Source organism: Dermacentor andersoni, chromosome 4 (assembly GCF_023375885.2).
Source record: "Dermacentor andersoni chromosome 4, qqDerAnde1_hic_scaffold, whole genome shotgun sequence".
Taxonomy (NCBI): Eukaryota; Metazoa; Arthropoda; class Arachnida; order Ixodida; family Ixodidae; genus Dermacentor; species Dermacentor andersoni.
Genome location: NC_092817.1, coordinates 181,029,807 through 181,168,598, shown reverse-complemented (window position 1 = coordinate 181,168,598; position 138,792 = coordinate 181,029,807). Strand labels below are relative to the sequence as shown.

General features: G+C 47.5%; 1 protein-coding gene across 1 annotated transcript; it reads right to left on the bottom strand.

Moving 5' to 3' along the window:
• Positions 1–23,989: 23,989 nt before the first annotated feature.
• Positions 23,990–110,319, bottom strand: LOC126530643 (uncharacterized). Its single transcript, XM_050177907.3, has 9 exons — positions 110,031–110,319; positions 94,653–94,854; positions 86,363–86,466; positions 81,570–81,772; positions 77,611–77,779; positions 44,019–44,294; positions 39,186–39,330; positions 37,407–37,676; positions 23,990–24,382 (listed from the first exon to the last, which is right to left on the bottom strand). The coding sequence occupies exons 1-9, from the start codon at positions 110,151–110,153 to the stop codon at positions 24,255–24,257; spliced, it is 1,620 nt and encodes a 539-aa protein (XP_050033864.1). The 5' UTR covers positions 110,154–110,319; the 3' UTR covers positions 23,990–24,254.
• Positions 110,320–138,792: the final 28,473 nt, after the last annotated feature.

The following is a 138,792-nucleotide window of genomic DNA, read 5'->3' as shown; positions in this document are numbered from 1 at the left end:
AACATCTAGACAGGCTCCAGAATTATAGAGCCAATTTCCTGCTCGCAATTTATCGCAGCTCTGCCGGTTTCTATGCCGCAAGTGGTAATGCGTATACCCGGGCTTCCCGGTGGCAAGGCCGGCAAAACAATCACATTCAAATTCTTCACGTTAGACATGAGATATCGTCCTATTTCGAAACCGTACACCCTCGCTTTCCTAAGACTTACGCTTTGGGCAACAAGTACTGCCTCAGGAATTCCTCTAGTAGCTCAACAGCAATTCCTGTGCAGTGCTCAGTACGAGGTAGCGTGTTCGATGCCGACCATGGGGTATCGTGCCACACGATACCTGGTGTATTGTGGGACCCGAACCGAACCATGCAGTTAGAATGGCGCACCCTTTAAAAATAATGTGACGTGAAGTGCGACTACTGAGCTAAGTAGTTAGGTTAATGAGGCAAAACAACAAAGTGTTCGTTCCAGGACATAAGCCTTATTTGGAAGACGCAGTCAATCAGAGATTCTGCTTTTGCTAGGTTAGGTTCATCTCTAGCTCGTGCCGCAGAAGCAACTAGCACTTCTCCTAAAATACACGCTCAAGCTATTTAAGTGGGCGATCCTTTCCTTGTCCATAACTCTGAGATGATTTCAGTTCTACGAAGAAGCATTTGCTCGGTACACTCAGCGTATTTCTTTTTTCAATGCGAGGAATGTCGTTATAATATTGCCTGCCTGAATAGAAAAAGAATGTGCAGAAACCATCGGCGATAATTGTCAATGTAAACAAATAACCCCAACGAACGAACGAACGAACGAACGAACGAAGGAAAGAACGAGCGAGCGAGCGAGGGACAGTACCCCCTCCCCCTGTTAGCTGCCAAATTCCGCAACGCGGTTTCCCGAGAGAACGCGCCCTTCCCATCGGTGTCTTCCCTCGTATTTCCGGTGTTCTTCGTTGTAGTCACCGAGAGCGCACGCGTCCACTTCCTCTAGTTCATGTTTCGGCATCAACTCCGTCAGCCGTTGATGGACGCCCGCCTGCGAGTGCGGTTGAGGTTTCGTGGGCGAGAATCCACTAGGCTGGACACCTACGGGCAACCAGCCAACGAGCGTACGCCTCCTTTTCTACGCCCTCCAGGCGCTCCCCGCTTCTCGCTTGCCCAAGAGCAGGTGGTCTTTCCCTCGGCTTCCCAGGATTAACCGCTTCTTCCCTCCTCTCCTCAGTATTCTGTTACACGAGAGCTCACGCCTGACGGTCCCCTCCTTGCCTGTCTTTGACAGTCGGTTACCCGAGAGAACACGCCTTTCTCCTAGGCGCGTTTTCTCGCATTCCCTGCCCAATTGCGATCACCGTCAGATCATTGTAAGACTTTGGAGGATAATCCCACCGCTGGCAACCAGTTGTAAGATTTTAGATTTTTTTTTTTGAAGGGAGGGACTTCCCATCGCTGGCTACCAGTTGTACGTGTTGTAGTCGGGCATGAAATAAGTGGTAGCTGGCCCGTGCCGTCGTCCAACTCACCCACGCTTGGGATGTGGTTGTAGGGAGGAACTTGCTCTCATAGAGAACTAGGAGGACCGCATTTATTTACAATATTTACATTACGACTGGAGATACATTTCAACAGTCTAGCATGACTCCAAAATGGAGCACGCAAGACGAAGCACACAGCGCAAGAGCACAAGCACACCGCAAGCAGCCGAAAAACTGCTGCTTAAAAACCCTCCGTCCTCCCTAGATCCCTAGGTGAGGGAAAACTGTTGTCCAACCTTCGTCCAATCCGACCGTCCACAGTCGCTGGAGGCGAAGTCGACCCGCCTTTGAGGGGAAGAGTTCACACACTCATCTCTGCACTTTGCATTCCCAGAACACACCGAGTTGAGCGGGTCCTCGTACACATGGGTTGTGACGCTTGAACACAGCGGGCGCCTCTTGATTCCAGAGCTGACTTAGGTAGCCGCCATGACTGTCAGCAGACTGTGACGAACTCTGGGGCCCGCGAAGACGCACCGCAAGACCCCCTTTTTCCAGGATTCCTCTTGCTCCAAGTAGACCGTTTAGCCGACAGCGACTCAAGTAAAATACTCGGATCACCGAACGTGGCTAGCATTGCTGACGTCGCCGACTCTCCGATGGTGGCGCATGGTTGATTAAGTTTGCTGTGCTCTCCAGTTCTCCGAAGGAGGTGAATGGTCGGTTAACTTAGCTGGCATTACCAGTTTTCCGAAGCGACTTGTAGCAGCGGGCCGGCAAGGGTTCGAAGGTCACTTCTCTGAAAGACGCCACTCCCGCAGGCCGATCGTAACACCAGCGACCTACCACGATAACGGCCGAAAGAGCTTAAGGAAGCTATACGCTTGAAAAGTTGCTTGCCGGCATCAAAGAATGAACTGATTAGGTTGGGGCATATACTTTGAGAGTATGGTAGACATCAGGTACACAGGTTTCTCATTTAACTGCCCAATAGCGAAAACCTACGTTCGTTTATGATAGAATGACAGGGTGTTATTTCCAAAAGGGGTGCGTCTATCGGCTCGTGTGTCGTGCCTAATCTTGTCGTGAATTCCACTGGTTGATCTGGAGAACGCTTCGTTTTTTTCATTCTTCGCTCCGTTGCAGAGAAATTAAATTCCACTGGTCGATATACAGGAAGTTTGCGTTTTCCACTGGTCAATTTCGATGAACCCACTCCACAACGGAGCATTTGGAGTACTCGAGGGGTACTTGGAGGGGTACTCGCGTACGCGGATACTCCGTGTACGCGCTGTCGTCACTTCCTGGTTGACCGGCTGGGTCGACTGTTTTCAGCTGAAAGTTGAAGTGAAAATGCGATATGGCAGGCAGATTTGGTTCCGAACTACCACGGCACTTACTTCCAAAGCACGCTTATTTTTGCGCTTGTGGACCTCGATTGGGTCGCCCCGTACCGGATATCGCTGCTCACTAATGGATTCGCCACGCCGCTCTAGATCAGCCTGTGTAATTGACTTTAAGTAACCTGTTGTTGACAAATCTTGACAGAGATGTAAATTGATGGTTGGCGTGTTGAACCATACTAAGGACGTTTACATTTCTGGAGGACATTTAATGACTATCCACCGTAAGAGTAGAAGTTTCACACAGAAGTCACAAAGGTGTTAACAATGCTTAAGTATATTTCCATGTGCGTATTTTAGAGCGCAGCTCCTAGGCGGCCGTTCCTTCGTTGAGCGTCGGCGCACCTCGGCGTAACCGAACGAACGAGCACAGGGGAGGATTAAAGAGCGAATGCGGAGCGCAGCAGGGTATGAAAGATGGTGATAGTGAAGAGAGTGCGAAGAGGAAAGTGAAGGAGGAAGCTACAGCGAAAGCATGAGGCGAAAAGCATAGGAGGAGAGTATGGCGAAACGTGACGAGGAAAGCAGAGTGCCGCATGGTAATACGAGATGGTGATATACCATATGTGAAAACAAAGAGCTCCCTCGGCCTAATCGAGCGAACGAGGACGCTGGAAGATGATGATGATGAAAACGTTTTATTTAAAGAAAAAAAAAGGAGGGGAGTTAGGAGAAGGGTGGTCGGATTCTTATTCCGGAATTCCGGTGGCTAAGGCCACCGCCCTAGCTCTTTCCACGAGGGCTCGCTGGTGTTTGAGGGTTGAGCGGGACAGGGCTGCCTCCCATCCTTCCCACGTTGGCTGTTTTATACTTTCTAAGGCACTATTAGCCTGGCAGGCCTATACCATATGGTACAAATCTGCTTTCTGCCCGCAGAATTCACTCTCGGCCGAAAAAGATTGTGGCTCAATAGCATGTAGCTTGACTGGAATATTAAATGACATGGTGTGTAACCCTCGTAAATGACATTCGTCTGATTTGTCTAATCCCTTAGTTGGGCCCGGGTATTTTCGTCGCGATAAGCGCAAGTGTTGTAATACGTCTGCACAAGTTATAATGGCACTGGGAAGTCCGAGTCTTCGGGGAGGGAGGAGGAGGGACCCCGGGGGAGAAAAGCTCGGGAGGCAGCGTGTGCGCGCTCATTTCCCTCGACACCCTCGTGACCTGGCACCCAAATCAGCTCTTTGCGCGAAGCGAAGACCCCAGATTGTTTGAGGATCCTGCAAGCTAGCGGTGCAATTCGGCCCCGCGTGTAATTTCTATATGCAGTTTGCGAGTCTGCAATGATGTATTCTGAACTAGAATGCGAAGACGCCATGGTGATCGCCGCCTCTTCCAATTCTGCAATTTCCCCGTGCCGAACAGAAAGTCCATTGACCGTCTGCCCTTGATGCACCACCGATATTGTGGAGACTGCTCCCACCGGATCTGCAGAATCCAAGAAGAATGCTCCCTCTAATTTAGAATAGATCTGGTCCATCTTCTTGGCTCTTGCCCTCCTCCTTGCTTGATGATATTCTGGGTGCATGTTTTTAGGAAGGGGCAGTGTCGCGAATTTGCCCCTCCACTCTTTCTGAATGTCTTGTCTTGTTGCCGTATAGTAAGGACAGCTGCTATTTAGGTCCTCTAGTACCTTGAGTCCCGTTTTCGTTCCTGCCAATCTGGCATACTGACTTAATAGGTGGGCCTCAATTATCTCATCTGTTGTATTGTGCACCCCGAACTGCAATGAAAGAGCGAACGTGGAGCGCGGCTTGGTATGAAAGACGATGATTGCGAAGACAGCGCCAAGAGGAAAGTGGAGGAGAAGCTACAGTGTAAACATCAGGCGGAAGCGCACGAGGAATATATGGTGAAGAGGAAAGAAGAGTGGCACACGAGACTGCGAGATGGCGATATATCAAACATGGCGATATACCATATATGGAAACATAGCGCTACCTCGGCGTAGCCGAGCGAACGAGCGCGGTGGAGGATGAAAGAGCGAACGCGGAGCGCAGATGGGTAACAACGATAGCGAATAAAGCGGGAAGAGAAACGCGGAGGAGGAGGCAACAGTGTAAGAGATGTTAGAGAGAGAGAGAACTAAACTTTTATTTTCCGAAACGGTAAACCGAGCCAGAACCCGGTTCACCCTAGGTGGGAGGATTCCTTATTCCAAGAACCCTCTGGCTTGGGCTGCCTCCTTGGCCCGGGCGACGAGACTGCGTTGGTCGTCCAGGTCATCGGAGGAAAGCTTGGCCTCCCACGTTTCAGTTATCGTATGGATCTGCGGTGAGTTGGGGCGCTCATTTATTGCTTCTATGGGGCGGCTTTCTTTGGAGTCGTCTTGTGGAGCTTGTGAGGTAGGGTCTGCGGCTTTGTCACGCAGTGGGCAATCCTGGACCATATGTTGCAGGGTGTCTGGAACGTCGTAATGGGGGCACGTGTACGAGTACTGCGTAGGATACAGTCTGTGCATGATTATACCGTGCACGTAGGTGTTGGTCTGTAGGCGGCGCAGGATGACTTCTTCCTCTTTGCTCAGATTCATGTTTGGTAAAGCGTACGTTCTTCTGCTGAGTCGGTGGTGTTGCAGAAGCTCCGAGTACTTTAGGGCGATGTCATCAACGTTGGTGGCCGGCCTAGTGTGGGATGGCACGAAAGCCCGGCTGGTATGCTCGCGGGCAGCGGCGTGTGCCGCCTCATTTGCTGTCATGCCCTGATGGCCTGGAGCCCAGTTGATGCAAGTGTCGGGGAGCGGGGCGCGTGCGATGTGATTTCTTATTATTTTGAGCGCTGTTTCTGATACGCGGCCTTTTTGATAGTTGCGAGCTGCTGCTTGGGAGTCTGTTAGTATTACTGCTACTTCAGGGCAAGTTGTTATTGCCAGAGCAATTGCCGTTTCCTCTGCAGTCTCTGGGGCTCTTGCTCGGATGGTGACAGCTGCAAGTTCTTTGCCTTGGTGATCCGTGACGCTTAGGGCAAAGGCGTTTCGCTTAATATACCGGGCAGCATCGGTGTACCTCGTATCAGGGTTGCTCCCGTATTTCTTGCTGAGTGCGCGGATTCTGCTTTGCCGACGCTCCTTATGATAAGTTGGCTGCATATTGCGCGGTATACTTGCAACACTGATGCAGTCCCGGACTGCAGGTGGGATTCTTGCTTTCTTGTCTGTGTCTGCAATGAAGGATAGGATAGGAATAAACTTTATTTGTCCAACGGTTGTTGATGTTGGTGCCCGGGGCTAGGCTGCCAGGGGTCCATCGCCCGAGGAAGATCTTTCGAGATCCTCGGCAACGGCCCTGGACCGCTGGACGGCCCACTCCTGGTCTTCGGGTGCCTCGCTGAGGAGGGCGGCTTGCCATCTCTCAGCGAGGCGCCCCGCTTCAGAGGGTTCCGCTGTTCTATACCCCCTTCCTCGTTGTCCTTGTTCCACGTGGCGTTGGCATTACCAAAGCACATGGGCCATATCGGCCCGTTCGTGCTCGCACCACGGGCAGCCGGGCGACGGGTGCAGCGCGGGCCACAGGCGGTGCAGGTGGTAGGGGTTGGTGAAAGTGCCCGTCTGCAACCGTCTTAGGTCGACCGCCTGGGACCTGTCTAGACGCCCGTGGGGTTGTGGATATTTTCTTCTTTCTTTCCTGTAGTGACCAGTCACCTCTCTGTACGTTGCCGGAAACTCCTTGACATCGCAGTCGGCGTCCGCGTGATCCCCAGCTCCGTCCGCCGCGATTTGTGTTGTATTGGTAACGACAGCGGTCGCGTCAGACGGAGTGGCAGCCGCCGTCGCCGTCACTCCTCCGCTGGGGTCCCGCACAACAACGGCAGCGGCTGCCCTCTGGGTGACCGCGTCGCGGCGGGTAAGTTGCCTCGCGACGAGGTGGGCGCGCTCGTTGTGGTTGGGTGGAGTGTCGTTGCATCTTCGGCCGTTAGCAATGTTGGTGTCATTGTTGCTGTTACTGCCAAGCTCCCCGACGTGCGCGGGGAACCACTTGAGGGACTTGTTCGTAATGGTGCCGGATCCGAAGTCCCCGGCCCGGGCGTTGAGCATGCGCGCCACATCCGCGGACACCCAACCTTTGATGTAATTCCGAATCGCTGATTTGGAGTCGCTGATAATCAGGTTATCCTCCGCACCTCCGTGAAGTACCGCGAGGGCTATGGCCATCTCTTCCGCTGCTTCGGCCGATGGCAGCCTCGCTGATGCCGTGACTCGGATCGTTCCCTTTGTGTCTACGACTGCCATGGAGAAGGCGGGCGCCGCCGCCGTCGGCCGGCCGTGTCGATGTTGCTGTTGTTGCTGCGGCCGTTGTTGTCGTAGTAGCTGTAGTGGTGGTGGTGCTGGTAACTGCGGCTCGCCTCGCACATTCCCTTGTAGCGGTGGTGGTGGTCGACGTTCCTCGTCGCCATCAGAGTCACCGACTGCCCGCGGGTACCTGGCTGCATCGACGAAGAGGACGCCTTCTTGCCTTCCATGCTTCTCAAGGATTGCTACCGCCCTGCGTATACGACTTTGCACGTCATGCACCGGGTGCATATTCTTCGGCATGTTTTCCGTCTGTATGGCGTCCCTGACTTCCGGTAGCAGTGATTCTTTCAGTCCACGCGCCTCGTGATATCGAAACCCGAGCAAGTCCAGGATTCGTCTTCCCGTTACGGTGCTGGACAGCCTCTCCAGTTGCGCGATTCTCTGCGCCTCGGCGATCTCCTCGAGCGTGTTGTGTACGCCCAACTCGAGGAGCCTATGGGTTGGCGTGTACTGGGGTACTCCCAGGGCGGTCTTGAACGCCCTGCGGATCGCCACGTTCAGCTTGTCGGTTTCGCTCCTGTTCCAGTCGGCGTATGCGGCGACGTACGCTATGTGGCTCAGCGCGTACGCCTGTATCAGCCTCGTAACGTTGTGTTCCTTCATTCCTTTCTTCTTGTTCGCGACCCGCCGCACGAGGTGTGTGGCGGCGGCCATTTTCTTCTGCAGTCGGGCAACCAGCTCGCGGTTGGCACCGTTCTCTTCCAGCCACAGGCCGAGCACTCGCAACTTGGACACCGTCGGTATTCGGGTCCCCTCCCTCGTCGTGACGCGGACGCCCAAACGACGAGCGTCTAGCACGGCCTGCGGAAGGGGTCCTTTCTTGCGCGGCCTGTGGAGCAGGATCTCCGACTTGTCGGGTGAGCAGACGAGTCCCGTGTCTTCGAGGTGCAGCTCCACCTCCCGGACGGCCCGCTGCAGTCGGTCTTGCATTTCGCCGACGCTCGTGTTCTCCGTGGTCCACACCGTCACGTCATCTGCGTATATGGTATGATTGATGCCCTCTATCGCGTCAAGACGTTCCGGCAGGCCGATCATGACGAGGTTGAAAAGCATGGGGGAGAGTACGGAGCCCTGCGGCGTTCCCGCACCACCCATTTGGACCGTTCGTGGAGGGGCCCCGTCGATCTTGACTGTCGCCTCGCGCCCATTCAGGAAGCTGCTGACATATCGGTGGAACCTCGCCCCGAGATCGAGTCGGCTGATCTTGTCCAGTATGGCCATGTGCTTCACAGTGTCGAAGGCGCTCTTGAGGTCTAGCCCGAGTAGGGCGCACACGTGCGTGCTCGGAGCGTTCACGACCTGTTCCTTGATCTGCAGCATGGCGTCCTGCGTTGAAAGGCCCTTCCGGAAACCGATGATGTGGGTGCCGAAGGCGTCCTGTTTCTCGAGCAGCGTCGTCACCCTATTAAGGCAGGCATGCTCCATCACTTTCCCAACGCAGGACGTGAGGGAGATCGGCCTCATGTTTCGGACCTCCAGCGGTTTGCCCGGCTTTGGTATCAGTATAACGTCCGCGGTCTTCCACTCTTGCGGAATTCGGCCCTCCTTCCAGCACGCGTTGATGTACTCGCAGAGCTTCTCGATGGCGTCGTCGTTCAGGTTCCTCAGGATTTTGTTGGTGATCCTGTCAGGACCGGGTGCCGAGTTGGTCTTCAGTAGCTGGAGGACCGTTCTAATTTCCTGCACGGAAAAGTCCGCGTCCAGCTCCTCGTTGGGAGCCCCGTAGTACTCTGCGTGACTCTGCCCTTCCGGGCGTGCGAGGTGCGTCTGCACGATCTCTTCCACGAAGGCCTCTGGGTCGTCCTTGTACTTGTGTCGCAGCTTGGCCATCTCTGTACGGGTCGCCGTTCTGGTGCTTGCCGGGTCGAGCAGGAGCCTGAGAATCTTCCAGGTGCGTCCAACGCTCATGTTCCCGTCCATCGTGTCGCACAGCTCTTGCCATTCTTGCTCGCACAGGCGGGTGCAATGCGCCTCGATCTCCCGGTTGATTTCGGCGATCTTCTTGCGTATCTTCCTGTTGAGTTTTTGCCTACTCGCTCTCCGTTGCATGGATTTCTTGGCCGCAACAAGATGTGCCAGCCGGCTGTCCACTCTGGACGGTTGGGGAGCGCCGTCACCCACGGCTCCGCGGGATCTGGCTGTTTCTTCTTTGGGTGGCTCTTGTCGCCAGTCCGTCCATTCGATCTCATCGGTGGCTTTCTCTACGTCCGCGAGTAGTACTCTGCACCATTCGCTGATGTCTTCGATCGGGCCCTCCTTCTTGTCTTGCTCTCTATTTTTCCGGAATCTGTCCCAGTCTACGATTTTCGCCTTTCGGCAGACGCCCTCCTCGTTTTCATCCTCTCCCACGGTCACGCACAGGATCCTGTGGCCACTCCCCAGGTCCTCGAAGGAGTTCGACCAAGTGACCACGCCCGTGCCTGACCAGAGGGAGCGGTCGGGGGATGTGTCGCGGCACACCCCCTGTCCGATCCTGGTGTGCGAAGCCGGTTCGTTGAGTACAGTCAGGCCGAGCTCGTCCATCAGTCCGGCTAGCCTCTTCCCTTTCGGCGAGTGGGCTCCATATCCCCATTGCGTGTGCGGCGCATTGAAGTCTCCGCATATCAGCAAGGTACTTGAGGCGGCCTTTGCCATCGCTTCGCGAAAGAGGGCGTCGAAAGTGTGAGTGCGGTATCTTTGCGAGGGGGAACTATATACGTTGAGCACGAAAAGACCGGTTTTCCTACTTCCAATACTCGGCACGACTTCGATCAGTACATGGTCTATGTCCGACTCTTCGTGGAGCACGAGTTCGTGTTCGATGAAGGCCGTCCCGCGCTTAACCAGGGTGCACACTCTGACGTCCCTCCCCATGTATTCGTAGGGGGGACCGCATGTCACATAACCCGGAAGCTGGGCCCGGTCGAAAGGTTCTTGCAAGGCAATCACGACAGGAAGTTTGTTATTGGCGAGCGTTTTCATATATTGTACCATCGTTGCTTTCTTGTTTTTGAAGCCCCTGCAATTCCACTGCCAGACTATGCGTCTGTTGTCGGACTTGCGGGACACAGCCATGATTGTTATGCAGAGGTGTTGGGGGGACACAACTGTCCGTGCGTCCCTCCTGCCCCGGTGCGGGTGATGTTGGCGTTGTTGTCGCTGGCGAGGATGGCCGGTGCGTTTACCACTTGTGACGATGGTACTCCGGCCCTTCCAGGCAGGTGGTGGTAATGTTGCTGTTGCTTCAGCTGCATCGTCCCGTGTTCCAGATCTTCGATTCGCTTAATCATGGCCGCGAGTTGGCTGTTGACCGCTGCGTACTGCGCGTTCCGTTCCACGTCGGATTCGTTCAGCCTTCTCAGGAGTATGTCAAACATTCGCTCCGTCTTGTCCGTCAGTTTGTTCACCATCTCTTCGATCGCGTCTATCTTTCTGGCTCCTGACCTGGGTCTCTTCAGTGCTTGTGCGTGGTCCAAAGCGTCTTCCGTAGGTGGCGTATCGCTTGTGCCCTTGCGCTTGGAGCCCGCCGCCGCTGGCGCTTCTTCTTCGCCACAACACATGTCCATCTGGCCTACTTCGACTCCTGTCGCGGTCGCATCGCCTCGCCCCGCGGCCTCGCGGGAGGTGAAGGAGGAGATCCTCTCATGAGGGGATTCTCTCTTGCCTTTCAAGATTTCGTTGAGCGTCTGTTGTAGCTCGTCGATTTTCCTCGCTGATTGTTCGTTCTGCTTTCTGGCCCTGCCCAGCTCTTCTCGAAGTTCCTTATTCTCTCGCTCCATTTTCTCCATCCTCGACGCCAGGAGGGAGTCGGGGGCTTCCCTCGTGCTGCCAGAAAGTGGGGTGCTCTTTACAGAGTATCTATTTCTTTCCGCGACTATGTCGGACCAGGTGACCTTGCGCGGCCCTGTCTGTATCTCGCCAGGTGTGGCCCGCACGCCGTCTGGCATGGGGCGGTTTCGGTTTCGGCTTCCACTCCGACTCCGGCTTCGACTTCTGTTCTTAGGTCTGTTACGACTTCGGCTACGTCTTCTTATCGGCGAGAGGGATCCGGATCTCGAGCAACTTCGGCCTTTTCCCTGCGCCATGCTGTACCCCGATGGTGATAGGGTCCGCTGAGGGGTCTTTCCTTCTTCCAATGTGTGTTCCCTTTCTTCTCTGCTTCTCGCCCGCCACCTTCTCTCCTTAACTATGTGTGGCAACTTATATTTTGCCTTGTACATTCGGTCGGCCGTGGGGTGCGCCTCGCCGCAGAGCCGGCACTTGGGCGTGCACTCGTGTTCGATGCTCGGGTTCTTCGATCCGCAGGCCGGGCATAGTTTGATCTCCGGTTTAGGGCATACGTCGGGTCGATGGCCGAGCCTGCCGCACTCTTTGCAAAAGTCAATCTGTTTCCGATACAATGATACTCTTATCATGATGCTATTGAAGTAAGCCCATGTGGGGACTCTGTTTCCCTCATACAGCAATATCACGGTGGTCGTACTGCTGAGCCGCTTGGCGTATGTTAAAGAGGGGTTTCTCGAGTTCACCAGAGCATGCATGAGTTGGTCTTGCGTATACTTCAGGGGAATGTTGCGGATAATTCCTTTTGCCATTTGCTCGGGCGCCGAAACGTACGCGTTGGTCTCGTGCCTCTTTCCGTTGATCGTCAAACCCTTGATCTTAGCGATTTTCGTCGCAGTTGTCTCGTCCGGTGTGCTTATCACCAGGATGTTTTGCATGGCATTGGGACAGATCGTGATCATCTCGTCGTCGCCCACTACCACTTCTTTGCGTATCGCCTCGTCGAGACTCGTTCCGCACGTGTTCCTTATATTCAGCCCGTCTTTCGGTCGAACAATTATCTTGATATCATCCCTGGGTAGTCGGGGCATCCTACTTGCTCGGAGAACTTTGTTCACTATGCTTCGGCCGCCTCGGGGCATCGGGCTTCGTGAACGGGTGTCGTCTGCAATGAAGCTTTCACTGTATTTGAGGTAGCGCAAAACTGCACGTCCGGTGGGTGTGAGCTTGAGCCGCTCTAGTTGGCTGACCTTATCAGCCTCGACAAGCTCTTCCCACGTATTGTGGACGCCGAGCTTGAGTTTCTCCGTTGATGCCATGGGTGGGAGCGTCAAGGCTACTTTGATTGCCTTTCGAATGACAACATTGAGTTTCTTGATTTCTGCCGGCTTGAGCGTCAAGTAGGGAGTTCCGTAGGTGATACGGCTAGTTAGGAGAGCTTGATTTATGCTTAGTGTGTCGTGCTCCTTAAGTCCGCTTCATTGGTTTGTGATCTCTTGACGAACACACCAAGCTTAAAACATACACGTCTACACCGACTGGACCCATCCCTTCGACTTCGACCCCCATCTGGACTCTCTCGACTAGAAACAGCAGTACTTTGCCGACTGTGGCTTGGTGTCGCCTACACAAGATCCTTCGCCTTCCGAGTCGGTATGGACGACAGCGCGGCTTGCAGACACTGCGGCGGCGAGGAGACCATCGAACACGTGCTCTGCCACTGTCCTCAGTACAGCGCGCATCGGCTGTCACTAGCGACCACGTTGGCACGCCTTGACGACAGGCCACTTTCAGAATAGTCAGTTTTGGAATGCCGACGTGAACTGTCGTCGCAGCAAAAGTCGGTCAAGGCTTTGTTGACTTTTCTACGTGACAGTGGCCTATTAGAAAGACTATAATGACCCCATTTCATCCCTTTTCATAATTTTTTTCTCACGCTTTTATTTTTGTCACGCTCTTCTTTCCGTCTTTACTTCCCCTTTCCCTTCCCCTAGTGCAGGGTAGCAAACCGGAGGTTTTAAGTCTGGTTAACCTCCCTGCCTTTCTCTCATTTGCATATCTCTCTCTCTTGACGAGGTGCGTAACGTGTGACAGTGTGCGTTGGAGACGCGGGAGAGTGGCCGCCCCTGATCCGTCCTTGTGGATGTGAAGTCCGAGTACGCGAAGAGAGTCTACTACAGGGATCTTGGTTCCGTTGAGCGAGACGCTAGGATCGGGTTCGATATAGTTAGGTGGTCTTCCTCGTGTCCGTGCTCTCAGGACGAGAAGCTCCGACTTTCCGGGTGCGCATTGCAGACCGCAGTGTCGGAGGTATCTTTCGATAGTATCGACGGCTTCTTGTAGACTGCGTTCTTGTTGTCCAGTAGTAGGTGCTTTGGTCCAGAGCGTGACGTCGTCGGCGTAAAGGGCATGGCATAGGTTTGGGATAGCGTTCAGTTGTTTTGGTAGTTTCATCATTGCGATATTGAAAAGGAGGGGTGAAATAACTGATCCTTGTGGGGTTCCTTTGTTGGGTAGCCGAAATTCATCACTTCGGAGGTTGCAGACGCCTACTGTTGCTGTTCGGTGTGTCAAAAAGCTGCTGATGTAGTTATAGATCCGGGTTCCGCAGCCTGTATCTTCGAGGTTGCGGAGAATGGCTTCGTGGCTCACGTTGTCGAATGCGCCCTTTACGTCGATTGCCAGGATTGATGATTTGCGTCTGTGATCGAGGTAATTAAGTAAGTCTTCTTTGAGGAGCAGGAGTACGTCCTGCGCGGACAGATGCTGTCGGAATCCGAACATGGTGTGCGGCAAGTGTCCGTTGTCCTCGAGGTATGTTGTTAACCGGTCGTGCACCATGTGCTCGAGGAGTTTGCCCACGCAAGATGTGAGGGAAATTGGACGTAGGTTTTCGATGCGAAGGGGTTTGTTGGGTTTGGGGATCATGGTGACCTCCGAATGCTTCCAGGCTGCTGGTAGGTCCCCCTTTTCCCAGCAGTCGTTGTAATACTGTAGCAGTGCTGTAGTGGCAGATTGCGGGAGGTTGCGTAGGAGCTTATTAGTTATTCTGTCTTTGCCGGGACTGGTGTTTCTAGTGAGTTTGGCTAAAGCTGCGTGGAGCTCTGCCTGGGTGAATGGTCGATCGAGATCTGGGTTTGGTGCACCGTCGTACGTCTCGCTGATGAAGTGGGCTTGTCGCTGCTAAGTTTTTGCTGAAGCTCACGAAGGAGATCGTGCTCCGATCCAGCATGATTGTGGATCAGTCTGCGCAGATCTTGCCTCTGTTGAGTTTTGGTGCGATCGGTCGCTAAGAGAGCGCGTAGGAGATGCCAGGTTTTCTTGGTGCTGAGTGTCCCTTGTATGCTGTCACAAAAGGTGTGCCAATTTTGCCTGCTTAGTTGCTCCGCGTAATCTTGGGCCTGTATGGTGAGAAGGGCGATTCGTTGCTTGAGTTTTCGATTGAGCTTTTGTCTCTTCCGCCTCTTCAGGAGGCTTCTTTTGGCCTCCCAGAGATGAAGGAGATGCGGGTCGACTGCGGGTGTGTTGGTGCTTAGCTGCATGCTCTTGGTGTGGTTTTCTGCGGTGATGAGAAGGCCCTTGAGCCAATGGTCGATGTCGTCGATTGTTGTGTTGCCGCTGAGGTTGTCTCTGAAGGACTTCCAGTCTGTTAGTCGAGCAACTCCAGTCTTGGTTGGTTTCCGGTTATGCGCGATGTCAAGTTGGATAATGTGGTGGTCGCTTCCGAGCGTCTCCGAGAGTCGACTCCACTCGGCCCAGTGGACGTTAGCTGTCAACGTAAGGTCCGGGTTGGTGTCCCTGGAGACACTGTTCCCGACTCTCGTGGCCTGCAGTGGGTCGTTCCAGAGTGTCAGCCTGTGTTGTTGAGCAGTGTCGTGCACTCGCGCTCCCTTCTTGGTGGTGTTTGGATAAGCCCATGCTTTATGTGGGGCGTTGAAATCTCCCATTATGACAACTTGATGGCCTTTCGTGCGTTTCCTGAGTTCACGGACAAAGTGGTCGTATTCCGGAAGTTGAGCACGAGGAGGGCTGTATATGCTGGCGATAAAGAGGCTTTGCTGCGTTTTTCTGTCTGGTATAATCTCCACTAGGGTGTGCTCGATGGGGATGCCTTCTATTTCGTGTTCCTGCGTTGTGAGAGTTTTCTTGGTAAGGATGGCTGTGCGTTGAGTTTGTGCATGAGCGGTGTATCCTTGAAGTCGGACGTTGCGGGTATTGGTTTCCTGTTCGGCAATTACATCAGGGTCGTCCAGTTTGACGAGTTCTTGTAGGTTTGCATACCGGGGACGGAAGAATCGACAGTTCCATTGCCAGATGCGCAGAGTATTTTGCGGGCTCTTTGTTGTGGTTTTAGGTGTCGCCATCATGAGGCACTTCAGCTTCACAGGCAGCTTCATGGTTGGGTGAGATCGAGCGGGAGGCATTGCGACTGTTCGTGCGAGCCTTGTTTCTACCCTGCTCGGTCGTGTTGAGAAGGCTGTCGAGGTAGGACTTGGTGACATAATTGTTCTTCGCGTGTGCTATGAAATTGTTGACCTGGGCTGTTAGGCCGGTAACCTGGCTTGTGAGATTGGCGACTTGATTTGCGAGGGTGGTGACTTGGGTGTTAAGGGTCGCAATATTCTCGACGATAGGCTTGGTGATGTTTTCAATCAGGGCAAGGATGTTCTTTGTGAAGACGTCCTCGAAAGCCTGGAGGTGCTTTTGAACTCTTGCTTCGATCGCGGAATCAACTGCCTCCGTGGCTAGCGCTGTGAATGGTTGCTTGCTTCCATGTTCGTCTTCTTTGCATCTTTGGAATAGTCTGTCTATGAGACTTTGTTGATCTTGTAGCTTGCTCTCGAGGGCTGTTACGGCTACCGCTTCTGCCGATCCGACGCTGGCACTGCCTGAGCTGCCGGCCACTTCAGCGTAATTCAGGCGTTTTCGGGAACGCGATCGCGATCTTGATCGTGATCTTGACATGGGTCTGTTACTTCTTGCGGTGCTACTGGAGGCGTTACTTGAGTTGGCGGTGCATCCACTGGCCACTTCAGCGTAATTCACGCGTTTTCGGGAACGCCACCGCGATCTTGATCGTGCTCTTGACATGGGTCTGCTAGTTCTTGCGGTGCTACTGGAGGCGTCACTTGAGTTGGCGGTGCATCCATTGGCAGCGCCTAGTTCAGGGAACTCATCGCGGTTGGAGCTCCATCGACTGTCTCGCTCTTGGATCCTGTTTTGCCATTGCTGTCTTACTTGGTAAGGCGGTGGGTTGGGCTTGAGCTTTTTCTTGCATTCTTTCCCAGCCGTTTCGTGTCCTTCTCCGCAAATCTTGCACGTGGGATGGCAGTCATGGTTCGGAGGTTGGTTTGTTTTGCCACATTTGTAGCAGAAATTTGGGGTTGGTTTTGGGCAAACGTCTTGACGATGTCCGAGGTTGCCACAGGTTCGGCAATACTGAACTGATTTGCGGTAGGGCTTGCGTCGGTAGTCGCCGCTCTGATAAATGATGCTGTAGGGGACGTGTGGGCCCTCAAAATAGATGACCGCCGCCGTGGACTGTCCGAGCATGCGGGCGTTGAGGACTGTATAGCGTGCTGGCACTCGAATTCCATCCATTAGTTCCGCACTGCAAGACCCAGGCGTGATACCGTAGATAACACCTTTGCTGACATCTTCGGGTAGGCGACAGTTGGCTTTTACGTTGTAAATGTTGCCTCCAAGCTGTATGTTAGTGACCTTGGCTAAGTTTTGAGCATAGTTCTTGGTTGCTGTACTTGTAATGATGAGGTTTTCTTCTTTTTGCATTTGTACTCGCACGTTGTCGTGGAATTCCTTTTGCAATATTCCGCTGGATCTTCCGACTGCGTGAGTGACTGCGACGAGTGACCATTTGGCGAGTTCAAGGCCAGCTTGCGGGCGGTAGACAATCTTGATGTCGTCCAAAGGTAGCGGTGGCATTCTGGATTTGCGCGGCGGCGGCGGCATGGCTGGCTGTCGTTTGTATTGGGTCTCTGCGGGGGCTTTGATGCGCGTGATTTCCTTCTTGCCTTTCCTTTCCTATGTCAGCCATTGGTCGTTGAGGTCTATAGTTCTGCCGCTGTTTTTATCGTAGGTCCAAGATTGAGCGACGTCGGCTTCTTCCTCTGAGTCTGTATGCATTGCGCGGGTTTCTTCTTGTCGTTCGCTTGACGTCGCGTCCGTCGCGGGTGTTCCTTGGCTCATCTCAAAGTCTGCTTGTCAGCCGCAGCGCCTGCGAGCGCCGAGCCTCCTCTTCGGCTCACAGTGCACGTGCCACGCACGTGCGGCAGCGAGCGCTGTCGGCCTCCTTCCACGCGCACCTGTTTATTTACAGGGTGAAACGGTGAAACGAGGTCCGAGAGGGAAGCTACAGGCCAGGCCCAGCCGGCGCAGAGTACCGCGAGATCACGCGCGCACACAATACTTCTTCTTTCTCTGTCTCAGCCGCGCAGTGCTGCGAAATTTTCCCCGGGGGCAGACGAAGCTCGCTGAGCGAGTTAAAGGGACCTGTGATGGCACTGCTTCAGTCTGGCCACGTGAACGATTTGCGTCGCCCGCGATCGCCGATTACTTGCCGTCACTTTGGCGACGACATGGTTCACATCACTCAAGCGGATCAGTATAACGAATGGTCTGGTGTAAGCGGCGAGAAACTTGCGGTACAATCCCTTTTTGCGAACAGGTGTCCACAACCAAACATAATCACCGGGAGTAAAGCTGACGGGGACATGCCGCGCATCATAGCGAATCTTGCTGTTGCCTTGTGAGGACAAAGTCCTAGGATGCGCCAGTCGACGTGCTTCCTCAGCACGACACAGAGTTTGGGCGATGGAAGGATCTTCTTGGCACGATAAAGGTAGAATAGTGTCCAGAAAGCTCTGGGGTGCGCGCGCGTACAGCAAAAAGAACGGCGCATATCCAGTAACTTCGTGCTTAGCACTATTGTACGCGTACGTTACAAAAGGTAAGACGGCGTCCCAATTCTTGTGGTCAGCAGCGACATGCATTGATAACATATTGGTAAGGGTTCGATTCGTCCGCTCCGTGAGGCCATTGGTTTGGAATGACGATATGCAGAACCACAAAGCCGTAAAAGTTCTTCAACGACGTCGGCGGTGAATTGCCGTCCACGGTCACTGATGACAACACGGGGAGTGCCATGACGGAGTATGACGTGATGCAACAAAAATGAAGAGACATCTGCTGCAGTGGCAGATGGAAGTGCCGCCGTTTCCGTGTAGCGAGTAAGATAATCTACGCATACTATAATCCAGCGGTAGCCAGCTTACGTCTTTGGGAGCGGGCCAAGCAAGTCGATGCCGACTTTTTCAAAGGGTAACGTCGGTAGCTTAACTGGTTGTAAATAGCCTGCTGGGGCCGTCGTCGTTTGCTTGTGGCGCTGGCAAACAGTACAGCTGGCGACATACTGTTTCGTTGTTTTCCAGAGCTTGGGCCAGAAAAATCTCTGTCTAAGTCGGTGTAGTGTGCGTGTAAAGCCAAGGTGCCCGGACGTGATATCGTCATGCATGGAACGAAGGACAGCAGGGCGCAGGTTTTCGGGCACAACTAGAAGCAATGGGGGACCATCAGCCGAGTAATTTTTTTGTACAGCAAACCATTAAGAAAAGTAAACGGTGTTGTTCCTGCTGGCTCACGTGCAGCTGCCCGTAGGGATTTCAAATTAGGGTCGCAACGTTGCTCGCTCTCGAAGGTACGCAGGTCTGGAAAGTCGGAAGAGATGGAAACTAGGTAGTCGTCGAAGTCATCATCCTCAGCTTTAGTGTGCGGCGAAGGGAGACGGGATAGGCAATCAGCATCTGTGTGACAGCGTCCGCTCTTGTAGTTAACGGAAAAGCTGTACTCTTGAAGGCGCGAAGCCCAGCGGGCCAACCAGCCAGACGGGTCACGCAGCCCAACAAGCCAACAGTGTGAATGATGGTCAGTCACTATCGTGAATGCGCGGCCATGTAGATACGGACGGAACTTCTGAATGGCGAAGACGACTGCTAAGCACTCGAGTTCAGTAACGGTGTAGTTTGTCTCCGCTTTTGTAAGTGTCCGACTAGCGTAGGCAATGACATGCTCACGGCCATCGCAGAGTTGAACAAGCACAGCGCCAACACCGCTGGCGTCAGTGTGCAGCTCAGTTGACGCCTCCGGATCAAAATGCCGCAGTACCGGTCCAGAAGTCAACAAAAATTTCAGCTGTTGAAACGCCGACTCGTAGTCAGCAGTCCACAAGTATGGGGTGTCTTTGTGAAGGAGAGACTAGAGGGGAGAGGCAAGCTGTGCGAAATTCTTGATAAAGCGTCGAAAATATGAGCAAAGGCCGAAAAAGGTTCGCAGATCTTTCACCGTTTCTGGCTGTTGGAAGTCGGGAACCGCTGCTATCTTTTCAGGGTCTGGTCGTATGCCGTCTTTGTCGACCAGAAAGCCTAGTACAAGGGCTTGACGCTCACCGAAATGACGGAAAGCGGAGGAGGAAAGCGGAGGAGGAGTGTATGGCGAAGGCTGAAGAGGAAAGCAGAGTGCCGCATGAAAGTACGAGATGGGGATCTACAGTTCATGGCGATGTATTATATATGAAAACAAAGCACTGGCGCGTGTTTTGGACCCACACCACATGCGCTACTTCGCCTCCGCTGTAGCCACTTGAGAATCCGCATGTGAATGCGCTCCGCGCGAGGCACGCGTCTCCTCGTTCGCGCTTTCTTCCTGAACAATGAGCCGCGCAACCGATAGAATTCAAAGCACCTGCGAAGCGGCGCTCAGAGTTCACATTAGGCAGCATCGTAATAGTCGGTGAATTTCTTTCTGCACAATATAGCGGTATAAGATATAACAATATTCTTGGAAATATGATTACAAACTTCTTGAAAGTCAACGCTCCTTCTCGCCGCGCATTTCTGTCTCTCCTGCGCTTTGCAATGGTGGTGAAACCATGCGCCGTGGAAAGTCGCCAAGAAGTCCCACCCATCCGGTATCTAAGTTACATATCCATACTATTGCGAAAAGAATCATGATACAAAGAAAACAGACAATTGATAAGGGTATGTCAATGCTGGGATATACAAGCTACAACAAACCGATTGTATGTCAGGAACTATCCAAAAGAACAATTGCCCTTTTATCAGTGTTCTTGACGTTTATAGCTTACACGAGTGTTTGCCGGTTTATGCTCTCTACCCCTGCAAGGTTGCTCGAGGACAGCTCCAACTTATTCTTTATGTTGCGATGTTGGTGGGATACGTTTAAAACGAGGGGCTGCATTAAAAGAAGTACTCTACAACTTCACTGGCACGACTCTATTCTGCCGCGCTCTCAGCGGCACGACAGGAACACAGAAAAGACAATGTTTACAACGTTTTTTTGCAACCAGGCAACACAGTGGAGCCCTCACATACTGCGGAAATTTGCAATACATAACAAGCTGTGCGTGCTGGCTACATGAGCCCGAGAGCAATTGAGCTCGGCTTTCACCTGGTGGTACGGAAGATTAGGGGATAGTAAAAAATGGTGTTGTGGAGACCAAATGAAAAAAATTCATCTAGTTCAAACAACAATAATGTATTGACGGAAATCGGACTCCCAAGAACAGGCCAATTTAGTGCACTTTGAGTGACACACTTATATAGGCCACCTCATCATCATCATCATCATCATCATCAGTCTGGTTACGCCCACTGCAGCGCAACGGTCTCTCCCATCGTTCTCCAACTACCCCCGTCATGTACTAATGGTGGCCACCTTGTCCCTGCAAACTTCTTAATCTCATCCGTGCACCTAACTTTCTGCCGCTCCCTGCTACGCTTCCCTTCCCTTGGAATCCAGTCGATAATCCTTAATGACCATCGGTTATTACATGTCCTCCTCATTATATGTACTGCCCATGCCCATTTCTTTTTTTTTTATTTCAACTAACATGTAATTAATTCGCGTTGTTCCCTCGCTCAATATGCTCTTTTCTTATCCCTTAACGTTACACCGATTATTCTTCTTTCCATAGCTCGTTGCGTCGTCCTCAATTTAAGTAGAACCCTTTTCGTAAGCTTCCAGGTTTCTGCCCCGTACGTGAGTACTGGTAAGACACAGCTGTTATACACTTCTCTCTTGAGGGATAATGGTAACCTGCTGTTCATGATCTGAGGATGCGGGGAAAACGCACCGCAACCCATTCCTATTCTTCTGATTATTTCAGTCTCATGATCCAGATCCGCGGTCACTACCTGCACTAAGTAGAAGTATTCCCTTACCACTTACAGTGCCTCGCTACCTATCGTAAGCTGCTGTTCTCCTCTGAGACTGTTAAACATTACTTTAGTTTTCTGCAGGTTAATTTTTAGACCCACCCTTCTGCTTTACTTGTCCAGGTCAGTGAGCGTGCATTGCCATTGGTCTCCTCAGTTACTAAGCAAGGCAATATCATCTGGGAATCGCAAGTTACTAAGGTATTCTCCATTAACTCTTATCCCCAATTCTTCCCAATCCAGGTCTCTGAATGTGGTACCACCTGAATGGAAAAATTAGGGCTGAAAGTTGATCAAAGCCAACATCTGGCATGCTTGTCTCGGTTTGTTCTTCTGAAAATCTGTATAATGTGTTCGCGCAAGAAAACTTTGACGGTAACGTACAGCTCTAGGACAGCAAGTAAAATAAAGACAATGTAAACAGAAATAAGGGTTCGGTTAGAAACAAGGCTCAATTTGGAATCAATCGTCACTTACAGCGCATACATAGACGAGGGACAAAAAAGAACGACGAAGACAAGCGCTTACTTCCAAGTGATTTTATTTTGAGAAACATACATATATATACTGAGACACCAAGACAAAAGCGCCCCCTTCAAAGCACCAACCCGACATGAGCATGAATTCAAAATTCATGATCTAAGATGAACGAGAGCGCATGAGCTTCGTCAGAAAAACCAGTTCTTTGTCTGCTAATACAATTGATGGCTTGCTAAGTCCCCATGACCGAGTCCCTCGTCTATGTATGCGCTGTAAGTGACGATTGATACCATGAAATACCAACTAGCCCGTACCCAAACCTTGTTTCAATTTGGAAGCACTGAGTTTGCGGAAGAGATCACATTCGAGCTGTCGGCCGCGATCGGTCGTAACAACGCTGGGGCATCGGAAGCCCGAGATCCAGCCACTGAGAAACGTGGAAGTCCCTATAAGTACCGCTATGTCAGTGAGAGGAAATGCTTCAGGCCAGCGGGCATAATGGTCTACGCAAGTGAGCATGTAGCGTGCATCTCCAGATGATGGCAGCGGGCCAACGATGCCAGCGTGAATGTGATCGAACAGAGCTTCAGGTGGACGAAATGAGTGACTTGGCGACTTGGTGTGTCTTGCCATCTGGGAGCGTTGATAATAGAGGCATTCGCGAACCCAGCAGCGCACGTCAGAGTTCAAACTCGGCCACACAAAGGGAGAAGCAATTAGACGCTGCATGGCATGAACTCTATGATGGCTTCCGCCGTGTAGCTTGTGAAATACTTGATGGCGGAGTCGGAATGGAACGAATGGGCATGTTTGTGCCCTTGACACGTCGCAAGTGAGAGTACCCGAAGAAAATGGAAGGGGTCCGTGGGACAGCGCTAATGACGTAGCAGAGGACTGGAGGTCCCGAGGCTCGGCGTCTGAACGCTGCGCCATGGCAATTTCTTCGAATTAAGGCAGAGAACAGCACAAGAGCAACAAAGTTGTGGACAAGGCAAAAACGCCACAAGCCGCACAACGCTGCACAAATGGTTGTGTTGTTATCTCTCTTGCACCGGACTTTTGCGCTCTCCTCATTTATGCCGGGTTATGAACCAACTCTGCCAAAAACACGTCTTGTCAAATTTCTGTATTTTTCGTGAGTATAATGTGTTTTCATGGAAACCAGTGAAACTGGAATATTTTTTTCTTCGACCGGTTTGAACCACAATGAAACGCTTCGAAAAGCGCCGAAGTGGTTTTAAAGCTGCGCCTGAAACAAACAAAAAAAAAACGTGAACTCTAATCAAAACCCAACCCAGACTTTCAGTTCGACACCCTGAAACCCTCCAACGAGAAAATGTACACTTTTAGCTTCTTCCCAAAACCCTTACAGTGAGCGGTTTACCGCTAAGCGGAGCAACGGACCCCAGTAGCTAAACTGGTAGTCATACCTTGTGACGGTTTATTGAAATACAATCTGCTTGACAAATTTTTGCGTCCCACGAGTGTTCTAGTCAGTGCCACGCTTAAAAGAACTACATGTATATAATTATGTCACTATCAAGGCTTCACACCAGCAATTACATGGTATATGGTGTGTCACTGCTGTAATAACGTGGTGTCCCCTGGTTAAACACTGCGTCACAAGATTTCGCTATTAGCGTTGTTGCCGCCATGCATCTCTGCAGCGAACTAGTGATCTGCAAACAGTAGGAAGTTTCCCGACCAGTTAAATAAATTTAATGCTTCATAAATGGTAGGGAGCTCAACGGATCTAGTTAAGAATCGGCCGATTAAGCGTGAGAAGTACGGGCTTCGAAATGAGTAGGAATGATGTTACTGCGCTCGTCTTGAAACATGGTGTTACTGCGCTCGTCTTGCAACCAGTGTGCTTATGCAGACATCTGCGTTTCGGCACAAATTAAATTGTCGTAAATTTTTTTCTGAATGGCTTCAACACTAATTTCCCGCGCATTAGTAATGAAATATGCAAACGAAATTTATTCTTGTTGCTATTGTTTTCTTACCCAGGTGTTAAGAAAAGCACCTTAACTTGATGCCCTTGCTTGATTTGGTCTACATAACGCCTGTAGTGAACGTACTCAAGACTCCGATTGCGTATCCTTCGGCGCGTTCATGGTAGTTGCTCTTTTGACCAAGTCGCCGTATGGGCTTCAAGTTGAGGTGCATTTCGGTATGTACAGGTCGCACAGGGCATTTAACTAGAAGCTTCACTTCACGAGCGCCCATCTAACTATTCCGGTACGTTTGCTCTTGAGGTATGAATTCCGATGCTGAGTGCTTGTCTTAATCTCACAAGATAGTGCGTATTATGATTTTAAAGAGAATTGAACGCGTACTTGTTCTATTTACTAAAGTTTATTATTTCTTGAGATCACTTGATGCGCTAAGAGGGCATTATTGTAGCGAGGGTGCATTGAAAAAAAATATTAACGAGAACTACAACAATTTTACATCAAGTCTTTTCTTTGTTTCTTTTTTATTTCCGCTTCCACTCTTGCTGCTTTCACACAAGTCGTGAGAACCGCTCAAGTGTCTCTTCTCATTTTTGCAGTTTGATGTGCCTGTGACCCACTTAGGGGATATGTCTCCTGAAAAAGCTAGTCTTGTTCTTCACAGTGGCGCCATCGCAGCACACAGTTGGGCCAGCACAGAGCGGTTCACCTTGGACGTCTCCGTCTTGGGGAGTGAGTCGAGGAAGAAAACACCACCGTAAAGGTGCTTGTGCACGGCCAGGTTTTCTGAAAACGACAGTAGTACATACCGAACATCCTTGAAACAAGGGCGACACAAGGTTAAAATTATGTTTGAGTGTTTCTGAACCACCTCGACACATTACACAGGACAGCAACACGTTTTATTAAACGAACATTTACATGTCATTACTTGAGAGCCCTCTCGGATAATCTGAGTTTCGGTAAGCACAACACATCACTGTTGATAAGCTAACTTAGATACCTTAATGTTATTGTTTATGAGCGAGAAACATAACGGAGAACCCACAGTAGTGTTTTTAGTACGCTGGATCGAATCTTCAATTGTGGATAGTTCAGTAACCTGATTTCATTTTACTATTTTTCTAAAAATGTTCTCTGCATGCAAGGCATTAAAGCAAACACGTTGTAATTTTTCTTCAAACGACATTTTCCTTGGGTTTCTGCGGTTAAAGAGAGTCGCTAAACGTGCTGTGTGCTAGGACAGTCCTTAAGAACTAAAAATGCAGAAAAGCCACGCTGGACCTGTAGATTGTGGTATCGTCTCTATCGTGTCTATTGTATACATATTTGCATTTCAGCCTATGTGAGGCGTAAATTAAAACAGTTACCGTGAAGTGACTTCCGCCGGAGAGACAAAAGAGCTCTAGTAACATGTAATTGTCATTATATATAGGTAAAGGCTGCATTTGACTCAAAGGAAGGACTATGATGGTGCCCCAAACTCGGAGATAGATATGGATTTCACAGAAAGCGAAGTACGCTTCGCAATTCACGAACTCAACAGTAACTCTGCAGCAGGCCCCGACGGTATCACAAAGCGGGCTCTGCGAAATTTAGAGGACAACTCGGTCACTTTCCTAACGCAACAAATCAACGAAGCCTGGAAAGCCACCCATCTACCTGTAGAGTGGAAGCATGCCACCGCGGTGCTGATCCCAAAACCGTACAAGCCGCTCGGGCTACCAAACCTGAGGGCGATCTCTCTAACGTCCTGCCTAAGAAAGCTAGCCGAACATGTCATCCTGAACCGACTATCGGAATACGTAGAAGAAAAGAAGTTCTTCCCCTACAATATGATCGGCTATAGGCCAAGTCTCTAAACGCAAGACGCTATGCTACGAATCAAGAAAAGCCTGCTCAATCGCCCCTACTCGAGGCACCAAGTCGCTTCTACGACTCGACGTGGAGCAAGCTTTTGACAACATCCAATATCAAGCCATTCTCAAAGCCATATCTGACCACAATCTCGAAACACGCTTCTACCGCTACGTCAAGGCGTTTCTGGAAGATCGAACGGCCACTCTCCGCATAGGCGAGCAGGTCTCGGAGAGCTTTGATCTGGGCGATAAGGGAACACCGCAAGGCTCAGTGCTTTCGCCATTCTTATTTAGCTTGGCGATGACAAAACTCTCTCGCGCACTGGGCGAAATTGCCGAAGTGGAGCCCACCATATACGCAGACGATGTCACCATCTGGAGCACCGGTGGCAGCGATGCGGAATTGGAAGCTCGCATGCAGGAAGCCATCTCGGTTACCGGGGCCCATCTCACCCCAGTGGGACCTCGCTGCTCTTCCAGAAAATCCGAGCTGCTCATCTACCACCCCCCAAGACTCGGGCGCCTGTCCAACGACGGGCGCAGATACCACACTCCATTCATAGAGTTGCGCGACAGGGTCGGAAATCGCATACCTACGGTTGACAAAATAAAAATTCTAGGACTCATCATTCAGAGTAACGGCTTCAACTGGGTAATGCTGGACAGCATCACGATCAAGATTGCGAACGCGACCCGAATGTTTCGGCGCATCAAGAATAGGCACAGGGGACTGAACGAGGACAACGCCATTAGAGTGGTCCACACTTTTGCACTCTGTCACATCACATACGTGACTGCGATGCTCAACTGGAAAAAAGAACATCGGAAAAGGATCGTAGTACACATACGCCGAGCCTTCAAGACAGCGTTGGGGCTCCCCGATAATGCCTCCACTGATCTACTCTTACAGCTAGGATTGCACAATCCCCTTGCCGAAATCATCGAGGCTCAGAACAGGGCACAGATCGCACGCCTATCAAGCACCAAAGCGGGCAGAGAGATTCTCGTCAAGCTCGGCCTGAACACCATAGCGGAAAGGAACAACGTCCTGAAGTTACCTAAAGTCATGCGAGAAGATATAAAGTGCTCCCCTTTCTAAGAAACGTACACCCGATCCACAATCAAGGAAGAAGTCTCGCCCTCGCCAGAGCCCTCGCGGCGGACACGGCAAGGTTTCCCGACTAGACAGCTTTCGTGGGTGCAACGTACATACCGGGAAAGCACGCCTACTTGGTAGCAGTAATCGACGGACACGGGCCAACGCGCAACGCACTCACCCTTTACACCAAGAAGCCAGAGGCAGCTGAACAAGCTGCGATAGCACTAGCTCTCAAAGACTCGAGCTTCACAACTGTATACAGCGACTCTAAAGCAGCCGCTCGGGCTTTCGCCAAGGGCGGGATAGACAAGACGACGCTACGAATCTTAGGCGGAAGTAACATCACCGATCACTCCAACGTATGGTTCCGGGCACACATGGACAGCTTAGGCGGCGGCCTGCGGAATCTCAACGAGATCGCACACGAGGCGGTGCGAGGACTCATCGACCGCGTCCCCGCGCTTCCCCACATATCGAGCACATGGATCAATTATTCACTTAACCTTCCGGATAAGAAATTAACGCGCAACCAGTCGATCACGTTCCGCTTGCTCCGAATCAGCTCATAGCGCACCCCTGGCGCATGAAGCACATCGACCCAGACTACGATGAACAACATGTGTGTGAACATTGCAATGAACGTGTAGACTTGAACCACATGCTGTCTGGTTGTGCATCGAGTGACGCTTGCACCCAAGAACGAGGAACACTTGGACAAAGGGCTCAAAAGTACTTCATTACACGACTAACATGTCCAGGAGGCCCGCGCGGCGGCGGAGAGCTTCGGGCCCTCTGTGCCGACGTGGGAGCTGCCCTCTACACCTAGCACCTAGCCGAGTGGCATTCAGGACCCCTACTTTGGGAAATAAAGTTTTACCACTACCACCACCCAAAGAAAATGGACCACTTGTGGCACCTTAGTGTCTATTGCGTCGCGCTTTCCAGCTCGAGGTCATGGGTGCAATGCTTACGGCAGCGCCGACAATTCCATAGGGCTGAGATAAAAAAAAAGTCATGTGAAGTAGAAAAAAAAGAATTTCGTGGCCGTTAAAATATTCGAGGTAGTAAAGAAAAACGATTTCCACTAAGGTGTGCCTCATAATCATATCGTGGTTTTGGCCCGTCAAACTCCAGACGCAAATTGATTTAATATAAACGGTCTTAACGCGGTATTATTCGCGGCTTCGGACGCGCATATCCGTGTGAAATTTTATGACTATAGAGATGTTATATCGGTATTCTCACAGGGCGCTGCTTAGGATTCTTTTATTTTTAATTTGTGTTCCTGACATTTTTGGGCGGCTTGCTTCTTATTTCCGGGTATATGCTTATCATTGCATCAGGCATAAGACCTGCGAATCAAGCCGAAACAGCTAACCTTCGGAAAGACTGACCGCGTACTCTGAACTACTGTACTACATGTAAAACAATTTTAAATTTGACGTAAGAGGTCTGCGGAAACCCGCGAGGTGGGGACAAGAAATTAATTAGGGGAAATGAGATATCCACCCAGTCGTAGCAATTGCTCCAAAGGGAACCCATACGGCTTCCTCGAAAGAAAAGCCTCAGAGTTGAAGAAAAATTCGTCCTGGTCCGGAACTCGAACCCAGGACCACCGCCTTTCCGGGGCAGCCACTCTACCATCTGAGATAACCAGACGGCCAGCAGATGGGAGGGCGAAGTCAAATTTGGTTATGGGAATTCATCGTGTTTTTCTTTTCATTTTTGTACTTCTTTAACGTACCTAGGACATTAGGCAGTATAACAGCATGAGCTTTATGGCGCAACCCATCGCCTCGTTCCAAAGGGGACGCTCATAACATCCATCCATCCAGCCATGTCAACAATTCGAAGCAAAGGCAAGAGTTTGACAAATCCGGCTTCGCCCTGCAATCTGCTAACCGCCTGGTTAGCTCAGAGTGTAGAGCGGTTGCCCCGGAAAGGCGGTGGCCCCGGGTTCGAGCCCCGGACCAGGAGAAATTTTTCTTCAACTTTCGAGGAAGCCGTATGTGTTTCCTTTGGAGCAATTTCTACGATTGGGTGGATGTCTCATTTCTTCCTTAATTCTTTTTCAATATGAAAAAGTGAGCAGCTTTTCTTTAGCATAAAGAGGAGACCAATTCAATTGCAGTAGTGTTTAAATAACCTGATATTGAAACAAAGCGTAGATATAAATATTTGAGGCAATAATGTCGTCCGACTGCTCATGAAAGCCGCATGTACGTATCGCCTTAGGAAGAGCTGGTAAAGCATCGAACTTCACTCAGCGAAACTTGCGATGTTCTCTAGTGAATCCTCAAAAATACTGTTCAGATAACTTGCATTCTGTGAAATTTTGGAAAATAGCTTTTTCGTTTGGGGCCACGCCAAATTTGCCTTCATTACGTCTCTAGAGCAAATGCAAAAGAGGTCTTCCAGGGTCTTTCTCTGATGATACGGAAGGAAGGAGACTTGACTGGCTCTTAAAGATGACCTTTGTTGAAATTCGCATACCGTCTGACGCAGAAAGCTGACACGGAACCTTTTATATTTATTATAAATTGGCAAGATTGTAATCAACAAAGGAACATATCTAAAGGAGCATCTGTGTATATCTCAAGCTCTAATGATCATGTCAGCAGATTCTAGAGTACCACGCTAAAAAAAGAACATTGATGCGCGCCCCTTTTTCATTCGAGCAGTAAACCATCGGAAAAGGCCGACTGAATATTAAGTGTGCTGCGTAAATTAAGGCACGCTCTATTCGTTCCTGTAACTCCTCTGCTGTAACGCAATAAATTAAGGAAAAATAAAAAAAAATATTGGCTCAGTGAACATTGTAATTTTAGCTTACAAAGCGTGTTCTAGTTGATCAGCTTAGGCTAGTGATCATGCAATCAAATCACATTGATATTTATTTATTTATTTAGTTAGTTAGTTAGTTAGTAAGTTAGTTAGTTAGTTAGTTAGTTAGTAAGTTAGTTATGTAACTCAAAATACACCTGTTGCGGGATTTTACATCAGGAATGGTTAAACGTACATCAAAACAATTCATGCACCTCATACGTGACGAGTTTCGCAGCGTTCGCACGCATACATGGCGCCACTCATTTCGGAGGCAATGCGCGGGCTTCGCAGCGGTGCCGTCAGATGAAAAACCGTGTCTGTGTAGTGAAGCCCGACGGAGCAAATCGGCTACAGCACTCGGCTCCTGCGCACCGGCGCGCTGCCGGCACACACTCGGAAGCCACGCAAGTAACTTCGCGTGGACTTTGCGTTTGCAGCCTTAAATCGCGCAGTGTGTCAAAAAAAAAAAAAAACACACCGCAATAAGGAAGCCCCATTTTTGTAAACGGATTATAACTGACGTGTTTTGGCGGTAGAAATGCATTGCTTCGATGCTAATGACACTACAGTCGACAGGCATCTTGAGATGTATTCTGCGCGAATGCTTTTTTTGTTTATTTATGTTTCCTGCTGACGACGACGAAGTGTCTTTTGATACAGCGTTGTTCTTTCTAGCTCCGGTTTATTTCTGGGAAAACCTAAGTTCATCCGCTGGTCCTCGCTCCCTGCTCGGTCGTAATGGAAGTGGACGACCCCGCACGTCTGCCGGCGACGGCGGCGTCAGCGGCGGCCGCCTCCAGGAAGCGGATCGGTCAGCAGAGCGACACCGACAGCGAGGACACCTATGTCTACTCTCTCAGCAGTGAGGGCACTTCCGATGACGACTTCCAGCTTGTGCAGAGCCGCAGAGCGAAGAGAAGGGACACCAGGACTTCCTCATCGTCAAGCACGCAAACAGTGAGACAGACGCAGAGGCTGGACGCCAATACCATCATATTTGTGCCCCTGCTTCCCAACGTCAACATGAAGCTACTTATCAGGCAATCTGTGTCGATGTCACTGGAAGTCCTGGTGCCAAATGAAATATCGGACATTCGAGTGAACACCCGAAAAAATCTTCTGGCGGTTGATGCCCAGCATGCGGCTGCTTTGACCACTCTACGCAGCGTAACGGACCTCGATGGCATTCAGGTGCGCTCTTACATCCCTCTGGGATCTGACGTAGTCACCGGCGTTATCTACGACGTAGACGTCGCCATCCTTAATAACGACTTGCCGATTCTTATCAAGCCAGCCAATGATGAGGTCATCGCTGATGTTAAGCGGCTAGGCAGTTCACGCTGCGTGAAAATAGCATTCAAGGGTAAATATATAACCTCGCTTGTTAAGGTTGGACACTTCAGACATGCAGTGCGACCTTTCATTGCGAAACCTCTTCAGTGCCGCAAATGCATGAAACTGGGACACGTGAGCGGCGTCTGCGAGAATCAGGCAGCATGCCCCCGCTGCGGAGAGCCCCACGCTGCAGATAAATGTGGCGCAACTGTGGTGAAGTGTTCAAACTGCGGAGGATCACATGAAGCTTCATCGAAGAAATGCCCACATATTAAGAAGGAAATGGCCATCTTGAAAGAGATGGCGAGAGATCATTCATCTGATCGCGAAGCCGCCGAAAAAATCAGGAAGCGACGTTCACGTCGCCGGCGCTCCTCAAGAAAGGCTCCTCAAGGAAGGCGCATGCCACTTCCTACAACACCACCTCCTCCTCCACCGCCTAGGCCAGACAATGTGGAAAGGACCGCGAAGAACAAGTCCACTGAGAAGGCCACATCTGCCGAATCTTGGCCGGCTCTACCGAAACAACATTCACCAACAGAATCACAGCAAACTTTTGCTGGACAACCCTCGACGTCTACTGTCGGCGATGTGTGCGACCAAGACAGGCAGGTAGCTGATATGCTGCAATCGCTAATTACTACAATGCGCATTATACTGAACAAGCTGCAACCACCAGCAGCTTGAAGCGCTCTACAAATACTGGTTGCACTAAATCCAGTGCTTGGTAGCATCGTTTAAGCATCATGGCTCGACCAATAGTCCCCTTCCGCACTGAACATAAAAGTGCGTCGATCTTTCAATGGAATGCCAGGGGTCTAAGGACCCGTATATCAGACTTTCGCCAATTCATTTTCACAAATCGCTTCCCCATACTGGTTATTCGCGAACCAAATACATCAACTCCACTCAGACTGTCCGGTTATGAATCTTTCGTCTCGTCCACATGCGGTGCGAGCACGAAAGTGATCATCTACATCCGCACGGACTTAATATATGTCGCTAACGCGATAGAGCCCCATGACGACAACTAATATGTCTGCCTAAATGTCCAAAAGAAGAATGTGTCATTTACACTAATTGGAGCCTACATATCCTCAGCGGTTCACTTTGACGGCGAACGACTTAAAAAATATTACTAATGAACAATGGCCCCTGGGTTATCACAGGTGACTTCAACGCGCATCACCAGCTATAGGGAAGCACTAAAATTGGCTCCGACTAAAATTGCACTAAAATTGCTGCCGACCATGATTTGTGCTGTGTGAATGACGGCAGCCCTACATTTCTGCGAGGCACGACCTACAGTAGCTGCTTGGACTTGACTTTGGTGTCACGGCGCTTTGCCTCGAGCGTCCAATGGTTTACAGACATAGAAACACATGGAAGCGACCATATTCCAACATACATAAAGATTAGAGGACGCTCCTCTACTGTGTTGCGTACAGTTGATTGGACAAAATTTAAGAAGGATATGGATGACACATGTCGGGAAGGCCTCTCACACACTATCGAGGAAGCAATCGCAGAGGCATTGAAAACACCCATCTGCTCGCTTACAAGGTTAACAAGGCGAACAGACTTGGACATCGAACTGGAGAGGCTCCGTGCGGCACGCCGACAGGCGGAGAGGAGGTATCGGCGCACGAAGTCCGTCTTGGGTCTGGGGCTTCAGACGCATACAAAAGAAAGTCCAGCGTCACATGGATAAATTGGAAGATAAGCGATGGAAAACATGCTGTCAGTCGCTTGATTCCCGAAAATCGCTCTCGCACATATGGAGAACGGTTAGGGGTCTTCGCTCATCTCAGCATCAAAGGAAGCCCTTCGCTGCTCTGGCCCTCTACCAACTCCGCTCGGAACTTCAAGTGGCTGAAGAGTTATGTGCACGGGTTGCTGGGTCCGTGGCCATCATTACTGACGCAGCATTGAATGACATCCCTGAGGCACGTGTACCAGAAATGAACGTGCTATTTTCACTCGAAGAGCTCGACGCTGCGTTGGCGACCTGCAGGCGTTCTTCGTCACCAGGACCTGATGACATCACGTATGCTGCCCTATGCCACCTTGGACATGACGCACGTGATGAGCTTCTCAACTACTACAATGAGTCTTGGCAGAACGGCGCCGTTCCTAAACAATGGAAATCGAGCCGCTTGATCCCCATTCTGAAACCTGGAAAGTCACCGCTTGAGATCTCATCATATCGTCCGATTGCGCTTTCGAGCTGCGTCGGCAAAGTGATGGAAAGAATGATTCTTGCCCGGTTGGAATGGTACCTAGAACGATTCAACATCTATCCGAACGCCATGACAGGCTTTCGTCGAGGTCGCATGTCCATCGACAACGTCATTGACATCGTAACATGGGTCCAAAATCAACAAAGCCTCAAGCGCCTATCTGCGGCACTTTTTCTGGATATAAAAGGAGCATACGACAACGTCGCCAATGAGGCCATACTAAACTCACTTGAGGCTGTTGGAGTTGGTGGTCGGATGTATCAATGGATTCGGGACTATTTCACTGAAAGGCGTTTTTTCTTACAGACCGAAGACGGCCCAACTTCAGACCATTACATCTGCCGTGGTGTGCCACAGGGTGGAGTGTTGAGGCCTATTTTGTTCAACGTCGTCCTGGTAGGACTAGCGGATTACCTACCGCAGACAGTACATGTCTCAATATACGCCGACGACATTTGCATCTGGGCCTCAGCGGTGACTCGCCCTCAGTTAAGAGCCAGGCTTCAGCGGGTGGCAACCATGACGGCTTCTTATCTCCGAGAACAAGGCCTCAGTGTGTCTACTGAAATGTGCGCATTACTTGGTTTTACGCGGAAACAAATGTCATCATATCCTGTTACCATCAATGGTCAAGCTGTTCACTATGTTAAGACGCATCGCTTTCTGGGCGTCATCATTGACCGCAACCTCTCGTGGAGCCCTCACTGCGTCTATCTGAAGAAGAAGCTAGTCGCCATTGCTCAGGTCTTCAAATTTCTATGCGGGAAAAACTGGGGTACACCAGTCCATTCTATGTTGCAGCTGTACAGGGTTTTGTTTCTCGGACTCCTACGTTACAGCCTACCAGTGTTGTCAAATGCATGCAAGACGAACTTTCGCACCTTGGAGAGCATACAAGGTCAAGCCCTACGCACGTGTTTGGGGCTGCCTCGATGCACGTCAACAGCAGCAACAATTGCCATCGCAGGAGACCATACAATCCAGACACATGTAGCTGTCGACTCTCTTAGAGCGCACATTCGCCATCTGTCAAGGATCCCCGACCACCATTTCGCCTCCCTACCAGCCGAGAGACCTCAAGCGACCTTTTCACCAGATTAACGCTCATCAAGAGTACATACTAGCATCTTTTACACCGGCGGCGAAGCCTTCCTCCCCCCTGTCGTGCCTGCGACAGCCTCAAGTGAATTTTGCTATTCCTGGAATTACAAAAAAGTCCAATCATCCACCGCCGGCTCTGAAGCAACTTACACTCCTATTACTGCACCAGACGTATCATGACCGCATACATATATATACCGATGGTTCGACCTCACCTACCAGCTCCCAACTGCCGCATTCGTCGTTCCAGCCAAGAACGTTACAGTTAAATTCAAATTGTCGCACACGACTACATCTACATCGACAGAACTTGCAGCTCTCCATGCCGCTATGATGTACATCACCGAAGAGCCAACAGAAAAATGGGTCGTATTTTGTGACTCTAAGGCAGCCCTTCATAGCATCATATCCGCATTACGTCACAGAACTTACGAGCAAATGACATCTGAAATCAGGGAACTGCACCACCTTGCTCTGGAAAGAGGGTACCACATTATATTTCAGTGGATTCCTGATCACTGTGGCATCGTCGGCAACAACCTAGCTGACAAGGCTGCCCGGTGTGTCCACAAAGGTACCCAGACGCGTTCAATACCTTTGGCGAGGTCGGACGCTGCCAGGAAACTTCGCCTACTTGCGCGCAAGAAGTCCCAAGATCTCTGGATTTCAAGTGGCTTCAACTGCAGATTACGTAAACTGGACCCCACGCTACGGCTACAACTGCCATCTAGCCTTTCCCGCGGCGAAGCAACCTTGTTGTGTCGCTTGTGGTTGGGAGTGGCGTTCACGAACGCATACTCCTACCGTATGGAAATGGCCGAGAGCCCGATGTGTGACTCCTGTGGGTGCGAGGAGACCATCGAGCACCTATTGTGTACCTGCCCTCCCTACGATGCCCAACGCCTCTCTCTGCGGGCAACTTTACGCAGACTAGACTCGAGACCGTTCACCGAGTCAAAGATACTCGGACCGTGGCCACAACCGTCACTGGCTCGAAAAGCGATTCGTGCACTAGTGCGGTACTTGAAGTGCACGGGCTTAACAGACCGCTTATAGTTTCATTGTGTACGCTGTCCCTCCCACACGTACTCAGCACTTACTCTCTCCCTTTCTTCCTCTTTCTATTCCCCTTTCCCCCATCCCCAGTGTAGGGTAGCAAACCGGATGCTGTTCTGGTTGACCTCCCTGCCTTTCCCATCCTTGCTTTCTCTCTCTCTCTCTTATGTCTCCTCACAGGCAGCATTAGAACAGCTGCAGGAGTCTTTCATGATCTAATATTCTGTAATACGCAGTTTTCATATCCATTTAACATCCTCCTGCAACTTTTTTACACATAAGTCTCTCTGTCTACGGAATATGTAGGCTCGACTCCCACCGACAAGTCCTCTTTGAGACCACTTTCATTTACATTTATTACTATTCCTACACTTCAATTAAAGAAACACAGTAGAGGTGCCCTGCGCTTTCCTTCGATTTACGTGGCTGTGACTAACAAAAATCTTTTCCACCGGTTCCCCTTGTTTTCGTCCATAACACTTTACATTGTTGGCTCTGAAACATTCCCGTGGTCTTTGTCCTGGTCTGTTAAGCAGTCCTTGAAATGTGTATCAAACCAAAGGTGTATTTCTTCAAAATCCTTAATTGTAATATTACCTCTCTCGCAGCTGACTTGTCCGCCCACATAACGGAACCAGCTGCTTTCTAACAAGCGCTAATGCATTTCCACTTGACTCAGACCGCAACCACAATGTTCGTAGCGTGGCATTACTACCATGATAACTACAGTATTCACTGTAGTAATCCCGGTGGCGAGCCGTCGCTTGACCAGTGCATTGTCGAGAGGAGCTACGTGTAAACACGCGATGCTACATCGCAGGCTAGGTATCACGTGCGTTATCGCAACTTCGACAGCGCTGTCGGTGGGTTTATGAAAGAGGCAACACATCAAAAATCTTGAAAACATGCGCTGCATTCATGCCTTATCTCCTTGATATGCATCTAGTTATTTTATATTATCTTTGTGGACGTTTTCGATGTGTCTTCAGGCGGCTAGCCTACCGCCAGCGTGCAAGGTCAGCTAGTTGTATATATATATATATATATACATATATATATTATTGCTATAAGATCACATTGAAAGTGAACCCATCGCCTTGCCTCGTCTTTCCTTGTATTTTTGTTTTGCTATGCTATATTCAGCAACCGCAGTTTCATTAGGAATTTTTGCCATTGTAAGCTTCTACTTCGCTTTGCGTCAACGGCCAACCACGTGGTGCCGACGCCCGGAACGCAGACGCCAACCATCGTTGTGCGAGCGCAGTCGGCTGCTGTTTTCAAGCGGCGCTTTCTTCGCATAACTGCCCATTATTTTGCCACGCTGTCGCTACCACGGTGGTCGTCACCTTTGTCTGCTGTCTCAACTGAGTAGAAGCGGTCGCAGTCGAGTATACTATAAATTTATCTGGGTTTCGAGTGACTCTGCGCTGGACGCTTTGATAGCCTTCCTGGCTCTTCGCGATGGTAGCTGTCAGCCATATACGCCGATGCGTCCGCCGTCGCGTAATTTCGTGAAGGCGCTAGCCGTAGAGTTTCATACAACTACAAAGGGAACTGTGGCGCTAGTGTCTACACGAGCTGCAAGCAAGGTGGTTGAGCCAGCATGGCAATTACGGTTATGGTATATCAATCTGCCGTAACTTTGTCCTTCCCGCTTCAAACTATGGCTGCTGACAAACTTTTTTAATATTCTAGATTCCGGCGGCTTCGATGACGGGGCCTCCTATACCGAGTGTACTGCGGTACAGGAATGTAGTGACTTCGGCAGAGTCAGTTAGCAATCGCCGCTCAAAGCCATCCTGTTCCTACAAGGCTACGACAAGAATTTAAACTTTTTGCTTCCAAGCAAGACATTCTGACCATAAGAATGCAGATGCCATACGCGAAGATCCACTAAGCAGATGAGGAAGCACATGTGAATTTATTGGGAAAATGTCCACAAATATTACCCTTACAATAATTCTGCTTCATCGCGAATCATTAAAATTTCAGACATTGGGTGACTTCAGCTTGAAAATATCAATGGCCTTAATAAATCACTAGTTAGCGCTTTTGGGACTGCCGTGCACATTCAACACTCACAAAAACATTTCCGGTGTTATCGGCATCTTGCAAAGTTACTTATCTTCTCTAATTGCACTTGTCTGATGCAAGCATAAAAAAAAGGTAAATATACAGTTTTCGCTCCAATAATAGCTAGCCGATTTCGGCACTTGCAAACTTGACTTGATTGAGTGCTGTGAATATAATAGCTTTACGCTCTAAAGAGGTTTTAGTAAAAAAAAACGTCATACCTGCGATGGTTTTCTTGATTCTTTCGGCAAGGAGACGGAGTTTATTTTTGCCGCCCCGCCTCTTGACTATAACTGCGGCGGCGGGTGCCTCTCCATACTCGGCGTGTTCGAGTCCAACCACTGCAACTTCCGCGATGTCCTGCGAATATTCTCGCAGTAGTAGTTCCTCCAGCTCAGCAGGCACGACCTGGTTGTCCATGCACTTGATCATCTCCTTAATCCGCTGCACTAAGTAGAAACGCCCTTCTTCGTCGTAATAGCCGGCATCTCCTGAAGAGTGAGCAAAATCAGGAAGGTTATAAATATAGGCATGTCCCGCGTGGAGCCCTTACAGGGAGCTCAAATAAAAGGGGATAAAATTAAGATACAAGTAAGCTGAAGAAGGCATTTTAACAGCTTGAGAAACTACGCTTCAAAGGACTCGGCTAGGAATTTATTCAATTATCAAACACACAATTTCAAGCTGCGCGATAGCACAAGAAAAAAGATGAAAAAGAAGCTGATGTTATTGAAGATAGCAATAAAACCTAAAAATATCAACGCACTGTCAGCTAAATTGTGAGACGAGTGTCGGTTGAAATTCACCAACAAACGTAGGGGAGTGCGGATGATGCCGCCCGATCGGCCCACGATGGTGGCCATGTTATACCAACACCACTGTCACGAACAGACGCAGCCACAAGTCTTCGCTCCCTCGCGCGCAAGCTTACGCCGAATCTGTCGAGCACCAATGAATTCACGAACGCACGTCTCCACAGATTGGATCCACGTCTGCAACTCCGTCTATCAACAGGGTTACCACGAGCGGAAGCAACGCTTCTGTGCCGCCTGTGGCTCGGCGTGGCTTTCACGAACTCCTATTCATTCGGCATTGGAATGGCCACAAGGCCCTACTTGCGACACCTGTGGCTGCGAGGAGACAATTGAGCACCCCCTTTCTGACGGTCCCCGTTACTAAGTGCCAAGAAAAGTGCTCGTGAGAACGCTCGAAAAACTGGACAATCGTCCCTTTACAGCGAAAAAAGCTCTAGGACACTTGTCCAGACGGGCTTCAGCACTCAAGGCCTTAAGGGCTTTGCTAAAGTTTTTAAGGACAAGCAAATTGTGCGACCGTCTTTGAGTGTTGTAGTGTGTATAGTATTGCAGTACTGCGTGAATTTCCCGATTTCCGTTTTTCTCTTCTTCTTCTTCTTTCTCCTTTTATTCCCTTTACCCCTTTCCCCAGCACAGGGTAGCCAGCCGGTACTTACACTGGCTAACTTCCCTGTCTTGCCTTCTCTTTGTCTCCCCCCTCTCCTAGTGCAACTTCAAACTTATAATGGCAGTTTCTTTTGGGAGCCAGTGCAATGAGCTACGTCAATGTGTAGCAAGTAACTGTGTTACTGTAACTGATGGCAGAAGAAGGCATGAAACTGAGGGAGCGCGCGTCTCCAAACCGCCGCAAGTTGTTAGGCTTAGATAGACCTTTGTGTTGCTATAAACATAAGGTGGGTTCCTCTGCTAATACGCCTTGTGTTTCTTCCTCCCTGCAAGAGTCTTCGGCAACGACACGTTTCTCTGATTCGGTCGTTTGTGTCCAGCATGCTGCGCGCACTTGTGTTCACTCTTTTGTTGTTGTTAGAGCATAGCGGTAAAGGCGGCTTGTATGCACCAGGCGTGCGAGGCCATGACGAGTAAAGATTGACTGTAGCATAAGAAACCATCAAAACCATTATTTGGGGAATAAACTTCATTTTTAAGTTAACTCATTCAACTAGAAGCTGATGTTGGGCGACTCACCCGACTTGCACCAGCCTTCGCCCTCGAAGAACTCAGCGGTCTCCTTGGGCCGTTTGTAGTAGCCACGCATGACAGTCGGCATGCGGAAGCAAATCTCCCCTGTCTGGTTGGGACCGAGCTTCCGACGAGACACGATGTCCACTACCTGCGGAAGCGGGAAGCCGAAATACATGCGCGTGCTCCACAATACACAAAGGATGTTTCTACAACTTAAAAATTCGAGCTCCAGACTTCCAACAATTTTTAAGACTATGAGTCGTCATCATTAACTGGCCTTGTATTGTTAATACAAAATTTTAATGTGAGTGTAATGTAAATAAACTTTTAGGTAGCAGATACCAATAACATCGGCGGAAATTAGGAAATATAATTGCAAAGGAAATACACCAAAAGATTAATTTCTCTTTAGTAGATATTACAGTTTGCAATTCTGGAATTAAAACGTGAAATTTTTCGAGGCATGTTCGCATACTATATTCCGTGTTTGATAATATTCGTACTCTGACAACAGTATTTTGTCCCGCATTGCGCGAGGCAGGCTGTTCAGTAAAATATTAAATGGAATGCCACTACGTTTTCCTCAGTGCTCTGAGGTTGAATATCTCAAAATTGGCAAAATTCTCAGCGCATTACGTGTACCGTTCCCTTAACAAAGCAGGTTCATTGCCAAAACTGCAATTTTTCGTTAAGAAATGCAATGTGAGCGATTCCTGGGTGAAGTCAGATAGTATGATTTGTGCTCCACACAAACGATTGATAATCAAGATTACTCTACATAAAAAGAAAGTCGCAGTTTAGCCCGAATGCTCAAGCATCGATTGCGATAGGAAAATATCAGACAGATATACGATGTAAGGATAGTGCTATTATCAGCCGTACCAACTTGTAAACATTCGCTGGCTAACTAAATTAACAAGCATGGTGTCAGCGCGCACAGAAAACATGAACGCAACACTCTATGACCGCCGACACACGCTGTCAAAACCCTGGCGTCAGGAAACGCGGTAGCAGCAGAGAGCGAAGTGACCTTCATGCTGTATATTGCTTCAACGCAAACTCAGCGCCGAGAACACACAGCACGCACGAAGCTGCGAGCCTCTGACGCACCTGGACTCTACCCCCCTTGCAGATCGCTCTCAGGGTACGGCCGCGCGACAGCGTGAAGCCACCACGCGCGCAGTGGCCGCTGGAGTAGAACGCTGCCCCCCTCCTTGTCCTCTCCCTGGGGCCTCGCAACGTCGGATGCTTCTTGCGCGACGAGACAGGCGTGCATCGTCCCCGCTTTGCTCCCTTTTCGCTGGCGAGATTGAGCCGCGATCGCCGCCTCCCCTCGCACACTTTCACTCGCACATACAGCGTAGGGCGCGCGGCGACGGTGTTATAGCCCTTGGAATTTATACGGAACAGCACGGCGACGGCGACGCTGACGGTAGAAATGCGTCTGGACTGTTCATCTAATTGCTACTGCAATCATATTTACTCCGAAGTTGTTATTTGCGTAAAAGCCTTTCTTTCATTTCGACTCCTATTCCCGTCGGTAAATAATTACAACTTACCGTGTGTTCGCACATCAGTTGGTGTTACTCGTGTCACTGGGCTTGGTTCTTTACTTTTCAAAATCTTCATTATTGATTTGCCATAATCCGCTTTGTGAAAAATTTGGCTTTTCACAAAGTACTACGTAGTTTATCGCAGTATACGGACTGACTTTGACTGCGAGGCTCTACAACATGATTTGGAGGCCATGAAATCATGGTTTTTTTCTTCGTTATTGACACCTAGCCTCCCTAACACCATAGTCATGTACTTTTTAATTAGGCCTTTCTGGATTACTAACTCAATACATTTTTATGGCATAGTCAGTATATATACATATATGGCTTGCTTTCATAGTTTATGAAAAAGGCATTTGATTAAGTAGATATGCCAGCCGTCATGGAGGCAGTGCGTAATCTTGGAGCACGGGTTGAAAACGTGAATCGCATGCATAATATCTACAGAGATTTTACAGCCAACTTGCGTCTCCACAAGGAGAATATTACCTGTGATGAAAGGGGTCACACAAGAAGACACAATCTCTCCAACGTTATTCACTGCATGCTTATGAGTAACCAAGCTTATTAAACTGGCAAGGCTTAGGAAAGAATATCTCAAAAGCCTTCGGTTTGCAGATGACATTGCCCTTTTCAGTAACACTGGAAATGAATTGCAACAAATTATTGAAGATGTTAATCAAGAAAGTGCGACAGTAGGATTGAAGAACAATATGCAGTAGACAACGGTAATTAATGTTGAATACCCTGGGAAGGAAACCAAAATTCACGATTGCCATTTAGCATGTAATGACTCTGCATGAATGCGTTTGTCTAGGTAAAAAACTGACAGGGAACTCTGATAATGAGACTAAAATTTACAGAATAATAATGGGTTGGAAGACATACGCAAGGCATTGCCGTATCATCACTGGAAGCTTGCTAATGTCGTTGAAAAGAACTATGTACAATCATTGCGTTCTGCTAGTGGTAGCTATGGGGCCAAATATATGTAGGTTATCAAAGAAGCTCGAGAAAAAGTCAAAAATTGCGCAAGAAGCGATGGAACGGAAAATGTTAGGCGTAACATTAAGAGACAGAAAGCGAGCGAGGGGGTTGACAAAGCAAACGGCAATAGCCCATATTCTAGTTGACACTAGGAGCAAAAATGCAGCTACGCAGGCCACGTAGTGCGTAGGATAGATAACTGGTGCACCATAGGCCTTGCAAAATAGCTGCTAAGGGAAGGGAAGAGCAGTCAAACACGGCACAAAATTTGGTAGAGTGATGAAATTAGGTCTTTCATATATAGCGATTCCAAAGCAGCAGTTAAGAGCTTTGACAAAGGCTATGTATCTGGGACTGCGGCTAAAATTATCGACAAGGTCGAAACTATCAAAACCGAAATCCGATGGTTTCCTGCACATATGGGAGAAGTAGACGAGACTCGGCCCAACCTCAATGAGGTGACGAACGACCTGGCACGAGGACATGCTTGCCGTGCCGGTCAGAAGCGAACCGACGCCCACTACCATTCCGGGGAGCATAAACATCACTTACTAACTTACAACGACATCACTAAATATTACTACTTGGGGCGTAGGCAATTCCCACTGCTGCACGTGAAATTGAATAGGGCTCAGGCAGTCACGCTACGTTTACTGCAAACCGGAACGTACCCCACTCCGTATTTCATAAATAAAACTCACCCCGAAAGAGAAATTAGGAAAGAATGTAACGTGTGCGATGGCATCATTGACATCAGACGCATGCTGGCGGGCTGTCCCGCGACTCTCGCCGACCCCGAAGAAAAATGGCTTTACTGGCACAAGATGACATCAAGCTCTTCATATCAAGGTCAACTATGGGCTGTCCAGAGGGTCCACGATGACGCCATAAGACTCGACCTGGCGGTGCCGACGTGGACGCGGCCCGCCTCGGTCTGAAAAGACTGGGCTTCAGGACACTAATAAAGTTTTGTGAATGAATGAATGAAGGAAATTTAGTAATTTGGTGTCGCAAGTGGGAATCAGCTAGCGCAAGACAGGGATAATTGGAGGTCACTGGGGGAAGCCTTCGTTCATTATTACTGATGATTGATAATAAGCTGGTGATGATAATGATAACCCATTTAGTGTATCGCCACTTAAAGATACCACAAAACTCAGTCGAAGCCCGACTTACCACTTCTCACGCAGTTACCGCTAACTGTCATTTGTATTTTTATGTAAAAATTTACATTCTGTAATCTGTACGTGCAAAAACCACGACATGATTATGAGGGATGCCGTAGTGCGGACTCCAGAATTGTTTCGAGCACCCGGGGTTGTGTGAAGCACATCCAAGGAACGGTACACGGGGGGTTTTGCATCACGCCCCCACCGAAATGCGGCCGCCGCAGCCTAGATTTGATCCCACGCCTTTAGGCATAGCAGCACAGAGCCATAGCGACTACGCCGCCTCGCCGGTTACATCTGTATCTGTTAGCTGCAAAAAAAGGACGCTCAGGGTGGCTTGAAGACGTTCTGGGTTACCGGGATACGTCTCGTCAGTATAGCTAATTCTGCACTAGGAATCACTACGCATCGAATGAATATCACAAGTGTTGAAGAAGTTTTTTTCTTTCCTCCTTAAAGACAAAATAGAAATTGCGAAGAAAGCATCCCTATGAATTTGTTTTAGATTTCCAAGACAAGTTTTATCTCCTAAACACAGCGAGAGGGCATGTTTGATCTTAAAATGAATATTCTATACGCATTTCGTGTGATTATTATTATTATTATTGTTATTATTATTATTGTTATTATTATTATTATTATTATTATTATTATTATTCCCGTTGAAACGAAGCGAGGACGGATGGTCATCTAGCCTGCTTGATTTATTAAGGTTTGGCTACATTGATCTTTTGCTACCTGATCTCGATCTAAAGTTTAGTATTTGAAACTTCTATCACCAAAATTGTACTATTATCTACACTTGCAATGGCTCAGGTTTCATCAACCGCTTCCCTGCTTTTTCGCCCACCAATGCTTAATTCGTATCTCAATTGTCTTGATTGCTGACAATATGTTCGTTTCATCTTCTTTCTGATGCAACTATTCTGGAATGTGTACACTCCTTACACGTCTCTACGAATTCGCATGCAATGTACCAAGTCGTTTTCCGGCTTTTCTTGCAGAACCTACATGCCCCCTCCTGTGGCAGACATTTGCTCCTTAAAAGGTTTATGTGCTGGAACGCTGTCTGGCGATCGAAGGTAACCTCAAGCCAGACACCTAAATGATATGCGCGAGCACACCTTGATCTCAGCCATGCAGGCTGGATATCCGAGGTCCGTGCCCCTGGCGCCGCGCATGCCGGGCGAACAGATAAGGGCGCCACTTTCGGACATGCCGTACACGTTTACGAGGCACTCGAGGCTGCCGAACGCCTTCAAGGCAGAGTCGTACGTGGCCTGGGCCAGGTTGCCGCCACCAACGCACAGTCTACGAATGCTGGCCAGCTGCTTTCCCGTGCGAAGCATCTCTGTACACAGCACGTGCAGGAAAGACGTGAAGAAGAAGGCCGAGGTGACCTGCGCGGAAGAAGGCCACGAACTCGGGCATTAGGCCAGGTGCATCAGATCAGCAACAGGCGTTAACAGGGTGCCGCGCACATGGCTCATGCCAGAGCAAGAGACTCATTATTAAACAAAAATTTACTTAGATGAATTAAGGAAGTACAAAAACCATACAAAGACACAATCTACAGAAGGTTATACACAGCTACAACGGTACAGAAGAAGAGCTCTTTCGAGAGCTCCAAAAGATGTACGTTGGAGATGCGGATAGAGAACTACTTCCGGGTTACCTAGGTAACGAGAATCCTGATCTTGATACCCCTATTACGGAGGCAGAAGTCAGATATGAACTTACCAGGCTCAACTCGAAATCGGCACCAGGACCTGATGGGATAAGCAACAAAACACTCAGGAACCTCGACGATGTATCCATCCGAGCTCTCACGGACTACATGAATAACTGCTGGGAGCAAGGCAGCATTCCAAGTCAATGGAAATCAGCCAAAATCATTTTTATACCAAAGCCTGGAAAGAAACCACAACTGACGAACTTAAGGCCCATATCACTGACATCCTGCGGCGGTAAACTCATGGAACATGTGGTTCTCACACGTCTCACGAGATACATGGATGATGGAGGACTTTACCCACATACCATGGTTGGATTTCGACCAAAGTTATCGACGCTGAATATTATGCTCAAACTAAAACATCAGATCATAGATGCGGGTGAGAATAGTCTAGACACTAAGGCAATACTAGGTCTCGATCTAACTAAGGCCTTTGACACGTCACGCACAAGGCCATACTACAAAATCTCCAGAGCTGCATGTAGGACGTAAAACATACGCGTACATCAAAGACTTCTTGACAGATCGTACCGCAAAGATTTCAATTGGAGAATCCAAATCGGACGCACTCAAGCTAGGTAATAGGGGTACCCCGCAGGGTTCAGTCCTATCTCCCTTTCTATTCAACGTGGCAATGATCGGTCTTCCTGCGAGACTCGAAAAGATAGAAGGACTCGGACACAGCCTCTACGCGGACGACATCACCCTTTGGGTGGCGGGTGGAAGCGATGGGCATGTGGAAGACATCCTTCAAACAGCAGTAAACACGGTGGAAGACTACATCAAAGACAAGGGACTGAGATGCTCCTCGCAAAAATCAGAACTTCTGCTCTATAGGCCCACATGCCGGGGTCGAAAAAGCATTAGGGAAAGGCCGGGCATTGTGGTCACAGTAGAAGGCACCACGATACCGATAGTGGAGAGCCTGAGAATACTGGGACTCCGCATATCCGAAAACGGCAATAACGGAGAAACAATTAGACTACTTAACAATAGTGTTCAACAAACAATCAGACTAATAAGTCGGATATCCAACAGGCACTATGGCATGAAAGAGCACAATCTCATCCGATTAATAGAAACATTCGTAATCAGTCGTATTGTATATGTGGTTCCTTACCTCAAGCTCTACGCTGCGGAGAAAGCCAAGATAGACTGCATAATTAGAAGGGCGTATAAGCAAGCTTTGAGACTTCCGGCAAATACGTCAAACGAGAAGTTCTTGGCGCTCGGCGTGCACAACACATTAGACGAACTTATTGAGGCCCAGAGAGTAGCGCAGTACGAAAGGCTTACACAGAGTTTGACGGGGAGACACATCTTAGATGACATCAGAATAACCTACGAAGCACAGCACGGAGTGCGGAGAGACATCCCAAGGAAAATAAGGGCCCATCTATCAACACCCCCAATCTCCAGAAACATGCACCCGGAGTTTCACAAAGATTGAAGAAACGCACGAGCGAGAGCTATCCACAAAAGATTCCGTAGTGCCAGGGACGTGGTCTATGTGGACGCGGCGGAGTACGCAAATGGACAGAGTATGTCGATAGTTGCTACGAGTCTAGAGGGTGACTGCAGAGTTAGTGCGACGGTAAAAACATGGAAGGCAGAGGTGGCGGAGGAAGCTGCCTTAGCACTGGCAATAGCCTCCACGGTAGCTAACATCGTAGTAAGCGACTGCAAGGCAGCCGTCAAGAACTATGCAAAAGGAAGAATCTCGCCGGAAGCACTGAGAATTTTAAAGAACTTTCGTGAAGATCGCGACATTCACATCATATGGGCACCCGCACACTCATCCCTTCCCGGGAACGAAATAGCGCACAACCTGGCTCAAGAACTGACAGGCCGAGCAGGTGACACGCAACAAATACTGGGAACGGAGAGAGACCGGATGACCAGCTTTAACGAGATCGCCAAACACTATTGGGAAGGGCCCATTTCCCCCCGGCACACTCCTCGTTAAATAGACGGCAAGCGACGGCATGGCGCCTCTTACAAACAGATACATATCCGAACCCGGTGGCCTACCACCGCTACTACCCGGACCTTTACACGGATAGATGTAGATTCTGTGAAGAAAGGGCGGACCTACAACATATGGTTTGGGCTTGTCCTCGTACACCCATACAGAATAAAATAATTAAGACCAGAGAGCAGTGGGAGACCGCGTTGCTCAGCTGTGCACCGGAAGACCAACTCAAGGCGATCCAGCAGGCCGAAGATGCCACCAGGGCCCAAGGCCTCGAGGCCGTCATTTAGGTAGAGGCCTAGGTCTCAAATCTGCTGTGCACAAATAAAGTTTATTCCTCCTCCTCCTCCTTAGATGACAGCCATTGGGAGGATGTCATCACCTGTGATTATCCGCACATTGCTTGCAGCAAGTACATTATGCTGTCTAAAAGTATTTATTCCTTTTCCCTGTTGGGCTACGGATACCAAAATAAAAGTTAGAAAATACGGTGATCCCACGCACTGTGGAAGTCGATGTAAGCGAACCTTTCTATGCCATTTGCTTTCATTGACTGTAATTAGCGTAGATGCTGTGGGCGCACGTGTAATTTCTTGAACGTTGTGCCCAATGCCAGAGTGGTGAGTTGATGTTAAACGTTACTTTGTGTGCACCACTACCGTTTGTCTGCGTAGTACACAAAACACAGAAGGAGACGTGTTTGCTCGGGGCGTTGTTGTGCGCGATTGCTCATAATCTCTGAGAGGTTTCAGCACTAGCATTTCCTCAGATGTCACATCGAATCGTGGCAGAAGTGTTAACTGTAATTGAATTATGAGGTTGTCGGTGCCAAAACCACGATGGAATCAAGAGGCTCGTCATAGTGGGGACTCCGGAGTAATTTTGACATCTTGGTGTTATTTAACGGGCACCTAAATCTATGTGCACTAGCGTTTCTGGATTTCGCTCCCGTCGCAATGGGGCTGCCATGCCAGGTATGGACCCACGAACTCGAGGTACGACATCGCCATCAAGCTACCGCGGCAGGCCCAGTAGTGTTGACTAGACGCCAGACCGCTTGCGTAATGTCATCTAGACCCTATGGTGTTTTAATGCGGCTTTGCTTCTGCACGCCCTGCGTCAGTTGTCTGCTTGTCTAACTTGCATGGTGTTTATTTTTCAGAAATCGCAGAAGCATACCGTACGGTACCTTCATTTTTCCTGCAACCGCTGTTTCCTTGCGTTATCATGTCATCTTTTCCCTCTTACGCCATCTCCCTCTGCACGGAAACTGCAAGAGAAACAAGGCTGTTTTTCATTTTTTTCATGACTGCGTCGGTTCTACCCATTCTCGGCCTCCTCTTTACAGTTCTATCTAGGTCGCCTTTGGATTTGCACGTTAGTAGAAAGGCAAGCGTTGCAGTTTATGCAATACTTTTCAAGAAGGCCACGTATAATTACACCCACCAAGAGGCTACACTGGCAACACCCAGGGAGCTCCAAACGTCATTGGGCACACGCCACGCGATGGAAAGGTTCAAAAAAAGTTTATCGTGTCGACATCCCTCTCTTCCACGCTCCTTCAATGTGTATACACGCGCCCTTAACAACTCCCCGACGCGGTGTGCAAGAACTCAGCAGCAGCAGTTCAGAAGTCGAAGGAAAAGGGAAAGAAAACGTCGCTTTAAAAGTTCACTGAAGCAGATTACCTAGTTCGATCTCTTACAGGTGTAGAAATTGTGCTTCACAAAAGAAATTACAAGTTTCAGTGTGTCAGGCTCACAAATCAAGCTGGCCGAACTATCCGAATGATGTCTGCCACCTGAATTCCTAAATTTATGCGTGGATGTTTACTCCAAATTCTACCAAGCACGCTGTAAGAAAACTTCATATTGCATGAGACTCCTTTAGGGAAATTTTCTAACGGCTGTACTTTTCTAACTTATAAGCATTTAATGAATATATATATATATAGATATATATATAGATATATATATATATATATATATATATATATATATATATATATATATTGTTACGTGAAGCTGAAGCCGAATACTATTTACACTTTATTTACAGGTAAACTCACGGAGGCCAAAATGGCGACGCTATATCAAACCGGCACACACGTCGTCTTCGTCCTCCTCAGTGCAGCCACACTGTGGCGGCTGTTCCGTAGCATCACCCCCGGCTGTACCACACGCAATGACAGCAGTGATGCTACCACACGTAGCATCACTTGGCGTACCACACGGTAAGGGCCTGTGCAGCGCGACAGCAGCTTTTCGGAAAGGCTCACACGGCGAACGGGTGACCAGAGAAGCACCAGAGAACCCGGAGAAAAGTGCACGTTACGATGGTGGCAATCATAGAGGCATCTCTGATGCTCTTGTGAGGCCTCGAGACGGGTGCGGGCGAGATGGCGCGCGTGGTCGGCGTGTGCGATCGCGTCGCGGGCGTATTCAGTGGCGGAACGTGTGGCCGAGGGCAGCAAAGTGTCCAAGGGCAACACGGTTTCTCGGCCATATAGGAGATAGAACGGTGAATAACCGGCGGTGTCGTGACGCGATGAATTATACGCGAACGTCACATATGGTAAGTGAAGATCCCAGTCGTGGTGGTCGGTCGCAACGTACTTGGAAAGCATGTCGGTGATGGTTCGATTGAGGCGCTCCGTGAGGCCGTTGGTCTGGGGGTGGTAGGACGTGCTGAACTTGTGCTTCGTCGAGCAGGAGCGGAGTATGTCCTCGACGACTGCCGACAGAAAGCTGCGGCCACGGTCAGTGAGTAATTGGCGCGGAGCACCGTGCACTAAAATGATGTCATAGAGCAGAAAGTCAGCAACGTCAGTAGCGCAAATTGTCGGGAGGGCTCTGGTGATTGCGTACCGCGTAGCATAATCGGTAGCGACGGCGACCCATTTATTTCCGGAGCCCGGGAGAGGAAACGGTCCGAGCAGGTCTAGACCAACACGGAAAAAGGGTTCCCGTGGGATGTCGATCGGCTGGAGATATCCAGCTGGAGGTGTGGAGGGCTTCTTCCGGCGCTGACAGGGCTCACAAGCGGTAACGTAGCGCCGCACGGAGCGGGCGAGACCCGGCCAAAAGAATCGACGGCGTACACGGTCGTATGTGCGTGAGACGCCCAAGTGTCCAGCTAAGGGAGCATCGTGAAGTTGCTGGAGGACAGTCGAACGCAGATGCGATGGAATGACGAGCAGAAGGTCAAGGCCGTGTCGATCGAAATTGCGGCGGTATAATGCCCCCTCCTTAAGGAGAAACATCCGGAGAGAGGCGTCGCCAGGAGTTGACTCCAGGCGGTCGATGAGTGCTCGTAATGAAGGATCGCGCCGTTGCTCGTTGCCGATTTGAAGCAACTGGGACACAGAGAAAACGCAAGCGATGGCGTCCGCATCAGCCGGTTTGTCGACGGGGTAGCGGGACAAACAATCGGCATCCTGGTGCAAGCGTGGTGTATAAGACGGGAGTCTTATACACCACGGAGAAGGTATATACTTGCAGGCGTAACGCCCAGCGAGCGAGTCGTCCCGTGGGGTCCTTGAGCGAGGATAGCCAGCAGAGAGCGTGGTGATCAGTGATGACACAGAAGGGGCGTCCGTACAAGTATGGACGAAATTTCGCAACTTCCCACACAAGAGCAAGGCACTCGCGCTCTGTGATTGAATAATTGCGCTCGGCGGGTGATCGAAGTCGGCTGGCGTAGGCTATAACGCGATCTTGTCCACGCTGGCGCTGTGCGAACACTGCTCCTATGCCGTGACCACTGGCATCAGTTCGAACTTCCGTTGAGGCAGACGGGTCAAAGTGGGCCAAAATTGGAGGCGTGGTAAGGAGAGTAGTCAGCTGCGAGAAAGATGAGGCATGGTCAGGACCCCTAGAAAAAGGGGCGTCTTTCTTCAAGAGGTCGGTAAGGGGACGTGCGATGGTCGCAAAATCCTTCACAAAGCGTCGGAAATAAGAGCACAGCCCTACGAAACTACGAACGTCCTTGGTAGACTTCGGAACAGGAAAATTCGTAACGGCGCGAATTTTGTCCGGATCGGGTCGCACGCCTCTGGCGTCTACGAGGTGTCCAAGGACGGCGATTTGGCGGCGAGCGAAATGACATTTTGACGAGTTCAACTGGAGGCCGGCTCGGCGGAACACGTCAAGAATCGCTGAAAGATGGTCTAGATGCGTGTCGAATGTGGACGAATAAACTATAACGTCGTCCAGATAGCACAAACAGGTGGACCACTTGAACCCCTGAAGCAAAGAGACCATCATTCGTTCGAAGGTGGCGGGTGCGTTACAGGGACCGAAAGGCATTACCTTGAACTGATAAAGGCCTTCAGGGGTAACAAATGCAGTCTTCTCTCGGTCCATGTCATCGACTGATATCTGCCAGTAGCCGGACCCTAAGTCGATAGAAGAAAAATAGGTGGCACCGTACAGGCAGTCGAGAGCGTCATCAATACGTAGCAAAGGGTACACGTCCTTTCTTGTGATTTTGTTCAGGTGGCGATAATCTACACAAAAGCGCCACGTTCCGTCCTTCTTTTTGACATGTACGACGGGAGATGCCCAGGGACTACAGGAAGGCTCGATAAGGACCTTTGCAAGCATCTTTGTGACTTCCTGTTGGATAACAGCTCGTTCTGACGCAGAAACACGGCATGGACGTCGGTGAATAGGGTTCGCATCGCCAGTATTTATGCGATGGGTCACGACGGACGTTTGACCTAAGGGTCTGTTGTCAAAGTCAAAAATGTCGCGATAGCGTTCAAGAACGCGGCAAAGAGCTTCAGCTTGAGCAGGTGTAAGGTCAGAGGAGACCATCTTCTTAATGTCGACATCAGTACCGTGCGTTGACGTCACGGTATGGGCTGAGCTGTAACGATCTTCCACTGTGAATGGCTCGACCTCATCATCCTGCAAAGCGCGAATTATAGCCAAGGAGATCCCCTGAGGCAGAACTTGCGCGGTTAGCGCGAAATTGACAATTGGTAGGCAGGTGCGGTTGCCAGTAATTTTCAGCACAGTGTGCGGCACGGTAACACCATGTGTAAGCATAACGGCCGGAATTGGTGCGGCCACGGAATTGCCGTCAGGTACAGCTGGAGAGGACAACAAGTCGACGTGGGTCACAGAGTGAGATGGTAGGCGAATAAAATCTATGCAGCTCAGATGGCTTGGAGGCGGGTCCACAGGGTCGGCAAGGAGAGGCAAGTCAAGGCGAAGTGAGCCGGCAGAACAGTCAATGAGGGCAGAATGATGGGCAAGAAAATCCAGACCGAGAATGAGTTCGTGAGGGCAATGCTCGATGACGGTGAAGAGAACGACGGTGTGTCTCTCAGCAATGGTGAGTCGGGCAGAACACATGCCAACAATAGCGACAGTCCCTCCGTCGGCGACTTGTACAACTCGGTTCGGGGCAGGCGCAGAACTTTCTTGAGCCGACGGCGAAGAGCAGCACTCATAATGAACACATGTGCCCCGGTGTCAATCAACGCGCACACAGGAACATTATCGACGAGAACGTCCAAAAGATTCTTGTGCGTAGGTAAGGTGCAGCGAGGATTTTGTGCCAATGTCGTCAATGCAACTTAACCTCCAGAAGCTGCACTGTCTAGTTTTCCGGTCGTAGGTGCGGCGAGTAGGTCGGAGAAGGAGCACGGGGTGACGGGGGCGAGCGAGATTGGCGGCGGGAGGGAGAAGGCGAGCGGGAGTAGCGGGGTCGTGGCAAAGGTGTCGCAGGGTAAGATGATGGAGCGGGCATAGAAGGGGCGAAGGAAAAGGATGCGGTATAGGGGCGAGGGGGGTAATCAGGTTAATAGCGCGTCGGAGAAGTCCAGCGGCTGCGGCAGTGGCGAGCGACATGTCCAATGCGTCGGTAGTTAAAACAAATCGGCTTGTCGTCCACGGTTCGCCATTCCGAGGGGTTGCGCTGTCCATAAGAGGAGTAAGAAGAGCCTGGTGGGGACGTGCGTGGAGACAAAGGTTCCGAGCGTACGGGACGAATGGATTACACGCCGACGTTGGACAGCTCTTGATGGACGACGGCCTGGATCAAGGAGATTGTCACCGGAGAATGTTCAGGTAACGGGAATGAAGGGGCCGCCGGTTGTGCCGCTTCGACCTCGCGACGAATGATACGGGTCAAGTTGTCACATCGCGATGGCTGGTGGAACAGGTCGTCACAGGATGACGTAGCAGCTGTGTTGGGAAGTCGCGTGATGTGCTGGGATACCCGGCGGCTTTTAGCATGCTTGAGACGGCGGCACTCATTGAGGATGGTATCGATGCTGGTGACGTTCGTAAACACCAGTAAATTGAAGGCGTCGTCAGCAATGCCTTTGAGGACGTGATTAACCTTATCCTCCTCAGTCATGTTCGGGTCAGCCTTGGCACAAAGGGCCAATACATCGAGAATGTACGATACGTAGGACTCGGTCGACGTCTGTACACGTGTGGCAAGGGATTTCTTGGCGTTGACTTGTCGACCAAGCGGACTGCCAAAAAGGTCGCGTAGCTTGTCTTTGAAGAGATCCCAGCTCGAGATCTCCTCTTCGTGAGTCTGGAACCACGCCAATGGAGCTCCGTCGAGGTAGAAAAGTACGTTGGCAAGCATAATAGTCGGATCCCACCTGTGACTGGTGCTGACACGTTCGTATAAGCGGAGCCAGTCGTCAACATCAGGACTGCCGACTCCGTTGAAAACACCAGGATCTCGAGGTGGGGAAACGGCGACGTAGGTTGGGGCTGCAGGCGGAGAAGCTTGCGCAGATGAAGTGCCGCCAGCAGGAGCCGAAGTTGCATTGTTGCCGTTGCGACCACTGCGAAGCTCCATGACGGGTACGGGGAACGTCCACCTCCACCAAATTATTGTTACGTGAAGCTGAAGCCGAATACTATTTACAATTTATTTACAGGTAAGCTCACGGAGGCCAAAATGGCGACGCTATATCAAACCGGCACACACGTCGTCTTCGTCCTCAGTGCAGCCACACTGTGGCGGCTGTTCCGTAGCAATATATATACACTAATTGCAGGTTTCTTTTCCATTGCCGCCAGCCATGAGATTATTTCACACTCTATGACTTTGCGCTTGACGTCCTTTGTTGCTATGTTGCTCACCCTAGAGGCCCCATATGTCCTGGTAAGCTTCCTAGTTCTTTTCCTCCCCTGTGAATCAATATTTTTCCTGTACTAAATACCGCAATACTCTCCCAGCCCATTTGCTTTCTTCCATATTCCTCAGTCGTTCTTGATGATTAATTTTACTGAGAGCTTCCCTCACTTCAACACATGCTCAGCCCATATCACCCTGCACGGCTTCATTTGTAGACTTCTCGTGAGCGCCCAATGCGAAGCGTCCGTCTGAGCTTTCATTGCCATGGAGTCCTAATTGCACCCCCCCTTTCAAACAAAGAACCGCTTTTCTAAAAGTAAGTCCTGGAACGCAGCGATCGCCGTTCTGCTGCGCCCCTGCTGTTTCAGCGGTCGGCACTTGTACCACGCAGCAGCAATCCGTCACCTCCGAGATTGTACCGGCGCGCCTCAATTTTGCTACGGTTCACCTGTGCGGGCATAGTCGCGCCTAGTCAGCTTCTGAGTCCGACTGGTATCCGCATGCTTGTCGAATGAACACTCAGGCTATCTAGAAAATAAGGCCCGCAGTAGCTGAGAACTGCCTACTCGCGCGGCATGCGCCATCAGTGAACCTTGCGTACACTCTAACACTAAGAGAGTGCCGGGCACTCTCTTTGAGGGAGTAGCTGCTTGTCCCATATTTCACTCTCTTTTCGAGAGTAGATCGAGCCTTTTTGAGAGAGAGTAGGTCAACTCCTCCTGACAGAGTTTTGTTACTCCACCGCAAGGGATTGCTAGTACTCTTCCGCAGAGTGATAATACTCTTCCCACAGGGAGTGCTAGTACTCTTCCGCAGAGTGCTAATACTCTCCCCGCAGGGGTAATAGTACTCCGCCAGACCGAGCACTTCTACTCACCCAAACAGAGTGCTTGTACTCCTTCAGAACAGAGTGCTAGTACTCTTCCCAATACCCTCTTAGCCAAGTCCTGGCCACGCATGCAGGCAGGAAATCTGATCAAATTAGGGCCGCAGATATACTGTTCCCTAGGCGGCTCTCCTCAGAGACACTGGCCCAATTCCAAGCGGCTTCAGAATAGGCGTGAGCAAAGTTATGCAGGATTTTGAAGTCATTTTTTCCTGGCTATTTGCTGCTGACCATCAGGCGTGACTGCTCTGAAGCGGCCTATGCGTATCGTCGCGAACGCCACTGCGGAGAAAAAAAAGCGAATTAATACTTAATCCGCAATTATCTTCGCAGATTTCGCAATGAGGAGTCACATAACCTAATTAGAACACAATTGTCAAGAGAATCACATTACTTATGAAGAATCGCAATGCGCTATACATCATGTGGATTCGAACCCGCGTACACTCGCATCCATACAATTCGAAGCACACATCCTAACCATTACACCACAGCGCCAACACTGCCAGTCATGTTCTTTTAGAGGTTATATACATACCAAATGTATTTGAGGAATCTGCTGCGGTGGGTGGGGTTTCTCTGCAGTGTACTGTGCTATTGTGTACTGGAATACCTTTGCGTTTGCATCATTTCCATTCCTTGCTACGTCTAACGAAGGAAGACAACGTAAACGACAACGTGAGAACTACTCACGGCTTGTCGTCACCGCAGGAAAATAACAAATGTGCCGTTCAGCTCACGATCGAGTGCTTGTCCAGTCCATGCATTATATGTTCTCCGAAAATACGCGGATACAAAGTATCGCGCCAACCATCCACGTATGTGAATTTAATTCGCGCGTATACTGGTGAGCATTTCTGTTTATTTTTCCGCCAGTTCCATTCGTATATGGTCAACTGCGACGCCAGTACCAGGCATTTCGACGTGCCTAACGCTGCCGTGTAGGCGTTCTCTTAAAGTGCATTAGTTTAGAGTTTGGTTCAGTCCGCTGTGAGCTGTTGTCCTGCATTAGCAGCGGATCGTTAGCGTTTTGAAGCGCATGCATTCCAGCATTTGGAGACTGCTTATGCCGATAGCCGCGTGAAATGCATTGGCACGCATGTTTAAATGACTAATGTGTGCACTTGTTACGCGTGCACTGCTCGTTTCCTGTGGCAGTGCTCGTTCTAAAAGCTTCGAAGACCATCTACACTCATGCGTGTGTTCAATATATATATATGCACAGGATGGACTTGCCGGCTAGTTGGTTGAGCATTTTAGAAGAAGAAACAACGCAACACAAGGACGACGCAAAAACATGGACCACACCACGAAGCGCTGGTGTGGTTGATGCTTTTTTTGTACTTGTGTTTGCGCTGTTTCTTCTTCCTCGATACACGCACACCACAGGTACGCGAAAGTTTAGGAGCATGAGTGGTTAACTCTGTTTTCCCCGTTTCCTCTCAGTGTCAATGGCACAGTGCGTTGCCCGGAATTGTGCACGCTTACCCCCATATGCAGAAATGCATCATAACTTGAAGCCCATGCCTGACTTGATCTAAACGACGCAAGTCGTGAACGTACCAAAAGAAAGGCAGTGAGCGTCTTGGGGGACGTTCGCACCAGGCGTCGTTTATATCAAGCATGAGCTTTGTATTAAGATACATTTATGAATATGGGGGTTAGTCATCTGCTTCTCACAGAAAATGTCGAAGAAACGCCCGCCACAACCAGGCACATTCGTAATCTTAACTAGGCAATACGAAGCTCCATAGAAAAAAAGAAGAGTGGTATTAAAAGCTTTCAGCATTTTTCTTTACTCCAAAATGGTTGCGCTCTCGTGGCTTCAATGTACAGAGATAGTGCAGCGTTAGCTAAAAAGCATGAATCTCCGAACTCCATGCCAAAATAAGCTTGTAAAATTATTTAGGTGCTAGAATCCAGGGTTTGTAGCAATCCTTGAAAATCCTTTATTTCTTAAATGCCATTTTCAAGGCATTGAAAACCCTTGAAGTTTTAGAAGTACTGGAAAGTCCTTAAACTTGTACACTTGGCTAGACCTAGCACACATTGCCAAGTGCTTTTTTTCCCTTCTGTGACACTCTCTCGCATGTCACAGAAAATTGTCTCTGGAGGTAATAGAAGAAAAGTGACATCCTTAAAGTTGAAATTACAAAGGAGCTGCAGATACCAGTTTTATGCACATGGAACCGGCGACAAATGTGCTTGGAGGAGCAGAAGCAGGAAGCTCAACAGTTGAGGTATTCGAAGAGAAGCCGTGAAGACTAAATCGAGAGCTACAGACACAATAAAAAGAAATTAGAAATGACTATGGCTTATTTGATGGGGAAAAGCTGAGGCGACAGATGACATCACATACACTGTCAAACCAAACAGCATTCAAAAACTGCAAATGTTGCAGGTCCAAGTAGTTAATTGTGCTATTGCAGAAAAACTTTGAGCGCTTTCTTGAAATGCTTCCTTGTGTGCGTTTAGTGGTGGGCGGTGAAAGGCAAATTAGCAGTCTTTCAAATGATTGAAATCAGTGAATGCAATTTGTTTTGTTTTCTTTTGTTTGCATTAAAGTAATGATGTTGTTGAACAAGTTATTGCCTGTCCAAACTACTACACACATCGCACGAGGTCCTTGAAGTTACTGTGTCAGGGCCTCGAAAGTCCTTGAAAACCATTGAATTTTTTTCTTCAATATTGCTGCGAACCCAGTAGAACAACTGTCATGGAGTAAAAACCTTGGCTGAACAGGGGCTTATACGCAGAGCACAGGAAGACTAGAAATGCAGTAGTAGGCATGGACGGCAATGAAAACAATGTGCCACATCTGCTCGTCTGCCTTGTTTCTGCACAGACTGTCGCATTTTTAGAAGTGCACTTTCTGGTCTACTCCAATAAACGCAATATTACCAACTCCAGTGTGGGGCAGTCCTTCAGCCAGTGCAGAACTCTTTCTGTACATCCCAGTCAGCTCTGTCATTTTTCCAGCATTGTAGTACAAGATTTGTTAAACTGGTTTAGCAGAATATGAGCAGTATACTCTTAAATTAGGTGTTTATTTGTACGCACAAGTTCAGGTCCTCAGTTTGGTTGCATGACAAACTGCCATACCTCAATAGATACAAGAAACAATTTTATTACAGTTTAATAAAATCCAAACAGTAATAATCACAACAATATAATGACATACATTTCTTTTGGTACGTATACAGCCCATGTCTTGGCACTGTATAAATTTAACTATACATTGCAGTACTGTGTCCTGACCACTATTATTCACATGTGTAAAACCATCACAGCAATTCTTCAACAAATATCACAGTGATTAGTGACACACACTTTGTAACTTCTTTACATGAGCATAATGTATACAAATGGTCCCTGTGTACCTACACATGACTAGTGCCACCCGAGTACTATTACTCACAGGTGTAAAACCAACAAAGCAGTTCTTTAAAAAATATCATAGCGCTTAGTGACGTACATGCTGTAACTCCCTTGTAGAAACTTAATACAAACACGTGAGGACACAGAAAGCTAGCAGTGGGCCAACATGGGAATACCACCGCCTCAATACTAATTCACAAGTGTAAAACCAACCAAGCAGTTCTTTAAAGAATATCACAATGCTTAGTGACATACATTTTCTAACTAGCTTATATAAGCTTTATACAAACATGAGAACATACACAAAGCTAGCGGTGCACCTACATAGAACTGCGGCCATCTGAACACGATTATTTGCAAGTGTAAGCTCAACAGAACAGTTCGTTATATGACGCACATTTTGTAACTGCCTTATACAAGCTTAGTGCAAGCATAAGAAGGCGGAAAAATATAAATAAAAAACTTGCTCTATGCATACAGAAACAGATCAACACAAATGGTATACACCGCTTTGAAGACACATGTGACTGTGGCAAAGTGCAGTGCTGTGCCGGTTGAAACTGCCATCCACAAAAGTATTGAGCAATGCTTAAACCACAGGCAATAAAGTGCTGAAAGACTGCGTCTCTAACGTAACTATTTCAATTCAAATTTCTCGAATATAGGGCTCTCTTGCAGATAAGGCATCTGATCCAAGTGACCTGATTTTACACCTGCTACATGCATACAATGCACCCAGATATAACTGGTAATAATAATTATAAAAGGCATTTAAAAACTTGATAGTATGATGAAGATGCATGACTAGAAAAGTTCTGTCCCCCTCGTACTTGTTAAAAAAATGTAAGTACGACACATGTTCTTTTTTTCCTCAATTTTTGCATTAATGGACACCCGGGAACCTCGAACCGACACAAAAAAAAAAGATACTGTTATGTTAATAGTGTTATGAATAATTTTTTGTGAAAGCTTTTTTACAGACAAGTTGCAGTCTCGTTCCTGGAGGTTGAGCTGTATCTTGCAAAATAACTTGAAAAGTGGTCACATGGGAACATGACACTATGTCATAATGTTAGTTTCAGTTGACTCTCTTGCCCTACAAGTCACTGCTCACTGTGGCCAGTGATGCAACAGCAGTGTCTGTGTGATTTTCATCACACTTCTGTCCTATGCCATCCTTACCAGAGTTGGCGGCACATAGATACCCAAATTTTGAGTGTTGCTTTCTCAGGTGGTTGCTTTTGATTTGCTCAATATCAGTTGGCACTTCAGCTGCATCAAACTTCTTTTTACCTCTTCAACAACAACATCAACAACAATCTTATGACACCTGTGTTGTCCTTCTAGTTGCCTACAAAGACCAATTAATCTAGCAACAACACTGACAGTCTCTACTATATTCTAATAGGGGAGAGGTGTGTCCCACCATGTGTTCCACATTGTTGTCTCTATGTGGGCTGGCTCGGGAGGCAACAACTGTATTATGTTTGCATTTGCATATCTTAAAGTGATGCTTGCACTGTGTTATAACACCTAACTTAGTCTTGCACTTGCTGCACAAGAACACTGGCTCACAGTCGTGGTGAAAAGCTTTTGTATGTTGAGCAAATGAGTTGTATGCACTACAAAAAAAGTCACAGTGATAGCACACATGTTGCTCTACCAGGCCTGGTGTGGTTCCTTCTGACACTGCTGCTGATGCTGACGTGCTGCTGCTTGCCTCGTACACTGTTGCAGCTGCAGTAGACATGGCAGTCTCTGTATCTATTGCTGCCGTGTCATCTGTCATGGTAACTTCCAAGTGGTATCGGGCTCACTTCTGCAATAGAGATGTTGTTTGCCCCTTGAGGGCTCTCATGATCAGGGCCAATAATTTCGTAGGCATTGTCTCCTGCATCGAAGAACCAATAAGAACAGCATGAATTAATAAACATAGCTCTAAAAAGTACGGACATCAAGACTTAACCACAAGCTTTGCACATAAGTGACCGGGCTTAATGAATAATACTTGCAGGAGGAGTTACACAATTGTTTGTGTATATTACAGTAAAGCCTCATCAGAAGATATTCAAGAGGCACGGGAAACATGTCTCTCGAAACCAAAAATTTTGAGACACTGAGGAGCCAGACTAGATCACTTTATTATGCATCATCACTAAAGTATGTTTTGATATATCTGAAGGAATAAATGCTCAGGGTGGCTTAAAGGGCCCCTAAACCACTTCTCGACATTTTTTGAACATTTCAAGTAAACACGCGTATCGAAATCATAATGCCGTCACGATCGACGCAGCCAAATGCCAGAGTGCGTAGCACTGCCGGAGCACCACAATATGAAGAAAATGACCCCGTGCGCCTCTCTGGACCTATCCTGCACCCCCCAGTTTGTCCTGACATCACCAGGCTGTCTCTGATGATGTCACCAGTTTCCGGTGCTGTCGATTGGTCTAACGAAAGTGTACGACTGCCGGCAAGGCCTGCAAGCAAATACACACACTCCTTCTTCCTCGTCGCACTGCTCGCGATGCCATTGTGGGCAGCCAATGGGGGCAAAGAACAGAAACGCCAACAGAAGGGTCTCCCTATGAGGCTCTTTAACATGAGTCACCATACAGTTCCATTGTATTGGCGAGGTCATTAGCGCCACCCCTCGCAGGACGACAGGCCAGTGCGGCAGCAACAGAGCTCGTTGGTGATGGCCTGTCCCATAACATGTGGAGGTGTACTAGGCGAGGAAAAGACGATACTGTCCAGATGAAAGAGTAAAATGACTGGGGACTACTTTTCGATAATCAAACACACGTAGCTCCACTATTACTGCACCGTTTCGAAAAATTCTCGTGGCTACCTGTTCATTGCCTTATTGTGTACAACTGCAACACCGCAACTAAATTTCAACCTCGGTGGTTTAGGGGCCCTTTAAAGACATTCACAGCTTTTTAGTGATTGTAGATTGTGTTAGCTTCCTTCCCAACTTCTGGAATTTAAATACTTCCCTTTGCAAGCCTTGTTGCTCGCAGTACCTTTGAGGTGCTCTTAGACGCTTGTCAGCTTCAACTGCCGACATTTTCTGCCCTGCACTGTCCTCGTTGCCCTCCTTTTCTTGTTCATGCTAAAAGAGACACGCGCAATTGACTTGTGTGAGGATTGTGTGATCTTTACGCCTTTCGGAGCACACAAAGTGCACGAAGTGAATGTGTCTGGGTTGTGTCCCCTCGTAGCAGTGAATACTTAAAAAGTCATCCTTAGTTACAAAGGTGTCCCTTGTATACGGTATTGTTAACGTGGCAAACATCAGAAAACCAACCAAACCATTTTCAGATGTCTCTTACAACCAAGTGTATCTTGTAATGAGATTCTACTGTACTGAATATTTTTCATCTATGGATCATCTGCATGTACATATAGTCACAAAGACATGTTGTGTGGAATGGCGAATCAGGAAACAGCTCGTACTCTTACTTTTTGTCCCTAACATAAGCAGCTGATAACAATATGATAAAAAAGCAGGCAATGAGGCTAGCATGGAACATAATCCTTCAGCTCTACACAGTTTTTTGGGCCCACATCATTCCCTCATATGACATAAGGAAACAACTTCATTGCAGTAATGGCTGCATGTGATCTGAGTTGACTGAAACAAACTATACGTAAGGTTGTCCTGTATGTAATTTTATCAGAGTGCTTTTTAGATGTCCTGCTGGCAATCCTGGCTGCACGATGCTTCTCATGCTTTTTGGCACGATTCCTTTCTTTTCCACTCCACTCTTTCTTCTGGTTTTCTCCCCTTTCTCTTTCTCCTTGTGTAAAATAGCACACCTGAAGTATCAAATCTGTTGAACTAACGTGTGTATCAAACCTGTTAACATGTGTGCTTCTCTGTGGTCTGTGTTGTATTTTTGCGCTGTACAAGTCAATTCAAGATGAAAGATGGAACGTCCCTGCTTTTAGTTTAATATATATATATATATATATATGTTTTGAAATATATGTACATTTAGGAGTGCCTGCATGCTCTTCTCCATTGCTCCAGTGACGAAAAGGCGAGCCTGTTTATGTACCATAGTAAAACATTCAAAGATTTTCGCTGTGCCCATTACATCCCTTATCATATGGATCTGTCACAATACAGAGTAGCAGTGGTCCATAATACTAGCCCATCCCAACATAGCTATAAATTAGCACATACCGGCATGCTGCGAAACAGCTGTTGCAAAGCCACTGGTGCTGGCAATTTCCGCAGCACTGCAGTGGTACAGCCGAGTTCCACCTGTATAGTGACAAATGCATATGCATGTTAGCAACTCAGTAGTTGCTGATGGTTTCATAAGCATTACACTACACAATAAAGTAATCTAGACAACTTTGTTGGAACAAATGCACATAATTACGACACCATTCAAACACTAACCCGATTAACTGCCCCCAATCTCTCACTCACTAAGGGATAATACTACTGAAACATTGGTGGAGAGCTCAGATTAACACAGCCCATAAAGGACAAGCTTTCTTTGAGGAAAACAGCTATAACAGCGGTTAGTTTTCTTGATCATTTTATGTGGTAGCTTTGATTTAAATGTCATGCAGTACTATAAAATATGAAGTGCCACATTTCTAGCAGCAGAAGGCGTCGTCAGCCTCATGGTACAACTGATTTTTGCAATGTTTGTGTCAGTGAGCCGACACATACAAAGAAAACCGAATTCCCACAAACATATACAGTGCCAAGTGCACTTCTAAAAACGCAGCCACCAGTTCCAATGCTGCTGAAAGGAAAGGTTATATAGAGTGCGAGACTGCATGGAACTACCACTTATGACTGTAAGTGTATGATCTGTTGATTGGAGAGGTAGTCACATGCTATTTCTAGTCTCTTTTAGAAGCATTACTAAAGGATAAATTAAAATCTATTCTTAAGTCACGAATTTCACGCATCCACAGTTTGGCTAAATAACTTGTGAGAAAAAAACACGTTTACCTGGAATAGCAACCTTTTTTCCTGCTGCAAAACTTTTCTTCGAATTAATGAAATAACTTTACAGCGTCACTATATAATGCGTTTCTCGCAACTACTTGCCGGCAGTGGCGAGTTAGTGTTTATATCTGACTCATTGGGCGACAATACTGCCAAACACAAATGCTTCACGAACACGAGAACACGTCCCTCGCAGAGAATAGCAACCATATATGCCTCTGTGAGACATGATCGCACCTTTGTGGTCAAAATGTACATTAGAATGATATCACTACCTCATTAAAAAAAAAGCCTCAGTACAAGGCAGCAGCCAACTGCATAATGTGAAATTACAACTGATGTCCACTTACTGGTGGCCTGTGTTTGAGTCGCTTCTGGCAGTTGACCGGGTGCTGAGAAATGCACGTCCTGGGTTGTCCCTACAAAACATACAGGGTTATGTCAAATGTTGAAAATATATATACGCCGGCATTTCATAAGTCGCAAAACAAACGAGTAAACTAATAAACAACTGTAATGTAAACAGAGTACACATCATAAGATAGGATGTCAACTGGTAATGCATTATGCGAAAAACCTAATGCATAGGAAAGACTATATGTATACACACGAAGCTGACACAATTTAATTCGCTCTAGGTTTTTCCGTGCAATATAATATATTCAAGTTATTATGTCTCGTGGTTAGAGCGAAATTAGTGTAAATTACGCACTAAATTATGTACCCTGGAAAACTTCTCTTCAAGATGCACCTTTGCGTTCTTCGAATGAGTAACATTGTAAAATTTACGTACATGGCATTTAACATAGTTGCTGAACACGGATTTCCTTTGCCCTGTGTCGTGTACGAGCTACATATATCTGCCCCCCCCCCCCCCCCTTTTTTTGTACTAGCCATACTGCGTGTCACTGCACCTATACGCACGTCAGTAAATCTCGCGACACAGAAATAAACAAAAAAGAAGCGCCAATCACCCATGCCTGCATGTTGTACTGGGCCTAACCTAACCAAGCATGGGCTGTTGCTTTTTATAGTAAACACAGGCACTGTGCTCATTGCAAGTATGTATCATGTCTCTAAGCAAATATGCAATTTCATTGTACCACTGTTTTTTTTATCACATGGACGTACCTGTTGAGAGGTAAGACAAAAAGCAGTCACTTCTCAGAACTAATCAGCTTTTTTCAAACACATTTCTAACTTTTCAATGACACTTGCTGCTATGTGTTTGTCTCCAGAGAGCATACTTGATTTGACTTTCCAATCAGAGACATTAAATAAGTATACCATGTTAAGATCACTGCCTAGAGCAAGTGAGAATTTTCATCTTGGTGTAACATACTGTATCTTGATTTTGTTGACATTTTGTCAAATGGTACACCCAATATACTCACATACTAGTTTTTGTGTCCAAATTGCATGCCAATGTATTTTGATTTCTTGGCATTCGCTCCTCTGCACTACATGAAGTCGCGCTGCACTGGCTCTTTCACATCTTCGTGTCCTTGCAGCTGCCTTCTTGCGTTATATAAAGCGGGTGCCTGAAAAATATCAAGTGCGAAAGTCAACACAAGGGCATGGTGCAAAACAACATCAAGACAGTCAAGGTCATGGCAATAAAAGAAAGTCTTAGCTCTTAGTCTTCCTAGTGAAATGCATGCAAAACATCCAAATGACTGCAACAGTCAACTGCTAAACTAACTTCAATATTTATATTTAAACAAAAAACAAATAACCAACAGTTCATCCTTGTTTGTCACCAATGTTAGAATACTCCTGCTAATAAATAGAATATTGCTCATTTTCAGACGTCATAGGTCGGTCATAGGTCACGTGTATCTCAAACACCACTTGCGACACATCATAAGCACGTGCCCAGTGTGCCCCCTGCACCATCCCTGGTTGTGCCACTGCTGAATCCATATTTGAGGATCATAGCTGCAAATGTGATGCTCAGTAGGGATGAAAGTGTTGTCCTTCAGTTCAATGGATATATGGATGTGCCTATAAAAAAGGGCAACAAGGCTTGTTATGACAAGCTTACCCACATTTCAATACTAACAAGTAAGTTCACTGCGGCCTGCATCTAAGCTTACTAAAAGGCATGAAATTATTTTCATTTATGAGGTGCGCAATGGAGTTCATTTTTGACAGACTCAACTACTGCTGCAGTTTGAAATCTAGCATTTTAGATTCTTGAAGGCATGTAAAAGTTGCAGTTAAACCGCAGTTATTAGTTTATTAGACCAACTTATTGTTCTGTGTACGACAGACGACTGGTAACACGGAATTAAAGCAACATTTTATTTTGATATTTTATTTCTCTACTAAAAATATTCAAGCGATAAACACATTTTGATCTGCCATGCAGTAGCAAAATGCACACATGACGCTTGTAACCCCCAGAGGAAGGCTGATTTAGCTGTTCATATGACATAACTCTGACACGCCAACTCATATTAGCAAATGAACAGCCATGTCCAAAAGAATAAGCGTATGCAAAGCGCCCCTGCAATTGCAATTCCACACAGCAGCCGTTATATTCAATGCCGATGCATAACTAGCTGCTCGACAATTCACCGAGTTCGTACACATAAGCATCCTTTCAGTTTCGCACCGTGCTCGAAAACCGCAACAGGAGACAAAACCAGACCTATAATCACACCATTTCAATACATGAGCAAAAACAGTTCAGTCTTAGGGATAAACACTGGGAGAGCGATTTAGTGCGCGACGGCTACGAGCGACGGCTTCGAGCGACAAAACGGACCGTCGCTTGAACAGATGGCTCGGTTCTGGAAATCTAGAAATCATCGCTCATCGCCCGGGAGTGCTATGAGCGACTAGCCAATAGTGCGAAGCCGGAACTGGATGTACATCGCTCAAATACTACCGATTGTCGCGCGGAACGAGCAAATGATTCAATTTTTATACGTGCAAGGATAAGAACCTACTGCAGTACCTCCGCAAATATTTTATGCTACTTTTTATAGTAAAATACATCAACGTAAATTACTAAAGCACGCGTCACGCGTGATTGCAGCCCTCATACCAGCAACACCGGGGAGGCGTCGCTCAAAATCGTCGCTTGCACGGAGTACGACTTGTAGGTGACGAGCGAACGCGACAGCCATCTTCATCGCGTGGCTTGTAGCTGTCGCGCGCAAGATCACTTATATGGGTTTATACTTTTTTTTCAGCATAAAACATGGATTCCTCATGCGTTTTCAGTAAGTTCAAGATAACGCGCCCAATTGGCCTCTTGCAGCATGCAGCTGAATGCCTGCGGCAAAGTTCCTCACTAGCACTGGTGCTGCACGTAACTTCAGTGGTCGCAGATTCGCCCTGGGCGAGACACCGTCAAGCGCGCGGCTTATTTATAACAAAAGTATGATGCCAGCAAAATGACGCCTTCTGTTATGTGATTCCTTATTTCAACAGCGTTCCGTACACAGTAGGCCGCCAAACTGAATAAATTTAAACACACAAAACGCACGCTAATCACGCTCCGCATAGGCTCGGAATCACGGGCTGGTGAACAAACCATTTTAAGCGTCCCCTCGCCTGGCGTCTTATTGAACATACCATAGTTCTGGCAGCGTTTGCGATTTTCAAAGCTCTTACGGATAACGGCAAAGTGATAAAATCACATGCAGTTATCGCGACGACTGGCTTTTTCGATTGACATCGAGAGACACAGCGCGTATGCCTAGTCCGTTGTCAATCGCGTCGGCTAAGCGCAGCGACGACTTCCTGGCGATAGCATGTCATATACGGAGAATGCACACCTAAGTGAGAATTCACTTACCGTGGAGGATTTCTTGTTATATCCAAGGCATGACGAACGACTGTCGTGTTTTCGCGGCGAGGCGAGATGGCTGACACACAATCTCCCTTGGATTGCCTTTGTTGCTGCTCCGCTCGGACGGATCAGCTTTCTCCGGTGCTGTGTTGTTCCGCGATCTTGAGCGCGCGCGCGCGGTGGAGCAACTCCGAGTGAAAAAGTAGAGCGCTCGCTACGCGTTCCTTTGAACTGCGGTGGCCTCTTCTCTTAGAAGCAGAACGATGTGTTCTTTGCGCAGCGTGCATGAGTGATACATTGCCATGTTCGGGGCCAGCCACCTACAGTTGAAGCAGAAGATTGCGCTATGTTGTGTTCTCTAGTGCCGCAAGAGTAGAACGGGCATTCTACTCTCTCTCTGAATGGGAGAGTGAAAAGCACATTTCACTCTCTCCTTGGTGACAGAGTGAACAATGCATTTCACTCTCCTCGACATTTTGCGAGAGTAAAACAACTCTTTGGAGAGTAGATCAGCAGCTTCACTCCTGCGATACCCTTCCTAGTTTTTAGAGTGTATACAATACGGTGGCACCGAACGGCGGCGCGGAAGCGGAGGAACAAAAAAGAACAGAAAAACAAAGTCGTAGTTTCAGCCGACAGGCGAAGCATCGATTGCGATCGCAAAGTAGTGCAGATCTATACAAAGTACGGATGGTAGTTTTATCAGCCGTATAAACTTCCGAACCTTTGCTCACTAAGTAAATTAACAAGCACGGTGTCAGCGTGCACAGGCAAGCATGAACACACCACACTTGACAAGCAGGGCCACTCCCTGTCAAAACGCTGGGATGAGGAAGGGTGGCTGCAGCAGCGAGCGAAGTGACCATCGCGCTGTCTATCGGTTCAACGCAAACTGAGCGGCGAGAATGCAGCATGCACAAAAAAGAGGCATGAGCCGCCGAAGCGACCAGTCTACCCTCAACGCACATCGCTTTCAAGACGCGCGCAGCTGCGGAATAAGCAGTACAAAGCCGCCCCCCCTCCCTCCCCTTCCTTCCGAACCAAGCGATCGACAGACGACAGCGTGCTTGCTTCCCGGTTTCCTCCCTAGCGCGCGCGAGGTTGAGCAGCGATCGTCGGCTACCCTCGCACGCTTTCGCTCGAACATACAGCGTACGGCGCGCCGCGACAATGTTATAGCCCTTGGACTTTATACGGAACATAACGGCGACGGCGACAGCACAAAAGCGCCTGGAGTGTCCATATAATCTCTATCACAACAAAGAAAAGCGGGAAACCACTGCACGTGCACGACGCCTACCGCAGAGCAGAGGACAAGAAGGTACTGTTCATGCACTCTGATGCACTGTGGCAGTACAAAGCACACATTAGACAGCTTCCAACGTCACCAAATGCGCCAACTGCCACTTTGATCGCCGTGTCACCTCTGAAATCGCACTGGTGCACTTTAGCGAAAGGCGCTGACATGCAACTTGGAGGTCAAGTGGGTCACCGCTGCGTGGTATATGCGCCCACCGTAGCTGAAAACACAAGTTTTTGTTTAGAGAAAGAGAGAGAGAGGAAAGGCAGGAACGTTAACCAGAAGCGAGTTTGTGGTTTGCTACCGTGCGCTGGTATGGGGCATATAGGTGCTGTAAAGACCACGAAGAGCGAGAGGGAAAAAAAGGAACCAGAAAAAAAGAAAGAAGAAGGGAAAGAAGAAAAGAAAATGGCTAATAGAAAAGGCGTTCCATCACAGGCGTTCACAACGGTTGGTCGATCTCAAGAAGAGCAGTAGCGCTTTGACGGCCTTCTGAGGCGATCTTAAGTCGCGTCGAAATTTCAAACTTCTTTATCCGGAGGAGGCTGATGGTCGAACTAGTTTAGCACGACGGAAAGCGATTGTCGATGTACACTGTACTGCGGAACTAGCAATGAACATGAGTAATTGTTTCCGTGCCACCGCAATGCCCCCATGCTGCGGTGTCTACCATGCCTATGCGGAACGCGTAGGCATTTGTAAACGCTATGCCCAACCATAGCCTCCACAAAAGGGTCGCGTCTCTTCGGGGAAGTCTTGCTGGAAGTCGGAGGCTTAAAATTGGAACCAGGGTGAATAAACGGGCGTGCATAAAATCAGGTTCATTCAACTGTGGTGTAGTGCACTAGCGTACAAGTAGGCAGATAATCCTTTCAGCATCTGTCCTAGACAGCGGGCTCAATAGGCGGTTGTGCTGGAGGAGCAGCTTGATCGGCACGTTCGTTGCCGATGACACTACAGTGACTTGGTAGCCACTGAAAAAATTATTTCATGTCCTTTCTCAACAAAACGCTGTATGGCCTCTCTGGTTTCAAATATCAACTGTTCGTGCGGACCACGCCGTAACGCTGACAGCAAACGCTGGAGTGTCGTCTTCGAGTAGTAGAAAATCGACCATTTGTCTGTTGGTTTGTCATTAATAAAGTGTAGTGCGAGATGACCATTTTGTCATCTCTCACTGATCCCGAGTGCTTCACGACCTTTCTGATTTGCTGGAAATGCTTCGCCACAGAATTTGCCAACATGGTGCAATTTGACGCTGTACAAGATAGCACCCCAAGTCATAGCCAATGTGTTTATGTTTACGGTGTTTTATCTGCAACGATACTCCAATTATTTTATGAATATGAGTGACCGGGGTACGCCCGCTCCCAAGGTATGTTTCTTTCTTAGAGCAGGGGGGGGGGAGGGGCAAGAGTTCGCGGTGATGTGTCGTCGCAAGAGATCAATGGAAGTATATCGATGCCTTGCAAATAAGTAGCAAGGGGCTTTGTAGTTTAGTTGCTGCGCTAAGTGTTAAAGTTTCAATAGCGGACGATGCCCATCTTCGTACTTGTGCTGTGAAGACCAAACCAGAGCGTTTTACCGTCGTCGTCTTACTACGCGTGGACACGAATAAAATGCTAATGCCGCGATCTCTGAGGTCTTGGACGTTTCGCCTTTGAAAATTTCGCGATGACGTGGGATCGTTCCGCACCTTCGGCAAGTTATTTTTTCATACACTTTCAATTCCATTAATTTATAATTTCTCCATCTTAATTAGTAAGTACAAGTAATTTCCCCTGTCTTGTTCTTGGGGTGTCTTTGTTGGCTGTTATGAAATAATTAATAAAAATCGGGCCCCTCGGTTAACCCCCTTTCTTCTCGCTTCCACGCCAACTGACACAGCGCCAGCCAGCACCGGTGCAAAACAATGGCTATCCTTAAGCATGCCTGGAAACACCGCAAGACATCAGGAATAAAAATTGTCGTGGTTGAAGACGCTTACACCAAATTTGTCCAGCGATAGCATGGTTTTACTTCCGATGGGAAAGGACACACACGCTGCTCGGCGCCGTCAGCAACCAGCGCATCCAGAAATTGCACCAAAAGACAAGAGAAGAGCGAGAGAATCAACCTTGATGCTTCGTCTCGCATCAACGCGAACTAAGCGACGAAAGCGCAGCGCATACGTAGCTACCAGCACTCGGTGTGCTTTGTCCACATCGCAGATCGCTTTCAAGGTATTGGCGCCCACGCGGCGTACACGCAGCAGCCGCCGGTACTGGCAGACTTTGTCCCAGTTTGACCTTTGCTGAGTTTGAAGGTCAGATTTACGGGTCCAGCCGTTTTCGGTGTTTGTACCTGGTGTAGTGGAGCGATCTCTCTAAAATTTGGAGGACTCTTAAGAGGAAGCTTTAGCTCGGGCCAACTCTGACGCGGCCAATTCAAAGACATGTTAAACGCAATAAAAACGTTTTTCTGAGATAACCACTGGACTGGTCTCAATGAAATTTGTTACATTTGAGAGAGAAAGTTAAATTCTAGTGGCTGTTGGAAGCGGAATCTTGATTTAGGGCTTGAATTTTGTTAAAGGACATTTATAGAATTCGCATGTCCAAAAAAAAAAAAAAAAACTAGACGCACGAAGTTTATAAATTGATAACTCTGCATCAAGAAAAGGCATCGTGGTTCTGTGCACGGAATCCATTAGATCATTCAAAGCGGACAAATTTCATATGTCAATATATATCTTACGTGAATTCATTACGCTGCGTACAAGGCTTCTGAAAAGCTGTATTTACATTTTACTGACTTTTCGAGATTCAGGTGCAACATATATATCAATTTTGTGCACTTTATATATACTTTCAAATCACAGAATTGTGATGTGATTTTTCCTTGCTGAGTTACAGAGTTGTAAGCTTGATAGTTTTGTTGGCCGAAAATATTTACTTTTTCTCAATTTAATAAACAATTGACAATCTAAACAAAAAATTCCAATCCAACAGTCACTAGATTTTAAGTTTTTATTTTATATGCAACCAATCTCGTCAAATTTGGTGCAGTGGTTGCCGAGAAAAACGAATTCTCCTTTTACAGGTACTGATATAGGAGCCCCTAGCTAAAGCTTTCTGGTAAGCTTGGCCTTTAAGAGTGGAACAGGATAGATAGCATTCAACGTTCCCTGACTGCTTCTCACGCTTCCCGTCAACTGCAGCTTATTTAACCATAATGTTTACCACGAAATGCTGGCGGCGAACGCTGTGCACGAAGGCAAGCTTTCTGGTAGAAACGTGGTCTCTTGCGGGGCCCAGTCTTATGTTATTTTCATATTTCAGTCTGAGAAGATTTCACACAAAAGGCATGCGCTGTCGGTGTTTTGTTTCATGACGTTTGTTTGTGGACTTCCATTCTCAAAGGTCCGAGGAATAACATTGTAAAGAATTTAGGACAAGTTGTGAGCAACCTTAGTGATAGAAAGACTTTAGTGCCGTGCAAAACATATACGGCAATCTCCGCTTACAGTACGCGAATGGCGGCGCGGGCACCGGATTTTCTGGGACACGGGAGCCTTAAAGCTACCGCGTTCAAATTTAGTTCCTCAAACTGCTGCAGTCGTTAGCAGTACGCAAATCAACAAGCCCCAGTGCTTGCCCACTCCCCGGGCCATCCCGTCTTATTTTGGTCGCTACTAGCGAGTTCACGGCAGTGTGATCCAAAGAGATGCCGTAGCGAAGAATTTTGCAACATATTTGCAGCCATAACAAGGCGGACAAAAGCCACCACTTAATTCATAGGTCTATTTCAGAAGTCATGTGCACTTCTAGCGCGACTGCAAAATGCGACCATCCTCAGCAACCGCTCGCATCGCTCACTTTAACGCCCACCATAGTAAAAAACATCCGACGTTCTCGGCAGCGTCCATGGAGCAAGGAATAATCGACGCGACCGAAGCCAAACGAGTCGGTTCAAGACGTGATGTGCGCGTGAAAGCGTGCGTAGGTTTTAGTGGTGCCGCTTTGCACGCAGAGCTGTGCCAGGGCAGACAAACAAGTGTCGCATCGATGGGAAATTACCGGGAACCAAACATTCTCGTCCATTACGCCCGGTCTCGGACGTCAAGTGTTGCGCCGGCACTTCGAGGGAAGGAGGCGTGCGGAAACCGCCCACTACGGTTATCAACGTAAGCGGGCAGCCCGAACACAGGAACGGTACAGAGAGAAGGAGTAAAACAGAGTGAAACTTTGAGACGACGCAGCGATAGAGGCGAGACAGCGTGAGCATAAGATATAGCGAGAGCGGACAAGCGAGCTTTTAACGCGGCAGCATTAAGGAGCCCGTGTCGCAGAAAATCCGATGACGTCCACATCGGCGTCCAGCGTCTGGCATCAGACGTTGGACGTTCATTTGACGCAAGGAATTCACTAAACTAATTGAATTTGTCAAGCTAAAATATATGGAAAAATCGTAAACTGCGACTTACACTATGCTACAGACGTGATAGGTCTCGGATTGTAATTTGAATATACCAGAAAACATAATTCTGTTACGCGAAAGTTCAAACAAACCCCTTTTTCAGCGTTTCTAGAATGCACAGACCGGAGACGGTGCCCGCAATTTGCGCCCGCCGGCGCGTGAATATCTCGGGGCCCACGGAGCCACGCGTCCGCTTCCTTGAAAGACTTCCAGATGGCGCTCGCCTCTGCCGACCTTACAGGAGTCTGCTGGCATTACAGGAGCCTACGACAGCGTAGACCGCAACATTTTGTGGGATATTCTGGAAGGGGAAGGCTTAGGTGACGATTGTCTACAGCTTTTGAGAGAGATTTACCTAGAAAATACCGTCTGCGTTGAATGGGAAGGAATGAGGAGCGAGGAGAAAGTTCATACCAACAAGGGACTGAGGCAGGGGTGCCCTTTATCCTCAATGCTGTTTGTGATGTACATAGTGAGGATGGAGAGGGCGCTAGAAGGAAGTAATATCGGGTTTAATCTCTCACACAAACACGTGCGTACAGTAGTAGAGCAGCAACTCCCAGGTTTATTTTATGCGGACGACAGTGTGTTGCTAGCTAACAAGCAAAGTGATTTGCAACGTCTGGCTAATATCTGTGGACAGGAAGGCAAGAATTTAGGTTTGAAATTGAGTGTTAGAATATCAGGTGTTATGGCATTCAATGAAAACAGTGAACTGACAGAGGACATACAGGGCCAAGAAATACCTCGGGTAACGGAATATAAATCCTTTTGTATATGGATAAACGAAGGCAGTAGATATATGGAAACACAGGGAAAAACCATAACAGTAAAGGGGAAGAGAAACGCAGCCATAATTAAGCACAGAGCGCTATGGGGATACAACAGGTACGACGTCGTCCAAGGTATGTGGAAAGGTGTAATGGTTCCAGGAATTACTTTTGGAAGTGTGGTTGTTTGCTTTAAATCACGGGTACAATCAGGACTTGACGGGAACCAAAGGTCAGTGGGTCGCCTCGCATTGGGCGCTCACGGGAGGACTACAAATGATGCTGTGCAGGGTGATATGGGCTGGACTAGCTTTGAAGTGAGGGTAGCTCGCAGCAGAATTGAGTATGAAGAACGGCTGAGCAATATGGTAGAAAGTAAATGGGCTGGCAGAGTGTTCAGGTATCTGTACAGGAAGAGCATTGATTCACAGTGTAGAAAAAGAAATAGGAAGCTTACCAGCAAGTATGCAGCCTGTAGAGTGGGCAATACAGCAACAAAGAAGGTCAAGCGGAAAGTCAGAGAGGCTGAAATAATCTCATGGGTGGAGGCAATGGAAAAGAAACCTGCCATGAGTAACTACTTAAGAGGAAAAAACGAAATCAGGAAAGAAACCATTTATTATAACTCAAAGGGAAGCTCATTACTTTTTAAAGCGCGATCGGGATGCCTTAGAACACCCACCTATAAAGCGAGATATAAGAAGGAAGAAAAAGCATGTGCTTGTTGCGGTAAAGCTAGGGAAACGACGGAGAATGTTGTATTAGAATGTGAAGACATCTACCCAGCGGTTGATTTAGGCACCACTGGCCTCCTTGAACCCTTGGGTTCAGCGGGAGCAGTGGTAAAGCGAACATGTCCGCAATAGGCATTAGTAAGAGGCGATTGGAGGATTGGTGGAAGAAAAGTAGGGAAACGACAAAAGACGGAGGCGTAAAAAAGCACAGTTCGCAATAGGGGATCAGAAAATTTGGGCGTGGTAGTTCAGTGTGCTTCTTTTTCTTTTTTCATAGCTTAACCTAGGTAGGACATTAGGCAGTAATATAGCAAGAGCTTGGTGGCGCAACCCACCGCTCCGTTCCAAAGGGGACGCACGTAACATCCATCCATCCATCCATCCATAAAGCCCGCGTTTGTGTACAGCGTTGGCCGCGAGTGTTTTCCAGTAAACATTATGGTTACATACGCTGCAGTTGTCCCTAAAGGCGAGAAGCAGTCAAGGATCTTTGAATGTGATTGCGTCCACTCTTAAAGCCGAAGCTTAAGTGAATGAGGGAGAAAACTTTATTTCGAATCAAAACTATTCGAGTCCGGCGAGTTAGTGAGCTGGGGCACCCGCCGAGGTTACGGCCAAGAGTCCTTGCCCCTCCGCGGCTTCCTTGGCCCGCTGGACCGCTGGTCTTCTAGGCTCGAGCTGAGCAGCGCGCCCTGCCATCGCGCGCGGAGGCTGTCGATGGAGACTTCTATCGCATTGTCCTGTATTAGTTCCTGGCATTCCCATAGCACGTGTTCTAGCGTGGTTCTGTTAAAAGGTTTCCTTGTGGAGTCCAGCCATAAAGCACCGACTGGCTAACCACGAAATTGGTTAATGTAGCCGAAGAAAGCTATTCACTTGCGCCTCGAGCGACCAGTCGTGCGGCAGTTTTGCGTGCATTTGCGGGCTTCTTTCCCGCTCGGAAAAACTTTTATGCTGCACGTATTGAGCAAGAGAAGGCTGTATAGGGAGTTTTTCTTGTCGCTCTACAACTTTCTTATTGACGCTTTTCATCCGTACGTACGTTTCTTCTCATATTTGAGAAGTTTAATAATTTGGACTACTTATCTAATAAGGTGGAATGAAGAAAAATAGTTCAAATATCTCCAACCGAAGGCAAACAACATTACTTTTTTTCGGTCCAGCTACGTAGCATTTGCATATTTGTTTCATCATCATCATCAGCCTGGATACGCCCACTGCAAGGCAAAGTTCTCTCCCATACTTCTCCAACTACCCTGGTCATGTGCTAATTGTGGCCGTGTTGTCCCTGCAAACTTCTTAATTTCATCCACCCACCTAACTTTCTGCCGCTCCCTCCTACGCTTCCCTTCTCTTGGAATCCAGTCCGTAACACTTAATGTTCATCGGTTAATTTTCTTCGCTCCTCATTACATGTCCTGTCGATGCCCATTTTTATGCGAAGCATATTACTAGAGCTCAACCCAGCTCCTCAGGCGCGGCGGTGTCGCCTTCAATACCACGTGACACCGTGATGTCACGACAGAGGAGAAACGGGGCTCCAACTCGCGCCGTCGCTCGCGGCGTCGCGGCGGTATATAAGCAGCTGCGCTTGTTTCTAGGTGGCTTTGGCTCAACTCTTGCAAGATGGGCTGGGTGGGAATCGAACCAGGGTCTCCGGAGTGTGAGACGGAGACGCTACCACTGAGCCACGAGTACGATGCTTCGAAGCGGTACAAAAGCGCCTCTAGTGAATGCGGTGTTGCCTTAGAAACGAGCTGTTTCTAAGGCTCAGGCGTGCGTCGCTTGCTCAGGCGCATATTTCGTTGCCGCGCCGAACGCTGCGTTGCTCGACGCTCACCGCGTCCAATGCGGGGCGCGTAGTCGCTGCGCCGTAGCCCATTGTCTTACACCCCTTGGCGGGTCGACGGGAACGCTGTCGCGTTCCACTCTTGAAGGCGAAGCAGAGTAACGCATGAGTTGTTTCTTCTACTAGCCGAACCAAATATAGCCAAGCAACAGCAGTTCACCAGGCAAAGCAGTGGTTCAACAACTAAAATAAAGGCTAGCATGCTTCGCATCCTGGGCTTAACCTTAGCTAAGCCACAGCCATTTTTTTCTTGATTTCGACTAAGATGTCATTAACTCGCGTTTGTTCCCTCATCCAATCTGCTCTTTTCGTATCCTTTAACGTTACACGCATCATTCTTCTTTCCATAGCTTGTTGCGTCCTCCTCAATTTAAGTAGAACTCTTTTCGTAAGCATCCAGGAATCTGCCCCGTACGTGAGTACTGGAAAGACACAGCTGTTATACACTTTTTCTCTTGAGGGATAATTGCAACTTGCTGTTCATGATCTGAGAATGCCTGCCAAACGCACCCTAGCCCATTCTTATTCTTCTCATTATTTGTTTCATGATGCAAGGATTCCTTGCCTAAACGCTACGCTGAGTCTCAAGAACATCAAGAAGTAGGCGGCTGTTTCATGACCTGCATGGCAGACATGTCATGTTATTCATGTCGTGACCTTCAATTTATGTTCGTCGTACACTCTTGTCATGCTATGCCAATTTTGGTACATACCAATTTAACGAAACGACCATGAGAGCACGAAGGCCTAGGCGGCTTGACCGACCGACCGACCGACCGACCGACCGACCGACCGACCGACCGACCGACCGACCGACCGACCGACCGACCGACCGACCGACCGACCGACCGACCGACCGACCGACCGACCGACCGACCGACCGACCGACCGACCGACCGACCGACCGACCGACCGACCGACCGACCGACCGACCGACCGACCGACCGACCGACCGACCGACCGACCGACCGACCGACCGACCGACCGACCGACCGACCGACCGACCGACCGACCGACCGACCGACCGACCGACCGACCGACCGACCGACCGACCGACCGACCGACCGACCGACCGACCGACCGACCGACCGACCGACCGACCGACCGACCGACCGACCGACCGACCGACCGACCGACCGACCGACCGACCGACCGACCGACCGACCGACCGACCGACCGACCGACCGACCGACCGACCGACCGACCGACCGACCGACCGACCGACCGACCGACCGACCGACCGACCGACCGACCGACCGACCGACCGACCGACCGACCGACCGACCGACCGACCGACCGACCGACCGACCGACCGACCGACCGACCGACCGACCGACCGACCGACCGACCGACCGACCGACCGACCGACCGACCGACCGACCGACCGACCGACCGACCGACCGACCGACCGACCGACCGACCGACCGACCGACCGACCGACCGACCGACCGACCGACCGACCGACCGACCGACCGACCGACCGACCGACCGACAGATAGACAGATTCAAAGTGGCAAATATTCGCCAAGAAGTGCCTCGCATTTAATAATTATCAAGTGCTGGGGGCGTACGCTAACCGCTACGAGAAAAAAAAAGCATGGCGAAATTAGGAGTTCTCAAAGTTAGGTCCCGCAATTTATCACTGCTTCAAGAGATGGAAATTTTACTTTACAGCACATGTCACCAGGGGAACATTACAGCTATTTGGACTCGGCAGTTTTTCCAGAAACGGTCAACCGGCTGTCACCTTGTTTTTCTCGACTATGTCGGAAAACTCTGGCACAGTGAGTCGAGGTGGCGTCAGGACGCAGACTGCTCCGTCGAGCACTGTCGTCATTGCCCAGACGAAGCCGGATCCATGAGTGATGGGCGCCGGGAGTAAGACGATGTCAGTCTCATCGTACGGGACGCAAGGTCTGCAACATATAACATAATTTTTTCAGGCAGCATGCTCACGCTACGCTTTGTAGGTGTGGTAACAACATGTTTTGTGGGCATGGTAACTATACAACGAATTTTATTTTTATGGCGTTAAGTAGCAGGACAGATGAAATTTAGCTGTTGCCATCGCATTAGTTTGTTCATGTGACTATCTGGTAGCCTGCCTTAGCCGAATTGTTTACTTTGATAAGTAATTGCATTCACAAGCCCGCTGACGTCTTCTTTAATAGGTGAGGAAGCACGAATGCCTTCATAGGTTCCCAGTAGGATTTAGGCAGTGCACTTGCACCTAAGTGCCTGAACTCACACTCACTAAATAACTCTCTAGCATCACCAACTACGCATTGCAGCTGCTGTCACCATCGTGTTCACGAGACAAGACATTATCTGCCGCGTTTACGCCGATTCGCGGTTAGGTTTCTGAGCGGCCAATAGGTTTCTGAGGCACTCATAATTTACGAGAGGCAATAGCGTCTCTTTCTCACAGACGTTCACGGAGCAGCATTCTCCACACGACAGCAAGCTGCGGCATGGCCGTACCACCAAACTCCGGTGATACGCTACAAGCGACCGTCTTACGAACTCGGCCACGGCCCCGTGGGTAGCTCATTCTTTACTCAGGGGGTTCAGTGTCGCTTAAAGTACCACCGCTATCTGAATATTTATTTCCCTCTACCCCTAACCACACCTACTTCTTTTTGTAACAAATAAAATCATTCAACTGACAATTTTATCTCTCGAAGGGCATCAGCGAGCTCTCGAGTACTCCTCTCCACCGTTTCTGGTTTTCCTCTAACGAGCTATAAAACATTGTGCGCGGGCGAGGGCCCGCTCTGTTGTTTTTCACAAAGCGGTTCTGAAAAGTACTTCTAATGTACAGAAGAACTTATTTCTAGTTATCACGCATAATAACGCTCAAAACAAAGGACGCTTGGTCTCAGCTTTGGAAGGTGCACCAACAAGCACAACTCTCCTCATTAGATCTTAAAATTTCCCATACCTCTGCAGTGGCATTCTGATTTCTGCGATTTACACGTCCCATGACCTATCCCTTATGTTAAAATTCGTCTGTGAAATATTTTAGAGCGAAGCTGTTAGTGTAACTAGAAGCGCTTAGAAATGTTTTATACGCGTCTTCTGACGCTGTCCTGAAAAACATGATTACTCACGAAGCTGACGAAGGTTACATTCTGTCGAAATGTGGGATAAGTTTGGGGTTATTTGCAGACAAACTGCAAATCACCAATTTGTCACCAGATTGTGTGGGTTCACTAAAGGCGGAACAAAGATAATAAACAATCGTGTTCTGCCTCTTTAGAAAGAGTTTCCCAACTGTCCTGGGACAACCTAAACTGACAGCCCTTTCATACTTGAATAAAATTTTGGACATGTTATCAGTGAGGTGTACAAGAATGTTTGATGTTGTAGCTTAAGGATGTCATTTGTGACAACTCATGCATAAGCGTTGCCGAGCTTTACATGAGTGTTTTCGGTACCCCGAACAAAATTTTACCAATGCTCTGAAAGAACTCTGTTTGACATAAAGCTGAGATTTTCAAGTGGACTTCAGGTGATATTTTGAGGTTAAATTGGTTATGGCTACATTTCTGTATATTAATTAGTGATTCTTGGGCAGTTTCAAAAGTTTCAGGTAATAGCAAACAATGTCAAAAATTCGTTAGCCCAGGGCTCCACAGTGTCATACGGCCGTTAACGGCAACAATTTCCGCAGCCCGAAAAGAAGTCTACGTGGTGCCGAGTTCTCATTATCTGGAAATAGAGGTATGAGTGTTAGCTGTGGTGAAACTTTGCTTTTTGTGTGGCCTAAATTGCAGCGTTCGTAATAATTACACAACCGTTTCTTTTTACCATATTTCTCTTCGTTATACGACGTTCGAGTTGATTGCCCGGTCCATTCGTAGAAATAAACAATGTCTTCAGTATTTGCTAAAACAAGGGGCAGGACGTGAATGTTGCGCAGACAAAGTTCGAAATGTGAGCGGACAGATAAGGCATTTGCAATAAATTAGGCGTGCAAGCCCTCCGAAGCGTATATTTGTGATTTATGAACGGCACCTAATTTGTGCCGTAGCCCTTGGCGAACTATAAATGCAGCTCATAAATATAGCAAGGTCAACATTAAAAATGCTCACGCGAATTGAAATATATGTAAATTTAGTGCCGCTTATGTAAACATTTCATTTCCGTTATTCGCTATGTTTCCGACTGTACAGCGAGACCGTACACCTCACAAAACTTACATTTACTGAAAAAGGCGAGAGCGAGAGAGAGGACATTTCATTTGCAGTTGTCGAGTCACTGTAGCTTTTCAATTTTGATTAGAAAACTTCGAAAACAATTACTAAGCCCTCGTTTTCCCCCAATTTTCATATGCTATACGAAGTTTGGATTATATTTTCCGGGTATCATCGGGGAGGCAAGCGCGTCACACGTTTATGTTTGGTTAACAAGAGAGGCTGGTTGTCGTGCATAATTAAGGTAATTTCTAAGTGCGCGAGTTAATAAATGACATGCGCGAGTGCTTCCGAACGTTATAATTGTGTTTCGTGAACGATGCAGAAATTAGCCCGCTGCCTTTGGAAGAACTCTAAATTTCAACGAGACAAAATCTAACGATATTTGGGAAAACGTGATGAAAAATTTGCATGGGAAGTTGAATATGGGGAGTTCATTAACAAACACCGTGAATCTTTTCTCACGGCAAGTGGTCTAGTGTATTAGATCCGGGTTACATTATGAAGTGTTAGGTTTAATTGCATGTCCCTGCAGTTCTTAATGACACTGCTCGAAAGAAACAGCTTTACTGGATATCGGCGTGCGTTTCTTAAAAGTCGCACGCGTGTGCTATAGAGAGAGAGCAAATGATAAAGGAAAGGTAGGGAGGTTAACCAGGACTGAGCCCGGTTGGCTACCCTACACTGGGGAAAGGGAAAAGGGGACGGAAAGATTAAAAGAAGAAGAGAAAGTCTACTGGGTATATCGTTCGGTCACTCAGTTCGGATCACAAACGCTGACTCAAACCAGTAGCCTTCAAATATCGCAGCAGAGCTTTTGTGGCCTTTTGTAGCTGCGATATGCGAGGCCATGGTCCCAAGATCTTCTTCAAGGTGAACGGTGTTCTATCTAGCTGATTGAGAGCTGTGCAGAGGTCATGTCTTTCGTTTTGAAAAGATGGGCAGTAGCACAGTAGATGTTCTATAGTTTCCTCGGCACCGCAGGCATTACAGTTGGCGCTATCAGTCATTCCAATCAAAACCGTATATGCATTGGTGAATGCGACGCCCAAGCGTAAGCGGCACAGCATTGTTTCTTCATTTCGCAGAAGCCCTGGTAACAGCCGCAGTTGCATAGAGGGGTCGAGGGAATGCAATCGTTCTTGGGTGAATTCAGGTGTGTGCCACTTCTCTAATGTCATACGGTGTGCTACCTTGCTTAGGTGTTGGGCTGCGTCGGTCCGCGATAAAGGTACAGAAGCAAGGGTTGCTCCTTCGTGTGCTTTCCTAGCAGCTTCGTCAGCTACTTTTTCAAAGGGTGTACGTGCCTGGCCAAACATACGTTTATATGCAGCCTACATGAAGTTGTGTGTCAAGTCAAACAGACAACGCTCATGAATGTTCTTGAGTTGCATGCACAGTCGAATAGCAGTTTGGTTTATACCCTTTACAAAACTCTCAACAAGTGGCCCATTCGTGTCGTAAAGCATACTGCCACCAAAAAAAAAAGCAAGCGGCAACGGAAGCTCACTTGGAGATGCAGTGGTTGGCCACGAAGCAGTAGTGTGTAAACTCGGCTCCCTTGGGGAGTCCCGTTGTGCCAGACGTGTAGATAATAGCGATCACGGTGTTTCGAGCGTCTCTGGTGGGACATTCCCTGAAACTTGCTTCATCCATGTCTTTGAAGGGTGCCGCTGATACAAAACCGTCAGCTTCGCCCATCGCGAACAAGCCCTGCGCAAGATACAGCATGCAGTGAGGTTTTTTTTACCTGTTCGATAAGGGACATTATCATCATCGTCATCATCATCATCATCATCCACCTATATTTATGTCCACTGCAGGATGAACGCCTCTCCAAGCGATTTCCAATTTGTCCCGTGTTGCGCTAGCTGACCCCAACTTGTGCCTAGAAATTTCCTGATTTCCTCATCCCACCTAGTTTTCCGCCATTCTCGACTGCGCTTCCTTTCCCTTAGCATTCATTCTGTAACTCTGATGGTGCATCGGGTATCTAGCCTACGCATCACATGGCCCAGCCTTCCGGACACATCGCACGATTAAGTTCCATACTCCAGGAATTCGACATAGCCATCATCAACAAAACCGGACGAAAGCACTCTGATGCCGACTGTCTATCGCGCACCCCCATTGACCTGCCGCAGCAAAACGACGAGGAAGATGACGCCTTCCTATGAACAATAAGCGCGGAGCACTTCGCTGAACAGTAACGAGCAGACCCGGAGCTAAAAAGCCTACAAGTATTTCGAAGGCAAGACTGACGTCGTACCTATGGCATTTAGGCGAAGATTGCCTTCATTTTCCCTGGAAATTGAAGTCCTATTAAAGAACTTTTCAGCAGTCCGCACCAACTAGCTTCTTCTTATTCCCTCAGCACTCCGTGCAGAAGTACTGCACGCCTTACGTGACCACTGGGTAGCTCGGATTCTCCCGGACGCTATCGGGGATACAGGAAAGGCATTACTGGCAGCGCCTGACCGCCAACGTGGTCGGGAATACTACAGCCGATTAAGCATCTTTGCCGACCATTCCACCAGATCGCGATGGATTTGTTGGTACTATTTTCGGCGTCAACGTCTGGAAATAAGTGAATCGTCGTGGCTCCTGACTACCTTACCTTAAACTAAAGCTCTGCCTATAGGTAGTACGGCCGAATCTGCTAAATTTTTCGCCGAGAACATCCTGCTGCGAATGGTGCCCCAGAAGCCTTGATCACCTACAGAGGAACAGCCTCCGCTGCAAAGCTCACCCAGGCCATTTTGCCATACAGCCAGACGAGCCACAGCACGGCTGCCTACCACCCGCAGATCAATTGCTCTTACGGAGCGGCTGAGCAGGACCCTCGCCGACGTGATTGCAATGTGCATCGATGTCGAGCACAAGACGTGGGATGCCGTCCTGTCGTAAGTAACCTTCGCTTACAGCACGGCGGTGCAAGAAACAGCGAATATCGCGCCTTTCAAGCTGGTTTACGACATGAAGCCGACGACGACTCTCGATGCCATTCTGCTGCACGTCACCGACGAAGAGAAACTAGACCTCGCCACGCATCTCCAGCGCGCTGAAAAATTCGGACAGCTCACCCGCCTGCGTACCAAGAACCAGCAGTGGACCAACCGCCAGCGTAACAAACTTCGGCGACGTTACGCCAAGTACCAGCCCGGTGACCGTGTCTGGATTTGGACCCCAATACCCCGACGAGGGCTTAGCGAGAAACATTTGCGACGCTATTTCGGACCCTCCAAGATCATCCGACGTATTGGCGCACTCGACTATGAGATTGTGCCAGACGGCATTTCGCAATCATAGCCACGCCGACCACCACCTGAAATAATCTATACTAGCGGTAACAAACAACGAAACTTTTTTGTTTGTTATTTCTCTTCTCTGCATGTAGCTTTAGTTTCTTGCGCTCCTGCTTGCAGCATTGGGACAATACTTTTTAAGAAGTGGAAATTGACGCGTGTGCTTATTTATCCTGTTTTGGGGGCTGCGTTTCACCCACTAACAATTCAAATTTACCTAGCTCAGCGCAAGACGCGCCTGCATGATTAGAACTTACTGGAATATTGTCGATGGTTCTATCTGTTGTCTGTTGTCACCGACGATTGTGTGGTGCGATTTCATGCATGTGCGACGCAAATTGTGTAGCCCTTTCTGAAATAGCACGCTCGCACCAGCGACAGCTCTAGAAATGCCGATGACTCGTGTGAAAGCCTACACGTTTGACCGGCAGATCAAATTTCCGACGATCGCCGAGTGTATTCGCTGCTATCGTACTTGTAGTGTATCCCGTTTTTCTGGTCACAGGTTCTCCCAATAAAGAGTTAGTTTCGCCATGGACAGTTTTGCTACGGTGTTCTTGACCGTCAATACCACGTAGCAATCGCCTTTAAAAATAAAATTTGCAGACAGGTTTATGTTCAAAAACTAAAAGGAGCTAAATTATGTAGTATAATTGGTTATATACACTTTACGCTTCAATTGGTGAGCTAGAAGCTGCCTATGAATAATTTAACAAAGAAATACAGAAGTTCTATTAAAGATTATACAGGTTAAACTAGACGTGTACGGTCGCTGAAGTTCATATACCTACCTATAGGCACAACCTCGCCCTGCAAATGCGCTTGTACTACAAGTGCGCAATGCATAGGGGCACGATTCCGGTTATTTTCGGGTCCCTCTCGTATAGTCTTGTTCAAGCTATTCGTACCCTATTAGAATACTGTGACATGGTTTTCGCGATGTGGCGATGATCTGAGTGAGTTGGCTAAGGTCTTCAAGAGAGTGCTTGCAATTGTTTCCTGTCTTCTAGAAAGTGTAGACACTCAAAGTTCTACGAAACGGTGTTGAGATGGCCTATAAAAAGAGCACCACTGGTATGTCGCAAATTATTAACGTATAGTTGTGTTTCATCGTGTATACAATAATTTCCTCTGTCCCACCGTTGTTCTTTTCGTGGCTACCTTGAGAATGACTGAACAGAAAAGAAGGCAACAGCAGCGGAAAAAAATTAATTTGCATACACATCTAGTGGCGTTATACTATTTGTATATGCTGGTGTTGTCGCTGTTTAGATTAGGATGAGGAATGTGCAAGCACACTTTCTGACAGGAGCCCTTTGACACAAGTGGAAGTCTGATCGCGAGAAGTGCATTGGCGTATGGTATGGTCTATATGATTTGACGCTTGTCTCATTTAAAAATGTTCATGTGTGCACTGAAGATGCGAAAGAATTCTTTATGGTGGTAGAACAAGAAACTGACAGATTCCATTAAGCAGCCCGGGCAGGGCTTCGACTTGATTGTTTTCGCACCAGCAAATCATAACTTTATTAGTTGCTTCTAACGCAACACGATGCTTGCTTCTTACACAACGCAATGGTGACATGGGCTCACGGTATTTTCCAAATTTACGCGATATCTCATGGTGATATACTCGGCTACAATCCTGACACTGAAGCTTCTTTTGACTCATTCGATGTGGCCAGTCGCCGTAGGCCTTTGCTCCATCTGCAATAAATTGCTGGTTTGTGTCTAATTTCTCTCGGAGACTAAAACGGTGCACAATACCCAAATGTACATTGAATTCACGTGCAAGACATGTCATAGAAGTATTGTTGCATATTGTCATTCGGAAACTTATTCTTACCGCAAACGCTTCTGCACAGCATAAACTAGGATATTGACTGCGAAGCTGTCAGCAGAATTATTAGCATAACGGTTTTCTTGCGACGGTAAAAGCAGGCGTGCGATGGCACGGTTGGTATCAAATGTAAATGCAGCACAACGTGCGCTGCACCAACGAAGTGACAGCAATGCTTTACTAAACGATCAAAATATAAAGGTTATCTTGCGCATACATAACGGGAAAAGACAGCTTGCATGCCCTATCTTTCAGCCAGTAATATATAATCCCACGTCGTGTTATGCCAGTCAGCTAGCAGTTTCTACTGCTTCGCCGGCTCAAGCTCGTGGTGTTATCCAGAAAGATCGCCTAAATAGGAGCCTCAAAGAGAGCCGTACGACCAGGACGACGCTGATCTATCAACCTAAACACGGCCATTGAACAGATCATTCTGAAAGATCTGAGAACTCGCTTTCACTGCTTTGTTATCGGTAAGGTATTGGTTGCTCTAATGGGCATACATATACGCAGGCTTTTTTTATATTGTAGTGCTCGCTACCCATGGCTCTTTATAGAAGTCTTTCTTGTTTTCAGCATATCTCAGAAGCTTAAAAGTGTTCTTGAGAAACAAGTGACAGAGATCGACTGTTTCCACCTACACGCTGTTTTCACCTACGCTGTTGTTCAAATGACTGTGCACCGGTTTATCTCGTGGGTGCTCGGTTACCTCATTTTATTTTCTAGAATTTTCTGTTGCTTCTTTATTCTTGGTATGATTTTCAACTTCTCGTGCTCCAACTACACGTAAGCGAAAACAACTAGCCGTAAACATTTTAATGCGATGAAGTTCTGTTTGACATTTTCAGTACAGAAAATAAAACTATTTCAAGAACATATTTTGCGGCAGTTTCTTATTACCGTAAATAAAGATCAATTTACTTACTCCGCACAATCGACAACATCAACTGAAGTTGTGGCTCCAGTATGCAGTTCCCTTATGTTTGATTCTTTTTGAGATGGTGCATTGCCGGACACAAGGGTGGTGGCATATAAAGCACTGCCAAGGAAGAGTTTTACACAAGGCAATAACCACTGCGCACGATAATTTGATGTGACCAGCTAAGGCAGCCAAGAAATCTTGAGAAACGAGAAACCAAAGTCCGCTCGTTGCTGCACCTTGATATGTAGAGACGCTGTTGTCTTCTTCACTTTCTCTGTGAATTGGACATCGGACAGAACGTGCGTGCAGTCGCTGTCTTTGATCTGATAGTGCAGCTCTCCTGCGAGAAAAACCAACAATAAATTAATGACCCTTTGACTAAAACTCAGGATTGTCCATAGATAAAATATGCTTTAGCGAGAACAGCCCATAATAGTATTTTTATTATTATTGCGCAAGCATTACATGCCCCTTTACGAGAGAATACTTCGGCGGCGGCGGCGGCGTGGCTGAGTGATGGTACGAAAAATGGCCGACAGCGCAAAGACGCTACGGCGGCTCCATGGTTCTGCTTCACTAAAGGCGTGCCGAGTACACGGGTCATTGCACACGTCACGTCTTAGCCATCTGGCTAACCAAAGGTGCTGCCTACTGCGTTCATCATTGAGCACGTGACGGGAAAGCCAATTGGCAGGAGGTGGCGCCACGTTATGGGTGTTTAAAAGGAGCGCGCTGTCTCCCAATGGAAAACATCAATCGAAAGCTTTTCACTAAAGGGACTATACTGCTGTTGCATTCCCCCACGTAAGCAATCTTAAGCCTCTCTGTCGGTTTTTTTTGCGAAGAGGATGTGAGGCTGCTTGCTTGTCCGTGATAGTTGTGTGTATGTGATGACCTTTGCAGTACCTTCACTATACACCTACAAATTTCCTGCCCGAATATGACTTCGCTGTAGAATACTCGTTTCTAAGCCGTTTGTCATGTTCGGCTAGACTTGGGGACCCAGGTGAGAGTTGCGGCAGCGTAGATTATTCGGTAAAAGTTTCTCTTTGTCGTTAAAGTCGAGCAGTGATTCTGATTCCTTCCTGAACAATTATAATGACGGTGACCGAAATTACGCGTAAGACAGCAGTGAAAGAACTATCACATATTTTGCAGTTTTGAACATTGCTAACTGCTATGTGCCGGGCTGCCACATTTATGCCATTGTGCCTGTGTGTATCATCTGAGCCATCGGAATCTGGGATTTCTCAATTTAGGCTAAAATTTCATTGAGTCTTACCCACGTGACTTGTGCGACTTCCACTGAGTTGACTGTGCCTACGTCTTGCACCTGCACATTTCTTCCGGCAGCTGTCAAATGTATAGTTCGTAATCACCGGATCGTGGGCAGACGTGTAATCTCTCTAACTGAGGCGAACGCAAGACCAACCAGTAAGGGGCATCAGTAAGGGGCATCAGGGGCATCAACTCACGACCGAAGGTGTGGAACTACAGAGTGTTTCGTGACAGTGCTTACCTGTTCGCTGTAATAGGTGGGGCCGATAGTGTCACACTGGAAACCAATTTACACCCTTATGGGCCTTAAGGGTGCTAGTTCGTCTACAACTTACACCTTAAGAGCCGTGAGGGGTGTAAGAGTGTGAGTTATAGAGAGAAAGTGCCCTGAAAGGTCTGAGTCGCTTTACAGGGCTGCAAGGTTTGCCAAGGAACTAAACTGCTTAGGTTGCATCTTCAAAGCCCCTCTTTATGCCCTTCACAGTGAAATATGCTTGTTCTTGTTTTTTCCTGTCCTCTGTTTTCAACCGGAGCGGTAGTACAGGCCATTATGCAATACTGATGCAAATTTGAATGTATATGTAGAATACGGTGTAGTCTCAAAGGGGTGATTTTGTGAGCCTCCGTCTTATTTGAAAGTACGCACAGCAGCGTATCGCTACAATATGCAACACGTGTATTGTACAAGACGATTTGGTGTGCACATGTCTACTTGCAACCACTTGCTTGCTTTAGAACCTAAGTTTAATGTCTTAAACGTCCCTCAAGCCGCTCTCCCAGCTCTGCCACGGGATTGAAAGACATCATTGGAAGTTAATTGCGAAACATGCCGTAATCATTTGTTGCTAAGTTTCTCAAACATTTTGTATGCAGTCAGGCTTGTATGGTTGCTAAGTCTACCACAACCATCATCATCAGCAGAAGCCTATTTTTTGTCCATACTGCAGAGAGGAAGCCTGTGTCAGCGACATGAAATACCCCTGCCTTCCGCCAGCTGATCTGATGTTATGCCTGTAAATTTTCCAAATGCATTACACCATCAAATTTTCTGTCGTCCTCCACTACGGTTTTTTTTTCTTTTGGTATACATTTTGTAACTCTAATGTACCGCCGGCTATATGCCCTACGCATTAAGTGGCCTGCCCAGCTCCCCGTCTTTCTCTCTTTGTGTCAACTCGAATATCGACTACCCCCGTTTGTTCTCTAATCCACACCGTTGTTTTCTTGCCCCGCAAAGTTACACCTAACATTTTTGTTTCTAGCGCTCGTTGAGCGGTTCTTAACTTCACCTCAAGCTTATTTTTTTAATTTCCAAGCTTCTGTTCCATATCTTAATAATAGTAGATGGCAATGAATGCACACCTTTCAAAGATAGGGCTAAGCTGCAGGTCATTTGTCTATTAAATTATTTATTCTGTATTCGCTCAAACGCAAAAGCATTATAAAGGTGATTTGGTTAGAGAATATTGAACAGCAATTACAAAATCTGTGAAGGTATAACATGAAATATAATTGAGAGCAAGGTGACTTGCACATCAAAAGGAAAAATAGAACAGGAAAGTTCCGACAGCCACAAAACAATAAAGATAACAAAGAGAAAAAAATTGGAAAGAACTCATATTAATAGCACAATATATGGACATGGTTATGTGGTTAATCAATTCCAATGTAAAAGCGCGAACATAAGTGGCCTGAACAAGCGATAATCCGTGATAAAAGCAAAGTTAGAGGGCAAGTGTTTCCACTCTGATGATGTGTGCTGAATGAAAAAATGCAAGAAGGTATTTGTATTACAGGGCGCACACTCAGGTCTGCTATCGTGGTTAACTCCTAATAAACGCTACGTAACCGCAGAGATGAGTTCCGCGTGTAAGAAATGATAATAGTACACATTGGGAAGCATCCATAAATGAAAAATGTTTTACGTGCACGGTGATAATTGGGACAATGATAAACTGGCTTTTCTCAGTGTTATATTAGCTGTGAGACAACAGTTAGCTACGATAAAGCGAGTGATATAGCACTTGAAACAGTTAAAGCGATAGTTTGGTTGTCGTATTTAGCATCACAAATAGCAGCGGCATACTCAAACTTAGAGCCAACAAGGCTTATGAAAGCGGCAGTGTTATTGCCATAACAAATTCATTAAAATATTGATGCAGGTACACTAACATCCGATTGGCATTAATAACTATTATACTGATGTGTGTTTTTTCTTATTAGATCAAAGGCTACACTGACGCCAAGGCATCGATAACACGAAACATGCTCAGGAGTAGTGCTGTTAAGTTTGTAGACTGGAAGGTGCTCATGTTCCCGAGATTGACAAATGAGTTTTGGCTTGTTAATATCTAATTCCTTATTAATTTTTCAAACAAAATTCTTGAATAATATACGTTCAACTGTACTTTATGTTGGTCATGCTCGTTAGAAATCACACCATATATGACAGTCTGGCACATCATAGACGTAGTCGCTTTAGCACCATAAACCCTACATAACTAACACTGTCAAAAGAAATAGGATCAATATATGTTATTGGAAACACAACAAGGTAAACCATTAATTTAGAATTTAGATTTTGTTATGCGTGCCGTATATGTCCCAACTAATTTTTGTACTTCCGTAAATTTTCCTCTCGTAGTCAGCGTCCTCTGTACTACATTAAATTAAATAAAGCTACCCTTTCGCAGGTTTTCGAGGCTGACGCCCAGTGGTGAATTCTTTATATCTTGCCACGCTACTGAACATAAAATTTGTCTTCTGAATCTCAAATTTCAATAGTACTCATAACTTTCCCTGCTAAGGTGCTGAAACATATGTTGCTAGTCATCACTAGCGCCGCTGAATCAATGTGATTCGCAAAGCGTCGTTTGCCGAGATATTCACCGTTCATCCGCACTTCTAGTCCTTCCCAGTTTAACAGCTAGAATTCTGCTTATCAACATGAATTGAATATGATTGCAGAGAGAGAGAGAATGAGAGACATCATTGTATAGATAGCGTCTCCTTACCTGACCACTTTCTTGATTGGTCCGATCCACTCGTGGAGAAGTAGAATGATTGTCAAGCCTTTATAGTAACTTTTATAAAACTCAGCTATGCTTATAGCGCCATACTTCCTTACTGTTGCTACCTCTTTTATAGAAATTCATTTCCGTAACCTATAGAATAGAAGTAGTATAAATAGGGATCAAATGCCTCAGACAGGCTCGCCGACGCTTAGACGAGTGAAATTAGATTTGTGAAAGGCGGCTTGCTCATGCTTGGCGTGTTCGTTTTAACGGATAAGAAGGGTGCCGTCTACTTAGGGAAGCCTAAGCGGTGGGTTATCCTTTGTAAATTTTTTTCAATTAACTGATTTGATGACTTGGATGTAATCCATTGTAGAATACGCCTTCCTAAAGCCAGCTTGTTCTCTTGGTCGATTGAAGGTGTTGACTTGATCCGATTGGGAATTAATTACCTTTGTGAACATTTTATACAACAATATACGTTAACTAGCAAGCCTATAATTCATCAATTCTTTAACATCTCCCTTTTTATGGATTAGTAAAAAATTAGCTTTTTAATTATAATATTCGCGTCATCTTCGCTTAAATCGAGAGTTATTTGATCTTTCCCTGACACCTTTCCTCGGACATGTCTTGCAAAGTCCTTTTAATTTCATGGCTAGTTACACATGGAACTTCAGTATACTGTTCGTTACTACATCCAATCAAGCTTGCGAGCCCATCTGTGTACAGTATAGTTCAGTGTGGAAGTTCTGTGCTGCCTTTGCTATATCATCGAAAATGCTGATGACATTGCTCTGCTTATCTTTAACTGTATGCATCTTGCTCTTCCCTATGCCAAGTTATCGTTTCACTGATTTTACACTGCGAACATATTTTACTGCTTCCTCAATGTTCATGACATTTTAATTTTTATTACCACTTGCTTTGTCCTAGTTTATTGGCATTGATGGGTCAGCTTATTCTGTCGCTTGACGCTTTCATGCTTTGTCGTTTCTTTATTAGGTCACTTGATTCTTTGTACAGCCTACTTACTTATTACCATACTTACCACTTAATTGTTTCTTAAACAATCAATGTAGATACAGTTTCATTCATTACCTTTATGTTATCCATCTTCCTGTTCTAAAATTGTTACGTATATAGTCGGTGCCAAAAGTTTACGGACGGCGAGATCTCAAAAATCATGAATTTCTGAGCAACATATGAACGTAGTCTGTACAAACCTACAACAATAAGTTGTTGTCACATACAAGTATACGCAGCCCAAGTTGCGGAAATGTCAAGCTTCTATCGCATTCAGTTGTGAGTAAAATTTGACCACGACGCCATCTCCTCTACACATCCTTTCAAAATATTTAAGGCGAAGCTTGCTAAGCTTTCAAACCGCTATCGACTGCGCAGCTGCACACTGACGTCATAAAGCCGTGATCCTACGAAGCATGTTAATCATGCCACAGGATACACAGTCTTGTAGTGCATAATTCGGGCCTCACATGCTGTAATCTTTCGACAATAGACCTTCAGACAATACATACTTGATGTAACTCTGGCTCTAGTGTCTCCGGGAGCTGCAAGCGCGGTGGTTCAAGCAGCATGAGAATGATGGGTTGTAGATCGATTTGCCCAAACTTCGTCCTTGTGGCTTCAAACCGCTTCGAGACTTTGCAAACTTGTCAATTTCTACAAAGGACTGCGTAATAAATAAATAAATAAATGTTATGAAAATTGTCTGACGGCGCGATTCAAATTCAGGACTTCAAGCACAAAAGCCCGATATTGAAAGCATTACGCCAAGGATGCATGAATCAACGCGCGGAATAGAACGCCCTTACAACTTTCTCCGGGGCAAGCCAACGTGTACAGAGGCTTAGAGTGATACGGTTTGATCCCCTCGACAGGCTGTACCACTGCCATTAGTAAAAGCTGTGCGGGTTCGCAGAGCCCATCGCAACTTATAAAGCGTAGAGTGCCTTCAAATTTATGAGAATGAAGGCAGTTAAAGCATATGTGAAGAAGTACTCACAAAGTAAGGAACGCAATAGCAGACGACAGTGTGGCTGTCCTCAACAAGAGGAAAAGAAAGACAAGGGAGGCTCTTGCAGCGAATGAAAAAGGGGCTCGCGCAAGGGAGATCGTTGGAACGCCGGCACGACTAGGGCCTCAGGGTCTACGGAACCCACATCTGCGAGTGAGGTTCACTCGACATGGGCGTCCGTCTTCGGGAGAGCGAACGCCTCGGGTCTTTGCACGGCACGAGACCTCGGAGCGGCCTGCTGCAATCTCGAACCCGCATCTACGCGCGAGGTTAAGAAGAGCGTCCGTCATCGAAAACGAGCGCCTTGGGCCGTCTTCTTGCACGAGACCTCGGAGCGGCCTATTCCCTTCTACAGAGCTGTGGGCCGTCCCCCTTTCTTGCCCCGTACTGCTGCGTCTACTTTTCCACGCCGGTCATCACTCTACCAGCGATTGTTCCTCCTCAAGGACTCTACGACACTCTCCACGCTCCTGACTTCAACCGCAACCTCGTGAGAGTACATTTCTTTTTTTTCCCTGTTTACGAACAGCCTTGCATGCATGGTTCTAGTTGAACATTTTAGTCGTGTTTACGTGCCGTCTATTATAATTGTCGTGTGCTTCCTAATCATGCACTCTCTCCTCCATCTTCCTCGCTTCACACGCCTTGCAAGGTGACGATCCTAACCATCACAGCATAATAAAGAAAGCTACAAGACCGTCTGAATCCACAAACACCACCTGTGATTGATCAGAGCACCACAATACAGCTTGCGTGTTCGTCTAGCTTGTAGTCGCACGCGTACTGCATTCTTTTTTTCCGCCGCTGACATCATGGCCCCATGACACTCGTTTTGAGGAACGTGTCAACGACCCGAGCTCCGCCAATGATGAGGGGCGCTATTCCGGGAATTCATGGATAGTACCACTAGAACCAACGAGAAATGTATTAGCCCTCAGCTCTATTTAACACTTTCTTTTTTCTCTTTTCTACGCTGCCTCATTTTTCTTTCGTATTCTCTCTTTTCTGTACCCATATTTATAAAAGACTGAGTTGCGGGAATTCTCTGCAGCCGTTCGAGGAGGTTAATCCACCAACGGAAACTATTGCGCAAAGAAGCTGAATATAACTGCGAAGTTGAGCTTCCGTTGATAAATTATATTCAATTTGAACGTCTTGATGGTGCAGCGCAAGAGGACGAAGATCGCCTTCTGTCTTCGTTTGTCTTGCACCGCCCCTTCAACAAGTTCAACCAGTACAGACTCGCCCAAATGTCGATCCTCCTTCAATTCTAACGTTCCGGCCGGTTCCGGCCTTCATTAAGGTATTTGATGAAGGCCCGACCCCGGCCGAAACGTCTAAATGAAAAGTTTTGTTTTGAGACGTGTGCCTGCGCTCTTTCAATTTATACACAGGGTGATCATTTCTAAGTCATTATGTAATTTTAAAAATAGCATGTTGCAGGAAACATCATTCTAATCATGTCTCTTATTAAGAGAGGCGGACATCGCTTGCACGAGAAATTGAGACATATTCAACCAATTAACAAAAATAGCTAACTTTCTTTTCTGTTATTTCCTTCACGACACAAATTGTAATTTACGCATTATTGGCGGTGAGTTTGCAAGGCGTATCCACTTGCAATGAATTTCGAGAATGACGCTACTTTGGAGATATGCTCCATCAAACCTGCCGTAAAAATTTAGTTTTGTTCCACTTACTTTTTTAGCGAAACGCTCGTTTATAGATTAAAGCGCAAAAGTAATTGGAATTCTCACCTGTTTCGTTCCACATTATGGGGAAAATATCTCAAGAAGGCGTCATCCCGGAAACCAGTTTTAAGTGGATAAGTCATGCAAGCTCACCGGCTACAATTCGTAAATTTCAATATGAGCCGTAAATTAATTACTGAAGAAGTTATTGAGTGAATTTTCCTTAATTAGTTTGATCTGCGTTTTGGTTTATCGTACTAGTATTACCCGCCTCGTTGAATATTCTAGCTCGTGAAAAAAAGAAATGATCCTGTCTGCCACAGGCCATATTAAAGAATTACGTAAAGTTTAAAATTATCGCCTTGTATATACCCTTGCCTCGCGACCGGTTTTCCACACTTCCTACACATGCATTTTCGGGGGATATTGTACTTCTAATGCTAGCGTATGAAACGTCATAATTTCAATTTATTGAGGTCGTAGATTTAGCTTTCATAGAACGCACCTTCTGTCAGTGAAGTCTTGGCCAGCACTAACGTGGCACCGGCAAATATGCAGCCGTACATGGCAGCCACGTTGTCTACGCTGTTGCTCAAGTGAACGCAGACGCGGTCACCCGTTGAGACGCCGTGCTGCTGGAAGCCTGTAGCGTAGCGTTGCATTCGCAGGAAAAACTCGCGTCGTGTAAGATGTTCGTCATTATCGACCTGCAAGACGAGAACAAGAGAATGGAGAGATTGCCGTGCAAAGTTGTCGTTTCATGAATCGCTTGACTCTGCTGTACGTGCTACGTACATTCAACGTTAATGACGCAGCGTGTACGACTGTCTTTGCCTTCTCAGTCCATCATTCAGCCAATAAAAAAATAGCATTCATGTCTCCGCAGGCAGGACGAAGTCGGGCTAGGGGTGGTGTTCTAAATTGTAGTGGTCAGACAGCAGCGATAGAACACTTAGCCTCCCCCCTCTTGTGTAATATTTTACGACAAGTGAAGCATTCATCAAGCTACTAGGAAAGTGTTCACAGCATCAGGGAGGGCAAGGAAACAGTACAGAATAAATGAATGCGCAAGAGTAGAAAAGGAAACATACAATGTGAAGCAAACGTAACTTGCTGCGAGAAATCTAGGCGGCGCTTTTCTTTATATGTTTTTAGAAGATATCATTTTTTTATAAAACGGTGTAGTGCTTAGCGAACGTAATGTTTTTTTTTCTTTTTTTATCAGAGAAATTCTTAGCTAAGGAGCACATTCTTTGCCGCCATTAACGCGAGTTTCAGAGGCGTAATTACCAAGCACTGGTAAGCGACGTTTACATGCGCAGCATTTGTATGCTTACCCAACTATAAATTTTCCGTCCATCACGTAAGACGAATGCAATAGTTCATACCGCCCTGAACAATGGTTCATATCATTGCGATGGTTGACAATCGAATGCAATGGTTCGTACCGCAAGCAATGTGTTATACACCCGTAATAAAATGAAAAGTTCAATGGTACATACCCACGTAAGGCAGAGGCTCAGCATAGTAAAGCGAACAGTCCATGCATTCATTTAAAACACTCATACAACACAAAAAACTGCATACGCTTCAATAAATATCAAGCTAAAAATTAGCATCCGAACCATCATTGAAGCACTGCATACTTCCTTAAGCAATTGTAGTAATGGTTTTGCAAGAGCTGCGCTGGACAGCCATTTTGACAAGGACCGATAAGAGTCGATAGAGTCGCATCATGTTCTATGACACTGATAACGGCCGATGAGGGTTGATAAGGATTTATGCTGGTCGAATCAAGTTCCATAATACCGATGACACCGGGCTGCCTGGAGATGAGCAAGGCACACAATGCTGACGCATACTTATACAACTCCCGAAAGAACTTCTCCCGAAAGAACTTCTCTCAATGACAAATTTGGAGGCAGTCACATCACAATACATCCGAATTTTTTTTAGAAGTCAGGAAAATCTTACCAGTTACGAAATGATTGTCTTCGAATTGGAACCCTCTATAGATCCGAAATACGAACCGAGCGCTCAGTGCGCGCATTAAAGGGGACCGTGCTATCGCAACAAATGGAAACGCCATTCAACGAAGCTCGACATACTTCGAAATTGAATGTCGTGGCCAGTAGAAGAAGGCACTGATGCGGCCCATTTTGCCAAGCAGGCACAAAATGCCATCACTGAAACCGAATCCTATCCTTCGTGACGGGTCGCACTCAGTTTCAATATTGCGTAGATTGAGCATATAAATTCGACAATGAATACCTCCAATTAGGTGCAATTTTCGAGATATGATTAGTATGGGTGTATTAAAATGTGACCGCCTCCGCATTTGCCATTTCGAGAGCTGTCCCTAGACTCCTGTAAAAAATGAATTACCGGAAATTTGGTATTAGTTATGTGAAAATTACATTTTCAGTGACCAAGTGTGCCTACCCTGACCAGGAACTCCTACTAAGAAAGCGCCTACCCCGCTACTACGCTCATAGCCTTTATAATAAAAAATCTCTAGCAAACAAAAATAACCCTCTGTACTCAACAAAAAATCGCTGACTAAACTTGAGCTGAAATTTATTTACAGCCAATCATTTTTCAATGCAATTGGAGGAGGAGGAAAGAACTTTATTGTGTGCCCTGCGAGTTGGTGGGGAGGGCCAAAGGTCCCGCCTAGGTGACGGCCAGAAGTTCTTGGGTCCTGGCGGCATCCTCGGCCCGCTGGACGGCCCATAGTTGATCTTCGAGGGCGGGGCTGAGCAGCGCGGCTTCCCAGCGCGTGCGAAGGCTGCTGCTAGAGGCCGCGTTTTCTTTATTGTTATTTATTCCTCGGCATTCCCATAATATATGCTCCAGAGTGGCTCTGGATTCCCATGTTTTGCATTTGTCCGTAGGATATACATCCGGATATATGATGTGCGAGAGCGCAGGATTCGGATACGTCCTAGTTTGTAACTGCCGCCATGCGACAGACTGCTTTTTTGTCAATTTTGCGTGAGGTCGCGGGAATATGCGCCTCTGTAACATATAATGTTTTGTAATGTCATTATATGTTGTCATTCTGTCCTCCCACTCCCACTCATTTACCGCACCGTCACGTCCGGAGAGTGTCGGGGCGTCACTTGCGACTGCGGCTCGGTCCGTAAGCCCTCGAGCCGCGTCGTGTGCCGCCTCGTTGTTGCCGTCCTCCGCGAGGGTGTGAGCGGGTGTCCAGGTGATGTATATCTTTCTTTTGTAATTTTGGCCTCCTGCAACAAGAATTCGTAGTGCCTCCGGGGAGATTCGGCCGTTGGCAAAGTTTCTTACTGCCGTCTGAGAGTCGCTGACTATCACGGTTGCGTTAGTCTGAGCTGCTGCGAGTGCTATGGCTACTTCTTCAGCTATCTCGTTACTTGTGGTGCGTATCGTCGCGCACGTCTTGCACCGTTTCTCCCTATCGATTACGGCTGCCGTAAACCCCCGTCTGCGACTGTATCGAGCCGCGTCTACGAACACTGCGTCCTTGTCGCTGCCGAATTTCTTCTGTATTTGCTTCGCTCTGTTCTTTCTTCTGTCCTTATTGTGTTCTGGGTGCATGTTCTTTGGTAAGGGAGGTATTACCAATCTTTCCTTCGTATCTCTCGGGATGTCCACCTTGACACCATGCTGTGTGTGGTAACGTATGTCTAATCTCTCTAGGATGTGTCTGCCTGCTCTAGTCTTAGAGAGGCGTTCATATTGTGCCGTACGTTGCGCTTCAATGAGCTCGTCTATAGTGTTGTGTAGGCCTAATTGCAGCAACTTGTCCGTGCTGGTGCTGATCGGTAGTCCTATGGCTAGTTTGTATATTTTCCGAATGAGGCATTCTAGTTTGATCTTTTCCGCGACCTGCCATTCTAAGTACGGTGCTACGTACACTATTCTACTTATTACGAAGGCCTGTATTAACCTGATCGTGTTTTCCTCTTTCATCCCGCTATGTTTATTTGTTATCCTTCTGATTAGCCTCATGATTTGCGCTACAGTTCCCTCCAGTCTTCTGAGGGTTTCTCCGTTGTTGCCCTTGGCTTCAATGAGGAGCCCCAATACCCTGATCCTATCGACCTTGGGTATGGGTTTCCCATCGGCCGTCTTTAACTGGATCTCCTCTCTATGGGTGAGCTCTTCCCTGTAGTTGCCTGGCTTGCGACCTCTGCGAGTCGGTCTGTACAGTAACAGCTCCGATTTCTCTGCCGAGCATGTTAGCCCTGTCCCCTCTAGATATTTTTCGATTGTTTCCACCGCTGTTTGAAGCGTTTGTTCTATCTGCCCGTCACTTCCGTTTCTCACCCATAGGGTGATATCGTCTGCGTATAAGGTATGATTTAGACCCTCGATTTCTTGCAGCTTGACTGGCAGCCCGATTAGGGCCAGATTGAATAGCATCGGTGATAAGACCGAGCCCTGTGGCGTACCTGCGCTGCCTATCTCGATATCCTCCGAAACTAGGTCCGCTATCGTGATCTTTGCCTTTCTACCAGTTAAAAAATTGCGTACATAATCGTACGTGCGTTTTCCCAGTCCTAATTCGCGTACTCTATCTAGTATCGTTGCATGTGTTACGTTATCGAAGGCCTTTTTTAGGTCCAACCCGAGAATTGCCTTTGTCGATCTGCCCGAATCGTCTATGATCTGATGTTTTAGTTGTAACAGAGCGTCCTGCGCTGAGAGGTTTCTCCTGAATCCTATCATCGTGGGCGGGAGCGCGTCGCAGTCTTCGAGGTAGGTGGTTATCCTCGCTAGGACCACGTGCTCCATGAGTTTCCCCACGCAAGAAGTGAGAGATATGGGTCTCAAGTTCTCAATTTGCAGTCGCTTGCCCGGTTTAGGTATTAATTAACACGATTTGTGCCGTCTTCCATTGCTGCGGAATCTGCCCTGCCTCCCAGCATTCGTTAATATATTCGGTTAAATTAGCTATAGACTCATCGTCCAAGTTCTTTAGCGTTTTATTTGTTACACCGTCTAGTCCGGGTGCCGACTTGGTATTGAGTTTCTGCAGGGCTGCCCTGACCTCTGACTCGCCGATTTTGCTGTCTAATTCGTCATTTACCTGCCCTGTGTAGTCAGGGTGTATGACGGGCAGCGCTTGCGAGATGTACCTTTTCTCGATTTCCTTGAGGAAGTCCTGCTCTGTCCCTCGGTACGTTTGTATTAGCCGATTTATATTTTGCCTATGTGCCGACTTTGTCCCGTCCGGGTCTAACAAATACCGAAGGATGTTCCACGTTTTTGCCATTCCTATCTGACTGTCCATGTTGTTGCATTTTTCCTCCCACTGTTGTTTGCATAGCTGCTGGGCGTACTTTTCTATGTCCCTGTTCAATTTGGCTATCTTTCTACGAAGCGTCCGGTTGTGTTTTTGTTTTTTCCATCTCCGTTGCAACCCTGCCTTAGCTTCCCACATGTGTAGAAGCTTACTGTCTACATTCTCTAGATGCGCCTCCGGCGGGACCGTTTGCGTAGCTGCCGCCACATCTTCCTTTAGTTTTTCGGTCCATTCCTCAATACCTTGTGTCGTGTCATCGGCCTCCTACCTTATTTTCTTAAATTTGTCCCAGTCGACAATCTTAAGTGGTCTACCCTTTGTCTTGCGCGGTCCTGCCCTTACCGTTATTTCTAGTATATTGTGATCGCTCCCAAAGTCGTGTTGCGTATTTGTGCACTGCGCGTCCCGTATGTTCTTGGTGAATGTTAAATCTGGCGTAGTATCCGCGCAAACGCTGGTACCTATTCTCGTGGGAACCGATGGGTCGGTCACGAGGGTCAGGCCTTCCTGTTGCGCGTCTAGCCATAGGTTCCTGCCTTTTTGAGTTTCGATTTTGTAACCCTATGCCGCGTGTTGGGCGTTAAAATCGCCTCCGATCACTACCGCTCGGTTGTCCGCTATGGCTAGGGCTTTTTTAAAGAGCGATCGAAATTTATGGTGTCTGCACTTTGGACTGCTATAAATATTTAATACAAAGAGGCTGTCCTTCGTGGGTACATATGTGGGTACATATAATCATTGGACCCACCATACTGTACTGACCGGTGCGTACGCCCCCTCTGCAAGCGTCGAATTCTCATGAAAGCTACGCGAGGCGAAGCGAGCGCTGCCCTCATACAAGTAAAGCCCCAGATGGGTCACCGTGCCTGGTCGTAGTGTAATTTCTTTAGATTTCAAGAATAAAGTGCGGGAGTTGAAAAATGTCACCAAGCTCTAGCAATGTGTTTCTCATATAACTGAAGATTTCTTGCCAAATTTATGCGTCACACGCAGGAAACTGTAGGGCGCAACTGCAGGTTCTATTTTAATGTATGCCACGTCCATGAGGCGCGTTACCTATGGAACACCAGATCTGATTGGGACGCTAGCCTACCCTCCTTAATGCGCGATGCCACTCGTAGTGACAAATGTTCTGTTACCATTGCAGGAGCACGTTTCCGTTGACAACCACCAAGTACTAGCAATCTGTACGTCTTTTATTTCAACGCAAAATGTTGTCAACAGTTTCCCTCTTTCTTTTCTGTCGTTTCATCATACGGAAGTTTTTCTGTATGCTGGCATGTTTTGCTCTGAATGCGCCCAACCACAGAAATTAGGAATGAATGAATAAATTAGGAATGATTCTTAACTGAAAGGTAAAATTTTATTTTATCTCTTACTCGAGGGATGCTGAAGCTGCTTAGCGTAGGTTCTAAATGAATAAATGTTCTACAATGGTTCGTGAACATATGCTCCCGTCCGCGATGTTCGTCTCTGGAAATTCACATGAAGTCACAGCCAGTTGGCGCACGAGAACGACGTTGATACCCGAGGCTTACTGTCGATGGATAATTTTTAACACGCCGGAAATTGCCTGGCGATTCCTGAATTTTTACGACTGTGACATTTCTATCTGTGTAAAGGTCATTTCTCGTTCGTAACGCTTTGTTTCGATAAAACCCCTAGTGCTCCACTGCATCATAACTCGCTTGTACATCTAATTATTCCCAGTTTCCAGCTCAGTCTAACCTTATTTCCAGACAATATAATTGACGGAATGTGTTACCACAAAGCAGTGCACATATCATTTCCTTTCGCCTTGATAAACAACGATGGCTTAACTTTACAACGTCGCTTGACTTCACGCATGCTGATCACATATGTACAATGGATACATAGGCTCTAAATTTTGGTTTTTGAAATGCTTCATCGATATGACAATAAATCAGTTGGGGCTTCTATGACTGACTGTAAAGGTTTGCTGAGTGAACCTGAGTGAACCTGAGTGAACCTGGATGAATCCTGGGTGAACCACAGCTTATACGGCCATTGTCGCGACGGGTTTGTCGCTTGCTCCAGCAGGACAACGCAGTAAATAATGAGAGGTATATTCGTTTTAACGTTGTTAAAATCTGCTTATGTACGGCTAGGGGGGCGTTCATTAGGCACTGACCCCTTCCTTCGGCCCCTTCATCCCAGACAATGTATGTCTAAACAAACAGTACAATAAAAAACTGCACGTCTGCTACGCACTTCCACTTTTTGTGTTCAACTACCATGATAAATACAAACTAATGTCGTCAATTATGAAGCTTGGCCTGACCAGCCAACACCACTGCACCTCGTTTTAAATAAGACGGCACAACAACCATATATGATAAAACTGATCTGAATAAGTATTTGAATGTGAAATCCCACTGCGTGTTTGCGCAAGATGCGAATTCATTGCCATCTCTTACGAATACCTAACCGAAGTGCTCTGCCAGTGATATTGTCATCAGTGAAAATATTATCCCGTTTTTACAAGTAAACTTCGAGAAACTGAAGTGCCCAAGTCCTGAGCATATTGACAACAGCTTTCTGATTCGTTAATCTATTTCGTGTGAAGTTCATTTGAATGTCACTCTCAACACGTAATTCACTTTAGACTTCATCTCCCGGAGCGGAAATCAGCCAAGATCATGTCCCTCTTTACGTTGGGCGAAAAACAGCCGTTTTTCTAAGAAGTTTTATAAATATATTTATTTATGTATACCGCCAATCTCAAACTAAATCATAGTAGGGAGGGCACATACATGAGTTAAGCGTAAAACAGACTTAGGACAGGTGCTGTGAAACACAATGGAATACAGAGTTACGATAATTAGGCATCAAGATAACTGTGACAATACACACAACCTAATTACATTAACATAGAATCAAAAGCAAGTAAAATAAAACTAAGTATACAGAAAAAAACGTTTCACAGTTTTTGTGACGAACATGGTAGCGTTAAAAAATGTATAAGAATAATGTGTCAATTAGTGATCGAGACATATAGGCACGTACTGCTTTCTCGGCCAACACTTGAAAGTTTTTTCAAGTCGAAGTTCCCGTAATTCAAAGACCCAATTGGTTCCACTCTCTGATTGCGCAATCAAACTAAGAGTATTTAAAACACTTTGAGTTGTACCTGTGTTCAACAACCTTGTCAGGGTGTTTATGTCCTAAAAGGTCTGATACGCGCAAAACCGATAACTATGAGTGTAGGAAGGGTTATGTCGCCGTGAAAAAATTTAAACCGAAACTTTAGTCTGCCAAAGTTACCTCACTTTAGTCAGGTTAGCAAACCAGTGCGTTTCGTTGGTCGTTAGTTCATAATAATTTGAAATAAACTCTAATGCCCTTTGCTGCAAGCCTTGAATCCTGGCCAATAGATTTATTGGTGAAAGGAAACCAAAGAATCTCAGCATACTCAAGGATAGCTGAAGAATCATGTCGTAATATAGTAGCTTTGGGTCTAGTGACACCGGACGAAGGCGCCTTCACAGGAAAAGCGAGCCACTTTAGCGCGCTCGATGTTTTTTTAACGCGCGTTTCCCATCACAGGTCCCGTGATACGTTAGACCTAAGTACTTGTGCTCAAAAATTCTACTTAGAGGCGTGTCATTGATAGTGTGAGTTCAGTCAGATATCTGTTTTTTTTTCTAATTGTTGTTGATGTCGGAGATTTCTCTTCGTTGGAAGTCATCTACCACTCCTGACGCCAAGAGAAAACGGACTTTAGGGTATTGTTTAAAGTTTCATGGCCATGATTTGAATGAATTTCACACTCCTAGGTGCAATCATCCGCAGAAAGTCGGATATTCTCATGACACCTAGAAAGCAAGTCGTGTAAATGACGGAAAAAAACGAGTCTCAGGACCCTACACTGTGGCACACTGGCAGTTGCAGGGGCTGAACTGGAGGCGTCATTAATATTTTGAATTAAATATTGATTTGTGCGGTAGTTCACAATACATGCAAAGGATCATCACCTAATGTGAACTGATTTTTTATTAGCGTTTTCTGTGGTACGCGGTTGAATGCCCATGAAAGATCTAGTAAAACTAGGTGTAACTGAGGTCCTTGTGATCCTCAGAACCCCCACTTTGTAAAATAAAGTTTTACCACCACCACTCTTGAGGTCCTTTGTCAATGAGTCAGATATGTCATGTGTTAGTCCGATGTGTTGAGTGATTGTCGAAAGTCCTCTGCGGAAATCATGTTGACAGGGTAATAGGAAAGATTTTTAGCTAATATAAACGGCTATTTGTTTTAGTACTATATGTACCAGAAGTTCGCATGCAGTCGAAGTTAGTGAAATTGGTCTCAAATTAGACACCTAAGAAGCGTTTAGAGATTTGTGAACTGCGACTATTTTGGGAATTTTCCAATCTACAGGAAGGGTACTCGATCTTAAAAAAAATTTTAAAGGCTAGGTAACAGTATTAGTGGTTCATTGAACATATTCAGAAATACGTTGGGTATATTGCCTGGGTCAGCAGCTTTTTCGTGTTAGTCTTCACTAGATGGTTTAGTACCCCTGCTTGAGTTATTTTCAGTGGATCAATATGCATACGGGCACACGGCTACATGGGTGGAAGGAACAGTGATCGGATATAATTGCTAGAAGAAATCATGGTCATAACAATTTCGAAATTTCTGCTGCGAGTTCCTAAAAAAATTGATAACAATGCTCCTGTAATAGTTTGCTTTAGCGACCGTAATTGAGGTTTTGTAACGATAACTGCTACACTGAGTCTATGTTTAGTTCAGTGAACGGGATTTATTTTGAGCGTCTTTGTAGCCTTTTTTGTTTTCGTTTCTTTTTATGGATAGAGTCGTGTTTGATCCATCGATTAGCTTTGTTCGACTGTTTCATCTTATTTAGCACGTACTTACAAGTGCGAAAAAAGAGATGTCTTTGAGCCTTTTCCATAGGACGTTACGGCCTATTTCTATGTTACCGCCAGAGACCGGCCATAGTCAAGATAAAGATACTTCATAAAGGCCCATTCATAAATATTTGCAGTATTGAATAAGCGCACACAGACAGCGATGTCGAATCCGTTATTTACGCAGAAGATAATTGATTTATTTCAGTAATTCACTTGAGCAGCCTCACAGGCAAAGCTACCTGGGCAAACATCGCTTGGGCATAACGGGCTTTTAATAAACTCCTTCATACCAGAGTCTCCTAATACAAAGGAAAAAAAATCATGTCGTACACAGTCGAACGAGCTCTTATATTCGGCAGCAATGTTAGCTGCTAAAGTTAAAGCACTTGTGATCACTTTTCGCGAAATTATGTTGTGGGATGTGCACATGAAGAACTTGGCAGACATACTATCCCGAAGTTAGGTACCTTAGGAAGATTTCAAAATACATTGCCTCAGCAAACTAAGTGGCTAATATATTTTTCTCTATTTCAGTCGCACTTGAAATACTTCCACTTGGCGTGGGGAGCAACCTCATTGTCTAATGTGAACAAATTAATAACATTGCAAAGGGCGCGTTATCAGCCTGTTGCCTACACACCTTTTTTTTTAGTTCCATCCGTATCATTACACTCCAGCTTAAGCGTTAGCAATGCTACTGCTCTTTATCCAATGCGTATTCTTTGCCTGTATAAGTAGAGTTTTCAGTACGGAATCGCTTTTTTTATCCGAAACTGCGAGTCTACACAGGAATCCAATTCCCTACACAACACGACACTGTGAATTCCCGTATGTGCCACGGCCGCGCACAAACTGTAGAATGCAAACATTCAAACATGCTCTTCCTTCAACGCTAAATAATCATAGACTAAATGTATCTCTCGCTACTGACCTATGGAAACCTTAAGAAAATATTTTGGGATTGATTTCTGCAGTACCGAAAGTTGTTACAGATATGTTTAGTTTTGGATTTCAGTCTGTTTTTATTGTACTAGCTGAAATTACTCTTTGCTATGTCAAGCATTCTCAATCCGATATACAGCCGTTTTCTTCCCCATCTCCTATGCCGTGTGATGTAGCACATGTCCCGAATAAATATCCTAAGAACGCCTCAAATACATGCCTAATGGTTCAGCATTCGAAGGTGATATTCGAAAAAAATTCCTTGCTCCTTCTTTAGATGACTTGGTCATAACACAAACGCCAAACGCGTATTCAAAATATAAGGGGAAGCTTCGTTGCACATTCAAAAATACAAGTCCCAAAATGTGCATAGTCCTTTATAAATATAAATAAATAAATAAATTGTCCGCCATTCAACTACTGCGAAGAGGGGCGCAAGCGAAGCTCGGGATCCGCGGCTCTTCGTTGTGGTAATGCCTCGGCTTCGCACGTCGGCGCGAGCCCTTTCAAGAGCGAGTTCCCGGCCGCGTTCATGAAACGCCGCCTGTTGTTCGGCAGAATGCACGACGCACGGCCCGCTCCCGCTGCCGTTTTTTCAACGCAGCCTGCTCTTCGGCAGAACGAACCAAACGCGGCCTACCCCATCTTACTCATCATCATCATCATCATCATCATCATCATCAGCCTGGTTATGCCCACTGCAGGGCGAAGGCCTCTCCCATACTTCTCCAACTACCCCGGTCACGTACTAATTGTGGCCATGTTGTCCCTGCAAACTTCTTAATCTCATCCGCCCACCTAACTTTCTGCCGCCATCTGCGACGCTTTCCTTCCCTTGGAATTCATTCCGTAACTCTTAATGACCATCGGTTATCTTCCCTCTTCATTACGTGTCCTGCCCATGCCCATTTCTTTTTCTTGATTTCTTATTTCTTACATCTTACTGCCGGACCTGAACTGGCGAGAAACGGCGGGCGCGACGCGAGCCAACACGCGACCACACCCTTTCCCTCTTCCGGAAAGAGAGGACGCCTGTGATTGGCTCGCGCCTTTCACTGCGTCTGCTTCTTCATGCCTATAAAAACCCGGCTTGAAAAATCGCTTACGATGAACTGATAGTGGCTGAATCGGTTAGCGTGGTGGTCTGGCATCCCGGAGGTCGGTAGCTCGAATCCGCAGCCTGACAAGATATGTTAATTTTCGCGTGACTTGGGTCTTTTAGTACGGAAACACAGACGTGACTGCGGCAATACAAGCTTCGCTTGATTAAGTGATAGCTTCGCTGGAAGGGCGAAAGCAATGACAGCAACACTAAGCACACGATACCAGGGCTGCTGGGTGGCCAAACAGAACTCCAGAAGCCACCAGGCGGTAACGCATTGCCGCATGGCGTCGTTATAGCGACGGAAAGGCAACGCGCCACGAAGGCCAGCACCGCCATGGACGCGAGAGCCCCCGCATGAAGGAAATGAAAAATTGGAGGACGCTTCAGCTTTAAGAGTTGAGTGCAATAGCATTCGCAAATGCCTGACTCCTTCTCACATTTTCCGGCAACTGAAGCTTATGTAACCGTAATTATTACCGCAAAGCGCTGCCGGCGAACGCCAAGCACGAGGGCGTGTTTTCTGGTGGAAACGTGCCCTCTTGCGTGTGCCAACACCGGAGGAGGTGCCCAGATATGCAAAAAAAAAAAGAAATGACATCATCTTATGGTTGATGTTATTGTTTCTTCGTTTTACTATTTAAATCCGAGAAGATTTCACGTAGAACGCATGCTGTAAGAGTTGAGGAGGACGTCGTGATGAAAAAATGGAGGTTTATTTACATTATTTACAGTGAGACGACGAAGAAATTAACAGTCATAGAGTCATTACGGGCCGGCCGCAACTCGGACGCTCGGCCCGTGGCAAACAGCTCGAAAGAGATCAATGAAGGAATGCTCTAGGAATGCTCTCTTGCTGCTCCCGGTCTGTGGCTATTAAGCCCTTCGGTGTCTCGAAGACACGTCACGTTCAGCCAATCGGCGAGCCCGCTCAGGTGACGCCATTTTCGGCCAATCGGTGAGCCCGCTCAGGTGTCGTCATTTTCGGACAATGGTAGGCGCCCGTGCGATTGTGTCACACCAGGCGGAGAGGGTCGCTCCTTCGTCCCCAATTGTCCGAGTGCTTACTTCTCTCTGCGGTCTTGCCTTCCCGTTCTGCAACTACCGTGACAAAGGCGGACAAAGGCGGGGGAATTTTCGCTGCCAGGGCTCCACGATGCATTACACCCGTCTTGCCTTTTGGATCCACGATACCTGGAACAGTGCCAGGCTCTCGCTTCACATTCGGGAAGAGTCAAGCAGTGAATAGCTCCAGATGCGGCGTACGAAGTGGAAGCCGCCAACTTGGTTGCACGTGCCGCGCCTCGGGAATGTGGTATACGTGCTTCTGCGCTCCTTAATTAGCTGTGGCGCGATTTGATGTGGTCTGGTGAATTTGAAGGAGGCTCAGGAAAAGGTCCCGTATCTAACAATGCGCGATCGGTGTTTTCTTTCATGGCGTTTGTTTGTGGTGGACATTCTCAAAATTACGAGGAATAACCTTGTCAAACATGTAAGGCAATTAAGCTATGACCAACCGTAATGATAGAACGGTGTGGCAACATAACCGGCACGTACCGCACGTCATATAGCAAGGCGTGGCATGAAGATTTACCCTAAATATATACTGGAATTTTCGTTCACGCCAATGCCACATTTTCTGCGACACGCGGCCCATAGCGCTGTCTAAAATGTGGTGTGACTCAACGTACATCTTTATGCCTCATCACGAGTCGTATTGTTTTTCTGGTCACCTCGGAAAGAGCAAGCCCGCCACCATCCCTTTATACCGCCCGCTCAGGTGGTCCACCGAGATGACTCGCAGACAGCAACAACTGGTGGCGTTCTGCGACCACTTTGCTTTCAGCTCACAAAGCCACAAAATATCGTCACTTCAAGTGAATACCAGGCAACTAGGGCCATGATAATGCAGGCACGTACGTACACGGGACACATTTTCGGCGGAGCCAGGCATAAAACGCTTTCGTGTTAAAAAAACAGAATAGACTGTGCAGAACATTTTTCCTGCAATTTGGTCTTTGCCTGAATGGGTAAGCTAAAGCAAGTTTACCAGAAAGCGAAGACGGCGATCGGCGTGGCTGCGAGCCTACATGCGTTCCGATTCCAAGGCCATGTGCAAGCAAAATGCACGGCGTTCTTATATGCTTCCCTTTCTACTGCCGTTGCCACATAAACAAGAAGCATGGAAGTGGGAGAGGCAGAGAAAACAGTCACAGGGGCCCTAACCCAGTTCCTGGCGATCTTCACGCTGTGGGCACTGCGGTGAATAAACTTGGTAGGTTCAGTTTTTCTATTGCTGGATCACATCTGCGAAATAATTTCATTGCTCGAGGCACGTTTTCGTTGTTGCCGTCGCCGTCGATGCCACTGCAACGACGGTAAATGCTCCCGAGCACGAAAAGACGGTTAGTTCTGGAACCCTTAAGGGAAGCAAGGCACTGCGTCATGGAGGAAAATTGCGCGGAAAGAAAAAGCGTGTACAGAACGAGGAAATGATGAGGGTAACAGATTCGGCCGTGTTCAGGAGGGGACATGTCGAATCGCTGAGGGAAGGCTTGACAGCGGAAGGGACAACGTTGTAGCGGATGCTCACAGGGTGGCGATCATAGTTTGATCCATTGACTTTGTAATGCAGAAAGCTTGGGCACGCTGGGGATAGCAGGCTAGTCGTCGTGGCAGTCGGAAGACCTTGGCGTCTGTAGGTGGCGGTGACTAAAATTGACAATGTGCATGCCATGCGCAGAAAGTGAGAAGATCGTCATGGATGGGGACGGACGCGCAGTGCGTTTGCCGGCTACGAAACAAAAAGCCATGTGTTGACACAATATCATGAGCGTCGCGCAAACAAGCACGAACATTCCCGGTTTGCAGCTGCAAACGATGCTCTGGTGCATGCAGTGGTCTTAGTGGAACGGACACTACACTTCTCATGCAATAAACGGTAAAGCTTTTCCTTCAGCATGCCCGATCGTGTTGAGACGCCTCTGACACCGCTGGCAGCTTTACTTATTATGACCGCCATATAAGACGTCGGGTAGCGGGAAGGATGCTTTAAAGTGTAAATTTGCAAAAAAGAAAAAGCAATCTTGGAGTGGAAGTGTTAACTAGGGAAAGCACTTCACATGCTTCGAAACTTAAAACTCATAATGCTCCACTGTAATATTATTCGCAGAAATAGTTTATACAAAAATAATATCCATTGACTGCGGTAGGTATTTCAGGAAATAATCTTCTATGGGTGCAACACAAGCGACGCTGTTTCCTAACATTATGCCGTGGCACAGCTTTTGTCAGGTAGCCTTTTATGGGCGAACCCATGACACTATCAGGTAAGGAAAGGAACGCATGGTGTAAACAGCGTACTGCTTGTAAGCTACAAGAGGGCAATGCACCTGCAAGGTAGGGACCTATAGTATTACGGCAAAGCGCCCGTCAGAATACTCTAGTGGGCACACGTGTTCAACCCAATATATTGCTTCAACATACAGCCAATAATAACAAAAAAGTAGCAAACATCTTTGCTTAAAAAGAGCAGCAATGTTCAAAGGCTACCGAAGTAGCAGGGGCCGACCGCATCATGAATGGCGTCCATGTTTTGAATTCCATATCTTCTTTATCACGCTACAGTTTCGAAAGGAGTCAATGATCACTCACCAAGGCCAGTCGTTCAGGATTTTTGGCAAGGGCTTCCTTGACGATTGTGTATGCCGAGCACAGGGGTATCTCTACGCTCGGAAATGGGGAGTACACCACACCGTCTTTAATTAAAGCTTTCATGGCTGAACACCGCGTTGAAGTGCGTGCTTGACGTTGCGCAAAACAAACTTGTTATAAGCTTCTACGGCAGGACTGGGTCCGAAGCATCACCCAAGGCCTGAAACACCCGGCAAGTGCGGACAGCGAGCCTCCGTCGCAGCCTGGGTTTTACTGCTGCACAAACAGCTCCGCATGCCGTGCTGCGCCAGTTGATAAGATTTCTTGAGCGTGTCTGGGTCTCCCTTGCGGATTACCGCCACTTCTGCTGTTAAGTTACCCAACGTGCACACGTAGCTTCCATCTTATCCATCTATGTGGGGCTGACATAATGTAGCAAGCGTCATAACTCATCTGCGACGCTTCCAAAACATTGGTTAGAGCCCTGACTTGCTCTGCTTATGGCAGTGGTTATATATATTGCATCGATACACGTTTCATTTTGGAGACACTTAACATTGTCAGCCTGTATTGGTGCTGTTGCCATGTTTGAGAAAGACCTGGGTCCTCATTACCGATACCTCACAACTGGAAATGTCAGAAATGTCTGATATTCCTGACAGAAATTCAGTTCTTATGTTTGCTTCTTGCACTCTTCTTGCCTAAAGGTTTTCAAACATAGTGTCCAGAATACACCAGCACTTTGACTGCTTTTGGTTTTTACCTGCAGGTGTTTCTGTGAGATAATTAGTATGGCTGCGTTCAGCATTGTAATGTAATAATACACAGTAGGGCTACGCTATTGTGTCAGCCACCTTCTTTATTCCCTCACGCTGTAACTTCTTCTCACAACGCCCACGTACACTCCCTCTCTTTCAAGACTCATCCCTCCGGAGATGATACACAAATTCGTTCCCAATGTTTGCAAACTAGAGCACGCCGTCATCGTTGACGTAACCAACTCTCTTGAGAAAACCTTTTTGCACTGCAGTTTGCACCACGCAATACGGTGCCCATGTACACCTGCTTCGTACCCAGAAGACCTTTTCTGACGAGCACTAAATTGTTCAGCTGTATACGGGGTATCCGCGTGTTGTGGTGGCGGTCGAACTGCCTCTTCATTTCTTCGCGGTATCGCTGGTAGGCTTGCGCAGTTTTCCGCTTCTCGCACAATTGCAGGCGGTCGGTAATACCAAGCTGTTTATCAGCAGGGAGCGCCGGTGTCTTTCCAAATGCTGTGAAATAGGGCCTGCAGCCGATACTCGCAGTGTGCGACCGATTGTGATGAGCTACAGCGGCCTCCAAGCAGCACTTCCATCCGTTTTTGAATATGGGATACATGGAAATAAACTGTTTCAAGTCTTGTATGACTCTTTCAGCCATGTCATTTCCTGCAGGATGGTAGGACGCGCAGCGTCGCAAAACAACTCCTCGTTCCTTCGCCCACTCTTGCAGACGTTTGCTTACAAATGCTAGTCCATTGTTTCATATTACTACTTCGGTGCTCTTAAACATCTCTCTGCTCAAAAGGGCAATCACACTATTTGCTTCTTACCTATCTGGTCGTGCGGCCACTATTCTAGTGCACCGCTCTATTGCCACTCGGAAATATTGTGTTTTTCTTGCTCCTGTAGCCTTTTTCTTAAGCTCTGCAAAATCCACATGGGTGACTTCAAAAAGTATGTCTGAATGTCGAGGTAGGACCATCTGGTCTGTTCTCTGAAGGTACTTTATGGACCTGACATTGATGGCAAAACTGGACGTACAGCTGGACGTCGTCTTTCAAGTGTTTCCACCGGAAACGCTGAAGAATGTTGCGGTAACTTCGCCAGAACCCGTCATGGCCGCCAGAGTCCGGGCAGCAATGATAAAATTCCAGGATTTGAGGCACCATTGTTCCGGGACTATGAACTTTCCATCGTGGAACTCTAGTTCTTCAGTTCCCTCCTACAGCTGAGTTGCGCTGACAGTCTCCTGACCTGGCGGTACCTCGAGTCTGGAGAGTGCGTCTGCATGCTTCAGGTGTTCTCCAGGTCTGTGATGGACGACAAACACAAACTGCTGGAGTTCACTCACCCACCGCGCAATTTTTCCGCTAGGCTCTGCGAGGTTAAGGATATACGTTGAGGCTTGGTGATCGGTACAGAGCGTGAAGCTCCTGCCATCCAGGTAAGGTCGAAAATAGCGTACAGACATTAGGATTTCCAAAGCTTCTTTCTCCGTCGTCGTGTAATTCAGTTTCGCTTTCGAGAATGTGTGCGAATAATATCCCACGACCTTTTGTTGCCGGCTCCGTGGAGCTTCTGAATCCCTCTGGTAAAGCACTGCGCCTGTGCCGTAATTAGAAGCGTCGGTGTCAGCTCGAAGGGCAACTTGAAGTCTGGAAGCGTCAGAATTGGGCCAAACGAAATGATGCTCACGAGGCTTTGATAAACGGAATCACAATCTGTTGTCCACCGAAATGGCGATTCCTCTTGGTCATTTCTGTGAGGCACTTTGTTTTGGTGGCATAATCTCTAATGAATGCCCGAAAATGTCCCGCAAAACCGACAAATACCCGCAGAGTGTAGGTCCTACGGTTTCTGCATTTTTGAGATTAGTTTGACTGATTCCTGTTTTGTTGTCTTGGTTTGGCCATCAAATACTCTACCTAGAAACACAACTTTTCTTTGGAAAAGCTCACTTTTCTTGTCATTAATCTTGAGCTCCGCATCACTCAGCGCTTTAAGTACACTAGCAAGATGCTCTGAGTGCTCCTCCTCATTGCGAGAGTAAATTATTGTATTCTCGGTATGCACGTTACAAAACTTCCCAAGAAACGGTCACAAGACGTCATTCATCATTTTCTGGAACCAAGCGGGTGAGTTTTTCCATCCAAACGGGAGTCGATTATACTCATAGATGTCAAAAGGCATTATGAAGGCAGAATATTTCTTGTATTCTTCAGAATTTGGAACTTGCCAAAATACTTTACATAAATCAATACGCGAAAACACTCTGCAGCCAACCGTCTCGTCTATGATAGAGTCTATTCGTGGCATAGGAAAAGGAAAAAACTCTGTCTGCTTATTAATTTGCCTGTAATCCGTGCAGAGTCAGAGGCTTCCATCTTCTTTAGGTGCAATAGCGATGGGCGACGTAAAAGTAGACGTGGGTGGACGAATTATCTGTGCATCCAACATCTTCTGTAGCTCGTTCTTCAGCCACATTCTCTTCTCCCGTGACATATTATATAGCTTTTTTCTCATCACTGTAGTATCGCCTAACTTAAATGGTACCTCAAACTTTGTAGTTGCCTTGGGATATCCCTTCAAGCATAGCAATTCCGGGTAAAGCCTCTTAGCATATTCATCTGACGATGGCTGCCGCAGGCTCCTCGAAGAAGTTGAATAAACGTTGAGATTGTGCCGCTTTTCATCCGTAGTTACTTCTCCATCCCAGTAGATGTTAATGCGAAGTGCACTGATGGCTGGGCGTGATAGGAGTAATTCATAGGGTACTCCGTCACGTACTAGCGCCTGCGTAGCAACACTATTGCCGAGACGGGCTATGGTTAAACATGCTTATTTATCATGAATATCTCGCCTTCCGTCGTATGCATGTATTTCCACAGCCCGTCCCAGTTGTACTTTCTCAGTCTCAACAATACGGGCATTTTAATTGTGATGCTTGCTCCAATGTCAACTAACGTGCTCCTTATCTTTCCATCAACAAAAACAGATATATACAAGAGGTTTGCATGCGACAAATCAACAGCTTCTCTTGGTGTCTTCAGGCGGAAGCTGAAGCCCTATTTATTTAGTTTTTTCTGACAGCATCTGACTCTTTGTGTTGGCTTGAGCCTCCTTGGTCAGTCAGAAAGGACACAGGAGAAGTGCTAGACTTCCAGCTTGCAAGCGGGTGTCTTTCATCAACTCGTATGGCAGATGGGCACCTTGCACCAGGCATCATGCATTGCCGCTGGGGTCCCGAGTCTTTTAGGTAGAGGTTTCGCATTCCCTGCAGAAGTTCTTCAATCGTTTTGGTCCCTCTGTTTTCGTAATTTGTAATAATATACAGTTGGGCTAGGCTATGGCGTCAGCCATTTCTTTATCCTCTTCCCTCGTCCCTTCGTCGTCTTCGTTAAGAGACCCTGTAACTTCTTCACAACGTCCACGTGCATGGAACACTTCATGGAGGCATTTGAAGTGGTTGCGAAAAATATAAAGGATCATCCTTGTCTGCATGAATGCTTTCAATTTCTAAATGCAGTGGTAACTATCACTATTGGTGCAAGGCCCCCCACATGTATGCGGCAAGTGCCATAGCTCGAAATTGAATTTTTCCTTGAGTGTCTCACAAGGCATCTAATATGTCTACATTAGGTGTGATCCGTTTCTTTTTATTTATCCCAGTGTGGAGAGAGCATTATTAAATTGGTTTGTTTGTTTTTTACTTTAGTTCTCTTGTTTTTTATTTGTTTCTGAATTGATCAAGCAGCCGTCTCATGATGCTAAAGTGACTTATGTAACGACAATCGTCAGCTTTTGTTTTGCAGAAAAACAACGCATTTCCTGACCCATTGTTTGCCATCCCATCACTCGCATGATTTTGCAGAGTATTCTGCCTATATTGATTTATTGATTTCTTTGACCTCTACTAAAAGAATCTTGCATTCTCAAGTACCATTCTTTCCTTAAAATCATTCGACACTTCTCATAATTTCTGTACTTTGGGCTTCTGGTACTTTGCATTTACCGTTTTTGCTTGTTTTTTCTGACTAGAAATGTCTTCTTTAATTTAGACCTTAAATTTTACCTTTGGGACACACAGAAGGGCTTGCAAAAACATATCTGCATAACAGGGGAACATGTTTCATTAAACATTTACAAAATGCAATAGAAGATTGATGAATGCAGCTTGCAGTGTTATTTCACTGAATGAGCCATAAAAGTAACTCATCTCACTTGGTAAATTAAAGCAGATATTAGTGTGATGTACAACATATGTTACACTAACATGGTGAGTTCTCTTGCTTAAACAGCAAATTAATCGGTGCGCGAGAAATAAGTTATTTTTGTATACGCCTCGTACACACTCATTTAAGGAAAATGAGCTGGAGCTGTCCACATGATCTACTTATTTCACCAGCGAGTATACTTAACAAAAATGTGTCCCAGCTGCTTAGTGGTATTTGAGATTATGTCAGTATTGCATATGTGCCCGTTGTCTAAAATAATTGAACATTGAAAATCCTCGTAGGGATCTGACTTGCATATCTGCATTTCATGGATACATGTAAAAGCATCAAGTGCAAGTTAATGGTCCCACAGAACTGGAGTCGATCATGCAAATAGATTCGCTGCACACATGTGTGACAAGAAAAGATATACCTCAAGAAATGGCATGCAAGGAAGCATTCAAAATATTACACAGTTAATAAAACGCCTACGCTATTAATATGTGGGTTCATGCACTCGATTTCGTCCGTATTAGGCACTCGCCTCTTGATTGCTTCGTGGCACAGAAATACTCGCCATCAGGCTGTTTTTGTTTTGTGGCCTTTGTATAAGCATGATTGTTTATCGTGCAACAATTACACAGATTCTATGACTTGCTTGTGGGTTCCCCAGTACAATTCCGCTGCGCTGGTCCGCCTGTCCAGCAGTTTCATACTGAAGGAAAACCTGCAAATAAAAGCATCGCTCCGCATGTAAAAAAAAATGCTTTACCGTGACGCTTCTCAGACGATTGTGATGCATCACAGAAGCTATCTACTCGCGTGATGTTCTGAACAATAAGATACATTCGTTTACTTACAAGAGAAGGTATGTGCCACAGTACTTCGGCGCTTCGGTGGCACAAAAGGCACGAATGTGCCATAGCATCCGATGTTGACGCGCGATCGCATGTCAAAGCTAAACTGTACGAAACTACTACACATCCAAAAAAACAGATTCGAAACCGAAATTCGTGCTTTATTGCATGAATGCGTACATCGTGATTTACATAAGTCACGCACTTAGCAAGCGCTTTCCGTAAACTTATTATTAACGCATCATTTTCATGAAGCCATCAGGTATGCGTTTTTAAATGACAAAGCATAAGGTTACCTGCACTTGTTTTCAGCTCTTTCAATAGGCCACCTTGACCAGTAGCAACAGGCCGGCGCCCTAGCGGTTCCCACTTTTCGGGTAGCTTTTCCTCTAGAGTTGGTTGTACTAACTCTATGATGGCGTTGGCTCAGGCCCCGGCTAAGGTGGCTAGAATGGGGAGTTGTGAAGACCGGCCCCTGGAGGCTGGCCCCAAAAGGCGTTCCTGCCGCGTAACGGCGCTGCGCACCGGGACGCCGTAGTTTCTCGCAGCGTCCGCATACCTCCGGGCGGTCAAATGATTTGTCGCGCTTTAGTTTTTCTCCTTCAATGCTTTCGATGCTTAGAAGTATTTTTTTTAAGCCTTGTAGAGACCGAGGAAATTTAATGAAGTGTTTCACAGCTCTCATTGTACGTCGAAACTGCAAGCACCGATGGCGCAGCCGATACAGCGAGGAGGGCTTTTGCATCCGTCTTTTGCCGAGGTTGGCGCGTTTATGCCATGCCGAAAGTACACTTCATAGGAATCACCGTGGAAGGCCAACGCGTTGGAACATCATTGTATGTGTCGCGCGCACATTAGTCACATATTTGCGATTGTATTAGCGCTTTAAAGAGAGGAAGTTAAGGCAATATATCAGCATTGTGGTAAAAAAATTCTAAAAAGTACAAAACGGTCATGACTTAATATGAGTTTATTGCAGATAGCACAGTCATTTCAGAGAATGATTTTTTTTTTTTTTTTACGAAGCACGCGGCCTAACCCTTTGGACTGCGTTGTGAGGAGCGCACTGGTTTAGTCCTTTGAGCGAAATGCGAACACGTGATGCAATAAAACTTAGCCACCGATCTTGTTAGAGCAGTGGAATGCTCCGTGAAGCCAATCAGTGGCACATTGGCTGCTAGAAGCAAGAAATCCTTGACTCGTTTTGCATGCAGTCGTGTAGTGCTAAATGCACGAATGAGTCTGGGCTCGAGGGTCTATAAGGTTGTACAGACAGACTGATGGGTACAGAAGACCTCCCTCCGCGCCACCCCGCCCCCCCATGTCCCACTGTTTGCAAGCTTCTGCTGGTGCAGTACTTTCTCTTATCACAAGGCAGACATCCCTACATGCCTTGCAATCAGTTAAAATGATGCGCTACCTGGCTACGTAGCCAGCAATGTAATAAACCAGGCGTGCATCACTGTGTTTCTCTGCATAGTCCACATGGTTCCAGGCAACTTCTGTCGCTTCTTTTGCTTCGGCAGGTAGTGCAGTGTCGTTCAAGGCTGTTTCTTCGTTTTTTAGGAGCAGCTGCTACTTCGACAGCAGCGACTCCAAAAGTACAGGGGACACATTTCCTCCCGTGGTGCTCTTTGCCAAGCCGTAAAACCTCACGCAGTACTGTAAAAGCTTAACAGAGCTGCACTAGACCACGAGAGCTACCTTGCGCAGCGCCGCGGCCTACGAGACTGACAGACTCACGGTGCCCCCGATGGAAGCACCGAATTTTCCCCCAGTGGTAGGAACACGCAGCCGGGCCTCGCTAGGGAATGGTGACGGCGCTGCGGTGATCACACCTCCCGATTCTAGCCACCCTACCCCGGCCTCGCCGTGTGGTGGTGCCGTCGACTGCTTCCCGGTTCTGGCGTGCGGTGGCGGTGGAGTCCTGGGCTGCTTCCCGACTCCTCCGGCAGGGGGAGTTAGCTTGCTGGTCGTGGTGTTGCCGGTCTTGACAACTTAGACCACAACATTTTGTGAAATATTCTGGAAGGGGAAGGGCTTACGTCAGGATTGCTTACTGGTTGTGAGAGAGATTTACCTAGAAAATACCGGTTGAGTTGAATGGGAAGGGATGAGGAGAGAGGAGAAAGTTCATATCAACGAGCACGGAGGAAAGAAACTCTGTAGAGGTGACTCGACACATCACGACAGTCACTGACACGTGACTCTTTGTGAAGCTAAAGTGAAGCCGGAAGTTGGCTTTGCTCATGGCGTTGCTCATGGTGTTGCTCCGCCTGTCGGGCCAGCTCTCCTATCTTGTTTTACATGTCTCGCGAAACCACGCCGCGCTGCACGCAACCGGGCTGCTCAGACCCGCGCGCTCCGCAGCAATACTAAACAATCGTTAGCACATTAGCATGATTCCGCTAAAGAGGGCAAAATTTCCCGCGGATATTCCTTCGTCCACTGCCATTGCCATGGCGCGGTACATTGCGTACAGCGTTGCATGCGCGTTCATTTCACGAACATTAGTCCCTCCTGTCCCACCTGGCCACAGCAAAATCCGGTAAAGCACGGTCCAGGTAACGCAGCGCAACAAAACACGGAGACCAACGCAAACCTGCCCGCACGGCGCCTTTGCCACGGTACGAAACCTATGGAGCAATACGTGTAAGCGCACAGAACAATAACAAAGCCGTCATTGTGGCCCGAAAGGCGTGGCCGCTACAGCAAGGAAATAAAAGAACAGCAAAAAAAGGAGAACCTACTACGTCATTTCCTCCACACTTTTCTCCTAGCGCGCGGAGGGGTTAGGGCCTCTCCTCAGTTTCCTTCTTCCATGTCAACGAGAGACTGAGGCAGGGGTGCCCTTTGTCCCCACTGCTGTTTATGACGTAGATGATGGGGATGGAGAGGGCGCTAAAAGGAATTAATATCGGGTTTAATCTCTCATACAAACAGGCGGGTACAGTAGTAGAGCAGCAGCTTCCAGCTTTATTTTATGCGGACGACACTGTGTTGCTAGCTAACAAGCAATGCAATTTGCAACGTCTTGCTAATATCTGTGGAGAGGAATGCAACAATTTAGACTTGAAATTTAGTGTTAGAAAATCAGGTATTATGATATTCAATGAAAACAGTGAACAGACAGTGGCGATACAGGGCCAAGAAATACGTCGGGTAACAGAATATAAATACCTTGGTATATGGATAAACGAAGGCAATAGTTATAAGGAAACACAGGGAAAAACAAGAACAGTGACAGGGAAGATAAATGCAGCCATAACGAAATACAGAGCGCTATGGGGGTATACAATACGTACGAAGTGCTCCGAGGTATGTGGAAATGTGTAATGGTTCCAGGAATTACTCTTGGAAATGCGGTTGTTTGCTTTAAATCAGGGGTACAATCTGGACTCGATGGGAACCAAAGGTCAGTGGAACGCCACGCATTGGGCGCTCACGGGAAGACTACAAATGAAGCTGTGGAGGGCGATATGGGCTGGACTAGTTGTGAAGTGAGGGAAGCTCGCAGTAAAATTGATTATGAAGAACGACTGAGGAATATGGAAGAAAAGTAAATGGGCTGGGTGAGTGTTGAGGTATCTGTACAGGAAAAACATTGATTCGCAGTGGAGGAAAAGAACTAGGAAGCTTACCATCAAGTATGCGGCCTCTAGGGTCGGCAACACAGCAACAAAGGACGTCAAGCGGAAAGTCAGAGAGGCGGAAATAATCTCACGGGTGGCAGCAATGGAAAAAAAAAACCTTCCATGAGAACTACTTAGGAGGCAAAAGCGAAATCAGGAAGGAAACAATTTATGATAACTCAGAGGCAAGCTCATTACTTTTCGACGCGACATCTGGATGCCTTAAAACACGCACCCATAAAGCGAGATATAAGAAGGAAGAAGAAGCGTGTGCTTGCTGCGGTAAGGCTAGGGAAACGATGGAGCATGTTTTATTAGAATGTGACGACGTCTGCCCAGCGGTTTATTTAGGCACCACTGGCCTCTTTGAAGCCGTTGGGTTCAGGGAGAGCACGGGAAAAGTAAGCATGTCATCAATAGAGATTAGTAAGAGTCGATTGGAAGACTGGTGGAAGAAAAGTAGGGAAACGGTAAAAAACGGAAACGTACAAAAGCAAAGTTTGCAATAGGGGGTGAGAAAATTTGGATGTGGGAGTTCATAGTGTTTTTGTTTCTTTCTTTCTTTCCCTTTTTTAATCTAAGTAGGACATTAGGCAGTATAATAACAAGAGCTTGGTGGCGCAACCTACCGGCCCCTTCCAAAGGGGACGCGTATAACGTCCATCCATATCCCTCCATCCATGATGACGTCCCGGTGCGGTGACTGACCGCGAAGCTAAAGATGGTGGCATCTTTTCTTGGCCGCCAGTTTGGTCTTGCCGCCCTTTTGGGCGGCCATCTTGGAGTTGCGGAAATTTGCAGTACACTTGCGAGAGTTTGTGGCGTGTCCAACACCGCACACTGAACACTTGGGCGCGCATTCGTGAGGGGCCCGCAGCCCCTCCATGAGTGGAATATGTTGCCCGCACAGGCCGCAAGTGTTCTTTCTCAGGTTTGGGCATGCGACCATCCTATCGCCGACGGCACCGGTCTTGCCTCAGGCCGAGATTGTACGGTAGTAGGGTTGGGCGGGCACCATCATGTTGTCATAGTGAATAAAACGCACGCGGTTTGGTATTACCGGCGGAGGTAGCACGCGATTAGTTCGATGTGCCAAATTTTCACACATCAGCAGCGGTGCCCGCTCTCCAACGCACCTTCTGCTGAAGTGTCTCAATAGTATCCGAGTTGCACACCACGATGACACCGTGGCAAACGCTTCCGCTGTCTTGCCGTAGGTATCCGTGGAGCGAGACCGCTCGGCGTTCGGTGTTGACAGCCGTGAAAGCGGTCCGGTAGCGATTCTCGGAAAGGCTTCGTGCAAGGAAATCTGCTCACGTGGCTTTACATCGATCACGTAGTCGTCCGGGTTGAGTCTTAGTAGCGGGCGAGGCTTCTAATTTGTGAAGACCTTGCCCTTGCTTCCCGCAGCGCGCGAGGCGGGAGGCTGCGTCTTACGGGCCGGGATGCCGAGGGCGGGGCGGCGGCGGGCGCCACCATCTTCGCGCTCTCTTGCAAGCGGCGAGCGGCCTCGTTGAGGAGACCTTGGCTTCGAATATTCGAAGGAATCGCAGAATTGGGCTCCTCGGTCATCGGCACCGTCGTCCAGGACATCGCGTCCAGGTCGTAGCTACGCTGAATTAGCGTAGAGATGGCCATGTTTCCTCGGGTAGCAGTCTCCGCGCCGGCGGGCATCGGCGTCACCGTCAGGCTCGGTCTCCAGATGCCGTGGTAGACATTGGGGTATTCCTGGCTGCAGTTCTCGTTCCATGTTAAACAAATACTTGCAATTTCCTTAAGGTGAAGACCCTCTTTAGATTGTTCATTGAGTACATATCGCTTCGCCAAAGCTGAAGCCTCAATTTCAGTAAAAAACACAATAATTATGTGATCATGTTCATTACGGGCTTCCTCATCGAAATTTCATTACCGATTGTACCATAATGTCCTGGAAGCCACTGAAATGGTACCACATGTCCAGCATTATATACCGAGTCCTGTAGGTACCCTAAGTCCTGGGCCAAAATCTAATTGCCTAATTTAATGCTTTTCGTTCAAAGGCTTTGCAGTGCTGCTTTCGAGGCTGTGAAGGTTACCCATTGATGTTTAAGCTGCCGTAGTACGCATCTAAGCGCCTGCACCATCGTGTACAACGCAGACAATGTTGGTGACGTTACTCCCTCTAAACACCGAGAAAATGTCTGGTTCATCGAGAGCATGAAAATGTCACAGGAAGAGGTATGTTGTGTAGAAGATCCGTAAGTAAATATGTGCTTGGTAGTGGAGTACTTTACGCTCATGTAGGCCAGTGTTGTCTGTAAAATAGCTGCTTGGGGCATGTCCTTGGACCTTATTCCTGGGATGTACATTCGAATCTGTGGAGGATACAGCATCCACGGAAGCCACTACTGATATGCTCTATGGCGCCTGTTTGGGGATAGTAAGTCGAATTTCACCAACAGCTTGCCCGAATCCGGAATGGTTTTGCGTTTGGACCACGCGCCTTACATGTATGCGTGGCGTCTCCTGAATTCGTAGCCGGTAAGACTTAAACAATGAGCCTCAGCTACTCCCTCTGTACAAGACGACCCCTTCGAAATACCGATACAAACACGCACGCTATTGTTACGTTGAGCTTCCAAGCTTTTCTAGTTACTTGGGGACAGTTGCTGCAACATAGGAAGGCTATAGGGAACCATCAGCATAAGTATATGGAGCATCACCATCGACTGCTACTCCTCCGCGGTCCAGCAAGAAAACTAATAATTTGGCATGCACCGCAGATTAGCTACCATAACATTTTCAGTGCTAGTGTCCCAGAGTGGTTACGACTGGTCAAGACACCGAGAAAGCGGTGTGTCCGTACGTAGGGGAGTGCTCGTTTACCAAGACACAGTGGATAGCTATCCATGTGCTTGCGAGTAAAGGCCGTAGCAACACTCTTCTCTGGTGATAGATGTAGCCTCCGTGATGTAAGGTACGCTGACTTGCGTAAAAGCACTTGCTGTAGTCGCGGCTCTATTACTCAACGAGATCATGAAGCACTCCATATAGTAATTTCTTCAGCGTACAGCGTCATACGTAGCCCAGTTAGTAGGCTCTTCTTCAAGTGAACAAGAGTGATGCTGAATAATAAATGGCTAAGGACTGCCCCTTGTGGAGCTTCTCTTCCAACAGCATAGCAAGATGTCAGACCTTGAGCTGGCATTCAAATCTGCCTTCCTTCGAGATAATTGAATGGCCATGTAAAATTATAGAGGCGTCCTCCAAAGTCTGCAGCTACAAGGGCCTTAAAAATGAGTGATGTAAAACAGAATGAAGGCCGCTTTGATGGCAAGGAAGATCACTATTACAATATGCCCACCACTTTAAGGGCCGCTCACCAGGCCACACAGCAAATTTCGGTTATATGCTGGAAGCTGTTATGTGCCGTCTAGGAAGGCTTCTGTCACAAGAATTTTCCAAATTGGTTCATTAAAAGCCGAAATAGAAATATTCAGCACAGGTAGCACAACCACCGGGCGCCAACGGAAAGATCCGGGAGACTAAGAGCGACGAACACGCCGGTTCAGTACAGCACACCAAGAGACCCTGCCCTAGCAGAAAGAAAAGCAGACGTCCTCGAGGACCTGCTCAAAAAGCTCTAGGGAAAAATGGAGAAAATGTTCGAGATGCTGTCGGTGTGCATTTGGACAGCAAGGCAGAGAGAATAGCTCAGGCTCTAAAGTGCGACAGCAAGCTCGCAGAGCTGGAGTAGAAGATCCCGTAAAAATTGCGGGCATCAAAAACGAAAGACTCGTTATCTGGCGGTGGAATTGCCACCGCTTCTCAAACAAAAAAGCAACGATGACACAAAACAATAAAACCACTGCAAAAAGAAAAAAATATGCCGACGGAGTATTGCACCAGGTCCCAACGAGGCCCTCGACGGAAACCTCCAAACAAGAAATCAAGGCGGTCATCCGGACCATAAAGACCAAGTCGGCTCCGGAACCCGACAAAGTGATCAACAAGATGCTCTGGAACCTCGATGACTAGGCAATAAGCCGCTTGACAGACTACATCAACGATTGCTGGCGGCAGGGGGGACACCCGACGAGTGGGAGAGGTCCGACCTTATCCTCATCTCCAAGCCGGGTAAAGCCCTGGAAATCCAGAATATGCGACCTCTCTCTCTCTCTATCTCACTTTTTGTGTCGGTAAAGTGATGGAGCACGCCCGCCTGAGCAGAGTTAAAGGGACACAAAGGCAAGTGCTGGGAGCTGAGGAATTCTATAGAGATCTTCATAGTACCAGAGGCACCCACGACGATAATGGAAAAGAGAATAGTCTAGAGGAATATGAAATCCCACAAGTAATGCCGGAAGAAGTAACGAAAGCCTTCGGAGATATGCAAAAGGGGAAGCCAGCTCGGGAGGATCAAATAACAGCATACTTGTGGAAGAATGGTGGGCAGATTGTTCCACAAAAATGGCCACCCTGCATGCGCAATGCCTCATGACCTCGAGCGAACCGGAATCTTGGAAGAACGCTAACACAATCCTAATCCATAAGAAAGGGGACGCCTAAGACTTAAAAATTAAAGAACGATCAGCTTACTGTCTGTTGCCTAAAAAGTATTTATTAAGGTAATCGCAATTAGAATCAGGAACACCTTAGACTTCTGTCAATCAAAGGACAAGCCAGGATTCCGTAAAGCCTACTCAACATAAGACCATATTCAAACTATCAAGCAGGTGATAGAGAAATCTGCGGAATATAACCATCACTGATATGTAGCTTTCATTGATTACGAGAAAGTGTTTGATTAGGTCGAAACCTCAGCATTCATGGAGGCATTACGGAATCAGGGTGTAGACGAGCCGTATGCAAAAATACTGAACGATATCTATAGCGGCTCCACAGCCACCGTAGTCCTCCATAAAGAAAGCGACAAAATCCCAATAAAGAAAGGCGTCAGGCAGGGAGATACGACCTCTCCAATGCTATGCACAGCGTGTTGACAGGAGGTATTCAGAGACCTGGAATGAGAGGAATTGGGGATAAGAGTTAATGGAGAATACTTTAGAAACTTGAGATTCGCTGATGATATTGCCTTGCTTAGTAACTCAGGGGACCAATTGCAATGCATGCTCACCGACCTGGAGCGGCAAACCAAAAGGGTGGGTCTAAGAATTAATCTGCAGTAAACTAAAGCAATGTTTAACAGTTTCGGAAGAGAACAGCACTTTACGATAGGTAGCGTAGCACTGGAAATGGTAAGGGAATACACCTACCTACTTAGCGCAGGTAGTGACCGCGGATCGGGATCATGAGACCGAAATAATCAGAAGAATAACAATGGGCTGGGGTGCCTTTGGCAGGCATTCTCAGATCATGAACAGCAGGTTGCCATGATCCCTCAAGAGAAAAGTGTATAACAGTTGTGTCTTACCAGTACGCACGTACGGAGCAGAAACCTCGAGGCCTAAGAAAAAGGCTCTGTTTAAATTGAGGAAGACGCAACGAGCTATGGAAAGAAGAATGATAGATGTAACGTTAAGGCATAAGAAAGTGAGGTCACCAACGCGAGTTAATTACATCTAAGTTGAAATCAAGAGAAAGAAATGGGCATGGGCAGGACATGTAATGAGGAGGGAAGATAACCGATGGTCATTAAGGGTTACGGACTGGATTCCAAGGGAAGGGAAGCGTAGCAGGGGGCGGCAGAAAGTTAGGTGGGCGAATGAGAGTAAGAAGTTTGCAGGGACAACATGGCCACAATTAGCACATGACTGGGGTAGTTGGAGAGGTACGAGAGAGGCCTTTGCCCCGCAGTGGGCGTAACCAGGCTGATGATGATGATGATGAAGTGTGCTGGGTTTCGGAAGGTCCTGCTTTGCAACCTTCTCCAAAACGATAGAAAGTTGGGCGAGTTCGTACGGTAATATGATCTTGGATAGTAGCGCGAAGTGAACACGGACACAGAAAGGGGCAGGACCTTCTCCAATCTGTTTCTTGAGACCCGCCGAGTTGTTTGTGCGATTGTGGGTATGCTTCTCTTTGTTTCGTACAGTATGTCAGATGTCTTGGCACTTGACCAGTCTGTCCTTGTTGCCTTGTATCGCCACTTCATTGTCGCCGCCTCCTCCGTGTTCTCCATCGTCACCGCCGCAGTCCTCCCCGCAACTGTGTGTGTGGGGGGGGGGGGGGGGGTAGCGTGGTATTGGGCCGTCACTATCTGAGTCGCGGTGGGTTAGTTCTCGCGCAGCTTGGTGGGCCTTCTCGTTGGGTTGGGAGGGGTCCTCGGGCCTTCTGTGGTTACTTCCCCTATATGTGCGGGGATCCATATGAAGTATTTGGGTGTGACATTGCCGTTCTTGAAGTATTCTGCTCTGCGTTTCAGGATTTTGGCTGGCTCGGTGGAGATTCGGCCCTTTGTGAAGTTCCATATGGCCGTCTTGGAATTGCTGATTATTGTACTGTCTTGTTGCCGACCGTTGATTACAGCCAGTGCGATTGCCCTGGTTGCCCGATTGCCCTTGGTTGCTCGTAACTGCACGATCAACCATAGGCAATTCATCGGGCCCCGGCCGCGGTGGAAAAGCTATACCTCACCGCACATAATGCCCGGGTGGCCTGCGCCCGGGCTGGAAACCTCGCGAGTCCTTCATTCAACAAAGTTTATTTTTCCGTCCGTCCGTACTGAGGCAGAAACAAGTGGTTCTAGAGCATGGTCGCTCCCTGTAACACGGTAGAAAAATAGCATACTTTCGTTGTCTGAGCATGCGACTGCACGACGTAGGAACAAGCAGACAAAGCGGAATTACATATATCTCTCTTGCTGCGGTGCGAAGTAATAGAAGAACACGCGTAAATTTGGTTTGTGTGCTTTATTATTTCTCAACTTTAATTCGTCAATTGAAGCACCAGATTACCCAAATAACAGATGTTGCCTCGAAATTTCGCGAAGCCACCTGTCGCTACGAGTGACGTCACAGCAGTGCGATTTATGTAGCTGCACATGTGCGATATACGTTGACTGCCCGGCTGGGTGCGCAGCGCCCGCGAGGAGAAATGCAAATGGCGTTCGATTTGAAATTCCAGCTTGTCGGGGCGCGTAGCAATGTAATGTACTTAGCAGACAATGTACTTAGCAGACACCATCGTTAGAGTGCATTTATGCACGGCGTTTGTCAGCTCAAAACTGCTAGACCTGGTGAGGGGCGCTTTACATGCTCTTCATGGAGAAAATAACGGATATTATTTTGTGCAGTGCTGACCTATTCTGTCTAAAGCCATTCATTCTTCTGGGATAGATGCCTAGGATTTCAAGAAACCCTGTTATTCGCCTGTGAATATTTTTTTTCTATTAGTTTCCCAGCACAGGTGATGAGAGTGATAGGTTTAGAAAATGCGTAACTGGTCGGTTGCTTCGCATGCTTAATGACAGGTTCAATTTTCGCGAGTCTCCATCCGGCAGGCCCTGTACCACTTGTCCACCATGTATTGCACATTTCAACCAGTCGGAGATGGCAGTGGCGGTAAAAGTGCGCTATAACTTTATTGCTGATTTTATGAGTGCCGGGAAAATACTTTTCATTGGTATGGGTTATAGCCGCTGAAAGTTCTTGCATGGCGAAGGGGACGTTCATCGCTTGATGAATGTTCGCGGTGGCTTTCTGTCAGTCGAAGACACGTTGTTTGCACCGCAATGCCCAGGTCCAGAAATAAGCCTACAGAAATACTTTGCAGTTTGTTTCGCGGTTAGTCCTTCGTGTAATGAGAGCACAATGAAAGGCTTTAACGGCTGGGTTAGCAGCCGCATGGTTTGATGACACGCGAGACATTAGCCGCAAATTCACGTACATCCAGCGTCGCGCAGACTTCTCTCCACCGTTGTAGACAATTCTGTGCGAAAGCGTCCTAGACAGCGCTGTGCTCGTTGAGAAGCAGGCAGATCTTCAAGACCATTAGTGGGCAGTGCTTATCGCTCCACACGTCTTCAAATAGCGCGAATGTTTCATACTCTTCATCATTAGCAGGAATATCAGGGTGCCGGAATGTATTGCGCGATGTCTTCTTCGTGCAATGGGCAAATGTAGGTGCAAGTTCACTGTCTCCAGTTGCAGCTGTAATACTTCAGCTAGAGCTACATCTAAAAACGTGCCAGTATTTTTACTTTTAGTGAAGGCATTTGTAACAGAAAATCCCTTACCAGAATTGGATAGTGGTCACCACCCCTTGTCTTGAAGCCAATGCATCAGCTTAGTCTTTTATTAATAGACCTTGACACGAACAATAGATAAATGCAGCTGGTGTCTCGTGGTATCTTCAGGTAAATAATGATAGCATCGTTTAATTTCCTCGATACAGCCTATATGCTAGCCAACTGGTGCGCATACTACCCACAATTATCTTACGGGTGGTAAAATCGCTACAGATAATATGTGGACCAGGAGTTATTGAGATTACTTTTCCAGTCTTGGCGCATCGAGAACTGCTCCCGTCTCCAAGCAGGCAACTATTCGAGTAAATGTCTGCTTGCCATTGATTGTTTTTCCGCAGATGTACTCATTCGTGTTGTGTGGGGAGACAGTTGTCTGGGTTATAGGAACGTCGTTGCGGAAGCCAACTTGTAGCCGGCTGATAACATTCATCCGCTGAGGATAGAGGAAATGATAATCGCTTATCTGAACGTCTGGTGTCGACGGGACTCGTATATTATCAAAAAAGGAAGTTTGTAAGTAGCTGAAACGTGTCGAAAAGCAGACAGATTCGAACGTAGATATCACACATTCCAGTAAAGATATTACAGGATTTCAGATGACTGTGTGTAGTCACCGCTGGCTTTGAGGCTCCCGAATAAGTTATTGCTGGTCTAACGAAGAATTGCGGTGTGACGTCTAAGAGGCTGTCACTAGGGGCTCGAGATCCATACCAGCCTCAACTTCACGACGATTACTAACTGCAGGATTAGCGTGAAGAAAAGCTTTGATTGTTCCAAATAGCATAAGTGCTATGAAATTTGCGATATTAAGTTCACTTGTTTTCGGGACGAAGCATGTATGTTCGTTTCCGTGGTGTTCTGGAGTGCAGTTGTAGGTGGACTAGAGAGAGAGAGAGAGAATAAACTTTTTTATTCGGTGAATGAAGCTTTGGAGAGGCGTCCTCATTCCAGGATGCCTTGAGCTCGGGCCGCGTCCTGGGCCCTCGCAATCAGCCGTTGCTGATCCTCGAGGTCGGAGCTGGCCAAGGCTCTCTCCCAAAGCTCGTTAGTAGGGTAAGGGTCCGGAGGATTTAATGGAGCCGCTCTGCAACCCCCTACTATGTGCCTGAGGGACCCGGGCTCTGCGCAGAAGCGGCATTGCGGAGAGAATTTTGTAGGGTCTATGAGGTGATTTCTGGTTGGGTGGGGGAATGTATTAACCTGTAGAGCTCGGAGGCATCGCTCCTGCTCTCTAGGTAGAGACTTGTGTGGGGGTGCGTATGTTCTGCGGGTGAGCTTGTAGTGTTGTGTGATGTCTTGGTAAGAGACTAGAGGGTGCATGCGCTCGGGTTCAGATTCCTCAGCGTCGGCTCGGTGGGTCAGATCTCGAGCCACGTGGTTGGCGACCTCGTTGCCAGGAATGCCTTGATGAGCTGGCGCCCAGATGATCATGACTGATCTCGTTGGCGGCTTTCGATTGATGATCCGGAGCGTAGTGGTATGAATTCTGCCGCTAGCAAAGTTGCGGCACGCCTGTTGGGAGTCGGTCACTATGACTTCAACCTCTGTTTGGGAGAGCGCGAGGGCTATGGCCGCTTCCTCGGCTTGGAGGGGATTGTTTCGTGTGAGTGAAATGCTGCTCCGATGTTCTGTGTTGACGACTACGGTGGCTGTTGTGGCTGCGTGTCTGGAGTAAGAAGCCGCGTCCGTGTAGGCTGTAGAGGGTAAAGTCCCGTATCGCTTGTGTATGGCCAGGGCGCGGGCCTCCCTTCGCTCTGCGTGGTGCACTGGGTGCATATTGCGAGGTAGAGGACGTACGGTGATGTTTCTCCGGATGGCATGGGGTAAGCTCACAGTCTCAGGCGGCGGATGGCTCAGAGGGGCAGAGAGCCCCAGGCGTAAGAGAATGGACCTCCCTGCTTCCGTAACCGCCAGCCCTGTTCGTTGACTGGATAAATGTGCCTCGATCAGCTCCTCGGCCGTGTTGTGCACACCTAGTCGTAGTAGGCGTTCTGTGGAAGTACTGGTTGGCAGGCCCATCGCCTGCTTATATGCCTTTCTGATCATTGTGTTGATTTTCTTCAGTTCCGTCTCGTTGAGTAGTGCGTATGAAATAGCGTAAGTTATTCGAGACACGACGAAGGCTTGGACAAGCCGAAGCGTGTCCGCCTCCCCCATGCCTCTTGTCTTGGTTGTTATTCGCCGGATCATGTGCGTAACTTGGGCTGTTGTATTCTTAAGCTTTTGAATTAATATTGTATTGGTGCGATCCGACTGGAAAACCATTCCCAATATCTTTACGCTCTGAGACGGAACGATGGTGTGTCCCTCCAGTTGTATGTTGATAGTGGGCGAGTCGGATGTGTGCTTCTTTCGAGGTGAGACCAGGAGTAGCTCCGACTTTTGGGGGGCGCAGCTGAGCCCGCATGACTTAGCATAGTCGCTCACCACGTCTGCAGCTTCCTGCAAGCGGTTCTCCATTTCCCCTATGGACCCTGTGGACGACCAGATGGTAATGTCGTCGGCATATAGGCCATGCCGGATCCCTGGGATGTTATCGAGGAGCGGCGGTAGGCCTATTAGGGCGATATTGAAAAGGAGAGGGGATAACACTGCGCCCTGTGGTGTGCCGCGCCCGCCCAGTAGGAAGGGGTTTGTGGCTTTGTCCCCGACCTTTAGGATGGCTTTTCTATCTGAGAGGAAATCTCTGATATAGGAGTACGTCCTGGCCCCACAGCCCAGCGCGTTTAGCCTCTGTAAGATTGCTGTGTGCTTGACGTTATCGAACGCCCCTTTAAGATCTAAGGCGAGGATAGCCGTGGGGGAGTTGCGTGTCGCTGGTACAATGCGGTCTTGTGAGGTCTTGTGAGGTCTTGTGCAGTGGCTTGGTTGGTTCTCGTAATTCCAGAGCAGTTGAAGCATAGGTCTTTTTCGGCGTTTGTCCACCTTGTATTATGTTAGGTTCGACAAGTCTTTCTTATTGCATCACTCCACGGCGGGGCGCGTTCCCGTCGACAAAATTCAGGTTCGTAAATGCCACCTCTGAATTAAAGGGGGCTCTCACCACGATGGGGCTCTTTCTTGTACTGTTTGGCTGCATGTGCAAGCGCAGCTCGCTTTTTCGTCGGGCACTGTCCATACTGTGCCCAATGAGGTCCACCACAGTTAGCGCATCGGGGTTGGGCACGCGAAGTGCAATCTTTGTGTGAATGGCGTCCAACGCAAACTCTGCAGCGAACAATACCTTTGCAGTATTTTATAATATGACTAATCATTTGGCATTTGTAACATTGCGTTGCAGATCCCATGTACTCAGTCATAGCGTAGCTACTGAATGCAAGTAACAACGTTTTGGCATGGGTTCTCCTTGGCGAATCCTTGGCAAATTCTAGAATCACTGATCTTAGACGTGCTTTTGTAATTGTTTCGTCCTCGTCAGAGATGTATGAAACTTGCCTACGAGCTGACAGGACGCGATGTTCCGACAGGTATTCCTCTAGATCTTTGTCAGAGTACCCTACAGGGACTCCTTGAATACGTTCATAAGTGGCCGAGTACGATGACGGAATGCGAGCTTGCACGGCCGTCCCACCTAACATAGTGACAGTGAGCAGGCGATAAGCCGCGGTGAGTGAGGACCCTCTCCGCATGAGGTAGCCATCCTTAATGAAGTGATGACTGAGGACGTGTTCTCGTGCGGTCGACACGATCACTGATGCTGGAATGCTAGGGTTTACTTTCCACAGCGTGCATTCAGCTTGCGTTGGCTTGAATATGACCGTAATTCCTGCTGGTTGTTGTTTCTTGTGCGCAACAGCCTGGCCCATGTCTTCAGCAACATCGTCTGTCCGTAGGCTTGTATTGACCTCATCGTGTCGCGGTCTCTTCGTCAAGTTTTCTGCTCCACATTGTGGAGACATGGAAGACGCTGCCTCCTCGTTTGTCATGGCTTGATGAGGGCAGCATGAAGTGCAGCAGACGGGCATGGCGTGCCTCGAAGCTGATCCCGTTTAGGACCCCTGCTTGGGTTTTGGAAGGGGATCACTCGCGTGTTGGCGTTGCTGAGATCGTCGGCAGTCCACGGTTAATATTGCTACGTTGAGAAGAGAGGTTTAATTATATTTACAGGTTATAAACAAAGCATTCAGTGACATACAAGATGGAAGCCAGTCCGCGCGACATTAGTGAGAGTCGTCGTCTTCTGTAGTGTCCTCAGCTTTGTATCTTGCACTGCTTGGCAAGATAATTCCCGGCGGCGAAGGCACCATCCTGGTGGTCGCTAGATCGTCCGAGTGATATCGTTTAAGGCGGGTGACGTGGACGACATCGGTGGAAGGTCCTGACATGGTGGAATCGAGAGACGTGATTTCATATACGACGTGATTCACTTGGCGCAAGAGACGGTGCGGGCCAGAGTAGGGCGAAATAAACATTTCGCAAACGCTTCCTCACCCACATAGTGTCCAAAGAAGAACCATATCACCATGCTTGAAGTGGGCATTGCAGTGACGGGCATCATAGAAGCGACAATACCTTTACTGCGAAGCGCTGAGACGCAGGCAGGCAATACGGCGTGCCTCTACAGCTCTGTAGATGTAGTCACGGGCGTATTCTGACGGCATGTCAAGAACGGCGGGAAGGAATGTGTCAAATGTCAGCGTGTGGTGATTTAAAAACATTAAAACGGAGAAAAACCTGCAGAGTCATGCTGGGAAGAATGATAATCAATTGTTACGAAGGGCAGGGCGACGTGGTAGAGGGAAGCGGGAAGGAAGAAGGCGTGCCGAAGGGTAAAAGTTTGGTCGTACGGGCAGAGATACTCTAGCGGTGTCTTCAATGTGTGTGGGCGGGTGGGGACTACGCTGCCAGCGCTTGTTAATTCGAAATCCCAGTCAAGGCTGGGAGTTCCAAGAACTGCGATAATGGCGGGAAATATGTCCAAGCTGTGCGCAGCTGAAGCAGATAAGCCTGTCATCAGAAGAGCGCCATTCTCCCGGATTTCGATAACGAGGACGAGCGTACAACATTATTGCTAGATAGGGTACGCTGGGCGAGCGATAACCGAGTCTGCTTACTGGGCAAAGTGATGGGAGGCCGATGTCGGCCAATTCTTGCCGTACATTGGTCTGCACGGGGGATATGATTGCATGGGACTCGTCTGGAGCGCGAACATGGGACGGAACTGGGACGATGAGCGCAATACTGTCGGCTGCAGCGGGCACGCGTGGGTGGCGGTGATCTTTGGAGGTAGATGTTGCATCCGTGTTGGGAAGGCGAGAAAAGTGGTGGGCAATGCGACGAATTTCGGCTTCTTCGAATTCGTGGCATTCGGCAATGATTTCCTGCACTGTCAAAGATTTCTTAAAGATAAAGAGAACCAATGCGTCGCCTGCGATTCCTTAGAGAATATGGGCGACTTTTTCCGCTTCCAGCATCTTCTCACTTAGCTTGCGACAATGCACAAGCACGTCCTGAATATATGTCACGTAAGACTCAGCGCAAGTCTCAATTCGGCACGCAAAGTCTTCTGCGCGACAAGCTGGTGGCCAACACGCTTGCGGAACCAATCAGAGAGGTTTTGTTTGCACAAGTCCCAGCTAGTGAGGAGTCCTGTTCGTGGGTCTCACATCAAACACGTGCCATTTGCACTGGGCAAAAGATGAGCTGAGCGACCATGACGTTCTGGTCTCATTGATTGCTCGCGCTCATCCGTTCGTATAGTTGAAGCCAATCATAAAATGTTGGTATTACCCATGCCAGAAAAGGTTCCTTGGTCGCGCGGTTGTGCCGCGATGATGGTGGGCTCGGATGGCGACGTGCCCGAAGGGTTTTCACCTTTAGGTGGCATTGCCGATGCAGCCAAGGAGTACTCACTGCGCAAATCCGTCGTGCGTCTTGGGGAGCTCCACGAAAACGTTGCGGGAAGAAGACAGGTAAAAATGTGTTTACAGGGTGTTTACAAAGCATTCACTGGCACACAAGATTTTGTAATGGCTATTGGACCATTAGGCTATTATCGCAGTCTAATAGTCACCACACAAACCAAGGTGGTGTAAACAGCGTCATGGCGTTTTTTACAGAGCATTTCTTTTAGTCGCTAAGCGCTTATAAAGAAAGGATCTTTGCTGTTCTATCCAATGACATCTTTGGCTCAAAAGCCCACGAGGCTATTATTTTTGTGTTCAACTGCCGCTGTAGCTTGTCCGCTTTTAAAAGTAAGAACGGAAGCGAAAATCTTTGTAACGGGCCAAGTCTAAAGCGGATAGCCAGTTTAGGTGACAAAGACAAGGAGCCTAGCTTGGATTTGCTTTTTTTACAGTCAAAACCCACATTGTTGACTGGCCGCTACAAGTCCTTATCTCTGAGAAGGGTGACGTGGTGGAAAATGTTTGCCTTGTTTCTAAAGGAGAAATTTAACCTGCTAACAACTGACGATCCCTTTCTGGTGAAAGACCCTAGTGGCATCATAGCGTACATTTCGAGTAACGACAAGCGCCTCAACGGCTGCTATGTTGACACCAAAGACCTGTACTACTCTTTACCGCAAGACACGCTGCTACAGTTGGTCGAGCACTGTATTGACCACTACAGCTCAGTTTCGTTCCAGAGTGCTTCTGATGTTTCGGTGAGAGGCTTTTTTGAGCTACTTGGGTACTACTTAAGATCAACGTTTGCCTCATGGAATGAACACAGAAATATTTTAAAAAAATTAGTGTGTGTATTGGTTGAGGCAGAGCACCAATCATAGGCGAGATTTTTCTTGCTTACCACGACTGACTTCTTGCTAGCCGCCTTGATAACACAGCAGTTGTAAAAGCTTTCCGGTTTGTGAAAGACATTTTGTTAACTTTTGCCTGTGAAAGTCAAGGTATTGAGCTCGCTGTTTCAGGTTCTCTTTGCCAATTCAACCAGTTTTTATCGCCACTTGCCCTGACGCATGAAGAACCGGTGGAGGCCTTGTTAAGGTTTTTAGATTTGTGATTTATCATTTCTAGAGATCACCTGTGCTGTATGTATGAGCCCAGAGGGAACAAGCCACTTTTATCTGTCGGCCCACTCCAAGCTGGTTAAACGGGGCATTGTAAATATTTGCTTCACAAATTCCCTAAAGAAGTCTTGAAGAAGTCTTGCTGCCACTCTTTAAGGCGCAGTCTCCTTGCGCAGGCCTCCTGTCTGACGTGTGCTGGGTACCCCGAGCTTCTGTTAGTTTCAGTAACAGAAAATGTATTAAAGAAAATCAAGCAGGCAGACAAAACACCAGGAAACCGCACTCCCAGAGACAACAAGCAGGTCACGGCGCTCCCTTATTTGCGCGAGATATCACGTAGCTTGAAGAATATTGGTAATAAAGTAAATGCCAAAGGTGCTTTTGCGCGCCCTACAAATTATCAATTCTCTGCAGGCGTTTGAATGCTCATGCCACATGACGATGTAATTGCACAACCAAAAATAGGAGGCGTTTTGGAGCATGCGCACCAGGTGTCGTTTACATGATACCCTTGACTTGCGAAAAGAAATACGTTGGCCAAGCGGTTGGATGCCTAAATGAGACATTGAAATAACATTTTTATGACGCTCACACAGCCGTTCAAGGTCATCTTGGCATTCACTGCAGGGACTGCCCTTGTGTCCCGGAACTTGAAAAACGCGTTGTAATCTCCAAACATCGCGAACAGCTTAGCTGTGAAATCATAGAGACTGACAAGATACAAAGGCTGGGTGAACTTTGCATCAGCATGCCGTCCCATCACTCTCACCAAAAACAATATCAAGTATGTTAATCTTCAGGACTTGACTCAAGTTCATCATACCATATCTGGATGTGATGAGATAGCGTGTCGTGAGACGTGCAGAATCATGCAGTGTATTTTTTCTACTTTTTGCTCATGTCTAAAGGATATGGAGTTGGCAGCACTTCCAAAGACAGTCACGTCAGAATGACTCGCCTTTACTTCGTGCAGCTTCTCTTCCTTGCCGGTTCATGGTCACCCGGTTCCTACACCTGCCGCGCTGTTGTCCCGAACGCCGGAATTTCACGGTCTTCGAATCCTGCCACCGTCGCGGAAGCACGGTGCCAGCCGCACCACCCTGCACCGGCCCAGGATCTACTGAGCGACCGACGTTCCTGCCCCGCAGCGCCACACCCGGAATCGCCATACAGCTTGCCTGTCCTGCTCCCAGGACTATCAGCATCTCAATCTACACCGCCATAACCACGTATCAAGCCCCCCGGAATCAACACCCCCTTCAGTGGACTCGGCAGCACCTCCAAAGACAGTCACGTCAAAATGACTCGCCTTTACTTCGTGCAGGTAAACAATCCTTACCCTCTTTTTGCGAAGCGTACACGTTACGCTGGTTTGATAGTGCTGCCGAGTCCACATTGTTGTATTGCCATTGGAAGTGACTGCGCACATGTCATTTTCCACCTGCTATTGCTATGTGGGGACATTGAACTAAATACTCGACCTGGATCTAACACCCGCTCAGACAATACAGATTCGCACAAAGAATTGCTTGAGGCATAGGACGAGTTAAAAAATGGGCAAACAACCCTTCTAAACGAGATGAAATCAATTGACACAAGACTGGCTCAACAAGAGAAGGCGTTTAAGGAGATAAAATCAAGTCTAACAAAAATTGAAGAAGAATGCGCCTCACAACAGCCCCTTAAAGCCCACGTCAACGACGACCAGTGCCTAACCCAAGAGAACGCAAACAATCTATCAGACCTTGTAGATAGGCTAGACGACAGCGAGGACAGCACCGGTCGTTCCAATCTCGTATTCTTTGGTGTGAAGGATACTGACCGCGAAACCTGGGCCGAATCCGAGAATCTCATAATAGATATTCGCAAATCCGGGCTAAATCTCACAATCCAACCTATGGAAATTGAACGGGCCCACCGGCTTGGTAATTTCAATACTGCGAAGAACAGGCCTATTATTGTCTAATTCGCACACTTCAAAACCAAGGAAATGTTTCTTTCAAAAGCAAAACTCTTTAAGGGTAAAATTCCCAGCGCATCCGAAGACTACTCCCGTAACACTCGTATTGCCCGTAAAAACATCGTAGATTACGCTAAAAGTCGTCAAACAAAGTTTAATCTTCGACACGACAGGATGGTAATCGGTACCATCCCGTACACATTTGATCACGCACCGCAATCAGTGTTACCTCGAAGGCTATAGCTATCATCCAAACAGACCCCCCCCCCCCCCCCAAAAAAAAACACTCCCAGCTGGCTCTCAGTCCTTTACACTAACATTAGAAGCCTCCTGCCTAAACGCGATGCTCTATCTAACCTAATCAACACCACAGAAAGGAATGTAGTCCTACTAACAGAAACATGGTTAAATGAGAACATAACGGATAGCGAAGTACAGACTGCATTCCGCTGCGACCGCATCAGTAAATGAGGCGGTGGCGTTCTAATAGCAACACACCGCAGCCTGAAATTTCATGTTGTGCCGATTGACTCTCCCATCGAAATATTATTCATCTGTTCTAAAGCCTCATTTCCGCCGACAGTAATCTGCGCTTGCTTTCGTGCTCCAGGCAGTGATGCTTCGTTTATTCTTTCGTTCCACAGCGCCCTTCGTGTGATAACTTCGGAACTTTCACGAGCTTGTCTCTTTGTCCTAGGTGACTTCAACTTTCCCAAAATTAATTGGCAGAACCCATCTGACACGACCAATTCTTGTGCGCGCAATTTCTTGAATACTTGTCACACTTTTAGTCTGACCCAACTGATCACTAGCCCAGCAAGGAAGAATGCTCAATCATCGAACATATTAGACCTAATACTAACATCACATACACAAAACTGGATATCACTCTTGAATCTGCCGGGAATCAGTGACCACTCAGTAATACACGCCACGTTTTTCAACCACTTACCGCACCCCAAAAAAATAACTAAAACAACCACGCTTTATGACAAAGGAGACTATGAAAGCATCAACAGTGAACTTGATGCGTTCCGAACCTGGTTTCTAACCGATTTTCATGATCGCACTCCTGAAACTAATTGGCTACTGTTCAAAAGCAAAATGCACGCTTTAATTGAAAAATTCACGCCTACCATCACTATAACTGGGTGCCATGAATCACCCTGGTTCAATTCCGCGCTAAAACGCATGAATAACACAAATAAAAGACTTTTCCGAACCGCCAAAAAAACCAATAACCCCACCACGTGGCAAAATTATTACGAAGCAGAAAGATCGTATAACCTACAAGTATACTGAACTAAACACTCATTTTTTTCTTCTACTCTACACGACATGATTCGTACAAACCCACGTCAATTCTGGAAGTGTATCAATTCTAACCCCATCAGAAATATAACACTGTGTGACGATGATAATAATCCAATTGAAGATCATGACGTTGCGAAAGTTTAGAATTTATCATTCAGCTCAGTTTTCACTCACGAACCGGATAACGAATTACCCGATTTCCCTTCCCTTAACTTTGCACCTGTGCCGGACTTCAGCTTCGAATCTGATGGTATTGTCAAAATAATCGGCTTTTTGAAATTAACCGCCTCAGCTGATGTTGACAGAATTAATACTAAAGTGTTAAAAAATACAAAACATGCAACTAGCACCACATTGTGTTATATCATTCAGCAATCCCTTCCATCAGCCATTATACCCCATGACTGGAAAATAGGCAAAGTCATCCCAGTCCCCAAAAAAGGCCTTCATCTTGTCGCCATAATTGTCGACCAATATCTATCACATGTATCACTTCTGAACTAATGAAACACATAATTTCATCTCAAATCATAAAATTTCTAGTGTCCGTCAGCTTCTTCCACCCTAACCAGCATGGCTTTTTAAAAGGTTTATCTTGCGAAACACAGTTAGCCCTCTTTATTAACGACCTTAGCTCTAGTATTGACCTTAACATTCCTATTGACGCCCTCTTCCTCGATTTTGAAAAAGATTTCGACAAAGTTCCTCACAAACGACTATTCCTAAAATCTTCTCGTCTCAATCTTCACGAACATGTTTTTAATTTAATATGCAGCTTTCTCACTAAACGGCAGCAGTTTGTTTTTGCTAATAAATGTTCATCTTCTAATTCCTCTGTTATATCTGGGGTACCTCAGGACACCGTC

Bases quoted from the DNA above. Each gene is read 5' to 3' on its own strand.
- LOC126530643 (XM_050177907.3), bottom strand. From the start codon at position 110,153: ATGAAAGCTTTAATTAAAGACGGTGTGGTGTACTCCCCATTTCCGAGC. The intron at 86,467-94,652 runs GTGCGTTCTATG...TTTTTCTCGCAG, and splicing joins CAAGACTTCACTGACAGAAG to GAGAGCTGCACTATCAGATC. The intron at 44,295-77,610 runs GTGACAGCCGGT...TCTTCCGCGCAG, and splicing joins ACATAGTCGAGAAAAACAAG to GTCACCTCGGCCTTCTTCTT.